The 112,634-nt window shown below is 48.6% G+C and overlaps 6 protein-coding genes, 1 long non-coding RNA gene, 19 other non-coding genes and 6 pseudogenes across 32 annotated transcripts; 5 read left to right on the top strand and 27 right to left on the bottom strand.

The window, feature by feature from the left end:
- Window positions 1-17,735: 17,735 nt before the first annotated feature.
- LOC120668493 (calcium-binding protein PBP1-like) lies at window positions 17,736-18,498 on the bottom strand. The gene has a single exon (XM_039948218.1). The coding sequence runs from the start codon at window positions 18,379-18,381 to the stop codon at window positions 17,986-17,988; it is 396 nt and encodes a 131-aa protein (XP_039804152.1). The 5' UTR covers window positions 18,382-18,498; the 3' UTR covers window positions 17,736-17,985.
- A 4,040-nt stretch (window positions 18,499-22,538) lies between these two features.
- On the bottom strand, window positions 22,539-26,091 carry LOC120668491 (beta-glucosidase 25-like). Of its 3 annotated transcripts, none has more exons than XM_039948216.1 (14): window positions 25,887-26,091; window positions 25,685-25,766; window positions 25,543-25,609; window positions 25,396-25,454; window positions 24,854-24,912; window positions 24,686-24,757; window positions 24,506-24,593; window positions 24,130-24,385; window positions 23,938-24,053; window positions 23,602-23,825; window positions 23,486-23,517; window positions 23,269-23,371; window positions 23,074-23,182; window positions 22,539-22,965 (listed from the first exon to the last, which is right to left on the bottom strand). In XM_039948216.1, exons 5-14 carry the CDS (start codon window positions 24,876-24,878, stop codon window positions 22,779-22,781), a joined length of 1,212 nt encoding a protein of 403 aa, XP_039804150.1. In that variant the 5' UTR covers window positions 24,879-24,912; window positions 25,396-25,454; window positions 25,543-25,609; window positions 25,685-25,766; window positions 25,887-26,091; the 3' UTR covers window positions 22,539-22,778. The 3 variants fall into 3 exon arrangements, with proteins under 3 accessions (XP_039804150.1, XP_039804149.1, XP_039804148.1); XM_039948215.1 differs by having other exon boundaries at window positions 24,837-24,912; window positions 25,887-26,090; XM_039948214.1 differs by lacking the exon at window positions 25,887-26,091 and having other exon boundaries at window positions 24,837-24,912; window positions 25,685-25,860.
- Window positions 26,092-26,392: 301 nt separating this feature from the next.
- On the top strand, window positions 26,393-28,720 carry LOC120668492 (50S ribosomal protein L24, chloroplastic-like). The gene is made up of 4 exons (XM_039948217.1): window positions 26,393-26,616; window positions 27,887-27,925; window positions 28,018-28,245; window positions 28,370-28,720. Exons 1-4 carry the CDS (start codon window positions 26,494-26,496, stop codon window positions 28,550-28,552), a joined length of 573 nt encoding a protein of 190 aa, XP_039804151.1. The 5' UTR covers window positions 26,393-26,493; the 3' UTR covers window positions 28,553-28,720.
- A 1,445-nt stretch (window positions 28,721-30,165) lies between these two features.
- LOC120668939 lies at window positions 30,166-34,236 on the top strand (annotated as a pseudogene).
- Window positions 34,237-38,481: 4,245 nt separating this feature from the next.
- Window positions 38,482-40,356, bottom strand: LOC120669467 (annotated as a pseudogene).
- Window positions 40,357-56,612: 16,256 nt separating this feature from the next.
- LOC120668486 lies at window positions 56,613-61,574 on the top strand. Its single transcript, XM_039948209.1, has 9 exons — window positions 56,613-56,833; window positions 56,901-57,054; window positions 57,360-58,199; window positions 58,303-58,660; window positions 58,779-59,230; window positions 59,321-59,533; window positions 59,622-60,233; window positions 60,305-60,379; window positions 61,285-61,574. Exons 2-9 carry the CDS (start codon window positions 56,916-56,918, stop codon window positions 61,359-61,361), a joined length of 2,766 nt encoding a protein of 921 aa, XP_039804143.1. The 5' UTR covers window positions 56,613-56,833; window positions 56,901-56,915; the 3' UTR covers window positions 61,362-61,574.
- Window positions 61,575-68,860: 7,286 nt separating this feature from the next.
- Window positions 68,861-71,166, top strand: LOC120668484 (protein HEAT-STRESS-ASSOCIATED 32-like). Its single transcript, XM_039948208.1, has 5 exons — window positions 68,861-69,139; window positions 69,777-69,968; window positions 70,071-70,284; window positions 70,520-70,743; window positions 70,868-71,166. Exons 1-5 carry the CDS (start codon window positions 68,984-68,986, stop codon window positions 70,979-70,981), a joined length of 900 nt encoding a protein of 299 aa, XP_039804142.1. The 5' UTR covers window positions 68,861-68,983; the 3' UTR covers window positions 70,982-71,166.
- A 516-nt stretch (window positions 71,167-71,682) lies between these two features.
- Window positions 71,683-77,768, bottom strand: LOC120668485. 5 transcript variants are annotated; one of them, XR_005672445.1, is made up of 3 exons: window positions 73,897-77,768; window positions 72,750-72,842; window positions 71,683-72,052 (listed from the first exon to the last, which is right to left on the bottom strand). It is a non-coding gene; the product is annotated as an uncharacterized LOC120668485 (long non-coding RNA). The 5 variants fall into 5 exon arrangements; XR_005672448.1 differs by having other exon boundaries at window positions 71,685-72,842; window positions 73,897-77,204; window positions 77,301-77,768; XR_005672446.1 differs by having other exon boundaries at window positions 71,685-72,842; window positions 73,897-77,564; window positions 77,701-77,768.
- On the bottom strand, window positions 72,357-72,471 carry LOC120671648. Its single transcript, XR_005673748.1, has one exon. It is a non-coding gene; the product is annotated as a small nucleolar RNA SNORD14 (small nucleolar RNA).
- LOC120671713 lies at window positions 72,640-72,829 on the bottom strand. Its single transcript, XR_005673804.1, has one exon. It is a non-coding gene; the product is annotated as a small nucleolar RNA Z112 (small nucleolar RNA).
- LOC120671725 lies at window positions 73,019-73,101 on the bottom strand. The gene has a single exon (XR_005673815.1). It is a non-coding gene; the product is annotated as a small nucleolar RNA snoR77Y (small nucleolar RNA).
- Window positions 73,238-73,331, bottom strand: LOC120671718. The gene has a single exon (XR_005673809.1). It is a non-coding gene; the product is annotated as a small nucleolar RNA snoR31/Z110/Z27 (small nucleolar RNA).
- Window positions 73,475-73,573, bottom strand: LOC120671706. The gene has a single exon (XR_005673801.1). It is a non-coding gene; the product is annotated as a small nucleolar RNA R30/Z108 (small nucleolar RNA).
- On the bottom strand, window positions 73,636-73,753 carry LOC120671723 (annotated as a pseudogene).
- On the bottom strand, window positions 73,841-73,926 carry LOC120671726. Its single transcript, XR_005673816.1, has one exon. It is a non-coding gene; the product is annotated as a small nucleolar RNA snoR20a (small nucleolar RNA).
- On the bottom strand, window positions 73,983-74,073 carry LOC120671697. Its single transcript, XR_005673795.1, has one exon. It is a non-coding gene; the product is annotated as a small nucleolar RNA R38 (small nucleolar RNA).
- Window positions 74,270-74,398, bottom strand: LOC120671732. Its single transcript, XR_005673822.1, has one exon. It is a non-coding gene; the product is annotated as a small nucleolar RNA snoR80 (small nucleolar RNA).
- LOC120671712 lies at window positions 74,481-74,588 on the bottom strand (annotated as a pseudogene).
- LOC120671710 lies at window positions 74,657-74,748 on the bottom strand (annotated as a pseudogene).
- On the bottom strand, window positions 75,023-75,127 carry LOC120671730. Its single transcript, XR_005673820.1, has one exon. It is a non-coding gene; the product is annotated as a small nucleolar RNA snoR97 (small nucleolar RNA).
- Window positions 75,247-75,363, bottom strand: LOC120671696. Its single transcript, XR_005673794.1, has one exon. It is a non-coding gene; the product is annotated as a small nucleolar RNA Z278 (small nucleolar RNA).
- On the bottom strand, window positions 75,420-75,514 carry LOC120671693. Its single transcript, XR_005673791.1, has one exon. It is a non-coding gene; the product is annotated as a small nucleolar RNA Z223 (small nucleolar RNA).
- Window positions 75,582-75,667, bottom strand: LOC120671736. The gene has a single exon (XR_005673826.1). It is a non-coding gene; the product is annotated as a small nucleolar RNA U36a (small nucleolar RNA).
- Window positions 75,711-75,856, bottom strand: LOC120671740. The gene has a single exon (XR_005673829.1). It is a non-coding gene; the product is annotated as a small nucleolar RNA snoR134 (small nucleolar RNA).
- Window positions 76,137-76,231, bottom strand: LOC120671708 (annotated as a pseudogene).
- Window positions 76,539-76,644, bottom strand: LOC120671729. The gene has a single exon (XR_005673819.1). It is a non-coding gene; the product is annotated as a small nucleolar RNA snoR97 (small nucleolar RNA).
- Window positions 76,746-76,862, bottom strand: LOC120671694. Its single transcript, XR_005673792.1, has one exon. It is a non-coding gene; the product is annotated as a small nucleolar RNA Z278 (small nucleolar RNA).
- LOC120671692 lies at window positions 76,942-77,036 on the bottom strand. Its single transcript, XR_005673790.1, has one exon. It is a non-coding gene; the product is annotated as a small nucleolar RNA Z223 (small nucleolar RNA).
- LOC120671735 lies at window positions 77,125-77,210 on the bottom strand. Its single transcript, XR_005673825.1, has one exon. It is a non-coding gene; the product is annotated as a small nucleolar RNA U36a (small nucleolar RNA).
- LOC120671739 lies at window positions 77,274-77,416 on the bottom strand. The gene has a single exon (XR_005673828.1). It is a non-coding gene; the product is annotated as a small nucleolar RNA snoR134 (small nucleolar RNA).
- LOC120671733 lies at window positions 77,486-77,611 on the bottom strand. The gene has a single exon (XR_005673823.1). It is a non-coding gene; the product is annotated as a small nucleolar RNA snoR111 (small nucleolar RNA).
- Window positions 77,769-96,471: 18,703 nt separating the features above from the next.
- LOC120668483 (calcium homeostasis endoplasmic reticulum protein-like) lies at window positions 96,472-101,169 on the top strand. The gene is made up of 3 exons (XM_039948207.1): window positions 96,472-97,453; window positions 99,520-99,785; window positions 100,193-101,169. The coding sequence occupies exons 1-3, from the start codon at window positions 96,546-96,548 to the stop codon at window positions 100,924-100,926; spliced, it is 1,908 nt and encodes a 635-aa protein (XP_039804141.1). The 5' UTR covers window positions 96,472-96,545; the 3' UTR covers window positions 100,927-101,169.
- Window positions 101,170-112,634: the final 11,465 nt, after the last annotated feature.

Genomic DNA, 112,634 nt, shown 5'->3' with positions numbered 1-112,634 from the left:
ACTCAAAATATTTCACCAGTGACCAGTCTGCAATGTGCCAGAAAATCAGTGCTCACACATACTGCAGTAATGGAGCTGGCATGACATGCCCCTTAAACCTGACATGCAAAAAATATTTCTGTGTTCGCTTGGCTGGTGGCTGATGACTAGTGCTGATTTGTTATGAGAGAACAATACTGTTGACTGACTGGTAGCTGATGGCTGGTGTTAATTTAGTATGAGAAAACAGTACTGCTGGCTGGTTGGCTGACAAGCCTAGCAAACACATCCACAATCAAGGTCACAGTTCTGCAGTTGGAAATTTCACAAACCCTTGCTCTTCTGTTGCCTGAAAATGAAGGATCAAAGATGTAATATCTGGTAGGTGTTTTTGGAGAACTGTGTCCCATGCAAGTTCCAGAACTCAAAATATTTCACCAGTCTGCTTACATGTATGAAGTCATGAAAGAAAAATGAGAAGGGATAAGGCATGTTAGCTACAAAAATAATAACAGGAACAAAATTATTTCCAGCGTTCCCAAGTATTCAAGGTCTAGTGTCAAAACTGTTTGGGTGTGGTTTTTCTAAAGCAGAGTCCTTTTGCACTAATGTCAGGCAGCTAATTCCACTGGATGTGGATGGACAATTTGAAGAGCTGTGAACTGGTGTGTTAGATAAAAGAGAATGGCTATATATTGTTGTATTGTGTTACTTGGCAGAAGTAGATGATCTGAGTGCCCTGAATCTACTCAAACAAATTTTGAAGGCTGGAGAGGATTCTGATAATCTCAAAGAACTTGCCCTAGCTTCAAATGCTTACTGAAGGTGCTTCCTATGCACGGAGAGACATTGCCAATATGCAGAATGTGAACAAGTGGCTGGAGTTGCAGATCTGTTGCTTGGTGTCACGCTTTCTAATCAAGTTAGAAGTGTCTGAAACAGATAGAACTGCTTGGCAGTGTGAGGCACTGGGAGTGCTATAGGGAAGGCTGACAAGAAGATGCACAAGAAAGATTTTTCAGTATTGTACAGTCTCAGCCTTGAAAATGCCGAGCAGAAGAACAACCTGCTTCTTTTATGCAAAGAAGCTGGTGAAACTTGGATCAAAGCTGAGGAGTTGCACTGGCTTCTTTTAGCTCAAATACTGAGGGCTCAGAAGCAGTTCACCGATGCTGAGACAATTGTTGGTGCTACTCTAGATCGGACTGGCAAATGGACTCAAGGGGATCTCTTGCTAACCAAAGCCAGAATTCAGGCTTGTCGGTACCCCAGGACTGGGGTACCCCCTCTTGCTGTGTTTAGACAAGAGTCTCGTAGTTATCGTTAACTACAACGGCTACAACCTACCAACCGAGCAGTCGGACCCCTACTCTCCCGGCAAACGGCCCCGGACCCGCTCCCCGCTTGGAAAGGGTCCGGTGGCGCCACGTATCCCGGGGGTAGCCCTCAGCCAAAAGAGCCGGGGGACCCGGACCTCCCGCGGAGTCCTGGCCCCGGACCCTCATACACTATCCAGACCCCTCAGCGGGATGAAGAGAAGATGAAGAGAGGCATGGCGGCACCTACGCCGCATGTCACTGCGCCGAGGCAACAACGCCCTCGGTGCGGCGGCGCACAGCAGCGGTGCCTGCTGTGCGTCGCCACTGCGACGCCTCAGGACCGGCACGGTGTTGCGCGGGGGCGACGCCTGTTGCGTGTCGCCTTGAGCCATCCCAGTGTTGGCTCAAGGTTTTCTCTCAAGCAACCACCGGGGGCCGCCTACGGCGGCACAGCGTCGGCTCGAGGTTTCCTCTCAACACGGAGCCTGGAACCGGAAGGATGCCTGTCGCCTTCTCCCTCGCCTGGCTCAAGCCTTCCTTGGAGCTGCTGCAGACAGGCGTCGACCTCCACCGCAAGGCGAGGGGGCCCTATGCCAGCACCAAGGTGGAGCCGGCGAATGACCGCCCTTCTCCACGCTCTGTGCTCGTCCAAACGAGCACCCGTCCATCCGCTGCACCAGGGTGCCAGGCTGGCTTCCGTCAGCAGCTGGCAACGGCGGCAGGGCCACTCCCATTCAAAGCCAGAGAAGTTGTTCTCATGCAAACTAAGCATGAAACAGTTCTTGTTCAAAGGAGGGCCCTGCAAGCTCCCGAGGTGATGCTGGATGATGTTGTACAAGCACATCCAGGGCGCCTTCGCCCCCAACAAACTCAGAAGAGCCTCCAAGGCGGCAGCTCCTCTACGGCCAGCAACGTGCACACCATACGAGGTGACGGCTGTAGATTATGACTAGATGGGATTGAGTGTGTTTCTCCTTTGTAATGATGCGGTGCCTACGTGTGGTCCAGAGCGGTAAAGGTCCGCCCTTGTAAACCCGACCTCTGGCTTCATCGCACAAACAGGCCACACCAGCAAGTGGTCCAGAGCGGTAGAGGTCCGCCCTCGTAATCCCGGCCTCTGATGTACGCCACAAGTCATGTAATGAAGGAGATTGGCTTTCTCAGTCTTATATATACATTAGCTTAATGACACTTGTCTGTACAGCTTGCATGTTCCCTTTTTTCGGAACAGAGATCCTTCTTTTGTTGCTAACGATCCAAGTTGAGTTGCTGGCTTGCAGTTAGGTTGGGACACCCCTTCTAGCTGAAAGACGGTCCGAACTTCTAGGGACCTGCTCCGGAGAAGTGGTGCTTGCATCCTGGGGTGGAGGAGTTCTGCGTAGCCACTTAGCCTGGTAATGTACCCTAAGCCTACTCACTCCATTGCCATGTTACGAGTACCCTAGTATCCGAAGCTGCTGTGTCTAGAGGTCCGGACTTCTTTCTAGTATAAGGCTTGGTTTCTTATGCCCCACCGCGAGGTCCGGTAACATATCTCGGAGGATCGATGGTAACAGTCCAGCCACGGTCGCCAGGAGCCAGGTCTGGGGAAGTGATTCTCGCTCCCTGAGCGGTCCAAGATCCGTGTAGCCGCTTAGCTTGGTGCTGTACCCCAAGCCTACACCTTCGCTGCCCTATGAAGAGCGCTCTAATACCTGGACCTGGCAGCAGGTGTTCCAGCCTCTAAGGGGTCCGGAGCACCCACTCCCAACACAGCCAAGTTGCGTTAAAACACATCATGATAGTGGCCCCACCCGCGGGTTCGTACCTCTCCTGAGGTGGGCCCGGGGGCCACTGTCGGTACCCCAGGACTGGGGTACCCCCTCTTGCTGTGTTTAGACAAGAGTCTCGTAGTTATCGTTAACTACGACCTAACAACCGAGCAGCCGGACCCCTGTGGTCCGGAGCCCTACTCTCCCGGCAAACGGCCCCGGACCCGCTCCCCGCTTGGAAAGGGTCCGGTGGCGCCACGTATCCCGGGGGTAGCCCTCAGCCAAAATAGCTGGGGGCCCCGGACCTCCCGCGGAGTCCCGGACCCGGACCCTCATACACTATCCGGACCCCTCAGCGGGGTGGAACTTACACCCCGCCTGGGGCTGGTCCGGAGCCGCCACGTGTCACGTGCCCGCACGTAGGTGCGGGCACGCGCGCGGGGCCGCGAGGCTTCCACTGGAAGACTCGCCTACCTACTGCATTCAATGCAGTAGGCAGAAGTGCGCACTGCTATAGCAAAGCCCGAGGCGGCTTTGGCCAGGTTGCACTGTTGGTTGCATGTTACCAAGGAGCACAGAGCAGTCGCTGGCGCCGCCTACTGCGCGTATGTCAGTCTATTATGCCAGTTGGATACGACGGTTCGGCTTCACCTATTAAGGCACCTACACGGTAGCCTCGCCAGACTACGCCGCAAGCTACATTGCTCCAACGGGCGCCTCGGCGATGGGACAAACAAAGACCCCCTCGGTCAGAGAGTCTACAGGACGAGGAAGTGTATCCAAGAAGAGATCCCCAACCACTGAAGCACCATTAGTATCTTTCTAGTATAGTATACATCCTTGTTGGGCCCACCTGTCGGGGTCCAACGCCTGTGTACGCGTCCTCCTTTGCTCTATAAAAGGGAGACGCCCGTTAGAGAAGGACTCAGGCCCGGGAGAAGCCCGGCAGGGCAGAGGATAGACTCATTCATGCCTAGTGCAATACACCACACAGTGGATGTAAGGTATTACGCTTCAGCGGCCCGAACCACTCTAAATCCGTGTGTTCTTGCGTTCTTGCCCCCAAGCTAGATCGGCCTAATAGCTTAGCACTTCCCCGAGTACTCCCCCTCGGGGAATAGGCGGGTGTGTTCCGCCACCCGGCTGTGGGTACCCCAAAAGCCCACGACAAGGCTACACATGGGCAATTCAGAGATGCAGTTGAGACATACACCCAACTTCTTTGAAACATCTATTCTTGAACATGGCATCTGTAATTATATATTATTGCTAATAGCCTAATTAACCGCATGCGCTCAGATTATCGCAAAAGGTGATTTTTTACATTTGATATTTCTTTTATAGTGATAAAATAGTGGATTACAGAGTCCCAGGAATGATCTTTAGGAGATCATAGCAATACCAACTGTTGGAAAAGGTTTTGTTTAACAATTCAATCTATATAGTTATAGTTCAAATAAGTTTATATAGTTCCAATATGTTTATACAGTTCACATCTCTATATACGATTCCTGGACCAAACCGCGGGCGCCCGATAGGGCCACGTCGCCCAATAACACAATAACCGTCGGATCTAGCTAGCTAGGGATATCAACCATTAATCCTCGTTGGATCAGATCGGCACGGGCCTGCCGCCCGTTAAACTGCGAACCCGAGCGCTAGCGAATCATCAAGAACCCGCGAGTCCCCTTAGCCTCCGCCTGCTGCCTCTTCTCTACCCCCGCCGACTATCCCGGCATGCCGTGTGCACGATGCTCCGCCGTGTGCCCCACTTCCTCCGCCGCGCCCTCATCTCCTCCGTGCACCTAGAACAACATTCACGAACCACCTTGACTGGCCCGGCAGAGGAGGACAACGGGGGAGGACGACAAGCCGCCGCGTCGACCTGCCCGCCGGGCAGCTGTGCCGAGCCTCCCGCCGGGCCACCACGCGATGCCGGGCTGCCTCGCCGCTCCGCGCCGAGCTGCCTGCCGAACCGAGAGGACGAGAACGAAAGAGGACCCGCCCTGTCGAGCTGCCGGTCGCAGCCGCGCCGAGCCGCCGAGTGTCCCTCAGCGGCAGCGCGTCGCGCCTCCGCCTGGCGTGGCCTGGTCCGTGGTGTTTGGAGAAAAATCACACAAGATTTTCCTCGCGTGGAAAATACAGAGTACGGGCGTGCCAGTGTATATAGAAAATACACAAAAGAAACAAAAGATAGGGAACACAAGCTTTATTCATATTTCATAAAATATAAATACAGGTTCCCATATATATGTGCGCTCCATAGCCTGCTGTTGGGCAAATCTAACTTGGGTGTTGTGGTCTACTGATTCCCGGGGCCTCGTAAAGCTCCCGGTTAATTATCTCTGCAAGTCTAGCTTGCTAGAGTACTCTCCGATTAAGCTGCTGTAGTCGTCGTCGTCTTCAGTCTTCGCTTCGCGTTCTCCATGCATGATGGTGGTGGTGGTGTAGAGGTGGGCGTCGGCGTCATCCATGGCCTCGTCGGTGTCCATGAGCCGGTGTAGCGCAGCTAGAACATCAGCAGCACCCGCCCGTGTCGTTCGGCCTCGTCGGTCTCAAACAGTATGGTAGTCGTAGTAGTAGGATGTCGATGCGTGGGGAAGACTTGAAGCTGGACCGAGTCGATGTCCCCGCTGTTGACAGTAGATGAGCGAAGCAGTGGCGAGGCATCTGCACGTAACGTAGATGCACTAGCTTCCTCCCTGTGGTGGCGCACGCACGTACTCTCTTGTGCATGCCACTGTAGACTCTTCTTCTCATCAACACACGTGCACTTGTGCTTATGGCTAAGCACGCATGGATTTGCATGTAAGCAAATGCTCATCAGGTGCTTGGCCGGCGAACAGGCCCTCCAGCTCGGCGCGACTCCTCGACATCGGCGTGACGGTGTTCCGCGGTAGCATATACTCACTGCCGGAAAACCCAAATTTGCCGAGTGTCTTGGCCTTTGCCGAGTACCAGAACACAGACACTCGGCAAAGATGTGCTTTGCCGCCAGGACACGAGCACTCGGCAAACATCTGCCACACGGCATGCCCGAGCTTTGCCGAGTGCCGGCTGTCGGCAACGAATGGCACTCGGCAAACTGTCACCTTTGCCGAGTGCTGGCCTGGCGGCACTCGGCAAATCCGGCGCACGTGCCCAGCACGCGCGCCCGCCGTGCGACGCCCGTTAGGGGGGCTGATGGCGTCAAGTCTTTGCCGAGTGCCACCACCTGGCACTCGGCAAAGGGGATATTTTGCCGAGTGCCTCGAGCCTGGCTCTCGGCAAATTTTCTTTTGCCGAGTGCTGGAGCTTAGGTACTCGGCAAAATTGGGTAAAAAAAAATTTTGACCTTCAAAATTTTTTGGTCTCTAGTTAAATTTGATAATTTAATCCCTAATAACATAAAAAACTTTTATTGATTGGTTTACTATTTTCTGTTAATTTTTTGTTTGCGGGGAATAATCATTCGAAGTTAATATTAAATTAGAAGTGGGTCAAAATTTCGAAATCAATGAATGGAAATTTGATATTTATGTACCAGAATCAAAACTGATGCTGTATTTGCGAAAGAACTTAAAAGTTGAAGCATCTTTATCAGGAAACTTGATCACAAGCGTGTGCACGGACGTTCGGAAAAAAACCAAAAATAGCATGCAATGTCTGAAAATCATGGGAATTGTGCAAAACTCTTTGTTTCATGCGAGGATAGAGTGGAAAAAATTGACAGTGTTTCGGACACGTGACAATGTACGCCGCTCACAAGTCGGAGAATCTCCGAAGAAGTTTCGGAGAGATGTTTAGTATCCGGTTGGATTTGTGGTTGAAATAAAAGTCGCATATGATTTTCAATGTGAAACTTTTTATATAGAGAAATAACAACAAAACATGTGTCTTGTGAAAATTTGGTTAATTTTTTGAATTTGTTATCTATATATTAAATTATTTTTGGCACATATTGAAAATCATTATATTTAGTTTTAAGTTGATCTTTAAATGCATGAAATAATAGGGTTTTTTGCATGAAATCATGAACCATAATTTGTTGTTTTATTTTGGCAAATTATTTAGTTGGTAGTCACTAAATTTTTTATACATACCTCATCAAAACGAATTTATTGATATAAATTCAATTTGACTTTAGAAACACATGAAATAATAGGTTTTCTTGCATAAAATCATGAAACTTGAAATTAAAATTATGTTAATTTGAGTTTGGAATAGTTATGCATGAAATAATATGTTTTTACATTATGTTAATTTCAGTATCATTGCTTTTGGAACTCAGTTAAAATAAATAGTTGCCGAGTGCCACCTGGTCCGGCCCTCGGCAAAGAAATGAATCAATTTTTTTTAAAAACCATTTGCCGAGTGTCGCGATCTGGCACTCGGCATAGGCATAGTTTGCCGAGTGCCGCCGATCTGGCACTCGGCATTGCCATAGTTTGCCGAGTGCCGGATCCAGGCACACGGCAAATAACGGGGATAACCCCCCGGCGCCCGACCCTTAACTCATTTCTTCATCCACGCGCCCCGGCCCGCCGTGCCCCTGCTCACGCACAAGACCCGCCGCGCCGCCCCGGCCACGCCCCGCCGCGCCGCCCCGGGCCCCTCGCTGTCCGCGGCCGGGCCTCCCGCCGCCGCTGCCCCGCTCGCCGCCCACGGCCCCGTGCCCCGCGCCACCGCCGTCCGCGGCCGTGCCGCCGCCGCCCCGGGCCCGTGCCCCGTGCCGCCCGCTCGCCGCGCGCCCGCGGGCCCGTGCCCCGCGCCGCCGCCGGCCGCACCCGTGCCGCCGCTGCCCGAGCCCATCGCCCTGCTCGCGGCCGTCGCCAGTTCCGCACCGTGCCCCGCGCCTCCCCACCGCCGCACCGCACCCCCGACCCGCCGCGCCGCCCCGGCCACGCCCCGCCCCGCCACCCCGGGCCTCCCGCCGCCGCTTGCCCCGCTCGCCGCCCGCGGCCCCGTGCCCCGCTCGCCGCCCGCGGCCCCGTGCCCCGCGCCACTGCCGTCCGCGGCCGTGCCGCCGCCGCCCCGGGCCCGGGACCGTGCCCCGCGCCGCCCGCAGCCGTCGCCGGCTTCGCCCCGGGCCCTGCGCCTCCCCACCGCCGCACTTTGCTTCGTATTGTAACATGGAGGTTTAAATCTTGTAGGCTGAGATGGAGGCAAAGTTTGAGGAGGAGAGGAGGTGCCGACTGGAGATCGAGGCCAAGCTGGAGCAGGAGCGGAAGCTGAGGGAGGAACAGTCGGTTGTGTTGCAAAGCATGGTCACCTGGATGCAAGGACTTGGCGCGTCGATGAACTATGCGACGCCGCCTCCTCTCTTCGTCTTACCAGCTCAGCCTTACTTTCCTGCAGGACCTTCTGACACTCCAGTGAGTATGCTTTGTTTGTAGATATTATTATATTTTTGTTATGCTTCAATTGATATATTCCTATTTGTAGAATCAGTCGTGGAACGCATCGAACGACCCTCCTCCGGACCAGAACTCGCCGGCCGCCCAGTGGCCAACTTGGCCCCACAGACCTGAGCAGTGAGTGCCTTGTAGTATTAGTGTATTGGACTTATTATACGTATCGGACTATATTCTGTTTTATGGACTAGTGTTATGTATCGGACTTGTGACATATGTGGACTATATTCTATGTGATGGACTTGTATTATGTATCGGACTCGTGTTATGTATTGGACTTGTGATATATGTGATGGACTGTGTTATTTGTATCGATGTCATTCTCGTCATTGTCAATTATATGTGATGGACTATAACTGCCTGTAATGACCTCTGCAATCACATATATTTCTGTTGTATTTGTATGGAAAAACAGAGAAAAACGAAACAAAAAAAAGAAAAATTCACCACTTTGCCGAGTGTTTAAGCCAAAACACTCGGCAAAGGAGCTTGCACAGGTCAGCCGAGTGCTAAAGTACTGGCACTCGGCAAAGATTTGAACGTTTGCCGAGTGCCACTGCCTTGACACTCGGCAAACCAGACACGTGGAGGTACCCTGGCGCGGGGACTTTGCCGAGTGTCCGAGTCGGACACTCGGCAAAGTTTCAAACTTTGCCGAGTGTCTGCCGTTAGACACTCGGCAAACAGCGGGACCAGGGTGGAGCCACGTGGCTTTTTTGCCGAGTATCAGGGCACTCGGCAAAACCTTTGCCGAGTGCCCGTATTCTGACACTCGGCAAAGTAAACTTTGCCGTGGGAACCTTTGCCAAGTGTCGTTTGCCGAGTGTTACACTCGACAAAGACTTTGCCGAATGTAATATATCCTTTGCCGAGTGTATCTGACACTCGGCAAAGTTTGGAATTCCGGTAGTGACTTCACCCGTCTTCAACGTGGGCACCGCCTCGTCGCGCCGCACTTCAACGTGGCCGGGCTAGATGTACCGCGCCAGCCCCGTTGTGCCGCGCTTCAGTAACTTAATGGCAGCGCCGTCGTCGTCGCCGGTTCGGCAGCCGGGCCTCGATGCGCAGCGTGCGTCTCGCCGTCGGCCGCCTGTCTTCATCTCCGGCTTGGGCCTCTTGATCATCATCGACATGCTCTCGTACGGCGCTCCGACGACATGGATGGATGACGACCCGACGAGCACCGGTGACCAGTGGATGTACGTGCCTGCATCTGTGAAAGAAGATTGAGAGAGGGCGGTAGATCAACCTGCTGCACCTCCGAAGATGAACATCGGCGCCATGGCCTCATTCTCGTTGCTCTACTCGTTCCCCGGCTTCCACTCTTGCGGGCACGACGGCGAGGGCATCGCCGGCGTGGTGCAGGCTTGGGCTCGGACGAGGAAGACGATGGCGACAAGGTGGGGGACGGGTAAGTCGAGGTCGTCGGAGTCGCCGTAGGCGTCGGCGTCCGGTCTTGAACGTGAAGCGCCGGCCTAGTCGCCGGGCTGCACTTCGGCGTCTTCGCGGCGGCGGCGGGTTGGTGCCAGGCTTGAACATGCAGCGCCGGCCTCGTCGCGCCGGGCTGCACTTTGGCGTCTTCGCGGCGGGGTCATCGTCGGTTCGATGCCGGCGCGTTCCTGATAGTGACGGCGGTAATGGAGCTTGACGGTGACACAGGTGGAGGGCGCCGGCGGCCTGAGCGACGATGGATGAGGACCCTGATGGAAGGCCGCCTTTCTCCTCCACTCGTCAAGGCGAGCACAGGAGGTACACGACATCGTCATCTCCGATGGAGATCGGCTGGGGCGCGCCTCGCTCCTTGCCCCTTCGACGGCTGCTCCGATGGGAAGAAAGAATATCACCTAAACAACGATATACAGAATCTCACCCTGTAAGTGTGCAGCCACATTGCCGGCGATCCGACCCCTCGACTCCGGCACGGTCGCCGGCCCCTTCTGGCTCGAAGACAGACAGCAAGCTTGACGGCGGCCGGCGATCTGATGACGTTGGGCGGCGAGTTCTCGATGATGGCCCACGATCCCTCGACACCGGCGCGGCTAGATGAGCACGCCCGCCTCCGCGTACCTGAGTTGTGATCCCCCGGAAGCCAGCTCTCTCCTCCGCTCGTCATGGCGAGCAGGAGGTGCACAACGTCGACATGGCGATCTGCTCCGCTCGTCATGGCGAGCAGGAGGGGCACGGCGTCGACATGGCGATCTGCGCCCTTGCTCCGTGGCCTGGCTGCTCCGGTCGAAAAGGAAGCCCCCCCCAAGCGTGAGGGAGGTGTTGGCCTTTTATAGGCAGCAGGTAGGGCAGGGAGATGGACCCAGGCTACGCGTCGACGGGCGCCGCCGGAATTCTGTTGGGCTGCTCCGATCCATGCAAAACGCTTTGGCCGTTCCGTATTAGTTGGATCAGATGAGGATGCTAGTAACCACGAACGGCTGCCTGGTGGGCCAAGATGTACACTTTGTTTTCCGTTCACACACTAGGAAATGTGCACTGCATCTTGGTTTATTTTGTACACGTAGGAAGGACGCCATGCACCATGCATGACTGTCATGTAGACTTATGATCAACGCTACCTGATCTTGAGAATCGGAATATACACAAAAGCATGCATGCACTCTTGTGCAATTAGCTTGTCATGTGTACGTGAAGCCCACACGGGGTTGCTAGCTTCTTCCCTTTTCCTTTTCTTGTCTCTTCTTGTTTAGAGATATAGCACACATAACCCATATCAGATATATAGCTCATATGGTACAAAATCTCATCAAACACGTGGTATTGGGCCGGTGGCGACTGGCGACTGCCACGGAGGAGAACCCGCCGCGGAGGAAGCGCCGCGTCGATCTGCCCGCCGGGCAGCTGCACCGAGCCGCCGGTCCTCACTCGCCGGCGCGACCCGGTGTAGGCCCTCCGCCTGGGCCGCAGCTCGTGCTCCACTTGGCCGCCGGCCGCCGGCCGCACCCTGGCCTGGCCCCATGGCCGCTGGGCCACCAGTCCGGACCGCCGCTGGCCGCAGCCCTGGGAGCAGCGCCGTGCCAGCTGGCCTGGCATGGCCTCGCCGGTCGCGCTGGAGGAGGCCACAACCAAAGGGAGGCAGCATGACCCGTGGTCGCGAGCCGCCACTCCGACCAGCCTTTGGCTGCTGCCTTGGGTGCAGTGCCGCGCCGGTGGCCCCGCGTGGCCTGGCTGGCCGGCCGCCGGCCATGCTGGAGGAGGCGACGTCCAAAGGGAGGCAGCTTGCCTTGCTCTCGCAGCTGCACCGTGCTCGTGTCGTCGGCGCCGCGCCACACTGCCTCACAGGCTACCTCCGCTCCTCTCCTCACCCTCGCTAGCCCTGCTCCTGCGCGGAGCCGGCCAGCCGGAGCTAGGTGCAAGGCTGCGGCGCATCTCCACCGAGTTGTCATCCCCTTGATGCGCCGTGCGCAAGAGAAGGAATAAGGGGAAAGAGATATAAATTGAACCCGGTCCAAGAAACGATGAGCATTGACCAGCAGGTTCCTTCCAGCGTGCTTGCGATCTTGTATAGTTCCATATTTTGCTTCCTTTGTCCAACGCTTCAGAACATAATGGTTAGGCAATAACTTGATATTCATTTTGTCAAGAATTTTCAACGCATGCGAACACAGCACCCCTGTCCTACTAAACTGCTCACAGCTACATAAAGTTGTTTGCTCCAAAGGATTGGCAAGAACTATGCGCTCTTTTTCAGAACTGAAATCACCATCCGACCTCATAGTTGCAACAGCATAGGTGTTACTTTCATTCAATTCTCTAACACATGCAGCCATGGATCTTTCATATTTAACTTGGAATGCTTCAAATATCGGGGCTGTGTAAAGTTTGCTGACTTGCAGTAGCATATGTGTCTTCATTCTTATCTTAGGTTCCTTTTTTCGAGCTTCAAATTCTTCATTTAGTTCTTTATTTCTTTTCCCTAGCACCGCCCTTTCAAAATGCTTCAAAAATCGAATGATATCAAAATCTAATTTCAAATGGTTTTTTCTATCAGTATTAAAACTCTCACTTAATTGTGTGCTTCTCATTCATAACGTGAAAACATCTCTCATGTAACATTCAACCCATTTTTCCTTGAACTTGTAGATGCAATCTAGCCATGATGCATTCTTCTTCTCCACCTTATTCCTCATGATATTAAATGCTTCCTTGTCCTCAATGTTATACATGCAAGCACTAAACTCTGAGAGAATATGAGGCTCTTCATCTCCTTCTTTTTTCTTCTTTTTAGAAGGATCTTCATCTTTTTTTTCTTATTGCATAAGTGTTTAACAGCATTCTGCATAATGTGATGGGTGCATAATCCATGCCATGCTTCTGTAAATACCTCCTGGATAGCATTTCTCATTGGGTGTCTTGATCAGTAAATATAGTTCTAGATTGTTTTCCACTATGTGCAGCTAGAAAAAAAGCATTAAATAGCCATGTGAAAGAGGCACATGTTTCATCAAATAGAAGGGTAGCTCCAAAAATAACAGTCTCTCTGAACTAATTGAATCCAACAAAAACACTGAAAGGCATGTATTCTTTGTTTGTGCCGAAAGTAGTGTCAAAGGTGACAACATCCCCAAAATGCGCATAATCTATTGGCATCTTAGCATCAGCCCAAAATATATTGGTTATCTGTTCCTCAACATCTAACTGCAAAGCATAATGGAAAGAAGGATTCTCATATATTTTGTCTTGCAAATACTTCAGCATGCTTCCCGCCTGAGCATATGCCAATTCCCTTTGGCGCCTGCCTTGCAAATAATTTTTATGATCACGACAAGTGTAGCTAAGATTCATTGTCCCTCCAACTTGGCGACTAGCCAACTCATGTGCAGCTTTTGGCCTAATTCCATAATCATCAGCAGCCTCAATTTCAAAAGCTTGCAATTCTAAAATCTTCCTTTGTGATAACATCAAATGGAAGGTTTGCGGCAAGTGAAGAACATGATTATGTTCAAGGATCAGATCAAGCACCTCATACTTTTCATCCACTCGATCTAATGTAAGACCCATTCGAACTGGACAGGCTATTCTTGTTTCAGCTCGAGGATTTTTCGTGATATGATCCCTCTTGTCTCGTGCTTGATATCCCTCCTTGGCACACACATATCTACATGAAGTTGCCTTTCCATCGTACTTACTTTCATTCGTGTATCTTTTTCTGATCTCAAAACCTACTTGACCTCCATAGCTTACCCAAAAACACCAAGCATCATTCAAACCAACTAGGATTCGCATTCTCCCTACATGCAAGAAAATAAATGTATACTAGTCGATAAGGCATGTGGATCCAAACAAAACAAAGAAAATTGAGTAAAACCTAACTCACTTGTTAGCTTGTTGGTCGCCCATTGAATGTTGACAGTAGACGCGCTGCAACAAAAACGATTGCCTCCTTGGCCCCCGATAGACGTCGTGGCTGCAGCGACTCACCGGTGCAAGGCCGCCATTCCTGGTCAGGTCGGTACGGGAGCGGAGGAGCAGGATGACCCGCCAAAACTGCGCCGCCCGCCGAACTTCCGCGCCAAAATAATCCCGGCGGCTGCACCGCACCACGCGTTCCCTTCTATTCCCGAGTTGGGCCTTAATTGGGCTGAGTACATGAGCTGGCTTGGCCTCTTATACATTGCGGAAGGTAAAACATGCAGCAGCCTTTGGATTGGCAATGGATGGCATGCGCGCAGGGGAAAGGCAGCGGTGACTTCCCTTGAGCAAGTCGGAGAATCCACGCCGGGAACCTGAAGGCCCTCCTCAGCTCTGCGACCGTGAGGCTCGGCTGCTCGCGATTCAGCATTCCAGCCCAGCCCGGGCCGCTCGATTAAACAACGGCAGCGAGCGAGGCCGCGGCACCGGCACACACGGCGACGGGCGGCACGTCGAGGGGCGGCCGGGCGGGCGGAAGAAGAATCCTAGAAGTCGGCGCGCGCTGCCGCCTGCACAGCACAGCTGTGCCCCCCGGCCACCCGCACGGTGGGTGCGTGGAGTGGACAGCTCAGCCCATCGCGATCGTCAGCAACTGTCGCAGTCGTATCATCACCGGTTCCGATCTGACTCGCTGCCAATTTGCAGCGGAAACTGTTAATAAATTTCCAGGGATCGAGCAGCCGAGGAGCGATCGGGCCTGCACGTGTGCACGCGTGGATAGAGCTCGAGACCGGCCGCGGCCGGGGGATCGAGCACGGCCGGCGGCGCGCGCACCGGCACCGGATTGACCGGCCGGCGGGTTTACTCAAATCTCAGGCCGTGTGTCAGACTGTCAGTGCGACACCCCTCTTGGCCTCTTCAGCGCGCGCACGGACACGGACACGGACGGGAGGGAATCGCCCCCTGCGCCCCGGCCGCTGAAGCCGGCGGGGTGCGGTGCCGTGCTGCCGCCGCGGCCGGCAGGGGAGCAGCGTGTCGAGGATCCCCGGCGCACCACGCGCTTTGTTTTTTGCAAGCTGGCTAAGCTTCGGGTTGCTGCCGATCAGAGAGGGCAGAGACAGAGAGAGTTTAGGCGCGGCGTGACGACTTCTCCGTGCGTGCAGTGCAGCTCAGCAGCGCGCCAATCATCGGATTAGTTAATGGGAGGGAGCCCGTCGTTTGGTGGTGGTGGTGGCAGGGGCGCCGGAGGCGTGGCAGGGGCACATCAACGTGCTCCGAATGGCAACCATAAAAGAAGCTACGAGAGGCGGGCGGCGAAGGTTGCAGCAGCGCGGCCATGGCCTGGCTACCGGTTGGCGTTCACGCCCGGCACATCCGCTAGCATAGTAGAAGCATCTACCAAAGCAGGCCCGTATCTGGGCACGTGCAGGCCGTGCGACCGCACAGGGCCCCCGAATTCGAAGGGCCCCCAAAATATTAGGTATATATTAGATATAGTCATGCAAATACTTTAATTTAGTTGATTGTTTGACCCAATTTGTGACAAAACATGGCCCAAATTGCTCTTAAAAGATAAATCATCGTAGGCGTATCACTTGCCACTTTTTTTATATGGGTGTTATTTGGGGTCACGTGTGTGATCTCAAGTGTACCTGTCACAGCACCCCAAGCTCTTCAAGATTTCGTGTTTTGGAGATAAAATCGGCCTAATAAACCAAACCCCTCAATGCTTTGTTGCTAGAACAAACTTTTTTCGGAAAAAAAATTTTGTTGCCTAAACAATAACAATTGTTCCAGCAACAAAAAAAATTCCGGAACAAAAAATAGTTATTGGGCCTTATGTGATGATTTAACTATCAATCACACGTGTGACTTCTAACATTTGTGCTTTCACACAGCACATCGCGCTCGTGTGACTTCTAACATTTGTGCTTTCACACAGCATATCGCGCTTGCCGACTGGTATCGCTTGGTATTCATGATCCTTCACTAGGTCACCAGAACCCCAGTCCATTGTTTCGCACAGAGCCCCCGAATTTGCCGGTACGGCCCTGACCAAAGAATCTGTATTTTTTTTTTTTGCCCCCGGCTCACGCCCCCACGGAACCAAGAACCTCGCGCGCATCGGGGCAGTTGCCACTTGCCAGTTGGGTGCACCAGCCATCAGCGTCAGAGGGACACGGAGTGCCACACCACGTCTGCACAAATCATGCGTTGGACTTGACAGACTCGATCCCCAAGGATTTTCGGATAAAAATCGCCCAATGATTTGTGGGTATGGGGGGCATTGAACGAGGGCGAGCAATGGCGAGGCCGATCGCTGACGGTTCATGCACGCGTCTCTGAGTGTGTTTAGATTATTTTACATTTTGCATTTTTGTGTTTTTGGAAGGAAATCTTAAATATTTGAAATATTAAATGTAGACTAATCACAAAACTAATTACAGATCTCGTCTGTAAACTACGAGACAAATCTAATGAGCTTAATTAATTCATCATTAGAGTATATTTACTGTAGCAATTTAGTGTCTAATCACGTCATAATTAGGCTCATTAGATTCGTCTCGCGATTTACAGTCCATTTGTGTAATGTAATTTATTTTTTGACTATATTTAGTACACCATGCAAGTGATTCAAAAAAATTTACATTTTGTGTTTTAGAATCTAAACGCCTCTGTCATGGCGCCTTCCTCCCTGCGGCCCTGCAGCCTGACTCGGTGCCCCGTCGGCGCCGGCCCGCGACGTGGCACCGCAGCAGCCGGACCGGAGAAAACGTACGGCGAGGATTGGGGGGAGAGGAACCGGCACTGTGGTTGGAGAGTCAAACGGGAAATTGGGCGCGAAGCTCACTAGCCCCCCCGGCGGCAGCAGCCAAGTTGGATAGGAAGAGCGACCGACCGGGCACGGCAGCGGGCCGGCGGCCGCGCCGACGGCGGTGCCGGTGCCCAGGGTCCAGACGGAGTAGCCGGCGTGTGGGTCGGCTGGATCGCGGTGTGATGTGGAGGGTTTCGGAGCCTGGCGCTGACGCCCGTGCTGATCGGAGAGGCGTAGGCGAAGCATCCCAAGTTCAGGGTCCCTTTCGGCTGCCTTTCTCCGGGCCCCGTGCCCGTACGCGCCCCCCTCGCCGCTTTTGAAGCTTCCGGCCACCTTTCCGGAAGCTCCCGCTCCAGCTTACTCCACGCTCGCTAGCCGAAGAACAAGGAAAAAAACGAAGAAAGGAAGGGAGAAAAAGGCAGACGAAAAGCGCCTCCGACGGGGGGGAGTTTCTGTGATCAAACGAAAGGGGAGGCGGCTTTTTCGTTCCGTTGCCAGGATGACGTTTCAGACCGAGTAAACTCGGACCGAGTTCCTGTACAGCGACTGCAACTTAAGCGGTCGCCGGAGCAGAAGGGATGACTGTTCACTACTGTGGAACATTGTAGCACCGCTGTTTCCGGTACTGTTTACCACTGTAGCATCTCTGTAGCGATACATCTGGTCCGTTTACTGGGGGAATGGATGGCTCAGATCGCTTGCGGTCGCTGATCTCCGTCCAGTAAACTCCACTGCGACGAAGCACTACTAGGGGAAGAACTTGGGCACTTGGCGTCCGTCCCCTGCTCCTGCCGTGTTGAATTGGGCTCCAGCTCCATGGCTGCGGCTGCTCTGCTATCGCCGCTGACCCTGACTGGCTGACCTCGGCGGCACCGGCTGCTAACGCTAGACTAATGCGCCTTCGGAGTCGAGTTCCTTCTCCATTTTCTTACGATCCTGTGCGCGTCAGGAAACATCTGCGGGTCAACCGAAACTGTTGATGCTTTGAAGACTTTGGGGGTCGCATCTGCCAAATGCCCAAACGCACTGAGTACTGATTCATCGATCTCAGTCCTCAGTCTATAGTTCGTAAAGGATTCGTAAACAGGTCAATCGATGAGCCAGCCAATGCAGTATGTGTGATGGTGAAAGGAGGAAGAAGCATGTTTGATCAATTCAGATTCCAGTTGGGGAGGAACAGGCGATCGAGTACACAAGGCATGGAATCCATCTATCGACCAATCAGGCACCAGTCCCTTCCTAATCCAGCTATTTTTTTTTGAACGAATTCCTAATCCAGCTATGAACAACGAAAAGAAAGAGAAGCTCAACCAACAATTCCTACGCTACGCGCGCGGCCGTCTCCGGCAGCCCAGTCCTAGGCCCGCCTAGCTGGTGTAGAGGAAGTGCGAGGCCTGCGAGACGGCGTCGTCGAGCCACCTGCGGGGCCCGTCCATGAGCTCGGGGCTGAGGCGGAGCATGAGCACGCAGAACTCCATCTCGCTGAGCGCGCCGTCGCCGTCGAAGTCGCCCTCCGCGAGCATCCCGCGGAGGTCGTCGTCGGACATGGCGCCCAGGCCCAGCAGCGGCGCGCTGCGGCGGAGGCTGTCGAAGGTGATGAGCCCGCGGGCCGGGTCCATGAGCAGCCGGAACCCGCTCGCCAGCTCCCGCATCAGCCCCTCCTCGCCCAGCCGCTCCGCCATCACCGGCAGGTAGTCCTCGAACCCCACGGGCGCCGCCGCCGCCGCCTGCCGCTGCTGCTGCTGCTGCTGCTGCGACGCCATGGCCGTGCGATTTGAATTGAAGCTGTGGATGGTGGACCGCTCGCCGCTGTGCTGGTGCTGGCTCTGGCTGTGCTGCTGCTGATCGGAGGGAGAGAGGATGGCGGTGGTGGGGTGGGGAAGGGGGAGGAATAAATAGGCGAGGGGACGGGACGGGACGGGACGGGGACGGGAGCTGTGGCTGGGCTTCAGGGAAGGTGCCGAGGCCACGCGGGGAGGCAGCTGGGGGGGGGGGGGGGGGGGGGGGTTCACGTGTGCGCGGGGTGCGCTGCGGTTCATTCGGTTCGGGCCCGTTAGTTGGTTGGGTTCCTTCGCGCGGGTGGGCTGCTGGCCTGGCTGACGAGAGGAGCGCAGGCACCGACCGACCGGGACAGGACAGGTTGGCTGGGGGCTGGCGCGGGCTGGCTGGCTGGCTGGTGCGCGCGCCTTCCTGCGCGCTTCCGCTCCCGTGTCTGCGCTGCGTGTGGCCGTCGACGGGTCTGCGATGGGTGGATCCACGCACTCGCGCTGCGCGTCACGGCGGGCGCGTGGCCCCGGACGGTGACCGGTCGGTCGGTGGCCTCCCGCGGCGACGGTTTTCTACTCTCTTGCCGTGTGTGTGATGGCCAGGGTTAACCATTTCGTTTTCGTTGCAAATCCCGGTGTTTAGCGGAAACGAAATTTCGTTCCGAAATTTCGGTAAATTTCGGCGAATTTCGGTGACTTTTGGCCGAAATTTTTTGAATTTTGAATTTTCAAACGAAATTTTCCGAAAAATACCGAAATTTTTTTTCCCGGTAAGTAGCGAAAACGAAATTTTTCGCCGAATTTCGGCGAAATTTCGCCGAAATTTAAAACCCTGGTGATGGCAGGGGCGGATCTACAGGGTATGCCAGTAGGGCCATGGCATACCCTGCAAAACCTGCCCAGTCTAAACCCGCTATGCGTAAAAGGACAGCCCTTCCTCGTACAAAGGCTGATCGACCCTTGTATCCGTGGCTGACGGTTCCCCTTTGTGTGATGCCGCTCGTCCGAGCTCCCGGTGCGATGTTCTGAGTTCCTCCAATCTGCCACCTCAGGCCTCAGCCATGCAGACTACCTAGATCAGCAAACCCCAACACGTTTTTGGTCTGTGGGCTCGCAATGACGGTTATTGTTGCCGGTGATGAACTGACCATCACTGATAGGATTGGATTGGAACTATTCTATCAATTTCTAGTCTTCCGCCGATAGGTACAGGTACTTGCAATCTCGCATATTTCTATGGTTGTAGTGTCCGCTAGATTTTTGATTTGGAGAAACGACCACCAGATCCAAGTCCAAAATAATACAAATAACAAATACTCTGGTTCCCATGCTCTAATGTGAGCATCCCTCTCCTCTTATTGGTTGTGCGACTTTAAGATATCAAGGGAATTTTAAATATACTTTTAGTTATTTTGTGCATGTGTGTACCAAATTGATTTGCAAATTTAAAAATTGTTTGTCAAAATATTCATAGGATCTTACCAAATTATATATTGAAGTATTAGGCCCTGATTGGGACCGTGAGCACCAGGTGTGCGATGCTTATGCGAAAGCGGCTCGGATGTCGCTTTTGCGATTTTTCACCACATAGTTCAAACTTCCGTGTTTTGTGTTGCGTGTGTTTGGTGAACGCACGTCCGACGCGAGCCGTTCGGTGGGTTTATTTCTGTGTTCCGCGTATAAACGTCGCCAACGCTGTTCCAAACAGGGCCTTAGAGTAATGGTTCGGCATACCCTGAGACAAAATTCTAGATCCGCCACTGTGTGATGGAGGCTGCGCGTATCTTGGCCGTCCGTCGGAGGAACTCCCGATCCGAGCGTCGTCCTGCCCTCTGATGATAGGAAGGAGGCCTCCGGTTGCAGCTTGCAACTTTGCAAGCGCATCCTCTGCCCATTTATTTTATTTTATTTTATTTATCAAGAAATGTTCGGTACTGATACGTGATTAGATGGCTGGTGATGACTCCACCCAAAACTGGATCAGATACTGTGCTACATCAGCTGATCCCTCGACGACGGATTATCTTATCTTAACTTCCCGCGCCTGCCATGCCCGTCCTACTTATCTAGCCATAAGAAGTTTCCTGCCCGACTTTTGCTGGCGCCTGCTGCCTGCGTGGCCGTCGTGTGCCGCGGGATCAAACGGCATCGCTGGCTGCTGCAGCATCTACCAGACTACCACCGACTTTCAGACACAAATTTCCGCCGAAGCTTCAGTCACTCAGAACCTGCATCCGTACGAAGAATACCCTCGTCTGAAACTCCCAGCCGCTTTGTTCCAGCCGGTCCAAGGGTATTGATAGTTTACGGTCAACCGTACGGTCAATTTTTCGACCATTGCTTTTTTTTCATTTATAGAAATTTTTTGTCGTTTTCTGATTAAAAACTTTTAAAAAAATACAAGAAAAATTTTGGAGACCAAAAAACATTTCAAGCAAAATATGAGAGCAAAAAAAATTTTCAAGAAAAAAATTTGGAGACCAGAAAAAAATTTCAAGAAAAAAAATTTGGAGAGCACAAAAAATTCAAGAATTTTTTTTGCGTCATTAAAAAAATATTCATCCGAAAAAAATCAAAAGGAATTCAAAAAAAATGTTGAAAATTTTTTGCAAAAAAAAACTGGAGGCGCGAGGCGGCGGCGGATCCGCGCTGCCCCGTCGTCCTCCCCGCCGACGGGGGAGCACGCGGCCCAGGGAGGCTTGAGGCCGCCGCACCCCGGGGAGGCGGATCCGGCGGCGGCGACGTCGGTGGAGCGCGCGGCGACGGCGACGCGCGGATCCGGCGGCGGCGCGCTGCTAGTCTTCCCACCACAGCTGCCTGTCTTCCCACCGGCACCGCACCACCCCGCCGGCGTCGCGCAGCGACCCAGGGAGCCGGATCTGGCGGCGCGCGGCGGCGGGGGAGCCCGCGGCGGCCCAGGGAGGCGGTCCATCGACGCGGCGCGGGGGAGGCGCGGCGGATTCAGGGAGGGGGAGGAGCCGGCTCAGCGAGGGGAGGGAAGCGCGGTTTGAGGGAGGAAGGGGAGGCGGCGGCCGCCATGGATCTGGTCTAGCGGAAGGAAGGGGAAGGGAAGGGGGCGGGGGAAGGAGAAGGGGATGAGAGAGGCGCGGTCACCATGGGGAGCGGAGCTCCCACGGCCGGAGCCGAGATCCAGAAGAAAATGGTGAGGGAGAATGGGGAAGGGGGAAGGAGGCGGAAGGCTGCGGGAGAAGGGGAGGGATTGGATCGGGAGGGGAGGGGAGGGGAGGGGGAAAGGAGCAGGTGAGAGTGCGGGAGGATCCAAAAGGTGGGAGTGGGCGGAGAGATCGACCGTGAGTTTAGAAACTCACGGTTGACTGTAGATTCAGCATTCCGCGGTCCAAGTCGCTGCTGCCCCTTTTCGCACAGAATAGCTTTGGAGCTCCGAGGCTTGGGCGCCCCCTTTTGGTTTTTTCCACCTCTTTTCGCTCGCCAACGGCATGGTCCATGCCTCCATGGGGACAGGGACGGAGCGTCAGCTTCCATCGTCGTCCGGCTCCGGCTGCCCTTTTCCCTCGGCTCCCTCCTCGGTCTCCCCATTTTCCATGCCTTCTTCCTGCGCGGCTGGCGGTTGCCTCTCCTGCCGGTGCCGGGTGATTGGCCGCCGCCGCGTCCCTTTCACATCGGAGACCAGCACGGGGGCAGGGCGCGGCGACGCCTAGCGTGCCGTGCGAGCTGACGACCTCGCACTGGGAAAGCAGAGCGGAGACGCAGCGGCAGCGCCATGCTGTCCGGGGAAAAAGGTGTTCGGCAAGGCGTCGTCTTGCTCTTGCAGTCTTGGGGTGAAGTTGCAGCGGATTCGATGTCGCCTCGAGCCGCCTCGGCGTTTTACTCGCGAGCACAAAGATGTTACCTTGCATGTTAGTTGGTGCAGGGAATTTCAGGGGAGGGGACCAGACCATTCTCTGTCCGGGAATGCTGCAAAGCCCAGCCAGCCATGACCCAGACTTGGTGTCCTGAAAACCGGACCAAAGTTGGGGCTTATCTTCACTTGCCCAACGGTTGCCATGTTCTTGAGCATTCTTCTGTAATTTCAACATTTGGTATAGCCGCTAGTAGACTACAGCGAGGAATGCAGCATGATGCGTGACACATAGATAGATATAGAGGAAGAGGATGATGCAATGTTTGGGCACTGTAATTCACAACCTCCTTGCTTGTAGTAATTCACAAGAACAGCGACACATTCAACAGCGTCGTTGAAGGTCGCACAAATGGTAGTTACATTATACACATTCAGAATAATCAAAATCTACTTCCTATGGCATGTATGCGTGTACAAATGGTGGCCGCGTAATGTACACCTAACTAACGGCCATCGTAGAATAATCTCACTGTTAGGCAGGCTTACAGCTTACTTCAATCCATCTACTGATCTACACTATGGCCGTCTCACGGGCTAAGACCTGGCTGAACCACTCGACCGACGCCTTGGGTATCCTCGTCAGGTTGTTGTTGTAGTCGATGTAGTAGAGACCAAACCGCACCGTGTACCCAGAGTTCCACTCCCAGTTATCGAGCAGTGACCACACGAAGTAACCGTGGACGTTGCAGCCTTCCTTCCTGCAGCGATCCAGATCCAACAATTGTTGAGTGCCAGTGTGGGCATAGAGAGGACAGTGTTGCCTGTCACAGCTAGACGTATGTATGTGCATGGAAGTCGAACTTCACCTTATAGCATCTAGGAGGTTTGACATGTAGTCGTTGTGGTACTGTATCCGTTCATCATCCTGCAGAACACTCTCCAATCTCGAGAATGGGAGGTTTGCTTCATCCATGCCTGCCATATAAACACCTGTTGTGTTAGAGGATATATTGAGGCAGAAACTCTTATCAGCTCCTAGTAGAATCTTTTCATCCACCTACCGTTTTCGGTAACGATCACAGGCGGATTTCCATACTTTTCTTTGATGTGCTTCATCAGCTTGAACATGCCCCAGGGAACTATGTGCAGCCATCTTGATGCTGCCTGGAAGTTGATAAACACAGCTGTCGATCAAACATTTGATGACTACTACTACTACAGAAGAAGAAGAAAAGTAGACCTAGAACAATTCTGAATAAACTGCTGAGGAAGTTGTACCGTTTCTCCTATTTTCTTTCCATGCCTGTATGCTGTCATAGTGAACGCAAAGGAGAATTCAGTAATAATGGAAATAGGCAAAAAAGTGTTGAATCACTCTGTTAAACAAGACTAACCGGTTGGTATGATGGCAGCGTCGGTTGAAGCATCATTCATTACAAGTTTCCTGATCCGCATTCTGTCATTCCTAACATACAATGTGGTATAGTGATTTATGCCCACAAAATCTATCGAACCGGTTACTAATTTTGAAGCCTGAGTTGAAAACTGAGGCAGCCTATCGCCTGCAAGATTCTGCATAGGAGGAGGATAGTGGCCAAACATTAAGGGATCCAGGAACCTGTAGCGACACTTGCAAAAATTCATAATTAATATTATGAACAACAGCTATGTACTGTAGTTATAGGAATTGAATTGATGCGGTTATATCAAGATGGTGATAGATGTATCACCATCCAAGCTCAAAGTCCATTGCTCGTGCCGCGGCCTCTTTGTCCTCATCAACATCTGACAATGGTTCATACCACTTTGAATCAAGTGCAATTCCAATGAGACCTCCTTGTTCGTTCTGCAAGAAATACATAAACAATTCATGTTTTTTACTACTAGATACATCTCTTGGCTATGTGTTTATAGCAAATTACCTTGAAATGCTGCTTGTAAGTATGAAAAGCACCAGCATGTGCTAAGAGTATGTTGTGAGCGACAATATATGGTTCAGTCGATGATTTTCCCTCCCTACAGAACATATGCGACAGAATGGAACATCTCCCAGGTGCTTGGATGCCAAGATCATATCCTTCAATCGCAAAATTATGGGGCTCATTAAAAGTGATCCAGTGTTTCACTCTATCTCCAAATTCCTTGAAGCATGTAGAGGCATAGTGAACAAAATCATCCCTGCATAATTTAATTGTCACACATCAGCAAAGCCTCTTGTCCTGGATTTATTTTGATTGTATATAGATGGTGTAAGCAATGGTTTCCTTAAAAAGAAGATGATATAATAGTATTGCATACACAATTTGGGAGTTTAACCATCCACCATATCTGTCTTCTAGTACTTGCGGAAGGTCCCAGTGAAAGAGTGTTACATATGGTTGTATACCTGGTCCACAAATGTAGAGGAAAAAAAGACAATCACAAACTAAAAGGTTGGCAACAATTCGCATTTGAGATACTGAAATTTAGAAGAAATACCTTTGTCTAACAGAGCATCTATGAGGTTGTTATAATAATTCAATCCTTCTTCATTAGGTTCACCAGTTCCATCTAGCAAGAAAAATCATAAACTATTTAGTTCTTAGTGGAAAAAATAAAATATTTTACAAAGAAATTACTTATTACATACTTGGAAAAATACGTGACCATGAGATAGAGAACCGGTACGCATCCATGCCAATGTCCTTCATCAAGTCCACATCTTCCTGCCAGTCAGTGTTGATTTGTCATTCCAGGAGTTTTTCAGTGTAACTGATGTTCTTACTCAGTTAACAACCTAGTCATAGAAGTTAAACTAATTTGAGGAAAATAGTAAAATCTTGATCTCAGGAAACCTCTTCTCACTATCCGATTTTTCGAAGAAGCATGCCACAGAAGTGGATTAGAAGTTTGTTTTTTGTGTTTGGTAACTAACCTAAGGAAGCAATGTCAAATAACAAATATAATTATTCTTACAGACATGAAAGGAACAAGATACAAGAAAATGCATGAATGATTTCAATTTTTACAAATTTAAAATTGCCAGAAGATGGCCAAATGAAAAGTAGCCAACTTTTCACACAAATGCCAAGAGTTCCTGTATGATAACTCACAGAAATTTCAAGCTTTCGTTGAACTAGTGAATGAATTAAATAAAACAAAATCAAATAGAAGATAGCAAAGAAATATCTCGATCATTGCCAATTTACCTTGTAACGATGGTAATGATCAACAGCAACATCTGCATTGCTGAAATCTATCACCCGTCCTGCAAAAGATATGCTCTGGAGTCACAATTCTGGACAGATTTAGCATCTCATTACTGCACCTTTTGCAACAAATCCTCATTATCACACCAGGTCGTCTTGTAAGAGTATCCCATATTGTAGGTCCACGTTGACCCTCGTTGACAGCGCCTTCATACTGTTAACATATTGGCCGGAGTCAGACATCAAACTAAGAGAACATCAGTTGATCAAAGAGATAGCAGCTGCGAACCTGGTAAGCCGAAGAAGCCGTGCCAAAGACAAAACCTGGAGGGAAGTCTGCTCTCCTTAGAGCTTCAGCACAAGCCGTGAAGCTGATAAGGATATGAACCAGTGTCAGGACACCCATGGCGTTTCCTTCAGTTTGTTGCACTAACTAGTAGCGTTCTTATTCTATGATAGGTACTAGATTGGATCATATGATATTTATAAACCTTGTCCAGTTGGTGAAGCGTGGGAAGCAACTGAAGGCTGAGCTTCACATGTCTTGGAAGCCCTTTCAGTTTCAACGTGTGTCCCTACTAAGTAACTCTTGTGGAGGCCACAGTGTGCAAAATCTCTATCACAGTGGACATTTAATCAGCAAGGGAAGGAATGACATGCCCAGCTCCGAAAACCTGTCAAAAAAGGTCCACATCTCCGGCTAAGCATCTTGCGTGAGCTTGCGTGGCGTGCGAGTAGACGGGGGGGAGAGAGAGAGACCGCCGCCGCCGCCGCCGCCCCCGTCCGTCCTGATGCAGTGATGCTGACTTCGACGCGCGCGGCGGGCCGAGGTCACAGACTCGCAGCCTCACCGAAGTCGCAGGGAAGAAGATGACGAGCAATCCATGGGCCTGGCTGATGGATAACAGAGGCTTCTTCTAGGCCCATCTACGCCATACCGAAGGCCTGGCCCGTTTAGTGTCGAGGCCCATGTATAAAGCAACCCACCAGCGTCCGGAGATAGAAGGGCGTGCTATCCTGTTCGGGAACTCGAAGAAGGCGTTCTCGTTATCCTCTGCGGTTTGGGGTGGGCGAGTGGAGCGAGGGAGGACGGCGAGGATGGCTGGGATGGCGGCGCTGCAGGGCGCCATGGCGGCGCTCTCCGTCTCCGCGCCCGGCGCGGCGAGCACCAGCAGCTTCTGGGGCAATCGGCTCGCCACCTACTCCGCGCCGCAGCCTGGGGTTCGTTGCTGATGCTTCCCAATTCCGTTCCTCTTTGCTGCTCCAATGTTTTTGGTAAATTACTAGCCGCTTCAGGTAGATTAGAGTCTGGAGTAGCCGAGTTGCGTTGCCGAGCACAGTTGGATACAGTTGTTCTTATTCTTGTTCTTGGGACATTCCGGCTTACATTGTGAATTAGAGGCTTAAGAGCACGTCTATCGCATTGAGACGGAAAATTAGCAGTATTTTGCATTGTTCAGTGTGCAGTTCAAGGTTGGAAAAAATACTATTAGTATGACTATTTTTTTAGACCACTGCATTGAATTTCCTTTTGCTTCCTCCAACAATTATTCCAATAATTACAATTTTTTTTTGGTTTAGGCTAACGGTAGGGTTTGAGTAGCCCAAGCTAAACATATTAGCTGATTGAGACCGAACTGGTTGAGTAGAAAATTTCCGTTTTACTGGTACTCAGGTATTGTATGAATTCCCTTTTTTTGCATTACTGCTGCATGTGGAATTGTGGATTCGTTACTGCTAGTATAGAGTATGTTGTGTCGGATGGGGTTAAGTGTTGTTTCAACACCGTGGATTTAGTATGCGTACTGAGGAATTATCCATTCAAAAAAATGAGGAAATTATACTGTCTCTGATGGACCACATTTTAGTTTGTATGCCTGTGCTTTACCATTTTGTTGTGCCAAAATATGCTCAGGATTGAGGGCAGTTCTTGCTTACTCCTTGTAATTTGGCATGGATTAGTTTTCTTTCTTAGATGCTGGTACACATCACATATGACTGACCAAGAAGGCAAGAACAAATTAAGCACTAGCTCTGAAAAGCTTATTATGAGCATAATCCTTTTCTATTTTATCTTCAAGATGCCTTACCTCTTCAAATGTTGTGCATAACCTTCTGTTGCCCACTCCCTTGAAGTGTAATTCCCAACTGATAAGAAATGGAGGAGGATAGACCTTATTCTCTTCACCAACAAAAGGAAGAAAAAAAAAGATAACGAGGTTAAGTAATCAAGTAATCTCTGTTGAAAAAAGTGACAGAACTAGTGTATTTAAGTGATAGCTTATACTTAATTCTGCTCAAAGAAGCATATATAAAGAGCAGCCCATAGTCATGTAGTGCCTTGATCGGACATTGATGAACACCACACCCATTATGTTGTATTCATGGCATATATCAAAAGCATCTAATTAGTATCTCTTTTATTTGAAATGAAATATACTGTGTTATTTTCATGTGGAGCTCTGACACTCTGTATGTGCTCAATATGCAGATAAGGTTTATGGTCAAGACATGCCCAATTGAGATGAGAGTAAGTAAAAAAAGGATTAGTCCAAGTATCTGAACATCTGGTGCTTTTTCTGTCTGATGTTAAATGACATCAGATTTCCCTTTCCACTGCAGCTTAAGAGATGGGAGCGAAAGAAGTGCAAACCGAACAGCCTTCCCGTGCTGCACAAGATGCATGTTAGGATTGGGGACACCGTACAAGTCATCGCAGGCCGTGAGAAAGGTAAGGTTGGAGAAGTCACACACCTCTTCAAGCACAACAGCACTGTGATCGTGAAGGACCTGAACTTGAAGTCGAAGCACAAGAAAGGCACGGAAGATGAGCCGGGTGAAATCGTCATGGTCAGCAAACATTCCAATTGAGCTTTCTTTCAGGCCTCTTGTTATGTCTTGCATAGCTGCACATGCTCATTCTTCAGGTACCTGATTGCTATCTCCTGATTTGAATCAACTTTCTTTTCACCAGATCGAGGGCCCCATCCATAGCTCGAATGTGATGCTCTACTCGAAGGAGAAGAGTGTGGCAAGCAGGGTCGGCCACAAGTTCCTCGAGGACGGGACCAAGGTCCGGTACCTGATCAAGACCGGGGAAGTCATCGACAGCGTCGAGAAGTGGGTGAAGGTGTTCAAGGAAGGAGATTCCGAGTAACGATGTTGTTATTAGGATGGAAAACCTGCACACATGCTCTGAACCCTCTGGCTGTTTCCTTGTTGCATGCCGAAATGAGTCTGTTTATTCTTCTGCGTAGCTCCAGGTTGTTTTTCCCTGTAAATTTTACAATTATTTATATGACCAAATTTTGGCAATCCCCTTCCATATGCTTGGTCTGGCCGTTGCCGAGCTCTAGAACACGCGTCCGCAACCCTGAGCAACAAAACATGGGGCGCGGCGCACCGCACATCTCCCCCCGCCGCTGGCCTCGCGGCTGCGGAGATGAGGAGGTCCGCGGCGTTGCTGCTGGCGGCGGCGTACATGTCGATAGTATCGTACGGGGAGAGGAGCGAGGAGGTGAGACCCGCCGGATGTTCAGGGACTGGATGGCCGACAGCAACAAGACCTACAGCTCCGTCGCCGCGGAGCACCGGTACGCGGTGTTCAAGGAGAGCCGCCGCCGCCGACGCTGGGGTCCACTCGTACCGCCTCGGCCTCAACAACTTCGCCGACCTCACCGGCGAGGAGCTCAGCGCATGGAAACCGTGCGCGGTTAAGCCTGACGACGACAAAGACAACGAGGACCTGCCGCACTCCGTCGACTGGAGGAAAAGGGGCGGGGTCGTGGCACTGGCCGAGGTGATTTAAGCTGTTACCAGGTGAGGATCTTGCTTGTTTAGGTAGATTCTTTATTACTATTGCATTATTATACCATTTGCATCATCAAGTGGTGAAGATTCGTGCGACCAGTATATTCGGCTTCAACGAATTCCTTGTATCGGTCAACTGCAATAGTTTCAGGCTTCCAGTATCCATATGTACAGAAAGCAGAGGATGTTTCTCTTCTAGCTGCTAGTCAAACTACTGCACTTTCTAGGCATATTTCATATGGATGTTTCACATTTCTATAGGTTGCATGGCTTCCTCGGCATTGTGCATTGCCATGACTGGCATGAAACCTCCCTGTTATTTTTGTCCCGTTACAACAATTTTGTATATATTTCTCATTCGTTACTGTTCATACTGGTTAGGAGAAGGTCTGGAGGTAGGAACATTCCTGGAAAGATAAAACACAGGTGGATCTGAATTTTAGCTGTTGCTTAGGTAATAATGTTGAGATGAAAATGTATGCATTTCCAGAAGATGAAATGGGAAAGAAATTCCTATGAGAAAAGATTATTTGCCATGTGTGTTTTCGTGTATACATACATCAGAAAGAGCCACTTCTTAGACCGCAGCATCACTCCGGGAAGTGCTCCGCCAGCCAGTCCGCCGCCGGCAGCAGTGAAAACGAGTGCTCGTGCCCGGAAACCAAGCAGAAACGTCGTTTTCTCCCGGAGACGACACGCCGGCCGGCAAAGGTTATCTAGTTCACAGTCTAGTTAACTGTGCGATGACACTCTTCACTGAAACTAGCCTGATGGTTGGATACGTGTTCGATTTGTGTGAAGATGAACTCTTCTGTGATGCCAGTGATCAATCGAAAGGCATGCGGTTTAATCCTTGTCGGCGTCCTTTCTTTGCTGGTGTCGTCGTGTCTGGGACTCGACGATCATGTTACTGGACTGGTTGGGTCCTGTATCTTTACCTTGTCTGCTTCCTCCATGTGAACCCAATCCGTGTCCTGGACGCACCCATGACCATGATCCCCTGAAACCTCAAGTAGAATGGCAACAACCAGCTATGAGCCGTGTGCCACCACACACTGCACATACATGGCGCAAGCCTAGCGTATGCACGAAGCCCTGCTGTGTTGTCTACAACGCTTTCGCCAGCACACGATTCCATTTCCTTCGAGGGGCATCGATATATCAGTCATCATCGTTCGCCTCTCAGCACAGCTAACCGGCAGCTAGCCTAGAGGGATCGAGAAGGGCCGACGCGATGGGCAGCGTCGGCTCGCCGGAGGAGGAGCAGGCCGCCGCCGGGAGTGATCCTCCTCCTCCGGCGGTGTGCGTGACGGGGGTCCACCGGCTACGTCGGCTCCTGGCTCGTCCGCACGCTGCTGCGGCGAGGCTACCGCGTCCACGCCACCGCCAGGGACACAGGTGCGCACCTACTACCTGGTGTACTGTTGAGCTGATGAGTAGCTGAGCACGGCGCGGCATGCCCGGCGGCCGGTGTTCGTGTCATCAGGCAAGGCGTGGCGGGTGTTCGCCGGCGTGGAAGGGGGCGACCGGCTCCGGGTGTTCCGGGCGGACATGGGCGAGGACGGGAGCTTCGACGCCGCCGCCACGGGATGCGTGGCGCTCTTCCATGTCGCGGCCTCCATGGAGCTCCACGTATCACCTGGCCAGGACAACCTTGGTGAGTCGTGATGCGCTGCTAAACCTCATGAGTCAGGACAACCTTTGCCACTCCCTTGGAAAAACTGCATGTGTTTAGCATTGTTACAAGTTGAAACAGAAAAATTACCTTTATAAAAAAACAGAAAATATAGCCACGTATGAAATTTTAGAACGCACTTTTTTTGGGGGGATTTTAACTAGCAACCTGGCACTGACACGGTCACACCCCTGCTATCCCTGACTGATGTTGGAGAGGAGAGCGTGATGTCAAGTGTGCTGGAGCCGGCGACGAGGGGCACCATCAACGTGCTGCGGTCCTGCGTCCGCGCGGGGACCGTGCGCCGGGTCGTCTTCACGTCCTCCGTCAGCACGCTGACGGCGGCGGCGGGCGCGGAGGGCCGGCGGGAGGCGGTCGTCGACGAGTCCTGCCTCAGGGACCTCGCCGGCGTCTGGCGCACCAAGCCCGTCGGCTGGGTGAGTTCGTTGTAGACTCCAGTTCCTGCAGCTATCAGAGTTTCAGTCTCTCTCAGCACACATGCTTGGAAGTCTAGCTCCTGAGCTATCGGGTTCCTAGCAGATCTACATCCTGTCCAAGCGACTGACAGAGGAGGCCGCGTTCAGGTTTGCACGGGAGAACGGCCTCCATCGCGTGTCAGTCATCCTGCCGACGGTTGCAGGCCCGTTCCTGACACCAAGTGTTCCAACGAGCATCCAGCTTCTACTATCACCCATAACAGGTAATCGAACAAATCTCTTAAGAAAAACAAAACAAATCGTTGACAGGCTTATCTCTTGAGAGTGCACGCCAACACGAGCTTGTGATTTAACTGGGGAAAAGTCTGTTTTCGGACCTTGAACTATCATGATCGTCCGATTTTAGACCATGAACTACGAAACCGGACATCCCACACCTTTGAACTAACCAAACCGTGCAAAATACTCCCTCGAGCTGAAACCAGACCGGTATTGCTATGACGTGGCAGCGATTTTGTGACGTGGCTGCCAGCCTGGCCACTCTCTCTCCACACGTCTCTTTCTCTCTCTCCTCCCTGCTTCTCCTCCGTCGGCGAGCGGCCCGGCCTCCTCCCAGCGGCCGTCCCTGTGCCCGTACACGCGCGCCGTGGCCGAGCTCGCCACGCCCGCCCTCGCGTCCGTGGCCGCCGGGGGCCGCAGCGCCCCTCCCCTGCTTCGCCTCCACGAGCGGGCGCCCCTCCCCTGCTTCCCTCCGCGCGCGCGAGGCGGAGTAGCGGCGGGGTGAGGGCGGGCGAGACGGCGGTGGCGCGGGCGGGCAGGCGGACGGGACGGCGGAGCGTCCTCCCCGCTCCTCTCTCCCCCTCCCTGCGGCGCGGCGCGACGGGCAGGCAGACGGGGCGGCACGGTGCACGGCCGGTACGGGCGGGCAGCTGGCGCAGGCGAGCTGCCGTGGCGGCGGGCCACCGGAGCGGCGCGAGCTCGAGCTCAGCTCGCGGCGGAGGAGCTCGACTCACGCGCGCGCGGAGCGTCGCGGGCCCACCGCCAATTCTGCCGCCGATTCGAAGCTCGCCGGGGAGGAGGCCCGCCGCCGATTCGAAGCTCGCCGGGGAGCTCGCCGGCCCGCGGGCCGCGGACGCGCGGAGGAGGCCCCCCACCCACCCCCGCCGCCCGCGCCGCGCTCCGCCGTTTGCGCTCGCCGCCGAGGGAGCAGGGGAGGGTCGCTACCCCGCGCCCACACACGCGCACGGAGGAGGATGGGGAGCAGAGGGCCACCGCCGGAGCTCGGGAGGGAGGCGGCGCAGGGGAGGGGGAAGGAGGCCGCCGTGCCTGGCCCTCGCCGGCCCGGCCGCCGCGCAGCTCCGCGGGTCCGACGCAGCCCCGCGAGGCCCGCCGCGGAGCTCCATGGGCGAGCGGGAGCGCAGGGGATGACACGGCGGCGGCGAGGCGGCGGCAGGCGCATGCGAACGGGTGACGCGGCAGGTGCATGGCCCACCTGTCTGTGAGAGAAAGAGAGAGGAGATGTGCCACGTTGGATGGGTGACGTGACAAAACCGGATGACGTGGACCAAAACCGGGTCGTTTCGGTTCGAGGGGGTAATCTGCACGGTTTTGAAGAGTTGAGTGTGTAGGATGTCCGGGTTTGTAGGTCCGGGTTGAAAATCGGACTATCGTGATAGTTTAGGGTTGAAAAATAGACTTTTCCCTTTACCTAGGGGTGTTTAGTTGGTGAAAAAGTTTGGGTTTGAGTACTGTAGCATATTTTGTTGTTATTTGATAAAATTAATATTCAATCATAAATTAATTAGTGTCATTAAATTCATCTCGTATGAATCAGTTAGACTATGGGATTGTTTGGTTGCTAGTCACACTTTGCCACACCTAACTTTAGGCAAGTTTGACCAAGTTGGTAGGTGTTTGATTGGTAATTAAGTTTAGACAAGATTTTTTTGAGCTCCATGTGTCATAGACAAGAAAAAATGTGGCAAGATTCCCTTAGACAAGAAAAGTGTGGTGGCCAAATTCTTTGCCACACTTGCCTAACCTTAAGTGTGGCAAAGTGTGGTTAGCAACCAAACAACCCCTATGTAATTAGTTATTTTTTAATTGTATTTAATACTTCATGAATGTGTTCGAAAATTTAATGTGATAGGTACTGCGCAAATTTTTTTGGAACTAAACGCCCCTAAACTTTTGCTTTCTAATTTTTTCTGTCTGACTGACACTGCAGGTGATCCCAAGCTCTACTCGCTGCTGGCCTCCGTGCACGCGAGGTTCGGGTGCGTCCCGCTGGCGCACGTCCAGGACGCCTGCGACGCGCACGTCTTCCTCATGGAGTCGCCGCGCGCCGAGGGGCGGTACCTGTGCGCCGCCGGCGGCCACCCGATGGCCGAGGTCGCGCGGTTCCTGGCGGCGCGCTACCCTCCCTTCAAACCACCGGAGAGGCACGCACGTCTCCGCCTTGGTTCTTTCAGGTTTCCGATCGATCGACCAGCTGCTGCCTGCTGCGTGCTGACGGGTGGTGTGATCTTTGGCGGCTCGTGATGGTGCAGGTGGAGCAGAGATTTCGACGCCTCGTCGGCGGCGGCGGTGTCGTCCAAGAGGCTGCTGGACCTGGGTTTCAGGTTCGAGCATGGCGTGGCGGACAGTGTCGCGCAGTGCCTCGACCATGGATTCATGGAGCACCCTGAGACCTGAATGGGAGCTGCCATTAGACCTGAATGTTGAGAGGCAGTGAGGCACGGCCAGGATGGATGGTTGGGCTGGGGCATGGAGCCATGGACCATGGAATGCTACACGCATTGTGTCTAAATAAAGGCATCCAAGTTGAGAGAACATGTCGAATAGTATGTTCGAAGCGAATGAACTTCGCCGAAAATCGTTCATTGAATGTTAAGGTTTTTTGTTGTGCTTTTCAGATTATGGATGGAAACGCCATACCGTTAATAATTAAAGGAAAAAGTCCGGTTTACACCCTCCAACTATCGCAAAAGTCCGATTTTCAACTTTTAACTACGAAACCGGACAACATAGGCCATCCAACTGTCAAAACCGGACAAATTTGACCCCTGGGGTGATTTTGAAGGTGGTTTTCCATTTTGTGAGAATTCAAAATATTCAATTTTACACTAAAAAATTTATAAGTAATTAATTTTGTGTCAAAAAATTATGAAATGGGTATCAAAAGTTTTCTAAAAATGTAACTTATATATTTCCACATGGCTTGTGAGCTATTCAGATCTAATTTTTTATGTTCATAATATTTGGCTACTTGCAGTTATGCCTATTATTTTTAATAACTAAGATTCAAATGGAGCAATAATAGATATGTTATATTTTTAGAAACATTTTGGTACTAGTTTTATATTTTTCTGATTTAAAGTAAATTAGTTTTGATTTTAAATCTAATTAGATTTATTTATTTTAAAAAAAATGCAAAACCACCTTCAAAACCATCCCAATGGCCAAATTTGCCCGGTTTTTACAGTTGGATGGCCTATGTTGTCCGGTTTCGTAGTTAAAGATTGAAAATCAGATTTTTGCGATAGTTCAAGAGTGAAAATTAGACTTTTTCATAATTAAATAGGGAAAGAGAACATGTCTTTTTGTTTGAGTGTCTGAACCCAACGGATTCAGGTTTCGACCTAAGAGGCTGCTAGATGTGGGTTTCAGGTTCAAGTACGGCATTGATGACACGGCGAAGGACAGTGTCGCGCTGTGTCTTGGCCATGGATTCGCCCGGTGTGTTTAGATCCGTAAAATAATAATAAAAATGGTCACATTGGATATTGTGTCACACTGTAGCATTTTTCGTTTGTTTGTAGTAATTGTTGTCCTACCATGACCTAACTAGGCTCAAAAGATTCGTCTCGTCGTGTACATTAAAACTATGCAATTAGTTTTTTTATTTATCTACATTTAATACTTCATGCATAAGATAAAAGATTTGATGTAATAGGTGAATAATGAAGTTTGGAGAGAGAAATTTTGAAAGTGAACACAACCCTGGTCTCCTAGACCTGGAGCATCCATCCTGATGACTGAATGAACGTGAGATGGGCTACCTGGGCCTAACGGCCCTGTTTTATGTGTGTGGGCTTGTTATGGTCAAATTTAACGTGCTGAGACTCTTTGAAGCGCATGAAATTCGTGCCAACCATTCATTCATTTATAAGGCTTCCAAAAAAAACATTCATTTATAAGGGACTAAAGTTGTGTTTTAATCGTGCTTCTCAATTTATGCGAACTTCTCCCTTTCTTAACCGTTAGAGAAATAGCTAAAAGAAAAAGGACAACGTGTCTTTTTGTTCGTGTGCGTCCAAAGCCTGTGAATTTCCCGGGAAACCGTTCATTTGATGTTAGGGTTCTTTTCTGGTCGTCGATTTAGGGTAACTTTCTGTGTTTTAGATCCGTTAAAGAAATAGCTACAAAAAGGAAGAGAACGTGCGTTTTGTGTGTGGGTGTATCGAACGTGTATGGAATTCGTGGGAAACGATCATTTAATTTAATGTTAGGGGTCTTCTGTGCATTTCGATTTATGGGAATCTTCCCATGTTTTAGATTCATTGGAGGAATAACTATAAAATATATCACTACTACAGAATAGACCTTTGTTCTAGGCCATTTGTCCCGGTTGCCTTTGGGCCCGGGACAATATGTGGCTTTTGTCCCGGGTCCAAAGACTAGCCGGGCCAGCGGGGGGGGGGGGGGGGACAGGGGCCTTTTGTCCCGGTTGGAGGTACCAACCCGGACAAAAGGTCCCCTTTTGTCCGGGTTGGTGGCTCCACCCGGGATAAAAGGCCCAACCCTTTTATCCGGTTGGTAACACCAACCCGGACAAAAGGATGACCCTTTTATCCCGGTTGGTGGCACCAACCCGGACAAAAGGACCCTTTTGTCCCGGTTGGTGTTACCAATCCGGATAAAAGGCACCTCCACGTGATAGTTCAAAAGAGAGTTATTCTTTACTAAGTCATATGTACTAATTAGGTGAGTTGGCAAAGAAGCTATGCGCTGGGCAATAGGTCTTGGGTTCGAATCCTGCAGGGCGCAAAATTTTTTTAGCGCGAGGGACATTTTGTCCCGGTTCTACCACCCGCCCGGCAGCCGAATCCCGGTTCTAAAACCGGGACAAATAGCCCTTTGGAACCGGGACAAATGGCCCGATCTGTAGTAGTGCATGTCTCTTGTTTGTGCGTCCAGGCTCGTTCTATCCAAATTCAGAGCGCACCAAATTTGATAAATTTCGTGGAGAAACGATCTTCTGAGTTATGCTATGGAAAAATCCCTTGTGCGTGCAGGCTCGTTCTATCCAAATTCAGAGCGCACCAAATTTGATAAATTTCGTGGAGAAACGATCTTCCGAGTTATGCTATGGAAAAAATCCCCGCATTTCAAACTGACAAAGAAAGGGTGGGTGACAAGAAAAACATACTATATGCGGAGAACATGCTGTCTAGTGTCCTCCAATCTTTGAAACTGATGTGCTGCTCACTACTCACTGCAGGAAGGTACAAACAAGAATGTACTCTTTCTGTTTCTAAATAATTGTCAATCGGGAAGTATGTTTGCCCGAGCAACAGTTATTCAGGGCAGGGGCGAAGGCAGTTGAGAATGCCGCCGGGGTCTGCTTCATTGAATGCCGGGTCTACTTCATTGTAGAACAGTACGGAACAGTGATTTAACACTGATTTTGCAAAAAATCGCCGGGGTCCGCGGACCCCGGCACTTCCATGCAGCTTCGCCCCTGATTTAGGGATGTAGTTAACATTACAGCGACTTGAACATATAAGAGCATCTCCAACAGGGTATGTAAATCATCATAAATAGGTAAAAAAACAGAAAAGACAGAAAAACTCGTTTCCAACAGATGAGCTAAAGTTCTAATCTGGCTTTCCCATTCTGCATTCCAGGAAAATCGGTCGGCATCTTTGTCGATGCCCTGCGTTCGCCATCCCTCCTCCCGCGTGGTCCCGCCCTCTCTCCCGTGCCCTCTCCTGCGCCGCCCGACTACCTGCAGGTGACCACGCCGCCGCAGCCGCGCTCTAGGCTCGCCGACCGTCGCACCCTCTGCTTGTAGTTGTAGACCACGCGCTCCGGTTCCGAGCTTCACCGGCCGCCGCACCTCCCTGCTCCCCCGACCGCGAGCTCCGCCAACCGCCGCACTCCCGCGGCTCGCGGACCGCGAGCTCCGCCGGCCGCTGTGACTCCCTGCTCGACGGTTCCGAGCTCCGGTTGCGAGCTTCACCGCCTGCAAGCTCCGACCGCGAAACGGAGCTCCGACCGCGAGCTGGCATCCAGGATCTCGTGCGCCAGCCACAAGCTCCGCGGCGGGGACGGGAAACAAGACGGCGACGGTGGCACTTCCGCTTCCGCCATGGAGTCCGGCCGCGCCCCGTCCAGCTCGAGTGGATGGTGAAGGAGCGATGGCTGGTGGGTGCTCCGCCTGCTCGAGCGCATGCGGCCGCTGCCTGGGAGAGCTGCATGCTACTTATTGTTTTAAATAGCGGGCTAAGGGGTTTAGCGGTTGGACTCAAAAAATAACTAATAGCGGGCTAAATGAGGCTATAGCGGGCTATAGCGGCTAAAATACACACAAGTTCAAATAGCGGAACCATGCCTCAAATAGCTATAGCGGGTCATAGCGGAAGCTATAGCGGGAGATTTAAAACCTTGATGCTACTACGCGCAGGTGGTCAAGCTAGCTCGCTCGTCGGTGGAACATGCAGGTGCTCGGTGTCACTGGAACTTGGGGGCAGGTAGGAGAAATAGCATCAAAGCGGCGCGCGCAGGGAGGAGGGAGACACGGAGCGGCACAGGAGTCCGCGGCGGAGCTCGCGCCCGACGGCGGGCTATAGCACGGGCAGGAGTTCGGAGAGAGAGGGGAAGAAGGGAGGTAATTTGGAGAGTCAATTTGAAAAAGTTGTTGGTTTCTCTACGTCTTTGAGAAGCTTTTAGTTTTTTACCTAGTCTTTTACCTTATCATTTAGCTAGGATTTTTAGCTAAATTCTTGGAGATGCTCTTAAGGAGAACATGGCGCCTAATGTTCTCCAGAAACTAGTGAGCTAAACTATAACTTTAGTTGACGTTCAAATTAAAATATAGGATGAAGCTAAACCTTATGCTTTGCTTCTGTATGATGGCTATACCCAACCCAGCCGCAAGATCTAGGCTTTACATATGACCACGAAACACTGGAGGAGAGCGCTCGGGTGGAGCAGATAGAGACCCTCGATGCTCGAGTCGGCGCCGACCTGGCCGGCAACCGAGTCGAACCCCGGCTGCCCGGCGGCGTCCTGCGGGTTCTCCAGCGGGCGGCGGATCCTCCCCGCGACCGCCCGGCACACGATCAGCGCGTGCTTCACGCCTCCGGCTCCGGCCTCGCCGCCGGCGGCGGCGTTGGTTTCTTGCAGGCATTCCAGGGCGCGCTTGCTCGTCGACGTGGTGAACACGCCGATGCCGCCGCCGTCTGCCCTGTTCAGGTTGTTCTTCCTCGTCGCCGAGAAGCCGTGCCGGATGATGCGGCAGACGTTGCACGCGCCCGACTCGCAGACGCTGTGCGAGCCGCCGGCGCCGAGGGAGCAGGAGACGGTGGTGCCGTGGAACTGGAGCAGCTCGTTGCCGTCGGCGATGCAGCGGGGGTGCTTGTTGGGCAGCGTCGCCGCCCTGGCCTTCACCTCCTCCATGTACTCCTTGAACCGGTACGGTCCACCGACTTGTCCATGTTGTGGACCTTGACGACCCTCTCGACACGATCCATGGCGACCTCGGGATTCGGCCACCCGACCTTATATATGAGCTCCACCACCTTGCTCGCCGTGTCGCCGTCCACCAGCTCGGTGACTGCAAGAACAACCGCCGGAGGCATGATCGATTCCTGATCGATGGGTGGATCATCCCGGAGAAATTACGGAGCACGCGGTGGCGCTTACCGGCGTGGTAGACGAGGTGATGCAATTCCAGGGCGTCGTTGCTGGAGAAGAGGCCGCCGCAGCGATCGCACCGGACGCCGACCCCGCAGGAGGCCCAGGCGGGAGCGGGCGAGCCCACCCCGCCGTTGCCGGCGCCTGCTTCGCGGCGGAGCCGGAGCGGCGAAACCACGCGCGAGGAACTCCTCTGGGAGAGACGGCTGGTGCTGCACCGCATCAGGAGCGGGCTCAGCGTCGCCGCGCCGCCGATGGCCCAGGCGGCGAGCCCCGGGGCTTCCCCGGCGCCGGCCCGGAGGTCGCGACCGGAGCCAGCAGGGGCCCCGGCGGCGAGCAGCACGTCGTGCGTCACCGCGTTGACGACGTCGCTGCTCTCGATCGACCTCGGGCTGTCGCAGCAGCTGGCCACGGCTGTTTCCAACCCACAGGCCGACCGAAACACACCAGAAGTCTCGTGCGACGGCGAGCACAGACGGTACCAGCATAATATATTTTCACAAAATAGATAATAACATAAATATTTACAAAACAACTTTAAATTTAGAATTTACATAAAATAAATGACAGCAGCGGAAGAGAATATGATCTGAGAGAAGGAAATTTGATTGAGAACCAATAAAACAAAACGATAACTATGAACACGTGAGGACGTCACATCGAGCCCACTGATGCGAATCCTGGTTAGCTTTTATACCTGAAACAGGGTAAACAACAAACCCTGAGTATACTAATACTCAGCAAGACTTACCCGACCAGTGGATATAACTTAGCCCACATATCTAGACATGCAAGACATTTGGCTGGTGGTTTATTTTGCAGAAAAAGCAACTAAGGTAATTCCTTACTTTCATTATTTTAGCTCCAGGTTCTATATAAATTAACTCTCATCTAATATTTGCATAGACCTACTTTAGCAATCATGGTGATGCAAGCAAAATAATTCAATGAGATCAATATTTTATATAAACATACCTAACTCACATTCTACTTTTTTGCTACGGTGTGACAAAGAGACCAAGGCCCTCATAACCACGAGACACGGCGAATCGATCCGATTTAACCTTGCAAGGTGGACCTAACCAACACGTCACGTATTGGCCCCGTCGGACTATACATGCCAACCATTCCCCTCCCCGCCTCGAACTACAGGAACCAGCCCAACGACATATGGTCAGCCGAGCTCAACGTGAGACCACCAAAAGTAAACATATGCAACCCAATTCTCCGCGACTACTCGACTCGCCCCAGGAGTTGGGTGCGGGTTCCTGTACTTTCGAAGCAAGACAGTACTCGGCTTACCGGTTTCGACTACCTCCTACTTCCGGCATGCGGTTAGTACAATTCAATCCCCGATCAGCACTGCCACAACGACCGGTCCTTAATCGACACGGACGGGACTAAGACACACAGAAACCCTGTCCTGCTGCCATACCTATCCATCATCCCCGCCCGGTCTCACATCTCCATATCCAATACAATCCATTTCACAAATACTGAAGTATAAAGATAATAATGTATCTCGCGAGTAACCGGCAATTACTCGGCTTCTAAAGTTTCCTATGTCTCGCGAGTGACACGAAGTCACCCGACTTCTACCGGACTCTTTTAGCCTGGCACCACTATCGACCTAGACATACTAGTAAAAATTCGGGGAAACCTAAGGATCATGCAGCGAGGGTTCCAATCAATTCCTAATACGTAATGCACAAGTAATAGATAAAACATATATATAGTGAAGCATAATTTAAAATAATAGGACATGCACCAGGACTTGCCTGAGGGTAACACTAGATTAGTGTTAATTAGATGATACTCGCTTGGCGAGCATCTGCCTTCGGTCGTGCATATTGGGATCCATCCATCCATCTTCTAGAGGTGTCCACCATTCACCGTCTTCTGGCTCGGCTTCAATGTCACATCCCTCACGTGGTTCATCTATCGTACCTAAATGAAATGCAGCAATGCATATGTATGAATGCACAGTTCTGAGTTGCTCAACAATATAGATGCTATTATTTTTCCTTCACGATAAAGTTGTAGTCTAATAAGTAGCAAACAATCATATCACATGGGAATCGTTTATAGAGTAGTTAACTACATTTCTAACTACCCATGGCATCATGATCAACGGCACAAAAGAAGTTCACTAACTGCACGAACAAGCAATAGTTGATTCCTATAACATGCAGGTCATAGCTTGCTAATAATTAAATAACTCAGTATATAAACAACAACAATTTCAGAAAAAAAAATATTCTAAACAGAAGGTACAAGGAGAAATCTACTCTGTAAAAATCACGTCATTTCATGCATCCATTTAATCCGAACAATTCATTCATTCAGACAACTCCTAGAGCAAGATTGAATTATACAGGTCAGACCAGAGCAAAACAGAACCTGAAATTTTAACAGGAGGTCGAAACAGGGATGAATTAGCTACTGTGAATTTTTCGTGATTTTATCTACACAGAATTAATTCTGAGAAAATAAACAAAACGGACATCAATATAACAAGATTCATTTTTAACTTCTGTTCTATTCATGAATTGGTGCTCAAACTTCATGGATAAGCTAAGCTACTCAAAAAGAACATGCAGAAATATTTTCATGATTTATTACGAACAGAAACTATTTACCATAAATAAAGTCTACTAAACAAGGATTAAATCAAATAAATAGCTACACCAGAGAACTAATCATGAAATTTTTATAGCAATACTAGTGTTATAAGAACAAACTACCATAAAAGTTTCATTGCAAGACCTAGCTTCAAACAGTAGTTAAGAAAAAGATAAAATCAACCAATATTTATGCACTAGTAACACAAATCAAATTCTACAGCAAAAACTTGCAACTAACACCTACCCTATTATGGTTCTACTGCATAGATCTCTTCAAGAGGATTCTAAAACAACAAGATTTTCTATTTTACGAATTTTCTACGAATTGATATTGAATTTCAAAGTTTACAGCTAGAAATTACAAAGGAGTCCTTAAAACACTATTCATCTGAGTCATGGACTTCGCAGAAAACACCCTGGGATTCTTTCTATTGCTGTCTGGAGTCCCTGGTCGCGAAAAACAGGGGAGGGGTGAAAGGGAAACGGTGATTCTGGCCATGGGAGGGCTAGCCGGCGGCGAGGGAGGGGTGGAGGAGCGAGAGGAGATCGGCGCGGACCTGTAGGTGGCCTTGGAGCGCGAGGAGGTGGTCCGTGGTGGCGGTTCCACGGCGGGCGGCGGGTGGCAGTGGTACTGTGCCGCTGCGGCGGCGTTCCGGCGTGGCTGGGCAAGCGGGGTTGGGCCGTGGAGAATTAGTGGGAGGTGGAGAAGCTATTTCGGTGGCCGGCTTGGGTGGAGGAAGGCCGGAGGTGGGAGCGCGGCGTGCAAGGCCGGTGGCAGCCATGGCGGGCGACGAGGCGCGCTCTGGGCAGCAGGGGAAAAGGGCTGGGGCTCGGCTCTCGCGTGAGCAGGGGAGAAGCTTCGTGCGATGCGTCGTTGTGGCGTGCGCGAGCGGCGCCGTGGCCAAATTGGCCACGGTGACCACGCACGGGAGAGAGGGAGCAAGCTACACGTGGGCTTGATATTTTTTACTCCATTTGAATTTTCAAATTGTGTTTAGCACTCCTAATTGATTGCTAATTAAGGGGCGTTACAATCCTACCCCCTTAAAGAAATCTCGTCCCGAGATTTAAGTGGAGAGAAAGTAAAGGAGACCAATCGATAAACTAAGGACAAGGATCGGCCGATGTGGTGCTAGTTTCTAGATTAATCAACGTAGTTGGGTTTTATTGGTATAAACATTACCAGTTGATTTGCTAATTCCTTACTCAACCTGGTGCTAGAAAATGTAAGTTTCATAGCAATCACACTGTCATTACCTAGCTGGAGATTAACCGTGTCACAGTGTGAACTAATCAAATGTTTTTCCACACTAGAAAGCTCCAGGGCTTCAGCTTTTGCTGTGAATGACTGTAGATAATATATGTGGACACAATCACCATCAATCGTTAATCAAAACACCATTACCGAACATACGACGAGAATTCACATGTAGCATAGATAGGTCATGCATGGATAAGCATTATGAGAATGAGGGATAGCAAGGAGGTGATCTAAAAATGGAGGCATGATATGAGAGAAACAGAGACTAACCATCACAGACTGCAGGAAATAAGACTCTTGCTTAAGTTTCACACACAGCTTGAGTCCACCGACAAGATTACCGGATCAACAATCACCATGAGATTCAGTCTGGCTGGGCAGCAACAGGAGATTAAGACCGATAACCATTCAGGAACCTTAGAGAACTATAAACGAAACAAGCAGGATACATGGAACAAAACCGATATGCTATCCAGAGACTTGGCTGACAGAGCAACGACATGAGTTACAAGGAAAACATGCTGAGGCCATGATAGAAAAAGAGATTTATCATTGCACTAGATCATCTTTAAGATAAGCGACAGAGAGGTTCAACAGTGAATGTCAGATATGATTTTGTCCAGCAGGTACATGAGCATACCACAGACATAAGCAATTATTGAGAAAACTTAGTTGGGATTAGCGAGTCAACAAAAGGTCTACATTATGCATAAATTCTGATTTTTGCAGTACAAACAACTGTAACTAACACTGCATATAAGAGTTTATAGCTCCAAACCTTGATCAGGGTCATTTATAGGACTGAAAAGGATACACACACATTTTGAAACCAGGATTTTCTATTAGTGAGGAAGGAGCTTCCACTTGCAAGTAGCTAGGGACGCATCAGAATGACAATGATGCTTTTAAGCAAACACCTGAACTTGATTCTTGCACGGCTCTTCAACTAGATTGGATAACTGAGTAATGTAAGGTTTTCCAATCAAGAAGAAAAGATCAAACAAATCAAAGAATGATGATGAGACAAGGTGATCAAGTTCTCATAGAGCTAAGATCACAACATGAGGAAAACAAATGTCGGCGAGATTCAGCACAAGACTTATGGATAGTAAGAGAAGATAGTGTGAGAGATTGATTTACGAGTGGTGTTTGGAACATCCCTGCTCAAAGTTTATTAGCTGAATGATTTGCATGATGCTAGTTGTAAAATATGTTCATTTATACCAATGCAATGCCAGTGTAGTGCCATGATGGATGTTCCATGCACAAACAAAATTGTGCATATGACATAATGCATTTGCCATGATGTCGACTCAATGATGCATACATCATGATGCATAATAACGATGCTCTTGAGTGATGCTCGCCATGAGATGCATGAGTATGATGCACGCATATATGAGTTGAGGATGCACATGATGCCATACCAGTTAGTGGACAATACCCAAAAACTCAAACCTAAAACAACCCGTCCGCACTGTTATTCATCTAGGGCCTACCCCTTAAAGATCAAACCAGAGAAAATGATTCCAAAGATTTCACAAAAAGAATTGACGATGTAGTTTCGTCCACATGCACTCAAGCACCAGCGCGCACCTAGTAGCACAATCGCATGGTGGCCACACACGCGATGGCCTAGGTTCCGTCGCGGCACTAAAGGTCATGGGACAAATCTCCACCGCCTAAGAATCAATAATAGCACTCCGAATAACACAAATGGATAGAAAGAGATTATAGAAGTCGGAAGACACCAGAGAACGCACTCAAAAGCACGAACACACATAGTCAGCCGAACTACCACCAATGTCTCCCATGATCATGCAGTAACCTAGCACGACCCAACAATGCAAGACGATGTAATGCAACAAACGTGCGACCTTATTCCTGCAGGATGACTATAATATCTGTAATCAAGTCATTAATTTATTTATATTATTCGAGCAAGAACGTAAGTGGATCCATTTTAGGTATAGGAATCAAGGCGATCGATATAAACGAATATCAACACTATAAGAACAACAGAAAGTGTGTAGTCATCAAGAATAGCCAGGATGAATTATCTTTGAGCATTTGAATGAACGGCCCAGAAATGAGGATGCACGATCTCAAATTGATATTGACCAATTGTGGAAAAATAGAAATAGCTGAATAAATGGGAATGGGCATTAAGCCACAGATAGGATAATTTTAGCTCATGCGATGGTATGTTAAGAAAAATTGGCTAGGAGATTCTTCTTAGGATAATATCCTTATTTGGGCTTTCAAAGATAATGAGAATGTTAAGAAAGACCTGACCATTACTACTGAGTCGTAGCTATAAGCATAGAAGGCACTGGATCAAGGGGCCAAGTTTAGTCTGGAGGTCCATATGAACATTCCCCTAAGGTCGTTAAAATTTCTATAATATGTAAATCTATAATTTCTCACATCTTTCTCATAATCTAGTTGTTCAGGAAAAATTATTTGGATAGCTAGAAGTTGGACCGATAGTAGTGTAGCGCAAAATTTCAAAACAGCGATGTATGCTCTTAGTGAACGAGTGAGTATTGGATGCACCAGAAAAACCAACCAAAATTCCACACATAATGATATGATGATGCAGGCTCGTCTAATTTCGTCCTCTCCAAAATTTGCCAACATAATTATATGGCAATATACGTGAATACTCGGTGGCATACATACGTACTCTCCCTATTATATATCTAGTCGTTTTGTACTCGACCTAACTCACGCAATCGTTTGTTAGTGTACCTGCAGAAAATCACATGATATACATATATATATCCACGACTGGACCCTTCGTGCCAGCACACACGAACGGCCCCCATGTGTCCTACGCCACATGGGTAACGCATATGCAGTTGCCCACATATTCACACATACATCACCATCCACTATAGAGATGGCGCCCATGCGTTTAACGCTGCATGGACAGCGCTGCATACGTTACCGAGGCAACGTATTCACTTCCCATACAAATCGCCTTACGGGACACCCAAGGGTAAACGTGCCCCAAGGTACACGGTCATACCCAATCGCATGACAGATTTACATCTCGTAACATTGCCTTACGAAATGGCCGTGCTCACAATCACACGGTGGGAAGTCCGCACTCCATATCAGGCGGCAGATAGCGACAGGCTCATTTGAATGGAGCCTTATCACCTCCTCGTATGCTCATCATACGGGACCCGCGCACGTATGAAACACGTGGGCTATTCTAAGGACTACCAAGAATGCTCACCTTGCTTACCTTAGCGTAGGTGCGTCGTTACAATATTAAATAAGGGTTAAGCAAGAAAGTAAGTTTTGACATAAATGTAATGTGCTGAAAGTTAGTTGATATTATATAGAGCCACCTGATATAACTTACACTATATAGTGCTTACGTACTAATCCTCCCTAATTCCTTAAGCGCAAAGAAACGTATTTTTGTAAAGCTCATTTTTAAATTTTGAAAACACTAGAAATAATCATGCTAGTACCCTCCCTGGTGCATTTCAGCTCTGATACCAGCTGTGACAGAACCGCCAAGTTAAAAGGCTTAATTAAGCGTAATGGCCATCATTTGAACGCATCAGGCGCATTAGCTTAATTAAGTATAACTTGACAGCCTGTTTCCAACCCACAGGCCGACCGAAACACACCAGAAGTCTCGCGCGACGGCGAGCACAGACGGTACCAGCATAATATATTTTCACAAAATAGATAATAACATAAATATTTACAAAACAACTTTAAATTTAGAATTTACATAAAATAAATGACAGCAGCGGAAGAGAATATGATCTGAGAGAAGGAAATTTGATTGAGAACCAATAAAACAAAACGATAACTATGAACACGTGAGGACGTCACATCGAGCCCACTGATGCGAATCCTGGTTAGCTTTTATACCTGAAACAGGGTAAACAACAAACCCTGAGTATACTAATACTCAGCAAGACTTACCCGACCAGTGGATATAACTTAGCCCACATATCTAGACATGCAAGGCATTTGGCTGGTGGTTTATTTTGCAGAAAAAGCAACTAAGGTAATTCCTTACTTTCATTATTTTAGCTCCAGGTTCTATATAAATTAACTCTCATCTAATATTTGCATAGACCTACTTTAGCAATCATGGTGATGCAAGCAAAATAATTCAATGAGATCAATATTTTATATAAACATACCTAACTCACATTCTACTTTTTTGCTACGGTGTGACAAAGAGACCAAGGCCCTCATAACCACGAGACACGGCGAATCGATCCGATTTAACCTTGCAAGGTGGACCTAACCAACACGGCACGTATTGGCCCCGTCGGACTATACATGCCAACCATTCCCCTCCCCGCCTCGAACTACAGGAACCAGCCCAACGACATATGGTCAGCCGAGCTCAACGTGAGACCACCAAAAGTAAACATATGCAACCCAATTCTCCGCGACTACTCGACTCGCCCCAGGAGTTGGGTGCGGGTTCCTGTACTTTCGAAGCAAGACAGTACTCGGCTTACCGGTTTCGACTACCTCCTACTTCCGGCATGCGGTTAGTACAATTCAATCCCCGATCAGCACTGCCACAACGACCGGTCCTTAATCGACACGGACGGGACTAAGACACACAGAAACCCTGTCCTGCTGCCATACCTATCCATCATCCCCGCCCGGTCTCACATCTCCATATCCAATACAATCCATTTCACAAATACTGAAGTATAAAGATAATAATGTATCTCGCGAGTAACCGGCAATTACTCGGCTTCTAAAGTTTCCTATGTCTCGCGAGTGACACGAAGTCACCCGACTTCTACCGGACTCTTTTAGCCTGGCACCACTATCGACCTAGACATACTAGTAAAAATTCGGGGAAACCTAAGGATCATGCAGCGAGGGTTCCAATCAATTCCTAATACGTAATGCACAAGTAATAGATAAAACATATATATAGTGAAGCATAATTTAAAATAATAGGACATGCACCAGGACTTGCCTGAGGGTAACACTAGGTTAGTGTTAATTAGATGACACTCGCTTGGCGAGCATCTGCCTTCGGTCGTGCATATTGGGATCCATCCATCCATCTTCTAGAGGTGTCCACCATTCACCGTCTTCTGGCTCGGCTTCAATGTCACATCCCTCACGTGGTTCATCTATCGTACCTAAATGAAATGCAGCAATGCATATGTATGAATGCACAGTTCTGAGTTGCTCAACAATATAGATGCTATTATTTTTCCTTCACGATAAAGTTGTAGTCTAATAAGTAGCAAACAATCATATCACATGGGCAATCGTTTATAGAGTATTTAACTACATTTCTAACTACCCATGGCATCATGATCAACGGCACAAAAGAAGTTCACTAACTGCACGAACAAGCAATAGTTGATTCCTATAACATGCAGGTCATAGCTTGCTAATAATTAAACAACTCAGTATATAAACAACAACAATTTCAGAAAAAAAAATATTCTAAACAGAAGGTACAAGGAGAAATCTACTCTGTAAAAATCACGTCATTTCATGCATCCATTTAATCCGAACAATTCATTCATTCAGACAACTCCTAGAGCAAGATTGAATTATACAGGTCATACCAGAGCAAAACAGAACCTGAAATTTTAACAGGAGGTCGAAACAGGGATGAATTAGCTACTGTGAATTTTTCATGATTTTATCTGCACAGAATTAATTCTGAGAAAATAAACAAAACGGACATCAATATAACAAGATTCATTTTTAACTTCTGTTCTATTCATGAATTGGTGCTCAAACTTCATGGATAAGCTAAGCTACTCAAAAAGAACATGCAGAAATATTTTCATGATTTATTACGAACAGAAACTATTTACCATAAATAAAGTCTACTAAACAAGGATTAAATCAAATAAATAGCTACACCAGAGAACTAATCATGAAATTTTTATAGCAATACTAGTGTTATAAGAACAAACTACCATAAAAGTTTCATTGCAAGACCTAGCTTCAAACAGTAGTTAAGAAAAAGATAAAATCAACCAATATTTATGCACTAGTAATACAAATCAAATTCTACAGCAAAAACTTGCAACTAACACCTACCCTATTATGGTTCTACTGCATAGATCTCTTCAAGAGGATTCTAAAACAACAAGATTTTCTATTTTACGAATTTTCTATGAATTGATATTGAATTTCAAAGTTTACAGCTAGAAATTACAAAGGAGTCCTTAAAACACTATTCATCTGAGTCATGGACTTCGCAGAAAACACCCTGGGATTCTTTCTATTGCTGTCTGGAGTCCCTGGTCGCGAAAAACAGGGGAGGGGTGAAAGGGAAACGGTGATTCCGGCCATGGGAGGGCTAGCCGGCGGCGAGGGAGGGGTGGAGGAGCGAGAGGAGATCGGCGCGGACCTGTAGGTGGCCTTGGAGCGCGAGAAGGTGGTCCGTGGTGGCGGTTCCACGGCGGGCGGCGGGTGGCAGTGGTACTGTGCCGCTGCGGCGGCGTTCCGGCGTGGCTGGGCAAGCGGTGTTGGGCCGTGGAGAATCAGTGGGAGGTGGAGAAGCTATTTCGGTGGCCGGCTTGGGTGGAGGAAGGCCGGAGGTGGGAGCGCGGCGTGCAAGGCCGGTGGCAGCCATGGCGGGCGACGAGGCGCGCTCTGGGCAGCAGGGGAAAAGGGCTGGGGCTCGGCTCTCGCGTGAGCAGGGGAGAAGCTTCGTGCGATGCGTCGTTGTGGCGTGCGCGAGCGGCGCCGTGGCCAAATTGGCCACGGTGACCACGCACGGGAGAGAGGGAGCAAGCTACACGTGGGCTTGATATTTTTGACTCCATTTGAATTTTCAAATTGTGTTTAGCACTCCTAATTGATTGCTAATTAAGGGGCGTTACACCTCTTGAGCCCCCTGCCGCTGCCGCCGGCGCCGCGCGAGTCCTCCCGCTTGATCACGTCGCAGGACTCCCGCGACTTGCAGCTCAGGGCCTTCTTGAGCGACTTCCACCACAGCATGGCCATCTTCCTCTCCGACCTCCTCGTCCGCTTCCACTCCTTTCTTCTCGGCGGACGCCCAGATTCGGGAGCTCCTCGCTGGATGGCCGGATTGCTGCCGAGAGGCGGCGCTATTTATTGGCCAAAACATAGCATGCATTCAATGCAAATCAAATCTCAGGGTCTCATAACAATTAATGGCTGTGCGTCTGCCAAAGATTCACCAGCAAAGATCAGGAGAGGAGATCGAAGAACCTGAAGAAGCAAGCCATGGGTCCAAGCAGAGGAGGAGGTCCTCGCACCGGCACATGCAGATGCAGCCAGAGGCAATAGTAACTGATGACTGGAGTAATGGAGTGAGGAGGGGCGTCGTCGCGGCCGCCGGAGATTTTCCTCGCTGCCGAGCATGGAGCGCCCGCCGCGCCGCTGCCGCGGGGACCAGGAGGCAGAAGCAGGGTTTTGAATTTAGTTTGTCAAAAAATTTCAGACATGGCTGAAATCACCGAATTTCATGAAATTTTGCGAAATTTCGGCCAAAATTCATTTTTAGACTATTTTTAAAAATACTTTTAAATATATTTAAACTAGCAAGGTGGCCCGCGCAAATAGCACGGGTAACTAGCTTTTTTTCTCTTTATTCTCCACCTATATTATACTACGGTTGATGCTGGACCTTTCACCTTTACGGGCCGTATACAAGTCTACAAATTTTCTATTTTATCTGGCAAGGTATAATCTTTTCCTTCATCATCATCCGCTCAAATATGACTCGTGTTAAATTTTTCTCTTTATTCTTTCAATTATAGTTGTTTCTTGTAAACTAATGCTATTAAATTGTGCTTCTCCATAGCCATTTCGATAATTTTTTAGGGTTGTTATCATGCTCCCTAAACAACATATTAATGACCAGTTTGGTAGGACTTCATCTCTTTCTGAAATTGATTTAGTTTGGGCTTCTGAGCCGAAACTATTTCAAAAGAATATTTGGCAAAGCAGCTTTTTAATGGTAATGTTATAATTTTGATAATATTTTAGATTTTGAGGAGGGAGAAAAAGCAGGTTAAAGTCATTTTTAGCTCCTCTCTACTGTAAGCCAATCTGAGTTTAATTTCATGTTGGTTTTTTGGGTGAAGCCGTTTTATTTTTACCTATATTTACCAAAAACTGTTGGAGAAATTATTGAAGAAGCCACCAACAAACACACCCTAATAATTGTCAGGGGTTAATATGGTATTGTCAAAGGTGCTAGCTAGTGTTTCAGATATTGATAATATATGATGAAGAGCATATCAAGGCTCAACAAATACCATAGTCATGCCACTACTTAGCTACTAATTCATGATGATTGATTTCTAACATTTAATATTTATTATTTGTTTGTTTCTCGACTGAAAGTAGAAGCATGCATCTTTCTAACATTTTCCAAACCAATACTACACTAAAACTGAATGTTAGATGGTGGCAATTGTCATGATATAGTTGTTGTACTCTATTATGCTAGGCAACTAATCAAGCAAGTCGTATAATCGAGGCAATGGTTAACTCGTCATAAAGGTAACAAAAGAAGTTGTACCAGTAGTGATAATACCATAAAAAATTTAGCCACATGTGCTCTTTATTTATGTAATTTGCTTCCAAATATCAATTGAGACTTGAACACCTTTTTTCATTATTTTCCTTGTAATTTATTTATTTATCTATTCATTATTTACATGACCTTTATTTTATTTCCTTCCAAATTCATGTAGAATAGTATATTTTATTGTTAAGTTAAATTATATGCTAAACATATTCAACGAAATATTTGGATTAACTTAAAACATCATATTATCATAAAATTAATGATGTATATATTTTACTATTAGCCTGGTGATTTCAAACTATACTTCTAAATGTAGCTTAAAGAAATTCTATTTTGTTTTAAAATTCAATTCTTATTTGACACATATTTTAATTTTGCTATTTTTTCATAATTCATCTAAAAATTAACTACTAATTGTATTAATTTTAATTCTAGAGTTAGCTATTTATCAACCATTTGTGAACTTGTAATTTTTTAATTTAAATTTGGTTATTTATTATTTGTATTTGACCTATACAGTTGCAACCCAAAAGCTTTAACTGTGATAATATTCATCTTTAAAGTTTTCAAATATCCCCGCAACTACCATCGAGTTATCTGTGAAGACATCATTATATATAATTAATCTAGCTAGTCAAACAAACACATTATAACCACAGGTCCACAATTCGACCTACATGTGGCATAGTGATTAATATACATAGATTAAATATCACTTTGGTAATTGTATCATGGTTTATGCAGAGGAATATAATATACAACTAATAAGGGTGGCATCTAATTTAATTAAAGTTCCCAATATACAAATATCTTTAACAAATATACAGTAGATAATATCATGATGGTGAGGGCAGACTCGTAATTAACTCAAAGTTCCAAAGTTCAGTTTGTAAATTAAGTTTTTCTCCTTGCTCCCGAGGTCAAATGAAAAACTTTTGAATACCAAACTTGCTTAAAATTTTGAGATCTACAACTTTCGTTATAGGCACTTTTTATTTGAGACTTCGTTTGAAAGATAAAATTTGAAACTTGAGTGCATTTGAAAAGGTTCTATACGCTTCGAAATTCAAATTTTTCTCCCATGTTTGTGTGGCGAAACGAAAAACTTCGAACACGAAAGTTGTTCGTCATTTAAAAACCTATAAAATTGGTTTTGGGTAAAAGTCCATTTGAGCAATGTTTTGGGAATTATTTTCTAAGAATATTTGTTTGAAATTTGAAAAGAATATAGTTTAAACCTTTAAAAACTTTGATTCAAATGACTCGTCATTTCATGTACAAAGTTTCATTTTTTACTATGACTTCATCTAGATTTTGATTTATCATGACGTTAGTGACATGCCAACTCAATTTCATATGCACATAAACACACATACACATAGACATTCACGCATACACGTGCATTCATTTCAATGCTTCTTGGTTAATGATGCATGATGACAGGTTTAAAATTTCTTGCTTAGCATTTTAAAACTTTGGGATGTCACAGCGTTGAAGCAAAGATATTCCAAATATTGCTTCTTAATCACTATACAAATCAACTACTATTTTTTATTTTTTGAATTTATCAATTTATTAGTCGTATTCGATATGGACTCGTATTCATCATGAACTTTTTAGTCAAGTTCTACATTTTTAAAATTCTGAATTTAGCTAATTAGTAATCGTATTCGGCATGGACTTGTTGGTCATGTCCAATTTTTTCTTAATTTTTTTTTAAATCCGAAATTAGCTATTTATTAGTTGTATTTGATATGGACTCTTGACTTAGTTTGGACCGTTAGATCTTCATAAAATCCAACGGTGCAAATCCTTCTCTTTTTTAGATTAATGTGGGAATTTCTAGACCCTCCCGGCGAACGTGGTGGCTTCTTTTCACACTCCCTTATTAATATAATAGATTATTATTTCCGAAATTTTCAAATTTTGGAGGGGGGCGAAATCAGCGAAATTTCGCCGAAATGTTGAACACTGGACAGAAGCGGCCGAACAGATCGCCACCAAACGGGCTGCGACGGCCGGGAATCTTTGGCGCTCGGTACAATGCACAGTGACTAGTCTTCTTTGAGCAGAAATTAAAAAAAATCACACTGGTCAGTCCAGTAACGGTTGCTATAGATTTTATTTTTCTAAAAAAGATATGGAGTAAGATTGCAATGTGGAATGCAGAAATGTGCATTTTTCTCAAGATGATATCCTGCGCTATCGCTCTGTTAGTCTCCGACCGAAGCATATCCCTAGGATACCGTTGAACGGGGGCGAGTGATGTCATGCTTCCGCTGGTGTCTCCAGGCTCATGCTTGCTTTGGCATGCTAGCAAAGCCATGTGAGAGCTCTCAAGGAATCAGGATTCCCCCAATCAGTCTAGTGTTCTAGCTATAGACTTCTTGGGCAAGTTTAGGGTGAAACTACATTGAGAACTAAGAGTGTGTTTAAGTTCGGTACCAACACAAATATGCAAAGTGGCAAGTCGGTTTTGACTTTCGGTTGTCGGTTGCCAATACACGCCGTAACGGAAGTCGGTTCTAATATTATTTGTAAGTCGGTTTCTGTTGTCGGTTACCGATGCATGTAGTAACGGAAGTCGGTTTACATGTTACCTATTTTCAATATTTGTTGGGATGGGATCTGGTTTCCATTTTTGTCTGTAACACCTCTGTGTTAATCGTACTCACTAACCATGTGTTTAATCGCTAATCATGTTTTAACCGCATCATTAGCGCTAATCGCGTTCGCATAGTAAACATCTGCTTAGCGATGTTCGATCTCGTTTTTCTCCTTGATCCGAGCTTCAATGCAACTTTCGCCCAAAACGAAAGTTGTAACTCTTCTTTTGCTTTACAACTTTTATTTTGGCCAAATTTCAAGTTGTTATATGAAATTTGGAGTTTCAGTTATCCAAAATCGAGTCAAATCTCTAAATGCGATCACTGTGCTCCACTGTGTTCTCCTGTTCGATGCTGTGCTCGTACGCCGCCCATACCGCCGCTGTGGCCGCCGGCGAAGTACGTTGCTCCACGCGTCGACCGTCGCGCCATTCGACCGACACCAGCGCAAGCTTATCGTCTCCCAGAGCCGTCTCCGTTTTCTCCTCCCTTTCCGCTTCATCCTCGAGCTCGCGAGGAGCCAGGCCGAGCTTCGCCGCCACGGATCGATTCCTCGTGCTCTGAGTTGCGCGACCTCACCCCGAATCCACTCCACACCTTCCCGAGCGCGGCCGTGCCCTACTCCCCGGCCAAATCGGCGCTCAGACCGCTGCTCGCCATCGCCGTTCCCGACGAGCTCCGCCCCTCTCCGTCGAGCCGCTCCTCCGGCCATCCTCCGCCCCAAATCGAGCCGTGGTGAGCTCCCCCGCAACCCCCTCCTGCTTCCCGACCCTCTCCCCACCCGAATCCGCGGCCGCCGCCGCCGTTTGGCCGCCACACAGCCGTAGACGCGCTGTGCGCTGCCCGCGCACGCCGCCGGACCTCCCTGCGCCAGCTCGCGGGCCACCGCCGCGCGCCCCACCACCACCTAGCCACCTTGGTCGCGTCCGCGCCACCCTCCTCCGCCGCTCTGCGCCGTACCGGCCGGAACGGCCGCGCGCCGCCGCGCGCCCCGCCCTGTGCACGCTGCAGCTGTAACACCCCGGGTGTTTGCACAGTATTTTAAATAGGTGTCTACACAGTAATTGTGTTTGTTGATATGCATCTTGTGCTTGAAATGCTTAAAAAGGATCTTTTTGTAATTATGAAAGGTTATATGTGTAATTATGATTTTATGCAAGGTCCTTTTTGCAGTTGTGTTGAATAGGTTGTGTAATTATAGTTTTAGTGGAGGGTGTTTGTGCAAAATTTCAGTGCATTTATTGCATGGTAGTCATTTTGCTTGTAAGTCTACATTTGAAGTGATTTTGCATTGAAAAAGACAAAATTCCTAGAGTTTAAAATCCCTCTTGCGTTTTCAAATTTAGCTCTCTATCCTTTGGTCAAATAAATTTTTGCACAACATCAAAGTTGTAGCTCTTGAAATATTGAACAACTTTCATGTTGGGCACTTTTTCATTTGAGCTTTGGTTTAAAAGTTATCGCTGTTTTACAGTGGGGTCCCTGGAACTTTTGGTAATTGCAAAACGACCCTTTTCTTCCACCTCAACCCCCTGCTCTGCTTCTCGCCGCCGGCCACCGACAGCGCCGCCGTGGAGCGCCTTCCCGGCTTTCCCGGCCATTACTTCGCCGTGCGCTGGCTCCCACGCGTCGCGGGCGAGCTCCTCCCCCTCCTGTTGCTTCGCGCTGGAGCCTCCCGGCCGTGCCACGCGCGCCGCCGAGTCCAGAGGCGCCCGCGCCACCGCCACCCAAGGTTTTTTTTCTCGGCGATAAAATTCCGATAAAACCGAAAATCACGTTTTTCGGTGGGGCCCGGTTATTCTCTCTACCGCTCAAAATTTTCGTTGGTTTTGAAATCGGCCCAGCCCAAAAACCAGTCCACGCCGCCGGTGACACAACCCTAGCGCCCCATCCATTCAATTCCCAATCTCAGCTCAGGCTCTGGCGGCGGCGGCACTCTGCGCTCCGCTCGTTCCCCCTGGACCCTGCTCGCCGGCGCCGTAGCTGCGGCGGCGCACACCGCCTCACCTCCCAGTCGGCACCGCGCGCCGAGCCTCCGCCTCCTTCCTGCCTCTCCCGCGCCGCACAACGGCCCGGACGCCGCGACGCACGAGCCCCGGCCGCCCGCTCGAGTTCCCTCGCCGGCGGAGGTCGCAGAGAGGGACGCGAGGGGAGGCCCCGTGTGGCGGTGTGGGTCGCCGTCCACAGCCTGCTCCACTCCTTCGTCCAGGCCGAGGCGGCTTCCAGGTGGCCAGCTTGCGGCGCAGATAGGGGGCTTCTCGCAGCGCGGCCATCTTCCCCAGCGCGGCTATCTTCCCCAGCACGGCCATCTTCCCCAGCGCGGCGGATTCGCCCGATCCGAACCCTGCTGGAGCTGGAGCCGACGGGGACGGATCCGGATCCCGCAGGCAGCAAGACCCGCCGCCGGTTCTTCAAGTTGGCGGAGGAGGAGGGGGACAAGACCTCGTCGGCGCCGCCTGCATCGGCGTCGGCGATCTACCCGACGCCGTCCTCCAGGACATCATCGCGCTCCTCCCCACCAAGGAAGCCGGCGCCGTCTCCCGCATCCTCGCCGCTCACGGCGGCCCAGGTAAGCTGAGCCTTTTCAGCAGTGCTTGCCGATTGTAGCAAGGTAAGCTGAGCCTTTTCAATTTCAGCATCTCGGAGTGGTGATGGCAATGGATGGGGGAAGGGAAGATGGCAATTTCGCTGGTGCATCCTCCAGTGGTGCCGCCGGCGCATCATACAGTGGTGCCATTCCTAGGCGAACAACGGACAGTAACAGTGGAGTGGAGGTGACTGCAAAAGATGGTAAATCGACAAACTAGTTGCTTATTAGACTGTCATTGTGAAATGTTGGTTATTTATCTTGTTTTGAAGTGCTGATTTGAGTAGCTCCCTTAGTAGTATTGTGAGATTTAGATTTTAGAGTTTAGATTGGCAAGTGTTCCTGCAGGGACTAGAAATTTTAGAGTTCCTGCAAGTGTTGCCAAAGTGTTCCTGCAAGTGTTGCCAAAGTTGACATTAATTTTAGAGTTTAGATGTCTTGTACTACTTGCCAAAGTGTTCCTGCAGTAGACAAAGTTGAGTTTGTATGTGTTCCTGGCTTCCTGCAGGGAGAGTGGTGAAGTTAAATGGACCAATTGAGGTCACATGGAGCCATGGCGAGCCTTACCCCAAACCTAATGGGGCTGGATTTCTGTGCTACTATTGTTTTAAAACAAAAAAGGGTGGTGGTGTATCTCGTCTAAGGGAGCATCTTGGTGGAATAACTGGGAATGTAGTGGAGTGTAAAAATGTGCCAACGCATATTAAGAATATAATGGCAGATGAATTTGCATCAGGAAGAATAAGAAGGAAGAGAAGTACTAATCTTCGTCTCTATGTTGAAAAGGAGGTGGCAACAGAAAGGGTATCTGGTAGGACAAGCATCCCTCTTGATGAAGAAGCACAGATTGAGATGGCAATGAGAGAGTCTCTAAGGGATTCTAATTCCGCCATGCAGCAAGATAATTCTTCATCTTTTGGCAAGTCTGTTTGTAACAAGGCTGGTGCAAGTTCTTCAGCTAATCAGCAAACTACGATTGATAGATACTATAAAGGTCCTGGAAGTTCTTCCAATGCTCCTTTTGATGTCGATTTGGCTCGCAGTAAGGCCCAAGCACAACCTCGGGTGGATGTTATGCTAGAGGGGGTTGCCAAAGAGCAGCTTGGGAAAGCTTGGTCAAAATGGTTTCATGCTAATGATATTCCCGGAAGAAAAGCGGACTGCCCATACTTCCGCTCAGCAGTTAAGTTAACCCAACAATTTGGTGAAGGAGTGCCAATTCCACGTGGGAAAGAAATAGATGGTCCCTTGCTGGATATGAATTATGCTGACATGGAGGCTCACATGGCTGCCTTCAAGGATGATTGGAAAGATTATGGGGTTACTGTCATGTGTGATTCATGGACAGGTGAATACTTGTACCTTTGTAGGCCTATATTTTGTTGTACTGTCCATATTGAAATAATTAATCTTGTGCACTTAGCGTTGTGTTTTTTCTGCTGCATCTACAGGTCCTACCATGATGTGCATCATTAACTTCATGATATATTGCAATGGACGCATGTTCTTCCATAAGTCTGTAAATGCAACCGGTGATACTCAAAATTCAGAATATCTTCTTGACATGATTGGTACAGTGGTTGGTGACGAGATTGGAGCCAAATATGTTGTTCAAGTTGTCACAGATAATGGTTCTAATTATAAAAAAGCATGTCAAGACTTGGTTACCATGTATCCACATATTACTTGGCAACCATGTGCTGCCCATACCATCAACTTGATGTTAAAGGACATAGGGCACTTTCCTGATATTGAGGAAGTAGTGGATAGTGCAAAGCGAATTTGCAGATTCTTATATAAGCATAATAGGTATGACTAGTGACTAGTGTTCTTGTATTGGATAAATAATTCAGCCATCTAGTATTGTCTTCTTATTGTGTTTATGAAAATTCAATGATGTTCTTGTTGTCATGTTTTTTATTTGTAGGCTGCATGCTATGATGAGAGAAAAGATAGGGAGGGAGCTGATTCGGTGGAATGCCACTAGATTTGGCACTGTTTTCATTTTTCTCCAGAGTTTTTGGGATAGACAAGATAAGTTCAAGCAATGGATGGTATCTGATGACTGGGAGAAATGTGTGTGGGCTGGTAAGGCTGACCATGATTTCACATATGATTGTTTGACCAGCAAAAAATGGTGGAGTCAAATGGAAGTGGTGTTAAAAGCTGTCTCCCCAATCTATTCTGTACTTCGTTTAGCTGATCAGCAACAGAAGTTCTATTCTATATCTGCATTCATTCCAAAAATGAGGGAATCTATGGCAGAAATACGTGGCAATTTAAGTGATAATACCATCCAAAAAAATCTACAGAATAGGGTGTTGGAAAAAGTCCAAGGAAGACTTGATTATCTTGTCAATGATACACTTATGCTTGCAGGTGAGGGCTTAATTGATAAATTGTTCAATTCATGTTGTTTCATGCATCACTAATTATTAAGATTGCTGATTTTATTTTATTTTTTGTTAGCTGCCGCACTTGATCCTAAAGCACTGTACACTTCCAAGCTTGCAAGGAAACCAAAGTCCAGACATGCTGTCACATTGGCCATCAAGAAGCTTGCAGGCTCATCTTCAAAGGCTTCTGCTGCAATCGATCAATTTACTTTCTTCTCAAAACAGGGAGGGTTATTTGGAGGAGCGGAGGCTCGAAAATCGGCTCTTAATGGCCGGTGTAGTGCAGGTAATTGCATGTTTAATTTTTTTAATGTGCATTATTTTGTTGCTTTCTTATGTTTGAATTCTTATTTCATTTACCATCATTTTCCTAGCTGATTGGTGGGATCAATATGGTGGAGACTGTAGTGAACTACAAGAGGTTGCAAGGCGTATTGTCTCACAATGCATGTCCTCTAGTGGGTGTGAGCGCAATTGGAGCACATTTGCCTTGGTGCACACCAAATTGAGGAACCGGTTAAGTTACGATAAGCTTCACAAGTTGGTTTTTGTACATTATAATTTGAAGTTGCGTATCCAACATTTCGTAACTGACATGCAAAACCTTCAAGAAATGCAAACCAACAAGGAGCATGAAAGAGATTTTGATCCTTGTAGCATCCTAATAGATGTGACTTTGTATGATGAAAGGAATCCGATCATGGATTGGTTGTGCACCTCTAGGAGTGAGTCCGCGCCGACTCTAGATGAACGTGATGACCAGAGGCCCGAATCCCCTAATCCTAGCAGACTTGTTATAGATGAGTTAGGGATGAGTGATGAAGAGGTGGCTGCATTTAAAAAGAAGATTGGTGGGAAACGGGGTAAGAAAAGGAAGGGAGAATTTGAAGATATTTTCTCTGATTATGAATCAGAATCGGATCAGCAAGGTAGCCCTGTTTATGCTGAGTCAGGGGAGAGTAGTTCTGATGACAGTGAAGGCAATGGTAAGTTTAATTTTTGATGGGATTCTGCATATTATATATGTAACTTTGCTGAAATATTAATCTTTTTAAAGGTGATGGTGATGCTGTTCATGCTTCCGGTGATGCAAATGAACTTGGAGAGGGAGGCTCGACAACTCACAAAGGAGGTAATGTTCCTTGTACTAGTACTTGAACAACTACAGCAGGACCATCCATGTAACAGGATGTTCACACAAATGAATAATAAAAAAAGATATAGCTAGCAGAAAGAAAACACACCATTCTCCCAACAGAGCCTGTCTGCTAGTGAAGGCCCTTCATACAACAATGCTCTATCCAAAACTTCTATTTGCCAGGTTTTCCACCTTGTTTCAGATCTGTCAACTGGTAATAGGTTCAGAGCATTGCATGTACTACCAACAGTAAAACCCGATTGCCAAAATTTGATAGCACCATCATGAGATGAAAAAGATGAAATAGAAACTGGTGGAAGGACCACAGAAAGGCCACACTGGGTGATTAGATACAGATATCCCTGGCAGTAGCAAACAACAGAATCTCCAACAAAAGCAGAATTTTTCTTAAATGGAAGCCTTTTGTCCATAAGTCCAGCATCAGTATCTCTTTCACCAAATGAATTCATAACCAACTCGGTATGAAAAATTTTGAAGAGCACTGAATGACGTGGCAAGGCCACCAGTTTTCACATCCCAAATGGCAACAAAACCTGTGGCATTAAGGCAGGCAAGAAACATATCTGACAACTGAAAATCAACCCATTTTGTACTGGGCTTAGTACCCGCTTGTGCATCCTGAAGGTTTGCCACAAAGTTCCACTGTATACCCCACTGGTTTAGCTGAAGAACCGCAACCAAAATACACTCGGTGTTGCATGGATGAGCCTCACAAGTTATTGATTCATTAGGAGTCAAGACTAAGCCAATCAAATGACCTGAAGAGCTAGACAAAACTTTTAGACACTCCCAGTGACAGCTGCATGATGATTCAGATACAACTAAAGAACTAAAGAAAATTTTGGTCCACTATTGATTAATTTGTATTCTCTTATCAGCTGGTAAGGATAAGGGAATCCCTCTCCGTCCGAGCTCGAAAAGGATGAAGAAACGTTCTGTCAAGACCATGTACTGAAGCCTGAAAGTCAGATTCGAGGGTTCATGCAAAATGAATTGCTATTTGTCTGGGTTTGAGCTTGTCTTTTCGTGTGCTTCTAATATTTAGGACCATGGACTATTCTATGTAGTAATTGTTGGTACTTGGAATTGGAAATATGGATGGAGACTGTAATATTTGGGATTGAGCATCTTCATGTGCAATATTTGAAACTCCATGTTGAACAGACTATCTATTGCTTCGTGATAGCCATATTTCTCATTTCTATGCATTGTTATATCTTTTTTTCGCTTTTAGATTGTTTGAAAATAATCTATGTTATTCTCCGTACAAAATGAGGTATTTTTTTGAAATTTCGTCCGAAAACAAAACGTCGAATCCGAGAATTTTCCGATAAATCCGATAAACGTGTTTATCGGTGACCTCCGGTTTTTTTTGGTTACCGGTAAAGAAAACCTTGCCGCCACCTCGCCGTCGCGGTGGAGAGCCCGCTGCAGTGGCCGCCGTCCCCTTCTAGCGAGCGCCCTGGGCCTACAAATACCCCAGAAACCAATTCCTACCGCCCTTCTTCGCTCTCCTCGCTCCCACGCCGCAGAACGCCGCCGCCGCCCCGTTTGAACCCCGGCGAGCTCCACCCCACCGCGGAGCCGCCAACCCAGACCCGCTCCACCCCTACATCCCCCACCATTAGCACCGCCTCGACCTCGCGCAGCTCCTAGGCCATTTCCCCTCACCCGAACATCACCGGAGCCACCCCGCCGCCGTGCTCCGAGCCCGCAAGCCGCCGCTCGCCGTCGCCACCCCACCTCCGACCGCCCTAGCCTCGATTCCAAGCACCCAGAGGTGCGCCTTGAACCCGTGAGGCTCACGCACCCCTCCTACCTCGCCGCCGGTGAGCCCCTCGCCGGGAAACGGCCGGTCAAACCTCGCCTCCCCTCTCTGACCCGACCCAAGGACTGCGTACTTGAATTTGAGAAAACCCAGGGGGTTATCTGCGATGTCAGTGACTCATTGCAATAGTGCCTTAGGGACTGGTTTGCAATGTTTTTCAGTGATCTTTGAAATTCAATATCAATTCGTAGAAAATTCGTAAATTAGCAAATCTTGATGTTTTGGAATCCTCTTGAAGAGCTCTATGCAGTAGAACTATAATATGTTAGGCTTTAGTTGCAAGTTTTTGCTGTAGATGTTGTTTTGTGTTACTAGGTGTATAAATACTAGTTCTTTAAATCTTTTTCTTATGTGATACTTGAAAGCTGATATTGCTCTGAAATTTTGGTGGTAGTTTACTCTTGTTACACTAGCTTTGCTATAAAAATTTCATGATCAGTTCTTTGTTGTAGCTTTTTATTTGATTTAATCCTTGTTTAGTATACTTTATTTATGATAAATAGTTTCTGTTCTTTTTAAATCCTGAAAATATTCCTGAGTGTTCATCTAGAATATCTTAACTTGTCCAGGAAGTTTGAGCATCATGTAATGGCTAGAACAGGAGCTAAAATTGAATCTTTCTAAACTGATGTCTGTTTTGTTTATTTTCTCAGAGTTATTTCTGTATAGATAAAATCGTGAGAAATTCACAGTAGATAAATCATCCCTGTGTAGATCTCCTGTTAAATTTTGAGCTTCTACTTTGCTATATTTTAGTCTGTATAATTCAATCTTGTGCTAGGTGTTGCCTGCATAAATGATTTATTGTGATTAAATGGTTTCATGTCTTGGCATGATTTTTGTAGGATAGGTTACTTTGTTCATGTTCTGTTTAGTGTAATTTTGGTAGATTTTATTACTATTTGTACTCTGAGTTGTTGTTTTATTTACAAACCATGACTTAGTGGTATAGTAAATCACCACCACTCATTTTATGAAGTTAGTTAACTTCTTTTGTGCTGTTGATCATGATGCCTTGTGTAGTTAAATTTGTTATTTAACTACTCTATAAACGATTGCCCATGTTTGTTTATAATGTTGTTCTTGCATTGCATATAGACACGACTGCCTTATCGGATGGGACGTACGAGCTGATCCCGGAATCTGACGGAGGTGATCTCGAAGCTCAAGTGAACACTGCGGAACTAACTGAAGCCCCGAACCAAAGTTCGGAAGAGCCTAGCGCTGAAATAGTTAGCAATTACCGAGAAGGCAAGCCCCGGACATAACCTATATTTCAAATTATTATCATTTACTGTTTTTACTTACTTGTGCATTTACAGTTCTTAGGATTTGAATTGAAACCCTAGATGCATGATCCTAGGAACCTATGTACTGAACACTAGACCTGAGTTCGACTATCTGCTAAGCTTATAGGAACGGTAAAAGTCGAGTGATTGCCTGTCACTCGCGAGCTTTATAGGAATTGCTTGTTTACTTTCTGTTATCAATATAAGGACGACGGACGGGGTTGTGTTCGATATCATGTCCTATGTGAGACCCCGTCTGTGTTGATGAACTTGCTAAGGTCGCGGTGTGTGGTAGTGCTGGTTAAGTTTTTGAAAGTACTAGTCACATGCCGTAAATATGGTACGCGGCAAGCCTAGTAGCCGATTGGACCGGGGAGTGGATATACCTTTCACTCTCTCAGTAGGGATAGGTTTTATTATATGTTGCGCAACACTACGACTTCTAGGGACAAGGTTCGGCCTTGGAGCCCTGTAGTCGGGGAGAGTGACCCTATCCACAAGCCGGAAAGAAAGGTCAACGGTTGTTTGGGAATGACCCGACGGTATTCCAGACGTGTGTGCTAGGTTACCCTTGCAAGGTTGAATTTCGATTCAGAATCGTCCGCCTCTCACGATGAAATGAGACTGCTTGATCTCTTTGCCACACAGAGTAATAAGAGCAACAATATTCTTATTAATCTTGATGTTTGCTTAGAAATTCCACCATGTTTGGTTATTAGATGCTTACATAGAATGGTTAATCAACTAGAATCTTGAAGCTAAAACTTGAAAGTAAGGACCTACTCTTTATTGCTTTTCAGCAAAGGAAAACCAGCGCCTTACAAAGCCTTGCATAGTCTAGCTAAGGTGGGCTACTTATACCCGTTGTCGGTTAAGTCTTGCTGAGTATTAGAATACTCAGTCTTGCTGTTGAAACTTTTTTTTTCAGGTATGAGTTTTGAGGATCAGATCGCTAGCTTGACCTATCCTTGCTCGTTGCCTCCTGGCTGGTCCGTAGAGTGGGATACGTCTTCGGCCGGCAATGACTATGACGAGTGATACCATGCTTGGGCTAGCCTGGTATCCTTTTTGCGACGTGTTGTAGCCGTCGTGTTTTATCTTCCGCTGTTTAAACTCTGAACTTACTCTTATGTTTTGTATAACTATATTACTTAAGTTGGTTTTGTAATAATGGTTTGAAGTATTTTGTAATCACTACTGAACTTGCCTGTGTTGTAAAATTTGTGGTTGTAATATCTCTGGACTCGCCTTCGTGCGAGGTATGCTTGTTCGATCCGAGAATCGGTGGTTGTATCGGGACGTTACCCGACAGACCAAAAATTGTTCCGTTTGAAGTGTGTTTAAGCTAATGTTGCCTTTATGGTGATGGTTTACGCACTTGAGCCGGGATAATTTAGGCGGTTCTGCCACAGCAGCGCCGCTGCGCGCCCGCGCCCCCTCCCTCTGCGCCTCCCCGCGCATGCCCTGCCCCACCGCCCTGCCCTGGCCGCGACCAGGCCGCGCCGCTCCGCCGGCGGGAGCCGGTGCCGCGCCGCCGCAGGCCCGCCTTGGCCGTGCGCCGCCCATGCGGGCGAAAACAGAGGAGGGGGAGGCAGCTGGGCCGGCGCCCACTGGCAAGTGGGGCCCGGCTGTCAGCCCCCCTAATGTTTTTCCTTTTCTTATTTTGGCTACAGACTTTAAAAATCCATAGAAATTCGTAGGAAAATCCTAAAAATGCAAAACCAATTTTGTTAGGTTTCTAAAACTGAGATCTTTAGAAGAAAAATACCCATGCATGTCAAATCTCATTTTTAGCCCTGCTAGATTTTACTTTTTGTTTGAGCTTGTCTATTTTATATCTGCTGTTCTGTTGATCTAAAATTTCTGAAATTAATTTAGTAGCCTCATCTTATCATGTGTAGTCCACTGTAAAATTTTCAGGTGTATAGCCTCTGTGCATGTTTGTGGATCTATTATTGTTTGTTTTCCTGTCTAGGGCTAAAAGAAATACTTTTCAATATCAACAATTGTTGGTAATTTATTTATGCACTCCTTATCAGCAGTTTTTCATGATATCAAAGTTGTGCTAATAGATCTATGTGGTGTGTTAAGTTTTGATCTTTAATTAGTTCCTAGCTTCAATTTTATCCTTTATCCTTGTTGTTAGTTAATCATTTTCATGCATGTGTTATCTCAACAAAGTAAGTCTCTATTTTAATCCATGCTACCCTAAGCAAGTTTAGTAGTTATTGTTTTGAAGGAAACACTTCAGGCTAAAACGAGTTGAATTTCTGAACTGCATGGCTTTGCATCGTTTGGAAATGCATCACATCTTAAGCACTCATGCATCGCACTGTGTCCTAACAGTTGCATGGTATATTTTTATTCATGTAGACGCCGCGAATGAAGTCGCCTACGAGTTGATCGCTGAGCCGGTTCAGGAGCCACAAGCAGAAGAGCAGCAGGAGGTAGCCGTTGAGCCCGCTCTAGAAGATCTCGTTAACCCCGCTGACCTGCAAGGCAAGCCCCGGAGCATAACCTCTATTTTCAGTATTCAACGTTATTATTTAAGTATTTGTGCATTTATGTTCTAGGAGTTGTATGGAACTAAAGGATGCATGTTTTCCCTAGGTAAAGTGGGTCTATACTAGTATGCAGGTGTCGATAGAAATGATTTGCTAAGTAGGATTTCGGTAGAAGTCGAGTGATTACTGTCACTCGCGAGTTTTAGGATCTTGATTCCTTAGCTATGGCTTTGAAATGCGCTGATGAGTAAAAAGAATTGGAGACCGGGCGGGAATGAGTTGGAGTATTGCTATGGAATAGATGAGAAAATGAACTCCCGCCTGTGTCGATTGAGGACCGTACCATTGTTGGCCCTGATGACCGAGTTTGAACAGTACTAACCACATGTCGGAAGTAGGAGGTAGTCGAAACCGGTAAGCTAATTACCTGAATTGCAACGATACTTTGAATCGCGACCTGCTATTCTGGGAGTGGGATGATGGCGGGTGTTGGATTGTATGTCACCTCCGGGTTCTCTGGGAGTTCGCCGTGAGGGACCCTTCACCCGGGTTTTGGCAGGCGTGATTCAGATGTTGGGTGATGATGGGAACAGTTGACGTGTGTGGCCCGACGGGGTTTTCATGTGTCGTGTGAGTTAGGTCCACCTTGCAAGGTTAAATCGGATCGATTCGCCATCTCTCTCGGTTAAGAGAACCTTGGTCACTGCGTCACATCGTAGTAAGAAGTGGAATAAGTATGGAAAGGTAACGATGGATTGTTGTACCTGATGTTTTGAAGAAATAATCTGATCTACCATGTGTGCTCTAGATGTTAGGCGAATATAGTTAATACTCGCTGTACTAAATGGAGCTAAAATATTGAAAGTAAGGTTTCACTGCTAGTAGCCTTTCAGCAAAAGTACTCCAGAGCCAGAAAGCTTTGCATGTCTAGGTAATGGGCTAAGTATACCCAAAGTCGGGTAAGCCTTGCTGAGTATTAGTATACTCAGGGTTGTTGTTGTAACCCTCTTGAGCAGGTTGTGTTCCCGCTGACTTCGAGGAGGTATGTGCATCCTGGATTGGACAGGCGCTTCCTCTTGGGTGAACCGTCGTGTGGGCCCCGTCTTCCCCGTGAAGATCGGGCAGATTGGCGTCACATCGGTGGGCAGGATGTGGAGCTCGCCTTGTATCGTCGTCGTGGTTATCGTATTGTATTTCGAACTCCGTTTTAAAACTTCCGCTGTGCTTTGGAACTCTGTCGTTTGTACTTGAAGCTTTTATGTAAAACCTGTGTTGTAAATTAATTTGAAGACTTCTGTATGCTGGTATCATCTGTGCTCGTCTTCGTACGGCTCTACTAGTGCAATTGTGATCCTGGAGTACAGAAGTTTAATCGGGAATTACCCGACAGCTCAGATTACACCGTTTTAAGTGCACAGTAACTTGATTAAGTATTAAGATGATGGTTAGCGCACTTAAGCCGGTTTAATTTGGGCGGTGCTGCTACATTGTCTATCTTAATATTACTAATTGGAGGTTCCTTTTAACTTCTCCACGTGATGCCACCTAAGATCTTAGGTGGACGTTCTAGAAAAAGAGAGAAATTATAGAATTTCTCTAAAAAAAGCAAAATATCTGACTATCAATCAATATATGGTAATCATCATATATATATAGGATAATATAGCCGTTGGATTTACTTTATTTCTAAAAATTATAGAAAAAGATTAGATCCATCCTAATTTAGATTGCTGATTGCAGGAAGCGAAGGTACTTTTGGTTGCACACAAGGCTGGCTTGAGCCTAGCTTTCTTTTCCTTCTCAGCTTAGACTTGATGCCCCCAAACGACTAGCTCTTTAAAATTGACATTGAGGTATACCGAAAAGAGCCGCTACCTGTAGGGGTGGTCGTGTTCAATCCTGTACCAAAGGTGTTTGTGGAAATTTTAATGAGAAAATATTCTTCCAATTTTTAGAGTGCCCTTCAGCCGTGATTTGTCTAACCAATAAAAAATATGTCATTGTTTATAGAATTAGATTAGAGTAGGGATAACTTTTGAAATTGGAATATCATGCATCCTTCCAAAGCTCTTGTAAAGGACACAAAAATGATACATAACTCGGCACAAAAGCTAGAAATACAAGAAGGCCAGTGATGGGTGCTTTTGCTCTAGCTGGATAGGTCATAGGTGCTAAGTACTCAAATTTAGGCTTTGTATATGTTCTTGATCATATTGCAAACAGGGGGTTTGCTTGAGGAAGTTGGGAGTGTTGAAGCCTAGCTTCGCCCATTAACTGAAGCAAGGTGATTCCACTCCTATCCCATCCAGATTTCTTATGGGTTTCCTATTATGTGACTTCCCGTGCCAGGGCGAGGGCCGAAGGACTACCTAGTGTGGTTAATAATGGGACTAGCAGTTTCACCATCTTTTATCAGAAGGGAAATTTGACCTAATTGGTGATTGTGAGGAGGGCACCAATTATGAATTTTTCCATGTACCTAACCCAAGATATTGCAATGCAGCAGGAAGTAGACTTCAATGATCCGTCATGGGACATTGCCAATGGAGCAACGCTACACAGTCATACAGTGGGCCAACTTTCAACAACACGCGCCACTTTGCCGGGCTGCTGGCCCTTCTCGAAGAAGGGGAGCAGCTCGGTTTAGCCCATCGAACCAGGCCTGTGAATGGTTCTGGCCCACTAAAGCCCAAGTTCAGATTGGATAACACAGAGTCAAGATGCAGACATTTGTCCTCGGTGTGGTCCCCCATCCACATGGCACACGTCACTGCCATGGCCCAGCGGCCAGCCAGTGCTCGTTTCCAGAAGCAGCCGCGAGCTTCCACCGCCTTCCTCCCGTGCTTTTTCTCGACCGACGACCAGAGTCATCAGACCATCTCAGATTCACAGTCGCAGCTAGCGAGAGAGAGAGAGGAGAAGGGAGGACGGAGTGATAGAGGCGACGACGGCGGCGATGAGGAGGTGGCGAGAGGAGGTGGTGGCGCTGTCGCTGCGCGGGTACGGCTACGGCAACGAGGATGATGACCGGCCGGAGAAGCCTCGGCGGTACGGGGTGACGGAGATGCGGAGCCCTTTCTACTCCTTCCGCCCCGCCAACCAGGCGCTCCAGGTTCGCTGCCGATTCACACCCGTCCCTACTTCGCGGCGTCCTGGTCCGGTGCTCTGCTCCAATCCGTTTGGTATTGGGTTGCGCCGAGCTGGATTGGACGCATTCTGGTTTGATTTTGAGCGCGCGATTCGGTTTCGGCCTGCCCTCCGAACGCGAATTTGCGACACGCACGAACCGTCACGAGATTAGATTCCTGCTGTTTAGGTTGAAACCGTGTGAGTGATTTCAGTATGTGGTCGCCGTGGGTGTAGCCGAATTTCGAACTGAATCAGCCAAATCATGCTGATTGTTGAACTGGATGTCTGAATTAGCCGATTCATGCTAGAATATATTCTTTTATTATCCGGAGCATCTATGTTTGCACTGTGATAAAATCCACAGTAAAGCGTGTTTGATTTTTGTAAAGCTGAATTTAATCCCCAGCTGACAGAAGGGGAAAATACGAGGAACGTTGAATGAAGTTGAACTGTTGTGGATAAGGAACTTGGAAAAATCAGTAATCATTCTTGGAAAGAAGATCCATAGCTAGTTTCTGTGTTCATGCTCAAATGGGTGGTGATGTGTTTTACTTCTTTTCACCATCCTAACCATTTCTGACGGCACATTTTGAGGCTTAACTTTTTGTTTTTCATTTCAGGAAATATTGGATTCTCTTGGTCCTTTCGTTGACGGTTTGAAGTTTTCTGGTGGATGCCATAGTTTGATGGGAAAAGAACTGGTCAGAGAGATTACTGATTTAGCCCATAAGCATGACATATACGTGAGCACAGGTGACTGGGCAGAGCATCTTTTACGTCAGGGACCCTCTTCTTTCAAGCAATATGTGGAGGTATGTGGGTCTGCTACGGTTCTATGATTTTCTAGCAATGTGCCAGACATGTATGAAGTCACCTGAGCTGCACTTGTGCACGACATGAGCATTTCATTTCAGGAATGCAAGGCCTTAGGGTTTGACACAATTGAGCTGAATGCTGGATCTCTCAAGCTCCCTGAAGAAGCTCTCCTGAGATTGGTCCGCCTCATCAAGAGTAGCGGTCTGAGGGCAAAGCCACTGTTTTCGGTGAAGTTTGACAGTTCTGATATTCCTGCATCTGGTGATAGGGCGTTTGGAGCGTACATAGCTCCAGTCAAAGAGCGGACCTCAGGTATATTACTGTACTAGTTGTCTCATATCATTACTGAGCCACAATCCGTAACTGCTTCTGATACATTGATCACTGAACACTAGGTCATTCGTAACTTGTAATTGAACCATATGCCACTCTCATGATTTGTTATTGCCGCCTTTGCATGCTAAGCCTGCATTTTCATTCTAAATTAGCATGTCTAAATCGCACTGCTGTATTTACAAGACTGGTGTTTGTGACCCACGTGTTGCAGAAAGAATCGAAGATGTGGACCTGCTGATTAGGAGAGCAGAGAGATGCTTGGAGGCTGGGGCAGATATGATCATGATCGATGCTGATGACGTTTGCCAGCATGCTGACTCCCTGAGGGCAGACATCGTTGCAAAGATCATAGGCCGGCTCGGGCTCGAGAAGACAATGTTCGAAGCTTCGAACCCCAGCACCTCCGAGTGGTTCGTCAAACGATACGGCCCAAGGGTACTGAATCTCTCCCCCTGGAAAGAACCTGAAGCTCAACGTTGCTGATGAGACCGTAGCTTGTCAACGCTCCCTTGTTCATTCACCATTTGAAGTTTTGACATTTATCCGTCTGGGAATGTAGGTGAATCTCTTCGTCGACCACTCGGACGTGATGGATCTGGAGCGCCTCCGGGGGTTCAACATGCTCAGAAGCAACCCTTCCTCCCGTTTCGCCTCACCGTTCTTCCTGATGTAACGAGCTTTTCCTGAAACCCGGAGGTGAGACGATTCCAGTGTCCATGGAATTGTAGTTGCGCGCCACTGGCCGTGCAGCTTACTATGGCCTGTGTAACTTGTTACCAGCGACCAATGAGCTGGCATCTGCTGTGTTATCAACAACTGCTCAAATAATTGGTTTTGCATAGCAACTGTTTGTGCTCATTGCCGTCGTTGCACCAGATTGTGTTCGACTTGCTATGTTAGTGCGTGTGAGCGTAGCTCGGGCGGCTAGCGCTCCGGGTGTGGAGGCAGCCGATCCTGGTTCGAGCTCGACCCTGGATTTCCACTGTAGCGTGCGTGCGTTGTGAGTGGTGCAGTATGACGTGTTCCGAGACACTATTCGGGCAATCTCGTCTGCGTTGAGTTCGATCAACGTGGATGTCTAAAATCTTACATGATTCTCAGTGCTCCTGAGTGCTTTCAAAAAAAAAAGTGTGTGCCGTTGCTTGCGTGCGAAACAGCGGAATTTTCTGGATCCTGAACAGATTTCTTGGAGGTTATGGAAACTTTTCTGGTATAAATGTAAAGCAGTTCGTCATCGATGGTCAGCAGCTATCCCTCGCCTACCTGTCTTCGTGCATCTTACACTACCCCCTCTACAAAGGCAAGGTCTCGCAGTTTCAGCACAGAGCGACGCTTCTATTCACGTTTCCACTACAGGACCCAGGCGCCCAGCCCTATGTCAAAAATGGGTCCAGTTGCATATACCGGCTATATACAATATATACAACTGCAACGTTTACAACCACAACATACAACCACAATGTTAATCAATCACAACATTTACATACCTTACAAAGAAAACCCCAGTTCAGGCAGGCGCTTTAATCTGTTTACTAGAAGGGTGATCTGGAATGTCGAGTGCTCAGGCTATTTCTAGAAACAGAATACTCAACCCTAACAAACCCATCCCTTAGTTTCCTAGTTAGCACTTTTCGTCCCCTTAGAAGCCTGAGTCCACTTCCTTTAATGTTAAAGCTCTACTTGTGCAGCAGTTCCACTCTTTGCATAATCTTCAAATATCGTAGAACATAACTGGACTGGCTGTCTGCAAGAATTTAGTAACTTCTAAATGATGATTGACAGTCGAAAAAAAATGGAAACAAAAGGGGCAGCAGAACTGCAGACAGCCAGTCAGGAGGCTCTTAGGCACAATTTAGCAAACAGAAGGAGCAGCCAGAATTGCAGAGCTGCCTAAGAGCTTTAGCCCGCCAGAATTTAGAGACTAAGTGGAACAATTGTAAGCACAATTCAGAAAACCAACTGTAATTTAAAGAAGAGACGACACTTGAAGAGACTGGTGGAACAATGGTATGCAAATACAACAGGAGAAAATATTGAATTTGCATGATTGCAACAGACATCCAAGCATTTAGCAACACTAGCTCTCAAGCCTGATTGGGCTAAAGCTCTTAGGTGGCAACTGCGAATATAGAGAAACAAGCCTTGATTTTATCATCATTTGCAATCCACAAATAGAAAACAAGAATAGATGTAAGACAATTTGAAGCATGTTCTAAAGCATTGACGTGGCATCTCCGGTTAATGCTCATAGCTACCATTGACGTGGCATCAGGCCCTGATACTGGCAAACAACGCACAAAGCTACAATGACATGAACGATAGTTTCATACAATCCCTCAGAGACCCGATTTAAATCACACCCCACATCTGAATCAAACATCAGCAGATGGGAACTACACCCCAAGACCAAACCACAAAGGTTATGGTCTAAGGATGGTCACCTGCAGATGAAAGAAGCAGCTGCTGGTAACAGTGTCAAACGGCACTTCCTATCGGTAGGTCTTGAGATCTTCACTGGGACTAGGATAACAGAACTGTAAATGTATGATAAAAAAAACACCATGGTATTAAATAAAATGCAACACCATGATCAATATAGCATTACTATAACTGGAAACAGGATGACCTAGCATTACAGAAACAAGGAAAACATATGACCTAGTGTTACAGAAACATATAACTAAAACACCATGATCTAATCTAAATAATGGCTAAGCCTCAGGAAGCCAGGCATTTTTCGTCACAACTAAATCTGACGGTAATTCCAGATGTATAGCTAATCTTCATAGGCCTCTGTTGCCATATTCATGTCAACTGATATGTAATGGTAGGAATGATAAATGTAATCTTATAAAATTGCTTAAACAGGTTAAAAAGACAACTGGGAAAAGAAGAGATTTCAAAACAGCAATAACAAAGTGAGTCATTTAGTATCATCAGAAAGAATTGACTTCTCATTCACAACCCAAACGCTGTGTCAGAAGGTGTCCTAAGATTGTATCGAGGTTTTATCCTCTGATACACAGGAACAGTAGAAACTTTTCAATAAACTAAAACATATAATGGGTTCAGATGCAAACAATGGCTGCTTCACTCACGCAGCAGAAGCCTGTCTCAAATCAAACAATTTACTTCAAAACAATAATACGCTTGATGTGATATCTAGTTACTCAGTGGTGGCAATAGGTTTATTGGTTCGATTCTGCCAGCAAGCGTCCTCAATGTCTTCAGAAGAGGGAGCTTGTTTGTCCTCATCGCAACAAACTCTTCCATCCAATACAAACAACATGAAAACTGGCAAATAAATTGAAGACAAAAGAGATTTCAGATGGCTCGGTTCAGCGGGATAATCGGCATACATATCAATCTCGATTTTCAGAGATAGACATGTGATTTGGTCTGTTGAGCTTGAATATTTCCGAGTAGTCACAGACTCACAGCCATCTCATTAAAATTTGTTCATCCAACCACAAAAGCAACAATAAAGGTACCAACAAACAAATGTGCAGCAAAGTACATGCATTATCATACAACCTCAGACCGTCCTAGTTCATGAAAAATATCAACAGATATCAGGCAAATATTTACCTGTTCTGCAACCATCAGGTCATCAAAGGCCAATATTCAACAAAAGAACTTTGTACTAACATAAAGACCGGATGAAAGACACAACAAAACGTGTCAGATTAAAGTATTCTCAGCACCCTTTTGAAGGAATCAGACAGGGATAATTGTATTTTACTTGTGTTATCATCATCCACACCTCAAATCAGATCAAACTTCAGAAACAGAAAAAGAAAAGAAAAAACAAGTCTGAGGGATCTATCAGATCTTCCTATTCAATATGAAAGAATAGTCATGGTACACCACAATCAAATAGATAAGGCATTGTCCCTTTCAAAGTTTCACATCCTTTAGATCCCACAAACATAAGAAATAAAATTAGAATTCACGAGTTATTGAATTTATGTGGCCTTTCCAGGATCGGATTGGCACAAAAAACGCCACCAATCAGGATATAACCACAAGAATTGAATGTCGCGTCCGAGCCATTATACTTAAAGAAACGAAATAATCCTCCAGAATTGGTAATGGACGCATCTAACTAAAAGAATTAGAAAAACAGAATTAATCTAAACTCTAAAGATAACAACGTTACAGCTGAATCCAAGATTTGAGTTCAGACAGCCAAGGGTTTGGTCTTCAACTACAACCACGATGTAGCAGTATCAGAAAGACAAACTCTAGTCCAAAACACTAAAGTTCGTCATCACCCAAATCTCGGGTCAACTTTCACGGCAGAAAGCAAATAACAATCTAAGTGAACAATAAAAAGGTTGAGTGAGAATTCAGAGCTCAGACAGCCAAGGGTTTGATAATCAAATACAGGCAGTATCAGAAACTCTAGTCCAGAAAAAAAATGCTCATCACTGCTCCAATCTCAAATCAACCAATTTACCAAAAAAGACAATAATATAACCTGGGATACAGCTTCGAAGAAATAAAGAATAAAGCAGGGCAGTTTCGAATGAGCCTTGGGATTTCAGGGACACATTATGCACGGGAGAGATGTAATTTGGGCTTTGGCTAACTTGGTGGATAGACCTGGGCTACTTGTTGAGCTGAATTCCGTAGGCTTCCAAAAGGCTGAAATGTTAGTTTGTTGCAAGGAACAAAGCAGAATAGGGCCACAATGGAAACACAAAGGACTAGACAATATTGTGCTGTTATTTAACTCCCATCTCACAGTAAAAAAGAGACGAAGCTGATGACAACACACACTCTCCGAGTTTTTCATCCTCCACGCAAATCAGAACGCAGTTGCGCACGGATACTTAAACTCGGCACATAACACAGAATCATTATTTGTCATTATTTGGACGGCAGATCAGTGAAACTAAAAGAAATAACAAAACACTCTTAGACATAGCATCTAGTACCTCAGCATTGCCCATTGTTGTCATTCGAGTGCAGGGCTCCAAGTAGGTTCTTCCTGACAAGCAGGAACTTGGAGCCGAATGCAGCCTCCACACATTGGGCGATTTCATCAGTGGCCAACGTGATGTATTTTGGTCTAAGAAAAAATAGAATTGTTTATTAAAAATGTGCGAAGAAGGCTCAGATTTTTAATCAGCTCTATCTGTCATGAATTCTCAGAAGCAGAACTGGCGTTTTAAGCTGAATGGTTGTATCATCACTGCCTTAAAGATCGATAAATAAGGAAGATGATGCCGAATAAACAATCGAAGAAAGGTGATGCTTTGATTAACGAATGGCTCATATTAAGAAATTCAACCATTATTTTTCCCTTTGCTTCACGTGTTAGATCAGAAGCGCGGGTAATGTCAAATCACTGCCAACAACCAAACGCAACAGGGAAAAAAAGTGACGATTTTACTAACATCTGTATCCATTGCTTTGACACAGGCCACTCACAAGAATTATCATAGCCTGCAACACTGAATGGCATGCTGGATCTAGCACAGGCATTGGGGCTTCCTTCTTCAAGGGAACGTAATCCAACAAGCCCGGGGTTAGCACCATGCATACACATATATTATTTATTATGTCCTCAAACGGCAAGCAAGATCAAACGGAAAAATCAAGAGAGAGAGGGGGGGTACGAAGTTGTGGTCAAGCAACAATCATATAGCCTACAGGAGCCATGGCAACTGAATCGATTTCTTCAACTACTATCACGATGTAGCAGTATCAGAAAAACTCTAGTCCAAAACACAACAGTTCATCATCACTCAAATCTCAGGTCAACTATCACATCAGAAAGCAAATAACAATCTAAGTAAACAATAAAAAAGTTGAAGTGAGAATTCAGAGCTCAGACAGCCAAGGGTGTGGTCATCAAATACTACAGAGGTAGTATCAGAAACTCTAGTCCACAAAAAATGCTCATCACTGCTCCAATCTTAAATCAACCAATATGCCACAAAAAAAAGAAAATAATACAATCAGGGATACAGCTTCAAACAAATAAATAATAAAGCAGGGCAGCTTCGAATGAATAAGCAATATAGCAGGGGTTATGTACACCTTGGGCTTTCAGGGACACATTATGCACGGAGGAGATGTATTTTGGGCTTTGACTAACTTGGTGGATAGACCACGGCTATTTGTTGAGCTGAATTCCCTAGGCTTCCAAATCCAAAAAGCTGAAATGTTAATTGCAAGGAACAAAGCAAAATAGGTCCACGGTTGAAACACACAGGAGTAGACAATATCGTGCTGTTATTTAACTCCCATCTCACAGTAAAAAAAGAGACGAAGCTGATGACAACACACACTCTGCAAGTTTTTCAGCCTCCACGCAAATCAGAAAGCACTTGCGCGAGGATAGTTAAACTCGGCACATAACACAGCATCATTGTTTGGTCAATGAAACTATAAGAATAAACTAAACACATTGAGACATAGCACCTAGGACCTCAGCATTGCCCGTTGTTGTCATTTGAGTGCAGAGCTCCAAGTAGGTTCTTCCTGACAAGCAGGAACTTGGAGCCGATTGCAGCCTACAAACATTGGGCGATTTCATCAGTGGCCAATGGTATTCGATGTTCAGATTGATGCATAAACGAATTATTCTAAAGTGAGTATGAATGTGCGGAAACACTTGAGAGATCAAGGCTCAGATGCGTATCAGCTTTATCTGTCATGAATTCTCAGAAGCAGAACTGGCGTTTGTAAGCTGAAAGGTTGTATCATCACTGCCAAATCAATAAGGCATGCCAATCAATAACATGAGAAAAAATAACACCGATGCAGCAAACAACTAAGACAATAGAATTATTATTGATTACTGGATGGCTCATATTAAGAAATTCAACCATTATTTTTCCCTTTGCTTCACGTGTTACATCAGAAGCGCGGGTAATGTCAAATCACTGCCATCAATCAAACAAAACACTGCCGTCAATCAAAAGAAAGTTCATAAGAGATGAGCTGTTATGAATATGTGTATCCATTGCTTTGACACAGACCAATCACAATATTTATCATAGCCTGCAACACTGAATGGCGTGGTAGATCTAGCACAGGCATTGGGGCTTCCTTCTTCAAGGTGTAATCCGATAAGCCCGGGGTTAGCACCGTGCATAAACCGATTTTGATCTTAAAAACGAAAACGAGACTAAAACAAAGAAAGAGAAGAAATAGAGAGGGTGAACTGTGGTCAAGCAACAATCATATTGCCTACTGGAGTCATGGCAACTGAAACGATTTCTTGACGCGTCGATCTATCCCCTCTTTGCATCGCGGCGCCGCACAAAATAGTTCGTGCCCCCGCCGGTATGAACAAGAGAGGACTGTAAGTTACAGATCGGAATGATGCGAAACAAACTGAGAGAAAGATAAAAACGGAAATAGCAAGGAGAAACAGACTGCGGGACGGACGGGAAAGCTTCGACGAGGAAGCGACGATGGTGACGGACTGACGGTGGCGGCGGCGGAGACGGATTCAGTGACTTGCTCTGCAAGTCACAACGTAACTGGCGCTAAACGACAAGGAAAATCACCGCGTCGATAGTACTGTAGCATGTACAGTATCAGAATACTGTTCCACGAGTACTGTTTAATATTGTAGCACGGGGTACTGTTTAATACTGTAGCACGGGTACTGTTCACGCAGCCCTGTCCGTCGATCACGGAATGAACGGCTCTCAAGAAGTGGCAAGTTACCGGAACAGTGCTCAGTGACTTGGCTTGAGCAAGTCACTTAATCTCAATCCGGCGGCGGCGGCGGGCTGGTTCTTGGAAACCCTAGTAGGAGGAGGAGAGGGGATGGGTAGGTGTTTATAGCCTCCGTGGCGGCGAAGAGAGTAGGGCGAGCCAAACTCGAGCGAGCCTGTCAGCTCGTGCTCCAGCCGAAGTTGAGCGAGCCTGTAACCTCAGGATCGATCAGAGCCTACAGCTAGGCTCGAGCTCAGTTGTACACAGCCCGTTCGGTTGGGTGGTTTTGGCTGGCTGGTACTGTAGCAGCTGTTTTTTGGGAGGATAGATATTGTAGTGGCTGATTACTGTAGCAACTGCTACTGTAACACTCGAGTGTTAAACCTGGGAATTAACCAGCTAATGAGTGATCTAATTCTTCGATTACGAATCGAGTCAGAAATCGATCCAAACTCAGTTTTCGAACTCGGGGGTCGGGGAAAAAAACCGGGACCTCCGGATTTGGGCCCGGAACTTCCGGAAATATCCGGATACTCCGGACCTGGAAGTCTATATCACACGTTTTGATCCTTTTTGCTGTTCCCAAACGTTATTACACCGTTTTCTCTCCTTTCCTCTCTCCCTCACGAGCTCTCCCTTTCCCCTTGGCCCTAAACCCTAAATCTTTCCTTCCAAATCCATTCCAAGGCCTTAGGGAGCTCCAATCGGCGTGGGGAATCCTCTCCTCCAAGTATTCCACTTGGGGTGGTTTCGTTTTCGAGTTTTCTTGCAAGAGAAGCTTACTCAAGGTACCAAAAGCTATGCCTAAATGGATTTATCATTCTAGGATGTTCTAAGCGATTTCTTTTGGGTCAATCATCTTCTTATAAATCACTCTACTAGGGTCTAGGAGGGTTTCGATTTTTATGAGTTGGTTTTGCCAGAAATCAAGATTTCAGTTTTTGGGGGCGAAAATGGTAGGAAACCCGGAGACTCCGAGTATAGGCCTGGATACTCCGGATTTGGAACACTCAGGGGAAAAAACTCCGGGTATTAATCCGGATACTCCGGAAATTCCGGATTGAAGTCCGGATATTCCGGGTTTTGCGGAAGTGTGGGCGTCGGGTTGGCTCGGGTAGTGGTGCGTGTATACGGTTTAGGCGTGTTTCAAAGTTACAAATCATACTGCATGTCTTCTCATGTCATATGCATACGTGTAGACGCCGCCGCCGAAGGAGCCGTGTACGAGGTGATCGCCGGGCCACAGGAGCAGCGGGGCAAGTTCAGCAGGAGAATTGTGAGCACCCGGCCCAAGGTCCAGCTGAGCCTAGTGTCGAGCAGCAGCCCGAAGGCAAGCCCCAGTGCACATCTTATTATTTGAAATTATGACACCTATATATATATCTATTAATTGTGCATTACGTATAGAAATTGATTGAAACCCTAGTTGCATGATGCCTAGGTTTCCTTGAGTTTATACTAGTATGTTAGGATGATAGTAATGCTATGCTTAAGAGTTCCCAGTAGAAGCCGAGTGACTTCTTGTCACCCGCGAGATTTAGAATGTTTAGAAGTCGAGTAATTTCCGGTTACTCGCGAGATATGTGAATTAATTATATTTCGACATATGAGTTGCTGAATGGATATAGAATGCATGGAAATTTGAGACCGGACGGGAGAGGTGTAGTCCCGTCTGAGTTGGTTAAGGACTGAACCGTTGTTGGCCCTGCTGATCATGTTTGAACTGTACTAACCGCATGCCGGGAGTAGGAGGTAGTCGAAACCGGTAAGGCTAGTACTGCCTTACTTCGAAAGTACATGACTCCTTCCTACCCCTTAGGGCAAGTCGAGTAGTCGCGGAGAATCGGGAAGCATGTATTTATTTTTTTGTGGTCTCTCGTTGAGCTCGGCTGACTATACGCTAGTAGGGCGGTCCTGTAGTTCGAGGCGGGGAGGGGAATAGTTGGCTCGTATAGTCCGACGGGGCAAATGTGTGCCGTGTTGGTTAGGTCCACCTTGCAAGGTTAAATCGGATCGATTCGCCGTCAGTCGCTCTCGGATATGAGCACCTTAATCACTGCGTCGCATCGTAGTGTTATATATATATATATATATATATATATATATATATATATATATATATGATAATGAACACATTAAATTATTATGGCTTGCACCCCCTATGTTTGCTATAGTTGGTTTAAAAAAATATTGGACTATAGTGGATTTATATAGAATCTGGAGCTAAAATATAGAAATTAAGGAATTACTTTAGTCACCGGATATGTGGGCTAAGTTATACCCACTGGTCGGGTAAGCCTTGCGGAGTATTAGTATACTCAGGGTTTTGTTGGAAAAATAATTTCAGGACCGGCACACGTAGACTTCTGTCCGTGTTGCGCCAAGTTCGTCCGACTGGATGCGGATGGGTGGAACGTCGAGGACCCAGGAGTGTAGCTTTGGAGTATTGGAAATTGCACACTCGTGGGCTGAGTGTGTAATTCATTTCCGCTCTTATGTTTTGTAGTGGGCAGATTCCATGTTTATTAAACTTTGTATAAAAGTCAGATACACTTGTATAATATTATGTATTTCGAACCCGGTTTGTAAACTAAATGTTTCAGCGCTTTTTTATGTTTGTATTTTTTAAAGTATTGTGTTGTTCTCGTACCATCTGCGCTCACCTTCGTGTGAGACTATCGGTGTTGTTTCGATCGGGCCGTGGGTTGAGAAAGGATCGCCAAATTAAGCCATTAAGCTAATGCGCCTGATGTGTTCAAATGACGACCATTACGCTTCATTTAGAGTTTTAATTTGGTGGTTCCGTCACAGCTACTGTAGCAAATACTTGCGGTAGGAACTCGACCACACCCGAAGACCAAAACTGTACTGGTACTGTAGCTACAGTGGTGCCAGCCAGCCAGACCATCCAGCGCAGCCGAACCGAAGCTGGCAAGGGCAAATCTCGTCGTGAATAGGCTCGTTTACTGCGGGTCCATTTCATTTCAGATTATACTTCAGAGCTTTTGCAACCCTAAGAGTTGAGAACTTGAGATAAATAAAAGTGGCTATTACAAGTAAAGAATGAGGAGCTTTTACAACCCTAAGAGTTGAGAACTTGAGATAAATAAAAGTGGCTATTACAAGTAAAGAATGAGGACTTCCCTGTAAGTTTAAGGATGTTCGATGCATTATCACTACTGTTGTATGATCTTTGCGGGCTGCGGCTTTAGAAAGCAAGGAGCAGTGGCGGAGCTCCCCATAAGTCATAGTGCGGCAGCTACCCCAGCTACCGGCGTAGTGGATACCTCTCACAACATTATCTCCCATGGCGTTTAGGCGGCTGGAGCGTCGACCGCTTGGCTTTCGTCAGTAGAGGAGAAAGAAACAGCTCATATTAGGCCGGTAGCAGGGTCCAAATAGGCGGCCCAGTTGATTTTTTGGTCCTAGCAGATGAACACCCTTGTCGGCCTGCTGCAAAACAACACTTTGCCTTCGCGAATCGACTCGAGGGGCGAGTGCTGCGTGCTTGCACTGGCCGCCCACGGGTCAATACCGGCCTAGGCTAGAGACCTAGCGGCGGCGGCTGCTGCATTGCACAGTATTCTGCCCCACCTAACGGCAATTCCAACCCTTCAACTCAGCTGTTTTCCATAACATTAAATATAATGCCACATAAGTAAAAAGCTGAGTTGACATGTGAGTTAATGAGGAGAGAAGAAAAAACATGAAAAAACCGGGTCTCATGCAAGAAATCATGTCTACGTGAAAATCAAGACAAAAGAAGAGGTGATTGGAGGGAGAAAAGAGAGAGAGAAAACATGATTGGATAGCAATTTATTTTGAAGAAACTATCCATTGGAGATGTAGTTTCTATAAGTAGTGTCTATATGACATGGTAAGTATAAAAACTACTAGTAGTGTTCTGGGTTGGAATTGCCCTAAAATGTTTGGCGAGCTCCGCCACTGGCAAGGGGAACTCATGTCGTCATTAGCGACCAAGTAGTTGGTTAGTAGAGATATTGTCATGACATTGATCAACGGCAAAGTGACTGGCAATAAGATGTTGCGAGAGAGATGCTCGATGGTGAAGATGCAAAAAGAAACGGTGACAAGTTGGAATTGGAACTGCGCTTTTTCAAAAAAAAAAGGTTGGAACTGTGGCTCGTGAGTAGAGCAGCACTGGCGAGCCACTATCACCGACAACGGATAGCATCTTTTAGGGATGAGCATTTGAGCACATAGCTACGACGATGTCGGGACCCTGTAGCAGGGATACCCACTCCTACTGCAGCAAGGCAGGACTCGTGTAGTCAGGACTCGCGTAGTCATCCGTAACTACGCCATAAGAGGCAGAGCAGCCGGGCCTCACGGGTCAGGCTCTTACCTCACTGGGCCAACGGCCCCGGGCCCGCTCCCCGCTCTGGAAAGGGTCCAGTGACGCCACGTGTCCCTGAGGAGGGGAAGCTCCGAGTCAATAGCCGAGGACTCGGACCCCTATGGGGGGTCCGGGACCTCCTCGCGCCCGTCCAAACCTCCCACGCTCGTAGAACCAGCATACCGCCGGGGCAGGGTCCGGGGGCGCCACGTGTCCCGCAGGCGCGGGCGCGAGTCTTTCGCTGGAAGACCCGCTCACCCACCGCATTCAATGCGGGTGGTTGAGGCGTGCTCTGTCGCTGCGGCACGCGGGGCAGCCTTTGTCAGGCCTCACTGTAGACCGCATATTGTCGAGGTATACAGTGCAGCCGCATGCGCCGCATCCGCGCAGAGCCCGTCTGCCGCATTAAATGGATACGATAGCACGGCACCTTTTCCATCATACCGCCTACGCCGCAAGCTACATGGCCCGTTCAGCTACGCTGCAGGCAACGCCGCAAGCTACACCCTGGCGCCGTTTCGACAAGACAGGGCATGGATATCCTGGACGGAGGATTCCCACAGGCAGAGCAAGGAAATTCAGGAACGAGATCTCCTTCGCCTGCAATGCCATAATGTATGAACATTATGTTATTTTATACTACATCGATTGGGCCCACCTGTCGGGGACCCAACGGCCATGTACGCGCCTCCCTTGAGATATAAAAGGGAGGCACTCGCTGCACACTACAAGCTCGCTCACACTCTTCAGACTCTCTCGAGACAAAAGGAACACAAGCAATACAACACACAGTAGACGTAGGGTATTATGCTCGGGCGGCCCGAACCACTCTAAATCCTTGTGTGCTTCCGTGTTCTTCCACCAAGATCGAACTAACCCTAGCTAACCCCCGAGTACTCACTCTCTGGGCTTAGGCGGGTGCATTCCGCCACCCGGCTGTGGTTTTCCACACCACGACATTTGGTGCGCCAGGTAGGGGCTGATTTAGCTGGTCTTAGTTCATCTCTTGCTCATCTCCATGGTTCGGGTGGCTGAGCACTCCCACCATGACGACGATGTGGAGATGACAGAGGGTGTGGCGTCATCCGCACCACACGCCTCTCGTCTTCCTGCACCAGGGGCACCCATGTCCGTGGAGCAGCCACCGTCGGCAACGGTGCGCGCTGCACGTCGGTAGGAGTCAGGGCGCCCGTAAAGGGCCCCCTCTCAAGCTGCGAGCAGCGGAGCACTGACGGCAGCTAGGAGTTGCTTCGCAACCCTCCGGCTGCTGCAGCCTCGCCAGACGCACTAAGGCAGTGGCGGGACGACGTTGACCATCTCCTCCATCTGGCTCAGGCCTCCCCCAGTTCTGCAAGGACTGGGCAACGACCTCCGCCTGGCAATGTGGTGGTACCCTATCACCGGCGCCAGGGCGGTGCGTCGAAATCCGTGCGCTCCCCCACGGTGAGGGGTGCATGAACAGAAGACCTACGGGCGGAGCTCAACTGCAGGCGTGCGGGTGAGAACGCCCACATCTCCGTGGAAAGGGCGTGAGAATGCCGCCTCAACATCGAGGGCCGCAACCTCAACGCCAACTTGGATGTAGCGGCACCCAAGCCTCCGGGAAACGCCCGGATACAAGCGGGCACCCGGGTGGCTGGGGTGGGTTGCACTGCGCTGGCGGATCACCTCCGTGCGGTGGCATGGCCGTCCAAGTTCCGCCCGCACCTGCTGGAGAACTACGACGGTACCACTAACCCGTCGGAATTCCTGCAGGTGTATGTTACCGCCATCACAGCAGCCGGTGGTAACGACGCCGTCATGGCGAGCTACTTTCATGTAGCCTTGACTGGGCCAGCCCGGACTTGGCTCATGAACCTCACTCCTGGGACGACTCAGTCCTGGGAGGAGCTCTGTGCGAGGTTCACAGCAAACTTCGCCAGTGCGTACCAGCAGCATAGTGTGGAGGGTCACCTCCACGCCGTGAGGCAGAAACCCGGAGAGACGCTCCGGGCATTCATCTCGCGTTTTACCAAGGTACGGGGTACCATTCCTCGTATCTCTGACACATCTATCATTACTGCTTTCCATCAGGGGGTACGTGATGAGAAGATGCTCGAGAAACTGGCAACGCACGAGGTGGAAAGCGTTACCACACTTTTCTCCCTGGCTGACAAGTGTGCCAGGGCCGCTGAGGGCCGCGCATGGCACTCAGCCCACCAAGACGGAGACGCCAAGGCTGGTGGCTCCGGGGCTACCGTCCAGGGCGGTGGTAAGAAAAAGAAGAACAAGAACCGGGGTCGCGGGGAGCCACATCCCGGCGCTCAGTCACTGCAGCAACGGCACCAGCTGCTGCGGCAGAGGCTGGGGGCCAGACTGCGCATGGCAAGCGCCCGTGCCCGCAAGGTGGCAACAGGGGTTCATGCCCAGTTCATCCCACCGCTCGCCACAGCGCCGCTGACTGCCGCGAGATCCAGAAACTCGCAAAGCGGATCAGTGGGCGGCGTGAGCAGGCCTCCAAGGATGGCTCACCCCCTCCTCGCCAGCGGTCTGGCAAGGAGAAGGCCTCCGACAGCGAGACCGCTGCCGGGGAGGAGCTGGGGTACCAATCCCCCGCTCGGGAGCTGAAGGGCATTTACAGCAACGACAACTCCGACTCCGACAACGACGACCGCCGCAAGAAGCTATACGTAATGTACGGCGGAAGCTGGGAGCTTGTCTCCCGGCGGGACGTGAAGACCCTTCGCCGAGAGGTCCTTTCGGCGAAGCCGGGGGCCCCGAAGGCGGCGCCCCACCACAGGTGGAGGAACACCACCATCTCCTTCGGGCCATCTGACTGCCCGGAGAACATGACCGGGGCTGGTGTACTACCTCTAGTCACTGCCCCAGTCATAGCCAACATCAGGCTTTATCACGTGCTGATTGACGGTGGGGTTGGCCTCAATGTCATCAGCTATGCAGCGTTCAAGCAGCTGCAGATCCCGGAGTCCAAGCTGACTCCCTCTCGCCCATTCTCCGGAGTGGGCCCACATCCGGTGTTCCCTCTGGGGAGCATCACTCTATCGGTCACGTTCGAGACCGAGGAGAACTTCTGCACAGAGAGCGTTCAGTTCGATGTTGCGGAGGTGAACCTCCTGTTCAATGCCATCATTGGCAGGCCGACTCTCTACCGCTTCATGGCCATTGCCCATTACGAATATTTGGTCCTGAAGATGCCATCCCCTGCCAGTGTCCTCACCGTGCGGGGTGACCGCTCTGCTGCTGTTGCTGCAGTCGAGAAACTGCAAGCTCTGGCGGCAGAGGCTGCACGTTCCGAGGAGGATGCCCCATCCGCCTCGCGAGCCAAGGTGCGTGCCAAGGCACCAAAGGTTCAACCGTCTGACCCGGACAATGTTCCCGTGAAGACCGTGCAGATCGGAGCGGACTCCTCCAGGACCACCCGCATCGCGGGAAACCTGGAGGAGAAATAGGAAGGTGTGCTCATCACTTTCCTCCGGGAAAATGTGGACGTGTTCGCCTGGGAACCGTCACAGATGCCCGGGATCCCTAGGGAAGTGATCGAGCACCATCTGAGGATCTACCCCGACGCCATGCCGGTACGCCAAAAACCTCGGAAGCAGTCCGTGGAGCGGTAGAACTTCATCCGTGAAGAAGTCCGCAAGCTGCAACACGCTGGCTTCATCGAGGAGGTCCACGACCCCGAGTGGTTGGCCAACCCGGTCGTCGTCCCAAAGGCCAACGGGAAGCTTCGGATGTGCATCGACTACACCAGCCTCAACAAGGCATATCCTAAAGACCCCTATCATCTTTCACGTATCGATCAGATCATGGACTCCACCTCCGGGTGTGACCTTTTGTCTTTCCTAGATGCATACTCTGGTTTCCACCAGATTCAGATGTCTAGAGAGGATAGGAAACATACTGCTTTTGTAACAGTGTTTGGACTTTATTGCTATATTGTCATGCCTTATGTTCTGCGGAATGCCTTACCCACGTTTGTACGAGCTATGAACAAAACTTTCTGTAATCTAATTAGAGATATTGTTGAGGTGTATGTTGATGACATTGTGGTCAAGACTAAGGTAGGGACAACACTAGTTGTGGACCTGTCCCTCGTCTTCGACCGACTGAGCGCCACACGCACGAAGCTGAATCCGAGAAGTGCATTTTCGGCGTCTCGGCAGGGAAGCTGCTGGGTTTCCTGGTCTCACATCGAGGCATCGAGGCAAACCCAGCCAAGATTAAGGCGATCGAGGCGATGAGGCCTCCTGGCCGCATCAAGGACGTCCAGAAGCTTACTGGATCTCTGGCTGCTCTTAGTCGCTTCATTTCGAGGCTGGCTGAGAGGGCCCTCCCCTTCTTCAAGCTATTGAGGAGGTCTGGTCCATTCTCTTGGACTGAAGAGGCTGAACAAGCCTTCCAGTAACTGAAGCAACACCTCACCTCACTGCCAGTATTGGTGGCTCCAGAGTCAGGTGAGACGTTGTTTTTGTATCTTGCTGCGTCTGCAGAGGCGGTCAGCATGGTGCTGGTCGCCGAGAGGACGGATCAAGCTCGCCAGTGGGACACCAGGGTCTCCACGGCCAAGGATGGTGAGCTGGACCAAGGACATGGGGGTCCGGCAGCCACTCCTCTATCTGAAGGTCCGGACCCCGGACAAGGGGGTCCGGAGGAGCCTCGTCTCGTTGGGAACCCAGAACCGCTGGGGGCCCAAGGACCTGACGTGATGGATAAGGGCGAGCCGGACCCGGTCGCTAGGGTCCGGACCATCCAGAAGCCAGTCTACTAAGTCAGCGAAATCCTCCACGAGGCAAAGGCCAGGTATCTTGAGACGCATAAGCTTATCTATGCCATACTTATTGCGTCCAGGAAACTACGCCACTATTTTCACGCACACAGAGTTGTCGTAGTGACCTCTTACCCGCTGAGAGTGATCCTGCACAACTCCAATGCCACGGGCAACATCGCCAAGTGGGCAGCAGAGTTGGCTGAGTTCCAGCTGAACTTTCAGCCCCGCCATGCAGTCAAAAGCCAAATCCTGGCTGTTTTTCATATCAGAATGGACTCCTTCCCCAAGAAATTCTGGGGGTCCGGACCTCAACGCCGGACCCCCGGAGCCGGAAGTCAGGACACCAGTCTTCGCCGAGCCCCACTGGACACTCTTATTCGACGGGTCCGTCCGCAAGCAGTGGGCTGGAGCTGGTGTGGTCCTCACCGACCCAAACGGAGATCAGCTGAAGTACATGGTGCACCTTGAGTTCAAGGCCACCAACAACATGGTAGAGTACGAAGCTTTGATCTTTGGCCTGACACAAGCCCTGTCTCTGGGGGTCCGGCAGCTTCTGGTGAAGGGAGATTCTCAGCTAATCATCAAGAAGGTCCGGGGGGATTGCAGCTGCAACAATCCCTAGCTCGCGGCATACCTCATTCACGTGAGGAAGCTCGAGAAGGACTTCGACGCCATGGAACTGCAACATGTTCCCCACGAATTCAACTCAGCAGCAGAAAATCTCTCCGCGAGAGCATCTACCTGGGCATCCGTGCCCGAGGGCGTCTTCGAAAGACGGCTGCTGAGACCTACCGCCCAGCCTGCCGAACTGGGTGAAGGGGATCAAGCTAGCACCTCGAAGCTAGCGGTCCCGGCGGCATTCCACCTGTGGTGCCCGCCTTGGGTTGTGTGCTCTGCTGAGGATCCTGGAGACCTCATAGAGCCGCTCCCACCTGCTCAGGGAGCTCCCGATGCATGGATCTCCGAGATCCGGGACTACCTGAAAGACAATATCCTTCCTGATGACGATGCGTCCGCTGAGCGCATAGTATGATTGGCTAAACGCTACGCGGTGGTAGAAGGGGATCTCTACCGCCGTGGTGCCAATGGTATCCTCATGCGGTGCATTTCCCAGCGAGAGGGCCGCGAGTTACTCGCGGAAATCCATGGAGGCGAGTGTGGAAGTCATTCCTACTCTCGCACGCTTGTTGGTAAGGCCTTTCGGCATGGCTTCTACTGGCCGACAGCTCTCCAGGATGCGGTTGAGCTGGTAAGGTCCTGCAAAGCATGCCAGTTCCATGCAAAGCAAATACACACACCGGCTCAAGCTCTGCAAATGATCCCGCCCTCATGGCCATTCGTCGTATGGGGCGTGGATATCCTAGGGCCATTCCCCCGGGCCGTCGGCGGGTACCGGTTCCTCTACGTCGCCATTGACAAATTCACAAAATGGCCGGAGGTTACCCCTGTGGTGAACATCACTAAAAAATCAGCAGTCGCATTCCTCAAGTCCATTGTGTGCAGATTTGGCGTCCCAAACCACATCATCGCGGACAACGGGGCCCAATTCAAGAGCAGACTCTTCCAAGAGTACTGTGAGGACATCGGCATCCAGCTGTGCTTTGCGTCCGTGTCACATCCCCGCAGCAATGGATAGGTCGAGAGAGCGAATGCAGAGATCCTCAGGGGACTCAAGACCCGCACCTATAACTGCTTGAAAAAGCATGGTGCCAAATGGGTTGATAAGCTCCGTGCGTACTACGGGGCAACCGAACCACACCCAGCCGAGCCACCGTGGAGACCCCATTCTTCCTGGTCTACGGGGCTGAAGCATGCCTTCCCCCGGAAATTCACCTGGGCTCACCACGGGTCCAGGCTTTTGACGAATCCATGCAGGAATAACTGCGGCGTGACAACGTGGACTTCGTTGACAAACGAAGATGGCGAGCAGCAATCCGAAATGCACGCTACAACCAGGCGCTCAGGCGCTATCATCAACGGTTCGTGCACAGTAGGGAGCTCCGGGCCGGGGACCTCGTCCTAAGGTGGATTCTGAACCGAGCAGGGCTCCACAAACTTTCCCCGAGCTGGGAGGGTCCCTTCAAGGTTACAGAAGTTTGTCGGCCCGGATGCGTTCACTTTGCCACAGAAGAAGGGGTGCCGCTACCCAACCCATGGAACATAGAGCATCTGCGTATGTTTTACACTTAGACAGAGCAGGAAAATGAATTTTTCCTTTGTAACAAGATATGATTAGCGTGCGGTACAGAGCGGTGGGGGTCCGTCCTCGTAAACCCGGCCTCTGGCATCCATCGCACCTTCAGCTAACATTAACGCACGCCCCAGAGCGGTAGAGGTCCTTCCTCATAAACCCGGCCTCTGGCATCCATCGCGCAAGCCATGTATATCAAGTTGCAAAGGAAAGATTTGCCTCCAGTTCTGTCATTGTGTCAAATTTTATTTCGCATTTCGATTCTCGAGTTTTTACCTTTCTAACCCCTGCGTGGACTTCCACTCTTGTCGCTACAGCTAAGATCTGTATTGAGTTGCTGGACTGCCGTACAGGTCCGGACCCCCTTTGCTGTCGGGAGAGGGGTCTGGACCCCTAGGGACCTGCTCTGGAGAGGGGGTGCTTGTTTCTTGGTGTGGTCCGGAGTCCTGTGTAGCCGCTTAGCCGGTTCCGTACCCAAAGCCTACACGCTCCACCACACTGTAACGAGTGCTCTAGTACCCGGAGCTAGGTAATTAGGAGCCCGGACCTCATTCTAGCTCAAGGGTTGGCTTCCTAAGTCCTACACGGCAGGTCCAGCTCCATATCTCAAAGGATCGAGTACGGCAGAATGACCTCACCCACTGCTAGGGAGGGGTCCGAAACGTCGGAGCCAGGTCCGGAAAAGTCGTGTTTGTTTCCTGGTGTGGTCCGGAGCCCTGTGTAGCGCCTTAGCCTGGTTACGTACCCTAAGCCTACACACTCCACCACTCTGTAACAAAGCATTGAGCTGCCTGGACCTGCGTATCCGGAGCCCCGGACCTCGTACTAGCTTGGGGGCCGGTCCAGAATAAGTCCCGCGGGCCTGCTACTAAGCTTTGACGTTGAGTGGTATGCAGGTTAGACCTAGACTGGTGGTAGCTAGCCTTAAACCATTGAGCCTACCAACCAGGGGGTCCCGGCATCTGCTTTAAGACTTCATGCAGATCGAGGTCCAGTCTCGGTGGTAGACAGGCTCAAAACAACTGAGCCTGTCCCCCAGGGGGCCCGGAGTGTTCGCTTTGGGACAGACACCACGGATCGATTCTGCATGCGTCAAACAGCTAAGTTGCAGTATCATTACTACCATCCCAGCGAGTTTGATTTTCCTCTCTATAGTTTTTTCTGCTATACAGGGAATAAGTCGCTCGTTCCAGTTGCAATTTATGCTTCACCTATGCCCAAGGACGCTTACTCAACCTCATATGGGGGTCTGGAGTGTCTTCTTCGGCTCCGATGGCAGATAGGTCCTAACAACCGAACCTATCTACCAGGGCGCCAGGGCGCTGGGGTGCTGCATACCGCAAACCAAAGCAATTGACAAACAGCTAAGTTGAAATTTTCTTCTATTAAAGTTTCAATAAGTACAATGTTTTTACATAACACAAAAAACAAAAGTACAATGTCCAGCTCAGGAATCTGCAGGCTCCCGCTTGAAGTAAGCGGCTACGAAGTCGACGACATTCCGCACGCTTTCCTGAGTGGTGGCCTCCGTCTCCGCCACTGGACCATCGACGACGGGGGCTAGCGAGATGGCTGGGTCGTGCATCCGGAGGCAAGTCAGAATGTACTCCGCCACCATCCGGCACAGCTCGCGGCCCTCAGCTTCAAGGTGGCCGGCAAGGATCGGCTCCAGACACCGGAGTCTGTCGGAAGCAGAGTTCAGCACTGGGAGGGCGTCATCAATTGAAGCTGGCGGCTCCGCCACTTGGATTGGACTCATTCCAAGTGGCACCAGCGCTGAACTCGCTTCGCTCGCCCAGTCGACGATTCGCTGGGGCCCCCTGAGCTGGTCCTCCTGCAGCTTCCGGACCGCCTCCTGGACCGCCTCCTGCACCTGGGCATCCAGTGCCACCTGAGCCGCCTCCAGCTGGCGGGCCTTCTCCTGGAACGAGGCCTCTTTTTGCGCCGCTGACTCTTTCAGTTTCTTAAGACACTCGCGCTGGCGCGCAAGGGCCTGCTCCATGGTGGTGGTGAGGGATTCCCGCCGGGAAGGGACTTCCTCTCCCCCTCGAGCTCTATTTCGGTGACAGCCTGCTGGCTGGTGGTCTCCTACAGCTCCTGGCGCCATTGGTGCAGAGACTCGGAGAGCTTGTCGAGCTCCAGCTTGCGGACCTCGAGTCCCTGGCTGCGAGACTCGAACTCGGACCGCTGGGCCGTGAGGCTGGCCTCCTCCTTGGCAATAGCCTCCTCCCGCAGCGCCAGGGCTTTTTCCCGTCTTGACACCGCAAACTCCCGGTCGAACACTTTCCGGAGCCCCTTCCTGTAGGACTCCAGGTCGGCCTCAAGCTCAGACCGGGCGGCGGTGGCTCGGGAGGCTTCGGCCTTAGTGCGCTCCTCTAGGTGGATGTGCCTGTCACCGAGGCGCTGACGCTCGCTCTCTAGAGCAGCCCACTCCCGCCGGAAGGCCGCCTCGGCGGTAGAGGTCGCCTCCTCTATCGTCTGCCGGACCCGGACCAGCACCTGGGGGAGGGGAACTGCATCCTCCTCTGGGGGACCCTGTAGGAGCCGCCTACCAGAGACCTCCTCCAGCTCTTCCTCTGCCGTAGGTTGGGAGCTGGGGGAGGGGATGTCCAGCACAGACGTCGGGACCTCAGGTATCGAGGTGCTCGCCGTTGCCAAGCCCGGTGTCGGCGCGACTGCCGCCGTAGCCGGGACCTCGGGGCCCACCACATCGGGCGTTGCTGCGCCTGGCACTGGCGCACCCGCCGCCGCCGCGTTGGGTGCCACCGGGTTAGTAGAGGTTGCCGCACCCGAGCTCCCCACATCCGTCGTCGCTTCCGCCGTTGCCGCAGAGACTCCAGACGCCTAGACCCCCGGTGACGAGCCAGCGGTGGTGGAAGAGCTGCCTGGGCGAGAGGCCCTGGCAGACAAAGAGAAGAAGCCTTCTGTAAAAAGCGAAGCACCGGGAATAAGGGGAGTGAACGGAAGAACACTCACCCCGAAGTGCCGGGTCTCCAGTGCCCACGGAGGCTCGGCGACTGCTTCTGCTACTGCTGCTGCTCCCGTGGCGGCGGCGGAGGTGCACCTTGCGACTGCTTCCGCTGCTGCTGCTGCTCGCGTGGCGGCGGCGGAGGCGCACCTTGTGGCTGCTGGTTCTGCTGCTTCTACTGCTCCCGTGGCGGCGGCGGAGGCGCAACCCGAGGCTGCCGCTGCTGCTGTTGCTGCCGGGGGTAGGCATCTCCTGGCGGTGGTGGTGGCGGCGCGGCTACTCCGGGGGTCCCGCGAGAGCCGGGGGCCTGGGAGCTACCCTGGCCCGCGTCCTCAGCGGTCCTCTGACGCTTTGCAGCGGGCTCCATAACCGGGGTCCCGTCGCTGTGGTGCAACCTGCGCCGGCTCGCTTCCTCCGACGACGCGCTGGAGCTGCTCCGGGCCTGGCTGGGACCGCTCGTGGCAGAGCTACCAGCCACGACCTGCTTGCCCTTGGCAGGGGGGCCAGACCCCGCGGCGCTCGGCACGGCCTGTTCCGTGGTGGGTCCTGCTGCAGTCTTGGGGCCCGGTGAAGTTGAAGGCAGGACGCGGCCGCTGCTTCAGAGGGGCAATCCGGTGCTTCAAGAAGTCCCCGAGCACGTGCAGCGAGGTGAGGCCGCCCTCTGCCAGCGTCCTGATCTTGCTCAGCACGGAGTCGAACTCCGACGGCAGGGACGGCTTGGCCCTCCTTGCGCCAGTCCTCCCACTTCCCGCCAGTAAGCCCGGGGTTGTAGTACGCCCCCACTTCATCCCTGCCCTTCCCGGACTTCACCAGGACGAAGAAGTGGCGGAAGAGGATGACGCAGGGCCGCACCCCCACAAACATCTCGCACAAAGTGGACGAAGATTGACGTCAGGAGGATGGAATGGGGCGTGAGGTGTTGGAGCTAGAGGCCGAAATCTTCCAGTAGCAGCAAGAAGAACGAAGAGATCGGCAGCCCCAGGCTGGTGGAAATGTGCGAAATGAACATCACAAATTCCTCGGCGCGCAGATCGCCAAGGGGAACCGAGCCTGCTCGAATCTCCCAGGCAGTCTCCTGTGGACTCCACCCAAGCAGGCGGCGCACCATGTTCAGCTCCTCCTCGGTCAGGAAACGACAGGGGCGAACAAGGGACGCCATCTTACTATGGGGGCGAGGAACAATCTGTGCAGAAGAGCAAGGGGCGAGGAGGCTCGAAGGCAAAGGGGTGCAAAGGCTTGGAAGGAAGAAGGCGAATGCGGAAAAGTAACCGCGGTATGCGGTTTGTCCCTTTATGAAGCCTGATCCAATCGGCGCGCCCCGGAACCATCGCTGGAACCCAAGCGACGCTCGCGCCTGGTGTTAACCACCCAGTCCATGACAAGGGGGCCCAGGCCCGCCTGTCAGGGAGGGCGGGTAACAAACAAATGTGTGAAAAGGCGGGATCTGAACCGTCGCCCGCGCGCGAAGCGAGGCGGAAGCTGAGCTGACGTGCGCGCATAAAGCGCTGGCATGACCAGGCTTTTCGGGAACTGCGCTGGTGGTAAATATCCTGTTTACTCCGGCCGCAACAATGCCGAGCATCGCTCGCGTGACTAGGTGTACCACTGTACGTGGGGACCACAAGTCAGTAAGCCGTTGCGATGTGATGAGGCAGCAAAAAACCCGATGGATGATCAAAGCCGGACAAGACTCCTGCAGTATGCATAGTCTAACGCTAGAAGCTTCAAGTTATGCAGGGCCAAATCACAGTAGTGGCCCCACCTGCGGGTTCGTCACCTCTCCCGAGGTGGGCCCGGGGGCCACTGTCGGTACCCTGTAGCAGGGATACCCACTCCTACTGCAGCAAGGCAAGACTCGCGTAGTCATCCGTAACTACGCCATAAGAGGCGGAGCAGCCAGGCCCCACGGGTCAGTCTCTTACCTCACCAGGCCAACGGCCCCGAGCCCACTCCCTGCTCTGGGACGGGTCCGGTGACGCCACGTGTCCCTGAGGAGGGGAAGCTCCGAGTCAATAGCCAAGGGCTCGGACCCCCCATAGGGGTCCGGGACCTCCTCGCGCCCGTCCGGACCTCCCACACGAGTAGAACCAGCATACTGCCGGGGCAGGGTCCGGAGGCGCCACGTGTCCCGCAGGCGCGGGCGCGAGTCTTCCGCTGGAAGACTCGCCCACCCACCGCATTCAATGCGGGTGGTTGAGGTGTGCTCTGCCTCCGCGGCACGCGGGGCAGCCTTTGTCAAGCCTCACTGTAGACCGCATATAACCGAGGTACACAGTGCCGCCGTATGCGCCGCATCCGCGCAGAGCCCGTCTGCCGCATTAAATGGATAGGACGGCACGGCACCTTTTCCATCATACCGCCTACGCCGCAAGCTACACGGCCCGTTCAGCTACGCTGCAGGCAACGTCGCAAGCTACACCCTAGCGCCGTTTCAACAAGATAGGGCATGGATATCCTGGACGGAGGATTCCCACAGGCAGAGCAAGGAAATCCAGGAACGAGATCTCATTCGCCTGCAATGCCATAATGTATGAACAATATGTTATTTTATACTACATCGATTGGGCCCACCTGTCGGGGACCCAACGGCCATGTACGCGCCTCCCTTGAGATATAAAAGGGAGGCGCTCGCTGCACACTACAAGCTCTCTCGCACTCTTCAGACTCTCTCGAGACAAAAGGAACACAAGCAATACAACACACAGTGGACGTAGAGTATTACGCTCGGGCGGCCCGAACCACTCTAAATCTTTGTGTGCTTACGTGTTCTTCCACCAAGATCGAACTAACCCTAGCTAACCCCCGAGTACTCACCCTCTGGACTTAGGCGGGTGCATTCCGCCACCCGGCTGTGGTTTTCCACACCACGACAGACGACAATCATTTTGTAGTGATGAAGCGATCATACCATGGCCTATAAACACAACTACCATCTTTTCCACACAAAGTGGTTTGGTTTCCATAACTAAATAGGCGCATTTTCCTCTCAAACTCTCACCACTTGTTAAGAGCACGTAACATTCCTCTTTAAAGTCCATGTACCCTGTAAAATCTTAAGCTCAAATGAGAGCTCATAAAGAGGTGGTGAAAAACTAAAGCTTGATGCAACGTGCAGTGAGGGGAGAGGGCGAGAGGGGAATGAGAGGATGATGAGTGATGACATGAAATCTTCTTTTGAAAACAAAGTTTGGAAACAACATGAGATTCCTACGAACCTGCATGGATGATGGTTACATTACAGTCGTATTGTGGTTTCAGCTGGCATGGTGAACTCGTTTGGAAAAGATTTTTTTCTTCAATTTTCGATTCGAATCAATTGAACATTCTATAAATTTTTAATGTCTGAATGTTTTCATCCACCATATCTGCTCTCCGAAAGGTGGACTCCAAACGATGAATCTTCTCGAAGAACACACATGTAAATTCTAAATCAAGCAATTGATGGAATCAAAAGAGGGAACGAAAGTAAATGCGAAATTACTTTTCACTCGGAATTCTTTATTCATTTGAAAACGAGACTAAGTTCCTTAGTGGGTCTGGCGGATCGCATCTCAAGATTTTTATGTTGGTGATATGTCCAAGAGCCCATCATCACAATACGGTTTAAAGGCCCAAAAGGATATTGATCCAAGAGGGATTAGGGTTACTAATGGGCCTATGAGATAGAAGCCCATTAGTACGCCCTATATATACGAGGAAGGGGCTAGGGGGCGAAACCCTGAGCTGCGCCACCTCCCTAGCCGCCGCCCCTCCCTCTCTCTCTCGGCCGCCGTCCTTGCCGTTCGTGCGGTGCTAGCACACCGACGCCCGGCGTTTCATCCCCGTACGTGTGGACTCCGTGGAGGCGCTGCTGCGACTGCTGCGCTGATCGGCTGCTGGGATCAAGTACGAGGAGCTCGGTTCGTGGGACGTGATCGACTACTTCCTCTACATCGACGCGCGACTTCTTCCGCTGCGCTGCGTGTCTAGTGGTAACGATCTATGATCTTCTACTCGCAAGCGTCTTGGGTATATGCGGTAGTGGTGCTAGCGTAGCTTACCCGTTTCCCTACATTTTAACGGCCCGGGTCGTATTGATACCCAATTCCTTCACGGGCGCGATGCAGTTTCTCTAATGGGCCGAACGAGTCTGGGTTGCGACCGTCTGGCCCATCGGCCTTTACGAGTCCACTAGCTGCTCGGCTTGGCATCTCGCGGACTCTCCTCGGACTTCGATTGTCTTCTCCCCTGTCTCCGCCGCCGCCCTACCCCTCTTCTCGCCGGAGCCCCCTACATGGACCGGCAACCCCAGGACTACGCGGCGGCGGCCATGGCGTACGCGCAGGCGCAGCAGCCACCGCCCCCGCAGTACGGCGGCTACCACCCGCAGGCGCCGCCGCAGTACCCGCCCCACCCTTACGGCGCTCCGCTCCCGCAGTACCCGCCCTACGCGCGCCCCATGCCGCCGGCCTACTCGCACCTACCGCCGCACCAGCAGCCGCCTCCCCCGTACGCGGCGCACCCGCCGCCGCCGCATGTCATGTCCACGCCCTCCCCGCCGCCGCACCATCCCTACATGCACCCGCCGCCGTTCGAATCCGCTCCGCCGCCGGCCGCGCCCCCCGCTGATCCGGAGCTCCAGAAGCGCATCGACAAGCTCGTTGAGTACATCGGCAAGAACGGGCCGGAATTCGAGGCCATGATCCGCGACAAGCAGCACGACAACCCGGACTACGCCTTCGTCTTCGGCGGGGAAGGCCACGCCTACTACAGGTACATGCTCTGGCTCTTGCCGCGCCCACCGGTGCCAGCGCCGTACCCGCCGGGGTCGATGCATATCATGCCGCCGATGGGTCCTATGATGAGGGGGCCGCCGATTCACCAGCCGGGGTACCCGCCATTCTATGACCAGCACCAGCAGTTTGCCGCTCCCCACGGCCATGGGGAGTATGAGGCTGCAGCGCAACCGTTCAAGGGACTATCCGGGCCGCTACCCACTGATGTTGCTGCTGAGCTGCAAGATGTGCTTAACAATCTTAATGGCACCAAGGAATCAATAAAGGGAGCAAAATCATGGTTTATGCAAAGGTTACCATTTGCGCCGGCTCTGGCTGAAGCTCTTAGGGAGAGAGTATTTACCTTGGAGGATTCGGAGCGTCAGCTGCACATAATTTTCCTGGTGAACGATATTCTTTTTGAAAGGTATGGCTCCATTTGACTTCTACTTTTTTTAATAGAATTGCTTAGGGGCAGAGGTAGAGAGAAATTGAAGGGGGTGCGGCACTTCATATGAATAGAAAATATGTATGATTTTCAAGCGAATATGATCAAAGTTTAAGGGTAATAGTTAGCTTTTCGACTTTTTGGTGGGTGCGTCCGCACCCACAACTTATAACCTGGCTCTGCCCCTGGAATTGCTTATGCCTTGTCATTTTAAATGTACTTCTTTCATTGATTCGTTGTCCTTGTATTCATTTTGATGAGTATGAGCGATAGTCCTCGAGCGGTTATATGACTTGTTCATGATGTTTTTGCCAATCAGCAGATATTGTTTTGACATCTTGTCAACAATAGCGCAGCAACATAGAGAGTGACCTTTTCATGTTTCTAGCATCTATACTATATTTCTCGTCTTAGTCGCTCACCAAATTAGGGGTATTTGGTGCTACCATAGATTGGCCAAATTTATTTCTACCATAGTTCAGCCTAATTTATTTCAAATGTGTGTACTTTGCAAAGACTAACATCTGAACAATGGAGGCATTTTTTTTTGGAAAACACGTAAATGTCTTTTGACTGACTATGGAATCAATGTGAATAAAAAACTGTCATGTGCTATATACCATCGATCCCACCCAGTACTCCAAGTACCACCGTTTTAGATAGATTGTGCTGTCCAGGATTTACCACTCCGGTACCTTTTCCATCCATATCCTGTCTCATCTCCATTATCCTTCCTTCTTCGGTGAGTCACAGCCTCACAAGCGCTGAGGTCACCCCATCCTTATTTGGCTTTGCTTCCCTTCTCCCAAATTATGAATTCAATTTGGATGGGGAGGAGTTCAATACCACACAGATCTGCGACAAGGTTAGGTGATTTGGACAAGGTAGAGCGATTTGGGGTCTGCAATTTGGGCAAGAGTAGCTCCTTCCAATTTGGGCGGAGGTATGCTGCAGGCACGGATGCTTCTGGTAGAGTTGAGTTGGCCCGCGTTGGTTTCTGGCGGAGGCAGGCTGCGGTTCAGCAGCTTGCGCCATAGATGGAGGTGAATTATGTCTACAAGGGAGAAGATGGACAACAGGACGAACGCTGCATTGAAGCTTCTCCCAGTGCCCCTGCCTGTCCTGGCTGCTGATGCAACTGCCGCTGAACATCAACCAGAACCCAAATGCAAAAGATGATGAAGAACAATTCAATCCATTTTGTTCTCATAAATAATGCACAATAACAGCTCCTTCATGTTGTGTGCCGTTACTAGAATTCTACAAACAATTGGGGAATTCTTCACCAAGCAAACACTAACACTGGCAGTAAGCTTCAAGTGGGGCAAGCTGAGGAGGTGGCAAACAGCTTGGAGAAGAGGGCCGGACGAGGGGAAAAGGGTGAGGGAGATATGCTGCAGTGGAGAGCAAGGGGGCAGGCTGGCAGCTATAGTGATGAGTACCGCAGGGATCTTTTGATGCGTTAAGTGTACCATGTGGATTTGTTGGTATAGTATATTTCTGAAGCATTGTTCTTTTGGTCCTAGAACCAAATTTTCCTTTCTCATATGAAGATGAAAGTGGACTCCTAAATTATTTATGCAATTTTTGGCCCATTAAAAACTGTGCAGTGCTACAAACACATGGCAAATAGCATCTGGTAATTTCTGTTGTGCTTTTCTAAACTGTTTTACCTTTTGAATACATCCATTTTTACGAGTAATCAGATCCAAGTCTCATAATAACATGAGGAAACACTGAAATATGGGATAATTTGATTTCTGGACCTTGGTGCATTGTGATGGAGGGTCCATATGGGAAAATAAGAAAAATTGAGGATATATCAATATGAACTTACGCGATATATGTACACTGATGTACCATGATATTGATTCTGGATTAAACTGAGTTAATTGGAAATAACTTGGGATTCTGTTTGGTTACATATTTAACACCTGCTCTGGAGAACTTGCTGAGGCATGACCCTTGAGAGATCTAATCTCGCTTCTGAGAATTTCATAGTGCACGTCATAACTATATTTAATATACTGCTCTACATGATGCAGCTTACAAAGACGAACTAATATTCGGAACCTCGACAATGAGGCTATTGCTTTTAAATCTGTGCTGGGTTCCATGCTTGCAAGGATTTACAATAATCCACAGAGCAAAGATGACAGCCACACTCGTGTTGAGAAAATCCTGCAGTTCTGGGGTTCAAAGGAAGTTTACGACCAGGAAACCATTGTTGACTTTGAAAGAGAGATGAAAGGTGGGTTGGCATATCCTTTGGCACCGCGACATGTTTCACCAGATCCCTCTACCTTTTCAGGTATCTCCTTTCTCTTCCTCCTTAATTACCTCATATTCTTCCATTCTATCTAGGTACTTAACCTTTTGGGGGGTTGTATCTGAGGGTATAAGGATGCTTGTTTTTTGTTATATTTGCGTACTTGACCTTTTTATCCAGGTGATTACCATTTTTCTTGTCTTGGTGCAGTAAATCTTAGATTTGATCATGATATTTTGATTCCAGAAACTTTTTGGGGCAACCTCTGAACTGCACTAGCTACTATATGTTGTGGCGACTATTTCGAGGATTCGTAATTTTCTAGATTTCATTCCCTGAAAAATATTTGGGCCACCATTGGGTTCTTTTTGCAATATCTTTTAAGAGGCAAAATTATTGCATGAACATTTTGCTCGTTTGCAGCAATCCTAAACGAGGTATTTTTGCAGGATCAGCACCAGTGCCCTCAAAATGGTCCTCAGAACCTCCAGAGAAGGAAAAGGCAATCCATCCTATCTCTGGTCCACCTCAATCTGCACCCTCTGCACAATTTTCAGCAAATCAACTCCCAGCTGGTGTTTATCCTCCTGTAGCTCAAACTACTTTTCCAGGATCTTTACCAGTGCAACCATCTTTGATTCCTTCTGCGATTCCTCAAAGCACAGCTGCTCCTACAAATGACTCAAATCCACCTCCTTATCCACTCTTCCCACCTGGCCTCATTCCTGGAATGGTTCGTAAGATGCAGATTGGGAGTGGAGTGCCATACTCTCCCTTGAGCCCACTTGACATCCCCACAGTCATCCCTCCGTCGACCGTTCCAGAGTCTGAGATCCTTGAGCGTGTATCAAAGTTCTTCAGTGAGATTGGGGAGGTAAACCCATCAGAAGGTCCGATGAGACAGAGCGAGCATGATGATTACGATGACTACGAGAGGGAACTTCCTGCTCGAAAGGGAGGGGCATGTATTCCTCCCCCGCCTAACCTGCTTGTAAACCCCGAGACAGGGATGCGTGCTGATGGTAGCATCGAAAGCAAACCGGGGTCCAGCGGCCGGTTGGGTCTGGGAGCTTCTGCTGATCCGAACGAGGTGAGCCAGTATGGTGATGTCTATTCTTCATATCGCAAGCAGAGGAGCACCACATACCATTCTTCCATCACTTCTCGCTCCACGTCAAGGTGAAAGCTGCAAGCCTGCAAACGCTTCTCATTTTCCCTACTTTCGCCTCACGATGTATGTGACGATGTAATGCTGTATGGTTCTCTTGTTATTGCGCAATGCAACTTTGCCCTGTCACAGCACGTGTACTACAGCTCATGTATGCCAATTGCAAATTATGGATGTTATGGAGATTAGCAGTTTGCCTGTCCTACAGCTGGAAGGACTTGTTTTCGAGAAATCGACATGAAGTTTGCCACTTGCAAATTACTCGTGTCCTAAACGTCCTAAAAAAACAAGTTATTCTAGGATTCAAAATTTGTCCCAAAAAATAAATTATTCTACCCTATTTACAAAGTGATGTGCATGCAAGAATCATCTAGTACTAAATATAGATAATAAATAAGAGCAAATATGATCATTTTACCTCCTCTGTCATAGAATTCCTAGAATGATTTGTATTTTGAGATGGAGTATGCATTTTGCAAAGATCTCTACTTAACCTGGTGCTGTTTTATGTTGTTTTTGATTGTTAATATGTTATAAAATTTCTAGAATGATTTGTAATTTAAGATGAAGTTTGTAGAATGATTTTATTTTGGAATGGGGCAGTATGCATTTTCCAGAGATCTTGTGACACCCCAGCCCAAGGGCTTAATAGGATTGATAGAATACTCATGTCAACAAGTTGCAATTTCTTTTCCGGAAGCCGATCTCGAAAGAACTCTAAAGTTAAGCGTGCTTGATCTAGAGCAATTTCGAGATGGGTGACCGACCGGAAACTTCTTCCCGGGTGCGCACGAGTGAGGACAAATTACGCAGAAAAGACTTGTGTTGGTCTGTGAGAATGGTATCAGAGCCAACTCTCGCGGTTTCACTGGCACGTACGGGCGTAAGTGTACGGGTATGTGGACGGGCGCGTGGGGGCGCAGATTACGCAGAAAAGACTTGTGTTGGTCTGTGAGAATGGTATCAGAGCCAACTCTCGCGGCCAACTCTCGCGGTTTCACTGGCACGTACGGGCGTAAGTGTACGAGTATGTGGACGGGCGCGTGGGGGCGCAGATGCCACCGGCATGTGGACGGGCGCGTGGCGGGTCAGTGCGCGGATATCTGGGATGCGCCGTTGCACTGGACGCACGGACATGGCACAGGAACCGTTGGCACTGGATCCACGGACGTCGCACATGGGCCGTTGGCACTGGACGTACGGGACGTGGCCAAGAGAGGGACGTTCCTGGCTTGGGATTGACCGACGAGGACGTCGGTCTCTTAAGGGGGTGAGTATGTGACACCCCAGCCCAAGGGCTTAATAGGATTGATATAATACTCATGTCAACAAGTTGCAACTTTTTTTTCGGAAGCCGATCTCGAAAGAACTCCAAAATTAAGCATGCTTGACCTAGAGCAATTTCGGGATGGGTGACCGACCGAGAACTTCTTCCCGGGTGCGCACGAGTGAGGACAAAGTACGCAGAAAATACTTGTGTTGGTGTCTCGGGGAGGCGGGACGTTACAAAAGTTTGTGACATCCCAACCCAGGGCTTAATAGGATTGATAGAACACTCATACCAACAAGTTGCAATTTCTTTTCCGGAAGCCGATCTCGAAAGAACTCCAAAGTTAAGCGTGTTTGACCTGGAGCAATTTCGGGATGGGTGACCGACCAGGAACTTCTTTCCGGGTGCACGCGAGTGAGGACAAAATGCGCAAAAAAGACTTGTGTTGGTATGTGAGGATATTTTATGTCCTATAGAGCTGCCAGATGTAAGCGGGCCCGGCCTCGGGGATACGAGACGTTACACATCTCTATTTATCATGCCCGGCTGTTGTGTGTTGTTTTTCGAGAAATCGACTCCGTGGTTGGCGAAGAGATAAATTATTTTACTTTGATTACTGTTTCAACTTTTCACATGTTTCTTGTCTGTGACGAATTGTCTGCGGCATCACTATAATTGGAACAAAATACTTGAAGTCCACCACAATGGGTATGAGTGCTAGGGACGATACAAGCAGAATCATCTGCCAGAAATAAAACCTTTGATTGTAGACAAGTTAACAAAGCAATCAACAAAATTGCCCAAAATTAAGGAGGCGCGAAAGCAAGCAGAGTCAATGCATTGCATTGTACAAAGGCAAAAGGGAATCTGCACAATGTGTTTACTGAATAAATCTTCAGCTTACCTAAAAATAAGACACCTCAATGGACAGTCCATGGACATTTCGATGCATTCAACAAAATGGTCCAGCACCAATCTAGGATTCAACAATTTTTCATTACATTTTCTATAATACAACAGTGTTAGTCAACCAAGAGCCATAGGGGAGTAGCCTTTACAAAGTAAAAATAAGCACAAGACATTTGACAAAAGACAAATGTACTTTACATTACCAAGAAAGTACTCTAAAAAGACACTAATACATTTGATCAAATTACACCAACATAAAATCGTTCACACATACAGACATAATGAACACGTGAACAAGATAAAAACGGATTCAAGCTACACAGAACTGTCCACCCTAAGTTTCCTAGTACTTTTCATCCTCTTAGAAGAAGCCTGAGGAGTCCACGTCCTTTGGTGTTAAAGCTCTACTTGGGCAGCAGAACTGGACTGGTGCAAGAATTTAGTAAATTCTAAATTGTAGGAGAGAATAATGGATGTATTCTTCCAAACCCTAAAAGAGTGGGTATATATAGATCATATACATGGGCCTCTATACACGGGCTCATATATACACCAACACCCCCCGCAGTCTGAACTACCGGCGCAGCGGTGTTCAAGACTGGACAACAACAAAGCCAACACCCCCCTGCAGTCTAAACTACCGGCGCAGCGGTGTTCAAGACTGGACAAGAAGAGAGTACAAAGGGCAAATACCCCCCCCCCCCCCCCGCAGTCACAACTAGCCACCGGCTACGTTGAGGCTGGAGCGAAACTCCGAGAAGGTCGAGGAGGGCAATCCCTTGGTGAAGATGTCAGCAAACGGGGAGATAGTCGGGACATGGAGTACCCGAACATCGCCGATGGCGACTCTGTCGCGCACGAAGTGTAGGTCGATCTCCACATGCTTCGTCCGCTGATGCTGGACGGGGTTGGTGGAGAGATACACGGCGCTGACGTTGTCGCAGTAGACGAGCGTGCTCTTGGCGAGCGGGCTGTGGAGCTCCGCCAAGAGCTGTCGTAGCCAGAACACCTCCGCCACGCCGTTAGCGACAGCCCGGTACTCCATCTCAGCATTAGAGCGGGATACAACCGGTTGCCGCTTGGACGACCAGGAGACCAGATTGCCGCCCAGGAAGACGACATAGACGGAAGTGGAGCGACGAGTGTCCGGGTAGCCAGCCCAGTCAGCGTCGGTGTAGACCACCAGCTCAGTAGAGGACGAGCGGTGAAGCACCAGGCCGAGGTCCACAGTGCCACGGACATAGCGGAGGAGACGCTTCAGCGCAGCAAGGTGTGACTCCCGGGGATCATGCATATGAAGACAGACCTGCTGAACAGCGTAGGTGAGGTCCGGCCTAGTGAAGGTGAGGTACTACAAAGCGCCAGCCAGACTCCGGTAGGCAGTAGGATCAGCCACCGGATCACCCAGATCAGCAGACAGCTTCGCCTGAGTGTCGACAGGAGTGGAGCATGGCTTGCAATCAGTCATCCCAGCCCGCTCTAGAATATCGAGTGCGTATTGCCGCTGGTGAAGAAGAAGACCAGAAGGGCGAGGCTCAACAATGACGCCCAAGAAGTGGTGGAGCTGACCCAGATCCTTCATAGCAAACTCCTGCTGCAGAGAGGAGATGACACTCTGAAGTAACTGCTGACTGGAGGCTGTGAGCACAATGTCATCGACATAGATCAGCAGATATGCAGTCTCATCCCCACGGTGATAGATGAAGAGAGACGTGTCAGATTTAGCCTCGGTGAACCCCAATGTCAGCAAGAACATGGCGAACCGAGAGTACCAAGCCCGAGGAGTCTGCTTCAGACCATAGAGAGACTTGTTGAGTCGGCAGACCATATCCAGACGACTCGAGTCCACAAATCCCGCTGGCTGAGAGCAGTAGACAGTCTCTGACAGAGTGCTGTGAAGAAACGCATTCTTCATGTCCAGCTGGTGCACAGGCCAAGAGCGCGAGAGCGCAAGCGAGAGGACCGTGCGCACAGTTGCAGGCTTCACCACTGGGCTGAAAGTTTCATCATACTCCACACCAGGTCGCTGAATAAACCCCCAGAGAACCCAGCGAGCCTTGTAGCGCTCCAGTGTGCCATCAGGCCGACGCTTATGCATCCAGATCCACTTGCCAGTCACCACATTGCAACCAGACAGACGCGGCACGAGGTCCCATATCTGGTTGGCAAGAAGAGCCGCGTACTCCTCTTGAAAGGATCTTGATATCACCTAGAGGGTGGGTGAATAGGCGTGACCTGAAAAATTACAACTAAAGAAGCGGATTAAAACTCACTGCCAGTCAAAACCGGTGCCACCGATTTTACTCTAAGCAGTGAACCCCTCTGAACCAAAAGTGAGGATAATGAACTCAGTTGCAAACCAAACTTGGAGATGATGATCAGAGTGTCTTTATCGCCTATATCTCCAAGTACCTACACTCAAAAAGCATATACAACACAAACGAGCAACTTCACTAAATTTGCAAGTGAATGCATAAGAAGCTCAAACCAGCAAGGAGACACAAGATTTGTTTCACCGAAGTTCGGATTCACCACGTTCACCACGTGTGAGTCCTACTCTCTGTTGAGGAACTCTTTAGGATACGAGTCTTTTCAAAACCCGTTCCACCGAGTCGGGTCTCACCGGACCACTTCCCCACTTCCACTAGTTTTGCTTCTTCCCTTTCGAAGGTGAAGCATGGCCTTCACAAACTGTCCCGCAGCTCACCACACCTTGGTAGCTCACGAGCGACACCTAGCCGTCTAGGAGGCACACCTCCAAGAGTAACAAACACTTCACACGGGCTTGATGATGTCCAACAGTGCTCAAGGGTTTTGAGTGCCCTCAAACTGCTCACTTTGGCTTCTCTCTCCTACACAACTCAAAGATCTCACAAGATCAAGCAACCTCACAAAGAGGGGTTGGGGAAAGCAAGAAAGGCTTTGGTATAGCAAGGAATAGCAAGGAAGCACACCAGCATCCTCAGAAACAGCAGCATGCCACGGAGGGGGTCGTGGGGTATAAATATCCGACTTCCCAAAAACTAGCCGTTACAGATCCAGTAAAAACCGGTGCTACCGGTTTCCAAAACCGGTGCCACCGAAATTCAAACAACTAGCCGTTGAGACTGCTGACACAAAACCGTTCCCACCGGTTTCCAAAAACCGGTGCCACCGAGTTTGCTCTGACAAACCCAAGAAATGTGTACGTGTGGCTTTTGTGTCTCTCAACAACTCACATGAGTTACTTGAGCACTGAGACATAATCAAAACACCTTGTGATGCATCCCTCTTGATAGTACGGCATTCCTAAACTCAAGATCAAATTTAAATGTATTATCAACCACTTGAGCTTCAATAATATTAACCATGCCATACTTTGTCAATATGTCCATCTGAGAGTATATCCATCTTTGTCTCTTTGAAATGAGCACATCAACCTTGAGCTAGTGACTTGAATCTTTGTCTTTGAATGAAATTCACTTCTTGTTCAAATCACCATCTTCACAATACGATTCTAGAAAGATTTGATACTTTGCCAATATGAACACCATACATGACCAAGATTCCTCAAGTTGAATCCAAAGAATATTTCTTCACCCTAGCATTGGTCCTTCGGTGCAACCCAATTGCCCTTCTCCAAGCTTAGTCCCTCGAAACACTATCCCGGATTCCAACTCTTCATCCTTGCATCACATAGAGCTTCATATATGCTTGTATCACATTTAAATCAATAATGAAATCCAATCTTTGATTCACTAGTCATTTTCTTCTCAAATGAATAACACCTTTCAATATGAAATTCTCCTTGTCTCTTTAGAATTCTTGGACTTGAACATTATCGGTTTAAACCAGTGCTGCTGACCAAATCCGGTGCCACTGGATTCCAAATCCGGTGCCACTAGAATTTCCAGGCAACACTATCAAAAAAACATACATCATCCAAAATATTACACTAACATGAAAATGAGTCTTAATAAGATTAAGCAGGTTCAACACACATGTTAGCACTCATTACAATAGATCCCAAGTCCAAAGAAGCTAAGATTTAAATTTTATTACAAGGGCATCCAACAGCCAAAACCGGTGCCACTGGTTTTGGAAATCCGGTGACACCGGATTTGCCAGACAGACTGCACTGGACTGAGCTGAGCTTTAATCATCCACTCTTCTCCCCCTTTGTCATCTATCACCACAAAAGGATCCGGGAGAAGTCTTCCACTGCTTCTACTCCTCATCATCATCACTATTGCCTTGGCCTTGACTTGGAGGATTAAACGGAGGTGGGGGAGGAAACATCCCAACATAGGGATCTATCGCCCCAAATAATCCACCAAAAATATCACTACCAACAGTACCGGAACCTCCAGGTGCATTAGGATTTCCATGTGGCATGTTAGAAGAAGTGCCTTGCCCTTGCCCTTGGCACCACCACTTTGCATTCCACCATACACAGGATTATAATATGAGCTTTCAATGGCTTGATCCCAATAATCCTTTTGAGTGACCGAATCCACGGCTTGAGTTCTATTCCACATATGAGCAAAATTCTCCGGCTCACTATCTTCTTCATCAGACTCCGCACGGGGAATAGGAGGTCTATTAGAAGGATCTTCGTACATTTGTCTAATCATTCTTGAGTCCCTCTTCCTCCTTTGCCTTTCCTTGTGGGCTATGTCATTTGCATTCATACAAGACCCACACAAGAAGTTGAACATCTTTCTAAGTGGAGAAGGGGGCTTGTGCACATCATGTTGCCCACGTCCATGACCTCTACCGGACGCTGTCCTAGCTGCCACAGATGGTGCAGCAGCTGCAGTGGGCTCTTCGGAAGCATTTTCTTCCTCTATATTAGCTTGCATGTTTGGTAGTTGAGCTAAGGATGGACCTTTGGCATCATTCTTCATGTGGAAGGGCTCATGCTCATGTTCATATTCAAATGTTGAGTTTGTGACAGCTTCTATGATATGCATGAGATATGGAGCATACCCACAACTCTTTTGTGAAAAACAAGAAATAGTCTTCATTTCCTCCCAAATGTAATCCACCACACAAAAGTCCCTCTCACTAGGATTCATATGTTTGAGCAAGTCTCGGCCATAGAAGGATATGTTTGATTGATCACCCTCTCTAGGAGCAAGTGTCTTCCTAAACATGCGGTGCAAGTACACATAGAAGGGTAGCATGCCTTGAACTCTCCCATAGTGATGTTTTTTCCCTAGTATGTACATGAATTTCATGTCCTTCTTTTCCATGTATGGACTAATATGGATTTTGACTCTATTTGTATCCTCATGATCAAACCCAAGAAGAGAGGCAAATTGTCTATATTATATACCATACCAATTTCCCTCTGTCATCCAATGCACCACCTTCTCATCATTCCTAGAGGTGAAGTAACATGTAGCATAAAATTGTGCGGTCACCTCACTATTCCAAGACTTGGCAAAGCCCATGATTTTGTAAATATTCTTTCTTTTGCATTCTCGGATTATTTCGCTAATCCTAGGGTCTTTGTATGCTTTAATGAATTTCCAATCAATAAATCGTGAGCGAGCAACAATGACATCTTTCTTGAGGATGGCACTCTCATAATAATCTTGATGAAATGCAGTCCCAAACCTGTAGTCCAACTGAGAACCACCAACCTCCTTAGGATTCTTTGCTCTTTCCATTCTTGTTTGCTCTGTCATGCCCATGGCTTTGTAATTGACACAGTCTTGATGTTCTGGAGCCCAAGGAGGCCTCAAAGTGACATTTCTATAGTGAGTGGGAGGACCATTATGAACTGGTTGTGGTCCTAAAGATGAAATAATCTCCTCCTCATCATCCTCATCATCTCCTCTGTCACTCTGACCTGTGTCCTGACTGTTCTCATGACTTTCTGTGCGAATGGATTTGCCTTTTCTTTTTCGCTGAGCTGCAACAGGAGAGTCTGGAGGAGTGGGACCCCTTTCATATGGACTCTCCTCATTATCATCACTAGAGGTTGACTTGGGCTCGGAGTCATCAATGCGCATATCACCTTTTGGGAGACTAATTCTCCCTACTGTTCTCTTTGACCTTCTTCGTTCCCCTTGCTGCACTGGCTCAATCTCATGTGCACTACTAGCTGCATCCCTTCTTCTAAACTCAAATTGTGCATTCTTTGAGCGAAAAGGTCTTCTTCCATAAACTTTATCATTCCTTGGATCTCCTGACATGGTTGAAAGGCTGCTGCTGCCCTAGAACAGAGGGGAACCTGGTCCCACCGGTTTGGAGAATCCGTTTCTCTCTTCAAACCTTGAATTCCATGGTGAAATCCCCAAATCGCCAAGGAATCACCACTTTCACCTCTTTTTTTACTGTGCTGTGTCGTGGGAAAGAAGAGGGGTGAAATGTAAAAGTGAAGGGGCAAGTCACGAGTATATCCTTGTTCTGCCGACAAGAACCGGTGCCACCGGTTTTCAAAAACCGGTGTCACCGGAATTACACTGACCAGTGGACTTTGTCCAATAAATCATTTCTGGCTCTCTGATTTTCCTTTGGTTTCATTCTCATGCCCTTTTATCCATATTTGCACTATTCTTTGGCTCAAATGAGAAGTTTTGAGAGATTTTGGATCAGATTTGAGATAAAGATAGAACCTCCAAAAATTTAGCCCTTGAGATGAGATGGATAGCTCTAATGGACTTGAGAGAGAGAGAGAGAGTTTCACCATTTATAGTTAGCCAGCAATCAAGCAAAGATAACAATAACCACAAATAGATCAACATGGCCACAAGGACCAACAACAAATGATTTTTCAATAAGCATACTTCCTATCAGCTAGTTAATTTTGAAAATCTATCCTATGTCATGAAGAGCAAGTAAATGCACACACTAGCAAGATAGTATGGCCTAGAAGCACAAAGGTAAAACATGAGTTTTAGAGAACATACCTTTGCAACTTAGCCAAGAGCATTGTGCAAAATTTTACAATAAATCCAAGTATCTTGTTCTCAAAAGATTTTCCATTTAAATCACAACACAAGAGAGTAAACATGGTTAATTGCACAAGCTCCTAGTGTCACTTTACTGATCCTTTTGGTGTGGCATGAATTAGAATCATAAAGATGAAACCTCATAATATAGGCTAAGTTCCTCAATTCTTAGTGCACAAACATCAATTTGTGAAAGGCAAGCTCACATGCACTAATTTGGTCATTTAAGTCCAATTCAAGAAATTTAAACTATATTATGGAGAGTAGCTATGCAAGAGTTAGTAACAATCTAAAAAAAAGTCATGTTACCACTTTCTCTTCAAGCACATCATAGCATACCCCAAGTTGAGAGTTTTCAAACTCTCTTACATGAGACTGTAAATTCACTGCAAGAGAGTGTTAGTCCCAAGTTGACACAAATTTGAGAATAAGCTCCCCCTTAAACCATGCTTAAGATTTTGAATATCTTAGATACAAAGCACTTTATCCAATTAAGAACATGGGGATGCTTATTCACGAATTCGGTCAAAATGCACAAGTATAATAATTGAAATTGTGCTTAGTATGCTTACTGCCACTTTGAATGTACCCAAACTTGTGCCTTGAGGTGAGAAAACACTTCAAATAATATTCAGTATGTCTTTTTCTCACTTCCAATACTCAGCAGGTTGAATTGTTGACCTCAATGTCAGGTAGCATACTCACCACCAACCTCCCTTGCCTTACAAATTTTTCAAGTAGAGTTTAAGTGTATATATATGACACCACATGCTTGATCTATACACATGAGATCTTGCAAGAGATGTTAGTACCAAGAGACACAAAATATAAAGTGAGCTCCCCCAAAATAGGTGCATCAAGGATTTGACTCTCGAGACATGCACTTTTAACACATGTAAGGAACAAGGGTAGCTAACTTCATATTTTGGTCAAGAAAACGTATTATGACAATTGAGGAATAGGTCAAGAACTGCTCACTGTGCCTTGTTATATGAGTAACAAATGTTGTAGATTTATTCCATGTCCGGATACTCTGGGTATATGTCCGGATTCCATGGTGATCACTAAGACTTCTGGTTTTGTCTAGAAAACCGGTACCACCGGTTTCTAAATCTAGTGCCACTGGATTTTCACAGAACCGTCTGTTTCCTCAAAATAATATTTTTGTGACTCCTGTCTTGATTATTTCTTTCACATTTTCTATCATTTGTCATTCTGCAACCATAAGTATCTCAATGCTTCTTGATGAAGCGGTTAGTAGCATCGAATAGCATTAAATATAAATTTTGTTATTTGAGAGCAAGAATCTCATATGCTTGTTTAGCACAGGAGCACATCAAACACATGAGGATTGACAGCTGGAGAGATAGGTACTTATCATAGAGTGAGCATTGGATAATATTTCTTTCATTGATTTCACTTGATTCTTTTATAAGAAGATATGAAGAAATCCCTCTTGAGAAGTAGATGATGCAAGATAAATATTCTCTCAAGTGAACCAAGCTTCCAATGCAGCTCCAAGTACCTACAAAATCCTTTTAGGCACATTTTGGTACCCAACGTGTGTTGGGTCCTACACGGTTAGTGACCAAGGACTTTGGTGCCCAAATGGCCTTTGTGCTTGTTCTTTGGGTTACAACTATTTTGGCAGCACAAGAGTCATTCGAGTTCATCTTAAGCTTAATATTTTCATTATGAGCAATATTGAGCTTAGAGATCTTACTATTCGGACAATCCCTACCAAGATGTCCCTTTTGACATGTGTAGCAAATCTTGTGCTTGAAGTTGCTACTGACATTCATCTTGCTTCTAGAGTCTTTCTTTTCCTTGAATCTAGCTTGAGCCTTCAGAAAACCTTTGTTGAGCTTGATTTCAGATTTCTCAATAAAAACTGGTGCCACTGGTTTATCGAAACCGGTGCCACCGGATTTTCCTGAGTGCAACCCAGATTGGTTGACACATGCTTCAATTTCATGCCCTTTCTTATGACAACCAAAGCACCTTCTCTGAGCGAGACTTCTCTATCTCTTTGATTTATTTGACTTGTCATCTTCCATGAATGAACACATGGAGGCATAATCTCCCATATGTGAGCACTTGAAGCACTTGATATGATCAAGCTTCCTCTTTTTGTTACCTTGCTTTTGCCTTGTGATTATCTTGGTAGAATTGTTGCAGGAGCTTTGCAATATTGATCCCTTCTCAAGCTTCTTCACCATGTCATCATGGTTATCTTGAGAAGGTTGTGCAAAGCTCTTGCCCTTAAGTCTAGATAGGTCCATCTTGAGCTTTTCTACCTCTTGCTTCAGATTGTCATTCTCATGTGCAATAAGGTCATCACATGATTCTACAAGAACTTGATCAAACCAAGAAAGTTTGTCTTTGAAACACACGGTTAGCACAAGAAGAATCAAATTTAACTTGTGCTCTTGTGCAAGTGTGAGAGAGAGGTTCATGAAATTTTAGTGAGTTTATCATCACTTCATTTGTCACATCTAGCAAGGTGTGTGACTCCACAAGATTTTCATAAGAACATTCAAGTTCTTTGTGAGTGATTTCCAAATTCACATACTTGCTGGAGATCTTCTCAAGTTGATTCTTGA

The sequence above is a fragment of the Panicum virgatum genome, chromosome 4N (assembly GCF_016808335.1).
Source record: "Panicum virgatum strain AP13 chromosome 4N, P.virgatum_v5, whole genome shotgun sequence".
NCBI classification, from domain to species: Eukaryota; Viridiplantae; Streptophyta; class Magnoliopsida; order Poales; family Poaceae; genus Panicum; species Panicum virgatum.
This window is presented reverse-complemented; position numbering and strand designations above follow the sequence as displayed.

Coding starts and splice junctions, on each gene's coding strand:
- LOC120668493 (XM_039948218.1), bottom strand. CDS start 18,381: ATGGCGTCGCAGCAGCAGCAGCAGCAGCAGCGGCAGGCGGCGGCGGCG.
- LOC120668491 (XM_039948214.1), bottom strand. CDS start 25,801: ATGGGTGTCCTGACACTGGTTCATATCCTTATCAGCTTCACGGCTTGT. Junction 24,913..25,395: donor ATCATTACCATCGTTACAAG/GTAAATTGGCAA, acceptor ACTGACTGGCAG/GAAGATGTGGACTTGATGAA. Junction 22,966..23,073: donor AACCTCCTAGATGCTATAAG/GTGAAGTTCGAC, acceptor GGATCGCTGCAG/GAAGGAAGGCTGCAACGTCC.
- LOC120668492 (XM_039948217.1), top strand. CDS start 26,494: ATGGCTGGGATGGCGGCGCTGCAGGGCGCCATGGCGGCGCTCTCCGTC. Junction 26,617..27,886: donor ACTCCGCGCCGCAGCCTGGG/GTTCGTTGCTGA, acceptor CTCAATATGCAG/ATAAGGTTTATGGTCAAGAC. Junction 27,926..28,017: donor CATGCCCAATTGAGATGAGA/GTAAGTAAAAAA, acceptor TTTCCACTGCAG/CTTAAGAGATGGGAGCGAAA.
- LOC120668483 (XM_039948207.1), top strand. CDS start 96,546: ATGGACCGGCAACCCCAGGACTACGCGGCGGCGGCCATGGCGTACGCG. Junction 97,454..99,519: donor AACGATATTCTTTTTGAAAG/GTATGGCTCCAT, acceptor TACATGATGCAG/CTTACAAAGACGAACTAATA. Junction 99,786..100,192: donor AGATCCCTCTACCTTTTCAG/GTATCTCCTTTC, acceptor GTATTTTTGCAG/GATCAGCACCAGTGCCCTCA.
- LOC120668486 (XM_039948209.1), top strand. CDS start 56,916: ATGGCAATGGATGGGGGAAGGGAAGATGGCAATTTCGCTGGTGCATCC. Junction 59,231..59,320: donor TGATACACTTATGCTTGCAG/GTGAGGGCTTAA, acceptor ATTTTTTGTTAG/CTGCCGCACTTGATCCTAAA. Junction 60,234..60,304: donor TGATGACAGTGAAGGCAATG/GTAAGTTTAATT, acceptor ATCTTTTTAAAG/GTGATGGTGATGCTGTTCAT.
- LOC120668484 (XM_039948208.1), top strand. CDS start 68,984: ATGAGGAGGTGGCGAGAGGAGGTGGTGGCGCTGTCGCTGCGCGGGTAC. Junction 69,969..70,070: donor CTTTCAAGCAATATGTGGAG/GTATGTGGGTCT, acceptor ATTTCATTTCAG/GAATGCAAGGCCTTAGGGTT. Junction 70,744..70,867: donor TCAAACGATACGGCCCAAGG/GTACTGAATCTC, acceptor CTGGGAATGTAG/GTGAATCTCTTCGTCGACCA.